The 144179-nt window shown below is 49.9% G+C and overlaps 1 pseudogene; it reads right to left on the bottom strand.

Annotated features, from left to right (window-relative positions):
* Positions 1–35843: 35843 nt before the first annotated feature.
* Positions 35844–138336, bottom strand: LOC118500939 (annotated as a pseudogene).
* Between the last annotated feature and the right edge of the window lie 5843 nt (positions 138337–144179).

Raw genomic sequence — 144179 nt, 5'->3', positions numbered from 1 at the left:
AGATTGGATCTCACAGAGGTGATTAAGATAAAATGAGGTCTTATGGGTAGGCCCTAATCCAATGTGACTGGTGTCCTTTTAAGAAGAGGAGATTAGGACACAGATATGAACAGAGACAGGGAGAAGACGGCCAGCTGCAAGCCAAGGAGAGAGGCCTGGGAAGGAACCAACCCTGCCGACACGGCGATCTCGGACCTGCAGCCTCCAGAGCCGAGAGACGGGAAATGTCTGTGCTGAAGCCCGCAACCCCAGCAAATGAGTACACACAGGAATAGCAACCGGGACATCCGTTCACACTTACTGGGTCCTACTGCTGCCAGGCCCTAGACTGGGTTCTGGGGGTGCTGCCCTGACCTCCAGGAGTTCTCAGTAGAAAGGGGCAAAGAGACGTAAATAGGTAATTAAAGAGCAAAAGATCAGGGGCCTGTCGGAAAGCCAGGGTGCTGTCTGGTTGCCAGGAGGAGGGAGTGGCCAGCCAGTCTGGAGGGGTCCAGGAATGCTGCGGGGAGGGCTGACATTCGAGCTGGACCTCAAAGGGACGACGAGAGCTCACCAAGCAGAGAAGGGGAAAGAAAGGGAGTCCCAGGCAGGGGCCAGGCCGAGCAAAAGCAACTGTGTGTGCGGGTCTGGAGAGGAGGGCGAAGGGAAGAAAGCAGCTCTGTGTGGTTCCTGGGCAGAGCCCGCGAAGATGCCACGGAAGGAGGCCTGGGTGGTGCACAGGGGGCCTTGAACACCATGCTTAGGAGTTTTCTGGGTATGTTTGCTGGGTCCCCAGGGCTGGACAGCGCAGAGGAAACTAAGGGGAGGGTTGTGACGGAAATCTTGGGTTTGAAATCCACGAAGGTGGGTGATCAGCCCCAACAGCACCCATTCCCATCAAGAGGTGAACAGTGTCAGAAGCATGTCCCCAGGGTGCCAAACTGCCCCTTGGGCTGCCCAGGCTGGTCAGTGGCTGGCAGGGAGCGGGGGCGGGGCGGTGGGCAGACTCCGAGCCCGCATGAATATACATGATCCAGCCCCGGAAGCCCGGCTTCCTGCGGAGCAGCGTTTACCAAGCTTTATCTTGACAAGGTGATGTCCTTCAGCAGAGGACATTATATGGCTCTTAGTTCAGCAGTTCTGTCAAGTCCGAGGCGGGCGTTTGATTTCCACTTCATACATATGCTTAGGTGCTTGGAAAAGGCAGCCAGGAGAGGAGCAGAGAGGCCAGGGAGGGAGGTCAGCCCCAAGGAGGACGACGCGGGCTCTCCTCAGGCTGTGCCTGGCTCTGACTTACAGCTGACTTTGGCCACGCTGGCCGTGGGCTGCATTTTAACAGCCCTGCCACCGCACAGCGAGGGGGCCCAGCGCTGGCCCCCGGCCTGCGGGGGACCTCAGCGAAGCCTCTCTCCCCCTCTCTGGGTCGCAGGTCCCTCCTCTGACCAGTGAAGGAACTGCAGCGGCGGCCAGCAAATTGTTTGTTTGTTTCTGTTTTCTTAGCAGCTCAACCCTGATTTCATCTAAAATTTAAACAGATCACAGTAAAACTGCTCTGATTGAGGATGGGCAGAGTTACCTTCCGCCCGCCCTCGGGTGGAGAATCCTGCATTAGGCGCTTTCTCCTCACTCTGGACCAGCGTGCTGAGACCTGAGAACCTCTCCTTAATTTCACAACATCCACTGACCCCACACAAATGGGTAGTTGTCCTTCTAGCCCTGCTGGTCAGAAACATCAATGTTTCGTAAAATAAAAATTAAAAAAAACTTTGGGTATTTTATAATGATTCAAGTAAATTTGTATTTTGTTGATTACAATATCTATATCAATATTAAAATAGCAATTCATGGAAGTGTAAGATACATTCTGTCCACAGCAGAGTTTCCAACGTGTGTTTCTCAGAGCCATTGGTCCTTCCAGGGGCGTGTTTCCGAAGGCTCGGTGGGCACCGGAATCATCAGGCATGCTCGGTCCGGTGGCATCTGGGGAGCTTCTGCTGCAGGATTTGGGGGGTGGGGACCAAAGTCTGCATTTTTTAAAAAACCCTCAGGCGGTTCTGAGATGCAGGTGGTTTTGAGACCTAGGCTTTGAGAAACTCCAAGCTAGATGCTCTGTGGAAGAAAGAAAGGAGGACAAAAGGAAGGAAGGGAGGGAGGGGGGGGGGAGGGAGGCAGGAAGGAAGGGGGGAGGGAGGGAGAAAGGAAGGAAAAAAGAAAGAAGAAAGAAAGAAAGAAAGAAAGAAAGAAAGAAAGAAAGAAAGAAAGAAAGAAAGAAAGAAAGAAAGAAAGAAAGAAAGAAAGAAAGAAAAGAGAAAAGAAAAGAAAAAAAGAAAGCATTTCTTGGTTAAATGAGATTAGGAAACTGCACCCTCTCTACCTCCCCGCCCCCTCCCTTGGAGCTTCACTGTAGCATCCTACAGGATCTGAGGAGTCCTGCAGTTTCTAAATGTATTTGACTACAGTAGTCCTTTTTCCTAAATAACACCATTTAATTTTAGAATACATTTTGAGAAGTGTTAGCATATCAACAGGTTTGATGATAGACATATCGATTTGGGGTCCATTGCAATAATATCTTGACCTATTCAATACATGTTAATTCTGTCTCTCTTCCCTGTTAGGTTATTATGGCTCCAAACCAGGACAGCTCATAGTGAAGGGAGAGGGTGCTGGCAAACATACCTCTTTCCTTTCTCCAGCAAAGAACAAGAGCTTCTTGCTGAGGACCAGCCCCCCTGCCATACCCCGCACCCACTTAGACATATATGGCATTCACAGATCCTTCCTTATCCCTCATCCAAATTATCCCCCATGAAACAGACACATTAAAGAACCTTTTTCTGGTTTTATGGAGACTGGCAGTATGTCATAGTGATGGAGCATGAAGACTTTGGAGTCTAATGGATTTGGGTTCAAGTGCACTTAATACCACCTGTGTGACAGTGGGCAAGACTACCCTTCTCAGAGCTTTCATCTCCTTGTCTGTAAAACAGGGATAATGCCCAGCTCACAATTTTGCTGTGAAGATCCAATGAGAGAACAGAAGCAAAGTGTTCGGCACAGTGCCGGTGGCACAGCAAGTACTCGACGACGTGGGTGATGTGATTATTACTTACAGCACCAACAACAGTACGAGCACAGAGATATGGGCAGGTGACGACGGGCTCTGGCGGAGGTGAACCAGACCAGCCAGAGTCGCCAGAGGAATGGATAATGAGATCTGATTTTGTTTGTGCTTCCCGCTTAGGCTGGTCCTTCTCAAACTTGGCCACACTTTAGAATGACCTGCAGCTCAGACCCTTAAAATCAGGATTTCTGGAGTGGAACCCAAGCACGAGGGTTTGTTAAATCTTCAGCCCTAATTTTTCTTCTGAGTTCAAGGCCTATGTATCTGTCTATTTCACATCTCTTCTTGGATAGCTCCTCCTCAACATTTTCAAGGCTGTCTGGTCTTGACTCCACATCTGGACCTCTTCCACTGTTCCTGCTCCCAGTGAAAGCGTGGCACCAGCCAGCCGGTTCCTGAAGCCAGGGCCATAGAAGTCCTCCTTGACCCCTTTATCCAACACCAGCTCCTGTTTGGGGATGAATATTTCAGTATCTTTCTGCCCTCAGCAAGAAACCGTCCTCTCTCAGCTGGACCTCTGCCATAGCCTGCTGACTGATTTACACATATCCATTCAAGTCCCCCTTCAACCCATTCTAGCTTCAGACAGATGACCTCAAAACACAAATCCAGTCATGCTGTACACACACGCGCGCGCACACACACACACACACACACACCAATTCCCATTTCCCATTGCTTGTAGGGAAAAGGCCAGACTCCTTGTCTCCATGCCCCTCATCACTCCCGCCTACAGGCTGTGCTCCCTCCCTCCCCAGACCCTTTGCAGATGCCATTTCCTCTGCTTGAAGCGCCTCCATCTTTCCGAGGATAGCTCCTACTTAACCTTCAGAAATCAGCTTAGGCAGCCACCTTCAGCCCATGACCAGCTCAAACCCCCTGCCTCCAGGCTCTTCCTAGCGCCCGCCTGCCCTTCACTGCACCTGCTAGAATGGCAGAGTTCATTTGTCTTCCGTGTCATTCATCTCCACACCCCGCACCAGACTGCATGCTTCTTGAAGGCAGGGCCTATGTCTGTCTCGTTTGCCATTGTTTTAAGTACGTAGTAGGCCCTGAGTAAATACTTGAGTCTCGTTCAAGCAACTCCTTTGCAAATAGTTTTCTGGGGAGTTTTCCCATCTGTATTCTTACTGGTGGGTTTTAATGAGGATTCCCAAAGAATGTGGAGTCATAGGTATGAGTTTTAATTAACTCCAATAGGCATTTAATGTAGATTTAATAAGACAGTTATTGTATGTTAATTAAATGTCAACTGATTGCTAAAAGGTTTTTGCAATTATTGAATTTTACTAATTATCTAATAGATAAATAAATCAGTTTCCCATGTAAATAACTAACATCTACATAAGCAATAAATATGCCATTAAATTCTGCACATTAACATATTGAAATCAGAGATTAGCCCCTCCGGGAATTCTTGAAACGGGTGTCCAATCTGGGGAGGGACGGCGCCAATCCTCTCATAGTCATTATACCCCATCCTTTGGGAGACAATGAGAAATCCGGTTACCAAGATGAGCCTGCTCAAAGCGTGAGCAGTTTCAGGAACGCTAACTGGCCACACTTTCCAGAGGCAGAAAACTGGCAGCAGAGAAGCGTTTACTACAGAAAGGCCCCTCCAGGTCCTTCAGGCTCTGTCTGTTCAATTGTAAAATGGGGGTCTATAAGGTCCCCTTCCCCCACCCCCGGGTGTCTGTGAGCACAGCCTGCCAACATACGAGCAAGCACAGAGCATGTACACATGGAAGCATCTCTCCATTCTCTCCACCACTGGTGACCCAAACCCCGGCTCCTCCCCGTGTGACTTTGGGAAAAACACTTCTCTCCTCCAGCCTCTGTTTCCCAATCTGGAAAACCCACCTGACAGGGCTGTGCAGCTGAAATGAGGCAAAGCGCCTGAAAAGCTGCAAGGAGCAGAGAGAGAGAAAGAAGGAAGGACAATGGAGAGAAACATGAGGATGTGTTGTTGTTGTTGTTTTTAATTAGAAAATTGTCAGCTCACTACCATGTGCTGGGTACTCTCAGGTGCTGTATTTCTCATTTGATCCTTATTCGCTCTCCAGCTGAAGGTAGTTCCCATCATCTCCATTTTAGAGACCAGGAAACAGACGTAGAGAGGCTAAGGAACCTACAAAAGCTTACACAGGCAGAGAGTGCAGAGCCCCAGAGCTCAACTACAATGCTTGGTGTCCCTCCTCACCTTCTTCCCAGCCACACACACCCTTGTCCTCCCACCTAAGGTCATATGAGATGCAATTTTATCCTATGAGCACGGCCCTCCCTAAGTGGTAAGGAAGAAGCAGCAGCAGCAGCAGCTAAACCAAAGTTGGCATTTACTATGTTTCAGGCAGCATTTCTAAGTACTTTCCATGTATGATCTTTTGAAATTCTTGCAAGAACCCTGTGAGGTAGGTGCTGTTACTTTCCAGATACAAAACAGGAGTCACAAGGGACTTAATAACATACCCGAGGTCACATAGCTAGTAGGAGCCGAACACGGATTTTGAGCCCAAGGCAGGCAGTCTGGCTCTAGACCCTGAGCCAGGGCCAGGCCAGCCCTAACATTCACAGGGCACCGAGTAAGAGCACAAGTGGAAACCCGCATACCGTAACCTGCACATTTAAAATGATAAATATGTGGAATAAAGTACCTTAACAAATAAATATTCACAAGGACCTGGAAGGCCAGATTTGCATTTAGATTCCTGGACTCAGCAGAGTTCCAGGCATGCCACAGCCCGCTGCCTTCTTTGTCCACACGCAACACCCCACCATCCACAAGCAGCTGTTGCTGGACCACAGCACACAGGGTGACCGGCCCCGGGAGGACGGACCCAGGAGAGAGGCCTACACAGGCCCTGGAAGAGGGGGTGGGACAATATGGGCAAGGGACGCTGGTGTCCCGGGTGCCTGGAATGTGATCTTCACCTGGAGGAACAGCAGGGCTCCCTTCCCGTGGAGTCCTCACTCCAGAGGAGGGCCAGAGCAGCTCCCGTGAGACCATGAGAAGTGGTGGAGCTGGGTGTGAACCCAGGCAATCGCACTCCAGAGCCTAAGGGCTAGCCATCTTCAAAGGCCCCGGAAGTTTGTCCTTGTCTGAGGGACGAGCCTGCCACAAGGGCAGGGGTAGCGGTGGCGGAAGCCTCTGCCTTTGGAGACAGCCCAGGAGCGCTAACCCTTACAAACAACCAACCAGTGAGCAACTCATTTCTGCTACCAGAGCTTCAGCTTCCTTATTTGTAAAGTGGGATTACTTAGCTACTTTATTTTGAAGAATTGTTGTAGCATAAAATGTCAGTGTTTGTAAACACTGAGTACAGTATCAGGCACATAGTAAATTCTCAAAAAAGAGCAGAAAGAGAGAGACAGAGAGAGAGGCCTCTCCTAAGTAAGACCATCAAGGGCCTGTCTTTCCGCAGTTGCAAGTTCTCCAGATCCCAATCCTGGGACGCCCTGTCTTTACGTCCCAGTCAGGCCTCCCCCAGTACGCTCTCCCTGTCCCCAAGGGCTGCAAGCATCCAGCAAGCTGAGGTCCCATGGCCACAGCACGGCAGCTCCAAAGGCACCTCCCCAGCCCTTCCAGGGGTCCTGTCCGAGCCTCGGATCTTGAGGAGCCCATTTGCAGAAATTCTCTCCCCTCCTGAGAAAGGAACTTCTTTGGGAAATTCCCTTCCTTTCAGTGGCCAAGGGGCCAGAGGGGCTTTTGGCCAATGAAAACTCACAGAGTAAATAAAGGGGGGCAAACCCCCCAAAGGGCTCCCAGGACCCCTGGGGTCAGAAGCCAGGCACCGCATTTATGTGCAAATGGTGCTGGATTAGGGATTAGGGATTATCAAATACCGAATTACAAGCAGCTGCCAGATCTCTTTGTCCAGAGGGATCAGGGAGATTTCTTGGTCCCCCTCAGCTCCGCCCCACCCAACCCCGTGCCATTGGAGGCAGAAAGCTGAGGGACAGGGAAGGGGCAGGGAGAAGCAGGCCTCTGATCAATAGGCAGCCCACGTGGCCCCGCAGCAGAGGGCAATCGATGGACCGTCCTGCTGATTCCTGCACATCCCTTGGGGGTGGGGTGCGCGGCGAGCTCGGTACCTCACACAGGCTCTGGCTTTTTCCCTCTCAGCACCTGGCCCTGGGAGAGGGGCCATTCCAGACACATAGCCTCAGGGGTAGCAGTCCTCATGAAACCTTTCCCTGTATTGACCTATTACAGCAGCTTCCAGTCTGCCCTGCAAACTCCAGGGGCGTCCCTGCCCACAGTGACTCAGCTCCAAGAGCAGGAGTGAGAACGCAGGCCGGTCCAGGCCTTGGTTCTGCACTGGGAAGTTTGCATTTTGCAGCCAATGGAAAACAGGCCAGAAATGCAGATGTCACGCAGGTTTGGTTTGTTTGGGGTCTTTTTTTTTTTTTTTTGGCACTTATCTCTTCTAACTGCTGATTCAGAACCAGAATCTTTTAATATTAAATACTTACAATGTCCCTCACAGGTAGGTAACAGTTATTCCCCACTTTAAAGTGGAAAAAGCCAAGGTTCACAGGAGGTTGGTAGCTTACCCAAGGTCACTCAGCATGATGACAGCATCAGGACTATGCACTTGGACTGTCCCCTGCTTTCCCGGGCCCAGGTGAGTTCTGCAATCCAACCAACAACACGGAAGCCTGCTGAGAAGTCAGGACAAGCCCCAGGATGGAGGCTGTGTGTGTGTGCCTGAGGCAGCCCTGGGTGTTCCTGCCCCTCCGGAGGTCAGGCTCCCAGACCCTGCTGAGGCCTGTGGGAGGGCAGCTTGGGCGTTCAGTTGGTAATGCTTAGGCTTGGGAGAAATCACCTGCAAAATCACAAGCAGGAAAAGAGAGTACACCAGGAGTCAGCAAAACTGTGCTGGGAAGTCACACTTTGGCCAGACAGTAGGTGTTTTAGGTTTTGCAGGCCACGTAGAAACTCTCACATACTCTCCTTTGTTTTTCCTTACAACCCTTTAAAAGGGTAAAAGGCATTCTTAGCTCACGGGTCCAGGAAGAGCTGGGATTGGCCCTCGGGCCCCACAGTTTGCTGACCCCTGGTCTAAACTGTCCCCATCCCCAGGGGCTGAGGCCGAGGTCTGGGCATATGTCCCAGGAACTTCTGCATTTATCCTCTTGGCCAGAACCCCTTCACACCAGCTGCTGTAAATGAAACGGTGTGTGGGGAAGTATTTTTAACTGAGTACAAGGCCACCCTGAGCCAAAGGCTAGGGTAGGTGCGAGGGCAGGAGCCAGAGCAGGGCTCAATAGGCTGGAGGCAGGAGCCGGGGCAGAGCCAGGGGCTGGGCTGCGAGCAGAGCTGGCAGGGGTTGGGTGCAGCTGTACCGGAGCCAGACCAGATCCCACACTCCCCTCAGTGAGAATCAATAACTATTTGAATTTCTTTCATCTGCGCAGGGATAGCAACACAGGCAAACATGGGAAGGGAAAAGACATTGATCCTTCCCAGCTGCTGCCAACCCCTCCCCACCGTTCTCACCTCCCCCATCTTGCCATCTGGCCTCCCCTCCCCCAGGCCTCTCCGCTGGACATCGGCTCACCATCCCATACTCAGACAACGGAGGGACCTCTGAGGCAGTCAGCATACAAGGATATTTTTGTCTTTACAACAACAGAGCCCGTCCGGTTGGTATGCACAAGGGGACTCCACCTCTCCACTCACCCCAAGACTGGACGAGCCTGGGCTTTTCTGGGTGAACCCCCACCTCCCAGAGCAGCCCAGCTCTTATGCCCTGTAGCTAGCCTCCCATCCTGCTAGCTTCAGGAATCCATTTTCATATTCATGAACCGGAGAGACAAAGCAGGTATTTCATGATCGGTTTCTTGTGCACAGAGTGATTTCAGATTCAGCCAACACTGGAGTGGTTCCCTGAGGTGCTGGATAATGGATTTCACGGGGAGAGACCGGAGGCAGGGAGCCTGGTTAGAGGAACGAGGCAGAGGAGCTGGCGGGATGTGGTGGAGGCCTGGAACAGGGCACAGAGGAGAAGAGGAGATGGGTTGAAACACGTTTGTGATATAATGATCTGATGAGGGAGTAGGAGAACCCTAGAAGGATCCCCAGGTTTCTGGTTTGGGTGAGTGGGTGGCAGGTCATTCCCTGAGAGACAGTAGGAGGAGAGGTTCGTTTGCAGAGAAATATGGTGAGCCTGGCCTCGGACACGCTGGGTTGGACATGCCTCAGCATCACGCAATGAAAAGGTCTCTAGTGGGTTGTTCTGTGAGTCTAAATCTCACGGGGCAGCCTGCACTATAAACATAAAACGGCATCCTCATATCTCCCCTGCCTTCTCTGAGACCCTTGCCATCGGGCTGTCCAGCCCTTCTTGTTTCAGTTCTCTTCTGACCACTCTTCCTTTTTCAGGGAAGGCTTCAGACCCCAGATCCTGGTCTTTCTTCCGCCCAACCCATTCCTGACGTCTTCAGTGTCCAGGTGGGGAGCCCTTCCCACACCACGCTGTCTTGTCGGTTCTTGACCTCATCACCTCTAGTTTCCCCTCTGCCATACTCGTCACACTGGGGAGCTGTCACCACCAGGAACTACACCACCTCTGAAATCACTTAGTAAAAATACCCACTCTCCAATTGATATGTATTACAATTCTAGTTTTTATGAGTGCCCTCCTTTGGTCTAATTGAGACTGTAAGCCATTGGCCCCTCCCCTTTCTTCCTTTTTTAATGTGACTTAGGAATTGTCTTTAGCTGCGTGTAATGGAAATCGACCGACATGGCTTAACCAAATAGGAATCTACTTTTCCCTTCTCTAACAAGATATAGATTTGAGGAGGTCATCAAACTCCTTATGTTTTGAGGGTCGCTTTCATCTCCATTGTAGTAAACAGCATTGCTGACCCTAATGCCTCACCCCTCCTTGCAGCCATGCCTTCTACAGTGTGACTTTACATTCCTTTCTACTAAAGAAGAGAATTGTGTCCCCACCTCATGGCTGTGGGTTAGGCCGTGCTTTGGCCAATAGGATGAGGCAGAAAATGACCATGTGACAGTTAATAGAGACTTCGTGTATTTCCACTTGTTCTCTTGGGCTTCTTTCATTTCCCGTAAGAACATGCCCCGTAAGGAAGATAAGAGACACTTGGAGCTGCACCACCCAGGGTGCTGCAGCCTGAAGCAGAACTGGCCAACCCAGTCTTCCCTGGATCAGCTGAATTCCCGAAAACCAGGAGTCTCAGGAGACACTGTTTGTTTTGCTGCATTATTGTGGCAATGCTTAACAGATACGCTCATGATCTGAAGATGGTAGTTTTACCTACAGCCTCTCTACCTCATCCAAAGAAAGAAGGACAAAGAGCAAAAGGCGCATCCCAGATGAGATTTCCCCTCTTTAAAACCCCACACAGAAGCCACAGCCAGCGACCTTTGGCTTGAATCTCATTGGCTTGAATCTCATTGGCAAGCTACTTTAACTTGAGAAAGGCTATGCAGAGAGGGGAGCATTTTTAACTCAGCACACTGCTGCCCCAAGACAAATCAAGGTTCCTTTGGTACCTGACTTGACTCTCCTGCTCATCTAGCTTAGATCCCATCATTTTTCATCATAGTTTGTCTTTTCAAACGTCCTCAGCTCCCTTGCCCATCCTTTTAGTTGTTACACTCACATGACAGCAGCCCAAACTTGAAGGAGCCCCACTTTCCCTTCTTCACAACTTGACCCATGAGGCTGCATGTGCTGAAGAAATCACACAGCCAGATAGCTAGAGTCACCATGAGACAATGATCACCTACTTCAGAAGGCGATGCCTGGAAATCTTACTCCACTTCAGTGCAGGTCTGCATTCCCCGCACTCTGCACCTTCACCTCTCTCTTCACACCTCCAGCCTCCCCTCCCCCCCTCCATTCTCAGCAGATCAATTTTTCTTACAGTTCATAGAGAGACAGAAACCATCAGATTGGACATTTCCTCAGCTTCCCACCACCAGATCTTTTAATTTGCCAGTGTCTGCACTTGACTTACCAGCTCCTGCTCATTCTTTATGGCTAAGTCTATGTGTGTTTTTTCCTAAAGTTTCCCAGGAGCCCCACTCTCCACTAGATGATGTTTCCTGGATTGGCATACCCATGGCACCCTGTATTTCCTTGTCACAGCACTTATTGTCATTATATATAATTATATAAAGATTTGTGCAGCTCTTGCTGGTTATCTTTTTACCCCATCTATGCACTCATCTACCAAATATGCGCTGCGTGTCTGGCATTGTTTTAGATGTTGGAGAGGCAGCAACGAACATGAGGCTTACATGCTAATCTATGAGTTTCAAGAGGAAAAGAACCATGGATATCTTTCTCATGTGTTTTCCAAGTGCCTTCCACCAACCGGGAGCCCCCAAAATAGCTGTTGGATCACCTGGCTTTTAGGAGGTAGTTAAAACAAAAAGGTTAGATGAGGAGGTAGTGTGTTCCTGCTATGACTGTAGAGAGCGTGAATATTTAAAGAGAAGGAGAAAGTAACAACAGCCTACCACTAACAGGAACAAGGAGCCATTAGACAAATAGAGGAGAGCCAGTCACATGCAATGTCTCAAAAGCCAAGAGGAAAGAGAGTTCATGAGAGGAGGCGTTATCAACTGCAATAAAGACAACTGCTCTCTCTCCAGTCATGTAAGGACTAAAGCCGGACTTGTCTAAAGGAGAACACAGATTGTTTTTACCAGAGAAAGGTAATAGCAGCCAAAGGTAAACTGTTGCCGGGTGGGGAATGCCTGGGAGTTCAGGAAATAAACTTCACACGGGTGGAACAACAGCTCTCTTTAAGAAGCCTGGCCAGGTTGTCGAGGGATAAGTTAGTGAGAGTACCTCACTCAGGCTCATAGAATCATAGATCTGGAAGCACTGGTCAGCAAACATTTAATGAGCAACTACATTGTCGTTGCTTATTGATATATGCAGTAAACATTGATCTAGTCTGGTGTGCACAGCAGAGGTGAACTCCCTGTCCTTTAGTAGAGACATATAAAAAATAAACCCTCACATAAGGAAAAAGATCATAAAAAGAAGATAAGAATGATGAGCTAGAGGGTGGCAGGCCTTGGTCAGCTCATCAGAGGGTTAGAGAAGGACTCCTTGTGGGGGTAACACTTGAGGTTAAACTGAGAGAATTCAAAGACAGCAGACAGTAAAAAAAAAAAAGTGTGAAGGCCCCAAGGAAAGAATATATTCAGCATGTGGATAAATAGTAAGGAGGCTATAGATCAACTGTTGGTCTATATTACTAGCAATGAACAATTAAAGTTAAAAAATTAAAGGAATCATTTATAGTAGCACCAAAATACTTAAAATACTGTTAATCTAGCAAGTATTGCAATATCTGTCTGCTAAAAACTACAAAAGTGCAATAAAGAATTAAAATATAAGCCAAATAAATGGAGAAATATGTGGTGTTCATGGACTGGAAGAATATTATTAAGATACAAACTCTCCCCAAATTGATCTACAGATTCAGCAAAATCCCTATCAAAATGTTAGCATTTTTTGAAGAAATCAAGAATCTTGTTCTAAATTTTATGTAAAAAAAACAAAGGAACTAGAAAAAACAAAACAATTTTAAAAGAAAAGGAAAACATTAAAGAAATCACACTCCCCGAGGTAAGATTTATTACAAAGCTCGAGTAACAGAGACATTTGGTGATGGCGAAAGGATGGGCAAAAGGTCCACAGACCAGACCAGTGTCCAGCAATAAACTCCTACATATGTGGTCAGTTGATTTTTTTTAAAGATTTTATTTATTTATTTTTAGAGAGGGAAGGGAGGGAGAAAGAGAGATAGAGAGAAACATCAATGTGCAGTTGCTGGGGGTCATGGCCGGCAACCCAGACATGTACCCTGACTGGGAATCGAACCACGACACTTTGGTTCGCAGCCCGTGCTCAATCCACTGAGCTATGCCAGCCAGGGCTTGGTCAGTTGACTTTTAACAAAGATGCAAAGGCATCAATGAAGAAAGTATAACTTGACAAATGGGGCTAGAACAATTGCACACCTATATGCTGACAAAAAAAGAAAGAAAATCAGTCCATTCCTTGTACCGTATATAAAAATGAACACAGAATGGATCATAGATCTCATAAGATTTCTTTAAAAAAAAAAAAAAAGACCTTAGGTTAGGAAAAAATTTTGCAGATGTGATACCAAAATAATGATGCATGAAAGAAAAAATTGAAAAGATGTACTTCAACAAAATTAAAACCTGCTCTTTGAAAGACACTTTAAAAAGCAAGCTTCAGACTGAGAGAAAATATTTACATATTTATTTACATATTTGCAAAGCATATCTGATAAAGAAGTAAAGAACTCTTAAAACTCAGAAATAAAAAAATAAACAACCCAATTTTAAAATGTAAAACATTTTGAAGACATTTCACCAAAGAAGACAAATGGATAGAAAAAAACCCCACAACATATGAAAATATGTCTAACACTTTTAGTCATTAGGGAAATGTAAATTAAACCTAAAATGAGTCACATCTATTGGAATGACTAAAAATTATTTTAAAACAGGCAAAACCAAGTGCTGACAAGGATGCAGAGCAACTGGAACTCCCATACACTGTTGACGGGAATGCAAAATGGTATAGTGACTTTAGAAAACAGCTTGGCGCCTCCTTATGAAATTCAACATAACTTGCCAAATGAACCAGCAATCTCCCTCCTAAGAATTTACCCAGGAGAAATGAAAACTTGTGTTCACACAAAAACCTGTATGCAAATGTTCATGTTAGCTTTGTTCGTAATTGTCAAAAAATGGAAATCATCTAGATGTCCTTCAGTAAGTGTGAATGGATGAACAAACTGTGGTCTATCCATACAAAGGAGCATTACTTTGCAATAAAAATAAACATGTTACTGATACATACAACCACAAGGATGAATCCCAAATGCGTTAGCCTGAGTTAAAGAAGCCAGACTCAAAAGGTAACATACTGTTTGATTCCATTTATATTATATTCTAGAAAAGGCAAAACTATAAGGAAAGAACACAGGTCAGAAGCTATCAAGGAACTGAGGATAACAGGAGGGGTTGACTACGAGGGGGCTCAAGAGATTTGGGGGGACTGGGGTGGTAGAAATGTATATCTTGATCGTGGCAATGACCAAACAATCATATCGGATTGTCACAGCTCATCAAACTACATCCTTACAAGGGTGAACCTTACTGCACGTAAATTATACTGACTTTTAAAAACTGATTTCTAGGTTTCTAAATCATTTCGACCAAATTCAAGCATCCAACAGAAGTTGGTTTAATGAGGAAGGGAGGAAGAGAAGGAAAGAAGTAAATGAATGAGTACATGTTGGATTGACTGATGAATGGTGGTTGGCTAACCAGCTGACCAGCTGGTTGGACAGACAGATGACCATCATTAGAGTGGAAGGATGGACTGAGATGGACAGGACAGAAAGCTGCAGAGGACAAGCAGCTGGTCAATGGCAAGAGCCTTCACCGGACTCAGTTAAACTGCTCGGGTTCCAGCCCCAGGTGTGTGACCTGGGCAAATCCCTATTTCTTCTCATGCAAATGAACATAATAATCCTCTTCTCCAAATTGACTATATTTATTCACTTAACCAACATTCATTTAGCACTGGCTCTGGGCCAGGCTTCCTTCTAAGTGCTTTCACTATTTTAGTTCACATAATCCACACAACACTTTCATATTCCTGGTTCACAGACAGGAGTGGGGTGCCTCACCCAAGGTTACTCAGGGAGCAAGTGTCAAACGCTGAACACCATCCTACAGCTTCACCCAGACATGGGGTCATCACCGCACTGATACTGGGTTGAACCAGACAAACTGCTGATGTTTAGCCACTTGTGACTTACAAAAAAATGGCATTTTTATCTGGTTTAACCTAATAATAACACTATTAGTAACTGCTGCTTATCGAGTACTTCCTGTGGGCCCACAGTACCCCCTAATAGGCTTGGCATGCGTTATCTTATTTAATGTTCTCAAAGAAACACTCTGAGAAAGTATTAGTGTTCCCGTTTTACAAAGAGGAACCTGGGGTTTTGAGAGACAAGCCTCTTGCACATATTCCAATAGCAACTGGCGGAACGGACGGAGGCTGAGTTCTGTCTGTGACTTCAGAGCAGAGAGCACTGCTTTCCCTGCCAGGGGAAAGGCAGGTGTTGAGCCAGGTTCTCACCCCTTATTCAGCAGTTTCTGGAAGTCCTGGAATCTACCCTAGTCCTTCCATCCGCCCCCCACCAAGCCCTACTCCCCCAGAGGGCTCACCAGATAAAGGAGAGAAGCCAGGAGGCAGAAGCTATTGGACTCCTTTCCAGAAGTTTAAGAGTCTCTAAATTCTTTGGCCTAATTAATATTTCAGGGCCAGATAGGTCCAGCAATGTTATCTCCTTCCTTCACCTCCTCACATTCCTTAGCCCTCTCCACCTCTCCCTCCAGAGTTTGGTGGCCCTGCAAGGCCAGAGTCCACCTGGTTATGAAAGGTTTAAGCATCGAGGAGGCCCTGTTTCAGCAGCTGGGCCCAAGCCTTGGCCTCTGCCCCAGCCCCTGGCGGCCCCCCAGCCCAGCTTCGGATGAGGACAGGAAGGCAGCCTTGGCGACTGCCAACTTCTTGTTCCTCCACTGGTGCATTGCTGGGGCCTCGGTGACTCACACCCCCCCATGTACAAGGCTGACCCCTGCTCCCAGCTTCTCAGGGCCTGAGCCCAGGCCACTCGGAAATGGCTGTTGCTGCTATGGTAACAAGGCTTTGCACTGTCTGCCCTGAACAAAGAGGGTTTTCTTGTCCCTGTTTAGGTCCCAGAGTAGGGGAGCAGCTGCTGTAGGAAGGAGGCTGGGAGGATGCTCCCTGGGGGCTGATGAGCCCTTTGCCCAGCGTGCTGTGAGCACCCGGCAGCTCAGGGAAGCCCACTCCATCCCATGCACTTCGGATACTCAGAAGCAGGGAACAGCACATCCCTAGTTGTCTGCTTTCTCCTGTGGCAGACCTCTGAGCAGCATTTTCCATGCTCATGGGGAAGTCCCCTTATGCAGACATGAGTAAGAGAATGCAGAGTATATAGAATGCAACCCCTTTCTCTTGTCCAGCAAATCGAAGATGCGTGTGCTGGAATGTATCCTAGCCCATCCCACTGAACATTCAGAGAGGGGCAGGAATTCTCCTTAGGTCACACGGCTAACTTCAGCTGGGCTGGAACTGGCAACTATTTTTCCTGACTCCCAGTCCAGTCCCCAGCCCAAGGACCCTACCACCTCCTTCCAGGCCCTGAAGCCTGTGCTTCAGTCTCAATGTCCTTCCTTTGATTGTCACAGTAACCAGGTAGGTGGCTCCTGGGCATCCATCCTGACAGCAAAGATCTCTAAGGGGCTCAGTGTGCTAGATGTGCAGCCAAAGGATGACCTCTGAGCATCTAGTGCATGCTCAGCTTTGGAAAGTCATCCAAGTTAGGTAGCAGATCCCATGCACAGGACAGCCAAGAAGTTTTTGGGTCCAAAAGAGTCACAGAGACAGAAGGATCAAAGATATGAATCAAACCTTGAATAGAGGACCGATGGCAGGATAAGACCCAGAAATGGCATAGGAGGTCAGCAGGCCTGGCAGAGGACCGCATGAGCTGAGAGCATCCTGTGTCTGAGGCAGGCTCCACCTCCCTCCAGGCCTCACCTGGCTGCACCAGCCACCCCCCAGCCACTGATGGGCAATGCGGCTTCCTTCTGGCACCAATCAAAAGAACTCTGCAGGGGACCCCTGTAAGTGTCTAATTTTGAATGCATGGACAGGAATCGATCCTCTTCTATGATGTTTCTCTGTTGTTTCTAAGTAAACTGCACAGTGAGAAGTTTTCTTGAGCTCTCACGAAAACAGCAGACCGCTGTGAAACAGGAGAGCGTGGTTCCTGCAGCAGCGTGGGCATGCCTACATCACGGCAGCTCCTCCGTGAACTTGCACAGTGACTTTGAACAAGGCAATTCTCTCAGCCTCACTCTCCTCATCTGTTGCATGCAAAGGTCCAGGAGACCTCTTAGGAACTCCCTCCCAGCTCTGAAATGCTGTGGGACCAGGATTCCAACCGTTTCATCTGCTGTTAAAATTTAAATGATTTGGGTCTGTCTGGGGACTGGTGTGTTAGTATTTAGCTAGGCTTTAGTAAACAAACAAATATGTGTATTTGTTTGAATATATATATTCTCCATATCTCTTTCCTTAGAGTCAACAGCCTACTGGCTCTGAAGTCTGAGTTCATGTCCTTCCCACTACTTTCTGGATACGTGACCTTGGGCAAAGCACTTTCTGACCTGTTTGGGCCTCAGTGACTTCTGGAATCTCTAACCCAAGACTCCTTGGCTCAAGGGGCATCCTCCAGCTGTCATGCATGGAGTGAGAACCACAGGAGCAAGACGCAGCAAGGAAGACGTCGACGGGTGGGTGGAATGTGTGGGACTAAAGTCACAGGAGGTAAAAAGAAGCCTATTCTCTGGCGATTCTTCATCACCCTGTGGGTGGACCACACCCAATGACTGTAGAGGCACATGACCCAAGCTTGGGCAAACATGGTCTCTCTCCTGAGATTTGGGACTCGGTGGGGAGGGCAAGCTCGTTAGCTCCTTCACAGGCCTGGAACTGTATCAGCAGTAAGTAAACATCCGACAGGGGTCCAGCTGGGTGGTCAGTCAGGGCCAGAGCACAGAATTCTGGGGCACAAAGTACATGGAGGCCCAGGCTGCAGGCCAGCCTGTGGACAGGTCAACACGTGGACAGGGTATCAAGGGGTGGGATTCAGGGAAAGCCTGGGAGGAGCCACAGCCATAGAACAATGTATGAGTGCTGGTGCCCAACCTCTGGGCTCCTAAACTCCTTGTCCCCAGCAGGGCTGGGGCAGAGCTGAGTCTGTGAGTGGGGGCAGAGCAGCCCCTGGTGTGGAGAGGAGGCTCCAGGGCCAGGACAGGTGGGGAGACAGAGGACTGCCCGTGCAGGTGAGACAGCCTGGCCACCCGGTTCGGGCCGAGGACCATAGCCCTCTGGGGTCCTCAGCCCAACAGCCCCGAATTAGCCTGCCATTAGCAGTGATCCATCCCTTCTGAGCGCCGCGCCATTTCATCACACCGTCTCAGCAGCCAACATTAGGAGGTAACTGCGCTCACAACATATGTCATTACTCATTAAGGGACTTTTTCTGGATTATGGCTGGGGCTTAATGACTTGTTAAAGATGTTTAACACTTACAATTTTGTTTTTAATTTAGGAAGCAGCATGATCAAACTGCGCCCTGAGACTCTCTCCTCGATTTGGTGAAATCTGGAGATGGGCCGGCTCCGAGGCTGTCTGTGCAGGGGAGGTGATCTTAAATTGAATTGCAGCCCTCCGAGGGGTGTTTGCCCCGTCAGCGGCTGCCAGGAGCTGACATGTTAATGGGGCTGAGGAAACAATGGGTTTCAGAGGTAATTGCTGAAGCAATGACTTGCAGGCAACATTTGACTTAAAAAGAAGTGCTGCCGCTGCCGCCGGGAGGGGCCGGCGGGGAGCTCTGCTGCGGGCCTCTCTCTCCAGATCCCAGCCAGGTTTGCTAACCTGCAGAGCTCGGCCTGGCCTGCAGCCCCAGAGGCTGGCCCGCAGCCTCCTCTCCCACTGCCCGGTCACTCTGTCTATTGACCACACCCGGGGGTGTTTCTCAGGGGACAGCCAGGCAGAGGGAATGGAATACGAAGTTCCTGGTGAAGCACTCCATCACCAGGGAGCTCTGGAGTGAGCAGCGAGTGAGTCCACACAGGTCCCTACCCCGCAGGAGTCAGTTAACTCGGTGGTTTGGGTTAAGCTACGTCGTCTGTCCAGGCCTCAGTGGGCCTCATCTGGATGACTCCACAGACTGGTTGTGCGAGTTCAGTGAGCTACTCTAGTCAAACGCTCGGCCCTACGTCTGGACCCTGCTCAGTGCACAGCAAAGGATAGAAATGGCCAACACTTCAGGAGCACGTTCTAGCTCCCAAAGTCCCTTCTGAGCACATTATATGTGTAAACCCACTGAATATACCTAGATACCCTCTGAGGCAGGAAATAGCACGTCCATTTCACAGATGAGGGAACTGAGGCTCCAAGAGCTGAAGTGCTGAAGCCAGAATCCAGCTGACTCCCATGTCCTCAGCCAACGCATTAGAGCGGGTGGTCCTCACTGGCAGGGCACAGTGGGGCTTCCTGTAGAGCTCCCGGCCCTACCCAGGACACTGGGCCCTCTAACATGGAAGAGTAATCTGAGATCTTGAAGCCTCCTTGCTCATAAAGAAAAAATCTGGAGAATCACACAAGAAATGCCAGCCAATGTGCAGCTGCCTGCCATAGGGAATAGGTCAGAAGTACGTTCTGGACATAGTGAGTTGAACACCGGCCTTAGACAGGTGGGAAAGAGGAATGGACCCTGAGCCTGCCTCCTTGGGAGCCACAGTCCAGACTCCAGTTCAGAGAAGCAGACTGGGTTGGGGTTAAGGCCCTGCGTGACACTGAGGCTCATTGAAGGGGCTGCAGGAAAAGTTCATTAAGTCATTAGTGTGTGCACGTGTGCATTCACTCAGTAAACATTCACCCAAGTACCTGCTATGCATGCGACCCTATACTGGGCAGTGATAGAAAGACAGAGGGCCCTACGCTCGTGGAGCTCACAGCTACCATCAGCCAGTGCTTAGTGAGTGCACCGAGTGCACTGAGTAAGTGCAGGGAATCCAGGGGAGGGGGAGTCCAGCCCCCTCCATCAGATGTAGGGCCAGAAAATATGCTCGGGCCATGGCCAAGGCCCCTTGCTTCCCACCCCAAGGCCTCTGAGGAGGAGTGTCCGCATCACACTGATGGCCTCGTTTCAGCCGTGGGAAAAGGACTGCAGGGAACCCAGCCAGAGCAGAGCTTCCTGAGGCAAAGGGCAGGGCTGTCCCCATCAATTTGCCAACCCCTTCAGGCCCACTCTCCACCATATACATACAAACACAGACATAAATACACATACTCACACCAGACATACACACAGACACACATACATAAACATACATGCACAGACATACGCATATACACAGACGAACTCATGCCAGGCGTACACAAAGAGACACACACACACAACCAAGTGCACGAGCTTAACTTCCATGCCTTCGTACCTGCTTTTCTTTCTTCCTGGAAAGCTTCCCTTCCGCCACTCACCCCTCCAGTCCCAACTCAAAGTCACCTCCTCTGTGAAGTCTTCCCAGCCCACCTCTGGGTTTTCACAGACCTTTGCACCAACACCTGTGACAGGATGTGGCTGTCGGTTCACGAGCGTGCCCCTCCCACAAGACTCAAGCTCTGAGGGATCAGAGCCTGTACTTGGTTCATCTCTGTAGCTCAAGCATCAAGCACGAGGTCGTGCAAACGGGTGTGAAGGAGAAGTGGGGAGGGAAGAAGGAAGGACAGATGGGAGAAAGGAGAAGAAAGGGAGGGGAGAGGAAAGAAAGAAAACGGGAGGGGCGGGAAAGGGAACTATAAGCAGCCAGCCGTAGCCACTTTCTGCTGTGGAAGTCATGCCATTAGCTCAGAGTATCGTAACAACCTAGTGAAGTTCGGGGGGTTTGTTGGGGTTGTTTTTACGGAGAAGGAGGGGAGAGCCAGGTACACTTGTAAGTATTTATGGTTCCAGTTCTAGTTCATGGCTGACTCCTGTTCGGCTAGTCCCAGGTTTGCCTAGTTTTCTTTGTTTATACTTTTCACCTTGATGGAAAGAGAATCACGTTTATGCTGTCGCAGAGCAAAAAGAACTATGACTCCTGTGTGTGTGTGTGTGTGTGTGCGTGCGCTGCAATTTAGAGGGAAAAGTTAATTTAACCCTGCCATGTTACACCAGTACCGTACCCTTGAAGAGGAACTACACCTCGGCAGGGCACACCTTCATTAGGGAAACATCGGCACTGCCGCCGCCAGCTTTTTGATAAGAGAAAATTGTTCTCATACATGTGTTACTGCTCTTTCCTAATTCGTCCTCACTAACTGTTAAAATCATCTGTTGCACTATTTATGAAGCAAATTTCTTCTTACGTGCTATTGGTTTTCCCACCATCACACTGCTTCTCTCTGGCAATCTGCGGGGCAGGTACGGGCCTGTGCTTCCCCACACGCCTGCTAGTGCCCTGTCCGTGGCTGGAGGGAAGCAGGAAACAAATGATCCCCCCGGGAATCTTCCTGCTGGACCCGTGACAGGCAAGGGGAGGTCCCAGGGGAGGAGGGCGGGACCCCAGACACTGTCTTCCCACCCAACACCACCCTCTCTCTCCTCAGGGTGCCAAAGGCGCCAAAGCCTCAGAGTGCCTGAAGTGAAGCAGGATCCTCAGAGAGAAGCCAGAGAGCTCCCTAGAGAAGGGAGTAGGCGTTGTTCTGGCACGAGTGTGGGGTGTTGAACAACATTATTTAATCCCCCCACAAACCACTTCTGTAGGCAGAGAAGCCAAGGGTCACAGAGGTTAAAAAACAACAATCACTCAATGAATGTATTCTGATGTCCACTATGGGCAGCCACTGGGGATGTTCAGGGAACAAAGCAGAGAGATTTCCGTCTCTATGGAGCAAGCACCCTGACTGGAGGTGCGGGGTGGAGGCAATAAAACAATAAACGTAAGCAATACATGCACTCAGGGCGAGGGGGGTTGGAGATGCCTGTCACGGAGTGGGGGAGGCCTTGTGGAGGCAAGCGCGTGAACCTTGTGGATATCTGGGGGAAATTGTTCAGGGCAATGGAATATGAGGTGCAAAGGCCCTGTGGCCAGAACAGTGAATAAGGGGGAGAGTCTCTAGAGAGGTGGTCAGGGAAGTCAAGGGGAGGGTTCGGGGTGGGCGGGGGGGGGGGGGGGGGTGGAGCTAAAGACCCCAGGGGGCCTGATCCTAGAGACCTGCAATCCATCGTAGATCTTGGCTTGTGTTCTGAGGGAAACGGGGGAGCCCCAGCAAGGATCCGAGCACAAGAGACTTATGATGTACGTTGCGTTTTGGGGGCTTTTTCTGGCTACTGGGTTGGTTCCCACTGTAGAGGGACAGCATCGAAGAAGTACAACCAACTGGGAAGTGAAGAAGGCCGTTGTGAGCAGCCAGGTGAGATAAACGGTGGCTTGGACCAGGGTGCGCCCCACGGGTGTGACAGATGAGAGCAAGGGAGGAGTCCGGTGGTCTCCAGGTCTTTCTGGCCTGAGCAACTGGCAACACGTATTTGGATGAGATGCTCCTAGACACCCAGAGGAGACCTGGGGGCAGTTAGACGTCTGGGTCTGGGGTTAGGCGGTCCAGTTCTGGCATGGAGGCGTGTTTGGAAGTCATGAACTCAAGATGGTACTTAGAGCCATCATGAGGCCGGGCGAGATCGCCAGGGACCGAGGGTGAGAGAGACAGGAGGAGGGGCCGGGACTGCGGCACTCCAGGGCTGGGAGGCCCGGAGGAGAGGAGCAACCAGAGAGAGGACCAGAAGAGTGGCCAGTGAGGTGGGGGAAAGGCTGAAAACTACGCCCAGGAAGCCAAGGGGAAGAAAGTGTTTCAAGGAGGAGGGGGAGGAAGTGGTCAGCCATGTCCCAGGCCGGCGAGATAGGACTAGGCAAGGACAGTAGGGTTGACTCATGAGCCCAAGGTCACCCAGCCAGCGATGCCTCCCCGCCCCCCATCAAACTGCAGGGTTCACCTAATTCACTGCCTTCCAGAAGGGAACCATGCAGAGAGTACTCCTTTTTTCACTTCTGTGATGTTCTCACTCATGCCTGGCTAGGGGTCTCTGACATTTTAGCCAGACACCCGGGAGGCAGTTTAACATAAAAAGCAGACTTTGGGACCAGACATGCTCTAGCAAGATCCTGCTACTCACGGCGATGGAACCTCAGCAGGTCACATCACCGCCCTGAGCCTTGGTCTCTTCACTGGGAAAGAGGGAAGAGCGGACCCACCTCTCAGGAGTGAGGTCGAATGCTGAGCACAGTGTCCAGGTGTGTGGTAGACAAGAACGGCTAGTGGTAGCATGGAGCCCTGTCACCGGTGGGGCCTGAGCGGCCCCCTTCCTCCCTTAGTCACACCACAAGTCACTCGTGGAGAGCGAGTTGGCATGACGAGTGTCCCAAGAGCCTGTTTGGAGCAAAGCATACCCCGCCGAGGCCTGTGGGCAACAGCACGCCAGACCCACAGGGACGTCTGGAGGGCCGTCTGGACCATGGCCAGGCCTTGCAGGGAATTCTGTTCAGAGCCACGCCTGGACTGCTGTTTTATGAAGGGTGCCAGTGAGTGGCACTAGCCTGCCTTTCCTGGCGGGGACGGAGGAGAAGGGCCCTTGGGTTCCTGCCTCCAGAAGGGTGACGCACTCGGGCTTACCCCCAGGATTGTCTGGGCTGTGGGTTGGCGGTCTGTGCTCCCAGAGAACAAGAGCAGGGGGATCTCCAGGCCGAGCGCTGTGTATAGGGGCAGGTGAAGATGTATGTGTGAATGTGTGTTCATGCATGTGTTTTTACATATACATGAGTGTGGAGTGTACAGGGTGTGCTGCACATACATGTGGCTACTCATGGGTACGCAGGTGCCTTCCGGTGAGGACACGTGCGTGCCATGCTGAGCTCTCGGCTGTTCCTCGCATGGGCTGGTATCTAAAAGGAGTGTGGGGCAAAGGCCCACGGTCAGAGGGCAGCACTGCAAGAGGGGCAATCTCCAGGGAGAAGTGAGGTACCCAGGGACCCTGCTGGCTGGGCTGTCTCCTGCACCACACACGGGAACATGCCTGCCTCCTCCCCTGGCCCAAGCAGCGCTGTCCCACCAGCAAGTCAGCGGAGGAAGGTTCCCGCCTTGGCTTCTATGGCCAAGTCCCAGGAAGCCCATCTCTGTCCGGACCTGGTGATGGCCTCGCCATCTTCACGCTGAGGACACAGAGTCTGGAGGAGTGGGAAATAATGGGCGTTGACACCCAGGTGCCAACCAAGGCCACCGAGGCAGGGACTCCATCTACCCCGACGAGCCTGGAGCTCTGTGCTTCCCTCTGCAATAAACCAAAGTCACAGCTCCCCACCTCCTGCCCTTGGAAATGAATCATTTAAGATTCCCCTTTCATTCTGGAACCTCTCAAACAGCCTCACGAGCGGCGAGCATGTCTCCCAAGGTAAAATTTAAGGCAGCTGCAAAATGCCTCGATATTTTCAGAGGCCTTATTGTGCTTAAACTCGTTAGAGAGGCCATGGAGTTAATTAGTATATAGATTTTCCCATAGAAAGCTAATCTTCAGAATGATTTGCAGCCACTGGGTCTGTAACAGACTGCAATCTATTTTCTTCTCAACTTCATTTTTCCCAAAGAAAAACCCAAATTGCAGTGACCAGATGACTTCCATACCTCAGTCCCAGCCCACCCCCTCAGGGGTCCAGAGCCTCCCCAAAGGCCAGCTGCTTCCCCACAGTCCCGTCCAACTCCCCGGCTCTCAGCCAATCACTTTCATTTCCCTAGATGCCAGGGCTGGCTGGCCGAGCCGGTTTCGAGCAGGGGTGCAGAGCGAGTGGGCCGAGGGCTTGCTGCCGTGTTGCACGGTGCCGGGGTGAGTGCCTGAGCCTGGGGCCAGGTAGTCCCGGGGACAGCCCAGGCCCTGGCCTTCTGGCAGGTGGTTTTGCCCCTCTGTACTTCATTTCCCTCATCAGTACAATCAGGATAGTAGCCATTACTTTATAAGGAGTATTATAAAGATCATTATTAACATTGATTTTTTTTAAAAAGCAATATTTACCAGTGTTTTCAGTGTTCTAAGTCCTGTGCTGTAAGTACTTTATATCATTTCATTTCATTGAATTCTCATTATCTTCCTGTGTCATGGGAGAAACTCAGACTCAGAGAGGTTATGTAACTTGTCCAAGGTCACACAGCTAATCAGGACACAACAGGGCTTTGCATCCAAGTTTGCCTGATTCCAGAGCTAAAAATAGGGGAACTAACTCAGGGAAAGTGGGAGTTGCTATTATTATTTCTAGGAATACAGCTACTCCTACTCCTTTTTTCCTAAGGTTCTGAGGCCTCCCTTACATTTCATAGCGATGAGATCCTGCCCTCCCGTGTCTTTAATGGCAGAAAAGTAAGAGAATCACAGTCTTGACACTGGAAAGTCCCTTAGAGGTTTTGAAATCCATCCCGCCCCCATTGGATAGGTGGGGAAGTTGAGGCCCAGATCCACCGAAGTCACCCACAGTAGAGGTGGGTGCAGGCAGCAGAGGCCCCAGGACGGCTGACCTCCGACCAGCCCCTGCCCTCCGCACAGGGCCTGCAGCTTCGCCCTGTCAGGACTCGGAGCCCGTCGGAGAGCCTCTCGAGACGGGAAGCCAGGGGAGGATGAGCTGGCACCTGACAGCTGGGTGATGGCTGGGGAGGCTTCCGAAGGCCTCGGCTGAGTGAAGCAGATATTAGTCATCAGAGATCTACACGCGCCCGAGCATCCTCGTCAGAAAACGTGATGACTTGGTGGACTGCAAATGTATTTCCCTGCCTTATCACACATCTGGAGCTCCGGCAGAGCGGCCCCTGGGCTGGGGAGGCAGTCAGCCTTGAGAATTTGCACAGAGATTGGTGTTTATCAGAAGAAGCCCAAATGAAGCCTGGGTCGGGAGGGTGGCCGGGAGTAATAGTTTGAGAACACACCGATGGAGATAAGCCGTATCTGCGCCTCATCCCAGGCAGCTCTCCTGCACCTCAGACTGCTGTCCCGACCACTCCTGGCTTTAGTCGGCGATGGCATTTACCCTTCTGACCAACAATAAAGGGAGGGAAAATATTGGTTTCTCTGGGGAGAAGCCAGCAGCTTTCCCAGAACTGGGCTTTCATCCCATTGAAATTCCATTCGGCAAAAATTTACTGACCACCCAAGAGCCAGGCCCTGGGCTGGGTAAGCTCCTACTGTGTGCCCATAAATGCCTCTTCTGTGCTATAGCTTAGGATGGGGGATCATCTGCATATACCAGGACCTACATTACATGGGCACCTACTGTATGCCAGAGCCTAGAATGGCTGGGCTTCCATGGCATGCCAGGCCCCCTGTTGCACAGGCACCTCCAGCCTGTGCCATTAGCACCCAGCACTGGGACAGAAAGCTCAATCCCACTGTCCTGCCCTTAAGGCGTTTGCCGTTTAGGAAGAAAGACACTTGACCCAGGAGCTATTGTAAAACACCCTTTGGGCCGTGTTTTACCAGTTGGTTACAAAGTCCTAAAGACGCCTAGCAGGGTAAGAGGTTCATTCTGCATGGAGCACCGGGGAGCTTCCAGAGAAGGTCGCCTTGAGGCGGGCCTTGAAGGGGGCGTTGCAGTTCGCCAGACAGACAACAAGGACGAGCATTCCAGGAAGAGAGAACAACTTGAAGGAAGGCAGGGGAGAGTGACAGCGCATGGCACGCGTGGGGACTGGCAAGTTGGCCACTGTTAGGGAGAGGGGGCGGGGAGTGAGGAGATGGCAGGAGATGAAGTTTCTAGGGGAGTCCAGGGCTGTCTCCTCAGGGGCCATCCATGCTCTGAGGAGCCTTATGGGTCTGAGAGGAGCCTTCAGTGGGGTAGGTTCTAGGGACCCCACTCACACTTCAAGCAGATGAGCTCTGTATCTATTCATTTCATATACTAGGCATCTATATAAGTTTACACTTGCAAATTAGATCTGGCAGCTAAAAATGAAGGAAGGAAGAAAGGAGGGAAGGAAGGAAAGAAGGGAAGAAGGAAGAGAGGAGGGGAGGAAGGAAAAAAAGGGAAGAAAGAAAAGAAGGAAGGAAGGGAAAGAAGAGAAAAAAATAAAAGTGTTGAGTCCCAGTTGCACAGGATATAAAGGGGAAGGATATGAGGCCCCAAGAAATGACTTGACCCACACAGGATTGCTCAGGGACTTCACAGCCAAGCTGGAAGCAGAACCCGGGTCTGCCAGCTTTCAGTCACTATTTCAGCATTTGACCTTGAGCCTGTCCATGGCGTCTGCTGACCATGCCGAATTAGGGCATACCTGCCAGGATGCAACAGTGGCCATGTCTCCCGAGTCCTGGAAAGCACTGAGCCAGTGGACAGAATGCTTCCTATTGACAATATTTCTGCCATGAAAGTCCCTTAAGCCTTTGCCTGGTCATGCCTCTCTTCTCAGGCAGGCCGGATGCAAATTGCATCCTGAGAAGCAGTTAGTTTGCTGCATTTGTCTGGAGTCTGAAGCAGTGGCTCCCGGCTCCTCTGTCATTTTCAGATGAGGGATCTGAGACCCCGAGGGAAGAGGCATCACATCCAAAGCCCCAGGGTGGGCAGAGCAGAGCCACGACTAGACACCAGGTTTGTGGGCCTGGCCCCAGGCCACCCCACTGTGTCTGCATCACCAAGTCCTGGGAGGCACTGAGGAAGCCTCCTGAGTACTAGTGATTATGCCAGTGAAAATGTCTCACCCTCTTTGCACAGCCTGGCGCAGGTAAACATTTGTAGCAGTGCCTTCCTGGGACAGTCGGGCCTGCACCAGACAAACCAGTGCTCTGGGGAAGTTAGGATTTGCCCCACCTTCAATCTGTCAGATTTGAAGGACTTGTTTAGCATTTATTTCGGGGGGACACTGAGTCCTGCCTATTGAAAGACAGACAGGCAGACGCTTGGCCCCCTTCTACTCTGTGTCATCTTCTTCATCGTCCCAGCAATTCCACTCTACCCCAAGTTTGCATACAAATAAGACTTGGAATTCAACTGATCCATTCCCCTCCTTAACAGGCAGTTTAGGAGCCATCAATTTTTTCTTAAACTTGGGGGCCACACACAATTGCCCCCATCCAGTAATTTTGGTGCCCTAGCCTTGACCAGTAGGGACTACCACAGCAAGGTGGACCAAACCCTGACCTCAGGAATGAAACACTTACTGAGCATCTGCTATGTGCCAGGGACTAGCCAGCAGCTTTCACAACAATTCTCTCTTCAAATTCTCCCAATGCCCCCCCACCAAGACATACATATTGTCTTTTCAGGTATTCTCATTTCACAGATGAAGACACTGATACCCAGAGAGATGCCATCACTTGCCTGAGGTCCAGCAGCTCAGGATTTGGGTTTATTCCCATTTCTGCTATTTCCTTAGCTTGCCCCGCCCCAAGGGATTGGATTCCTTTTTCCCTCCATATCTGAGCCCTACTTCCTAGATGATGCAAATGGGCTCTGTAGATGTGGACTTGCCTTTGAATCCCTTTGGGCCTGGTTACTCAGAATACCAGCCCCTTCTCCCAAGGTCACTCAGAACTCTGGGGTCGGGGTGCAGCTCTCACAACTCCAGATGAGGTGGGCTTTCCGGAGGTCCCTGCCCTACAAGCCCCAGCTCCCCATATAGCTCCTCCATTCCCGGAGACTGGCTCCCTCACTCCTTTCCTGCTATTTAGTGCCGGTTCCCCCCAAGGGTTAAAAATTGGAACCAAATAATTTATTTCAAGATCTTCAAAAACAAATTCAAATTTTTTTTAATTATGTCAAATTAGGGCCATTAAAAGTTAAGCTGTGTACCAAGAGCATTTTCCTGGGAAAGGTGCTGTAACATCATTATTTCTCCCCAAAACGCACTTACTGTACATTTCTCAAAGCCATCAGCCTTGATTGAAGGCTAATGAAAAAGCTGTCCTGCGTCAGTTTATTTCTTGTATCCATTAAGAATAATTACGGCTGAACAATTTTTGATGCCTGTAACCTTCGAAAGCGTTGCTAATGGCATTATAAATTGCTCCTTGTCCAATGACTACGGCGAGATGCTTAATTCAAAGGCGCTCTGTCAACAGGACTGATTTGTGTGGCTAATGAGTGCCTTTAAAACAACAGCCTAGGCTCATGCCTCCGAATGTCAATAAGAGGACGAGGTTCAATAAGGAGGCTTGTCCGTAATAATTAGCAGGGACAAGCGCTCTGGATCAAGCCCATTGTGGCTTCCATAGCCCCGTTCTCCAGACATTACCAGCATCCCTGGGGCCCCGACACAACTCTTAGGCTGGGACTGGAACCAGGTCCCAGAAGATCAAGGCAGAGGATGACGGCAGGGGAGAACGTGTTGACCAGAAAGAATCCTCAAGACAATGATAAGAAGACCAGCTACCATGTATCAAGCACTTAAGCATTAATTCTGCAGACATTTATTGAGCACCTACTGAGTGCAGGTGCTGGCGGGTACAGGGATAAATAGGACAAGCCCAGACCCTGGCTTCCCTGAGTTTACCAACTGGCCGGGCCAGCAGACCATGCACTAAGCCCTACCCAGCAAGTGGTAAGTGTTGTGCTAGGGGAAGTGGAGGATGCAATGAGAACAGCAAGTGGGCTGGCTGAACCAGCCTGGGGCTGGAGGAAGTGGTGTTGAAGATGAAACTACAAGATTGTTAGGAGTTAGCCAGGTGGCGAGGGGCAGAGGGCATCCTGCCATCAGGAGCAAGAACCCATTGAGTGGAAAAGACATGATGAGGAAAATATAGGACAACTCACCTGCTGGGGTGGTGGGAAGTGAGACTTCAGGGATTGGCAGACGCCCCAAGATCCAGGGATGGGGGACATGGGGTCTGGGTGGGGTGTGAACCAGAGGGAGGAAAGCATTTTAATGTGCAAATATCTCCAAAGTTTCAGAGTGCCCTCTCCTCTCCCCAGTCCTTAAAAGGCTCAATACCCATACCATCCCCTCCTCTGCCAGGAAGTCTGCCTTGATTTCTCCTTCTTTTCTTGACAAGGTATAACCCCCAGCTAGAAATAAGGCTGCATTTGTCATTACCTCTATGTTTCCTGCGTATCATATAGTCTGTCATCTCCTAAGAATAGAGACAAAGGGTCTTTATTCTCTCTTGCCCCAAAGAGCCAGCCACAGAGTTGGGTATATGGATGGCCCTCATTCAGGACTTTTTAGCTGCTCCATCGAAGTTTTCCTGGTATTTCCACTACTGCTGCCACTTCCATGGTTAGCTCCTATTGCACAAACATTTATTGCAGGTTAGGATTTAGGGAGGAGTGAAAGTGGGAGAGAAGGTACCGGAGCCAGAGGAGGTGCTCAGAGATGAGACACCCTAAGCCCTGCCCTCCAGGACCCACTGCCGCCCTCCTGGACACAAACACGGATTCGTGACCCAGCACACCTCACCAGGTGTTCGGTTCCAAGGTCTGGGTCAGGGAGGGTGAGAAATGAAGCCTTGAAGGCCCAGCAAAGGCACTTGGCCTTTAATGGGTGGCCACAGGAAAGCCAGTGCGTGGCCTCGCCTGGGTAGCAACACAAGCCAACAAGGAATATAAGAAAATGCCTCTGAGCACCTGCCCCCAAGGAGCGGATTAGAAAGAAAAAAATCAGAGAAAGAAAGTGTCCAGGAGCTCAGCGCCCAGCTGCCTGGATTCAAACCCCAGCCCTGCCACTTACAAGCTGTGAATTTGGAGCAAAAGTCAGACCCTCTGGAGCCCCAGTTCCCCCCACGGTGATATGGGAAGGATAACAGAATGCACCTCATGGGGTCATGCTGAGGAGTAAATGAGAAAAACGTGTGTAAGAGTTTTGTGTAGCCCAGGATGCTTAACCAGTACTGTTACTGCTAGTCACTGCATATCAGTCGTTCTAAAACAATGCATCCTCATTTTGTCAAATGAGGAAACAAAAGGGCGAAAGGGTGAAGTAAGGGGCACACTTAGCCAGTATGAAGTCTGGGGGCTTGAATCCCAAAGGAGCACAGTTCTCTACCCCAGCTACCTCCCCAGCACAGCGAGTGAGGGAAGGCAGCAGCCAGGGCTGTGCATATGTGCACCCCGTGTGTGCACGTATGGGTGTATTTGCAAGTGGCAGGATGCATAGCATGAGGGCTGGATACTGTGCAGCCACACACCACTGTCAGATGTGGGGCTTTGTCCCAGGACAGCCCTGGGCCTGCCAAGAAAGCTCCAGGTGTTTGCCTGCAGGAACAGAGTGGATCAGATGGGGTGGGGGGCCGCTCCTCCACCCGCCGGTGTCCCGAGCCTCCGGGGGCTCTCCAGGTGCGGAGGCAGCGGGCAGGTTTCAGAGGACAAGCTGTCATGATCTGTCTCCTACTTTTGATGACAAGCCTCAGATTTCTATCTCGGCAGAGAGATGCCAGGGAAGTCCCGGGAGGAAATGATAAGCAGGGTGTTTGTTCCAATCTCCAAAGAGATAGTGCTTTGTCCCCAAAGCCCTTCACTTCTGCTCCTGCCAAGAGAAAGGGAGGAAGCAGGCGTTTAGATCTACACTTGTCTTCCCTTTTCTCCAGGACAGCACGTGCCTGTCCCATCTCTGCCTCAGTGAATGGAGGACAGTTTTTAGTCCTCATCTCAGTAGACCGCTCTGCAGCATCTGACACTTGTAAACTTAAAACATTCTCTTTCCCTGGCTGCCATGACAATGCTTCAGAATTTCCTTCAAAATCTCTGGCCAGTCTCTCTTGGTTTCCTGGACAGGGATTTCCTCCTCTGCCTTTCCCTTCCCTCCCGCATTCCTCACCCGTCCATCCCATGTCCTCTTCGAACTCCAAGCCTTCTCCTCAGACAGTCAGCCATCCCCAGAGCATCATTTGTCACCTAAAGGCTACTGGCCCTCAAATTTCCCACCTCACCCCACGCTCATCTGACCTAGACCCATAGACCAATGACACCCCTGTTCAGATGACTTGGGGAACACAGGGTCATCATGTCCAAAGCAAAGGGCACCATCATCCTCCCAAACCAGCTCTCTTCTCATGTTCCCTTAAACAATATCATCATCCGTCCAATTGGCTGAGGCAGAAATTTGGAAGCAAGGAAGTCTGGGTGTAGAGGCAGGCTCCCATCACTTACCGGCTGTGTGACTGTAGTAAGTTACTTAACTTCTCTGAGCGTGTTCTTCATCTGCAGTTTGGGGACAAGGACAGTTCCCACCTCATGAGTTACTGTAAGCCATAAGTGAGTTAGCATATAGAACTCTAAAAGAGTTATCTCCATATCCAATTCGTCACTAACTGACCAGTTTTACCGCTGGAATGTTCCCTAACCCCTCTCTCTCATCACGTTGCCAGTGCTCATAAGTTCAGGACTTACTTCCAAACCACCGAACTATTCTGCTTCCCATTGATCCTGCCCCATTCATTACAGCTGGAGTGAGCCTAGCGGACAAATGACATTACAACCCTTCTGTGCCTGCTCATTGCCATTGTGACAAAGTTCAGGTTTCTGTGTCCGGTTTTGCCCTTACTTACTCAGCCTCTTCTTTTACCACCCACTCTGGGGTCTGGACTGGAGCACCATCCTTGCTCCTTTCCAAACGGGAGAGACCTCTGGGCCTTGCACGTGCTCTTTCTGCTCCCTCACCCACCTCACCTGAATCACCCCTGCTCTCTTCAAATCTGGGTGTAGGCATCAACATCTGGGAGGTTTCCCATGGGGGGTGGGGGGGGCGCTGTGATGTGCCTCCCAGCGCCCCTGTCAGGATCATGGCACTTATCCCCCAACAACCTGGAGCAGGAGCATTGGCTGCTCACAGGTGAACCCCCTCCCTGGTACAGCCCACAGCCGGTGACTGGTTGTTGTGAGGCATAAAGTCCCACAGGTACGGCTCCCAAGAACACCGCCCTGGAAACTGTCGCCACTCAAATATCCTGCTCAGAGTCTGTCTCCAGGGCACCTGCCCTGAGATGCCTCCTAGAGTGTCCCTGAACCCTGGGCTGGGTTAGGTTCCTTTCTTGGAGCTCCCAAAGGTCCCTCTGCCTCCCTCTCAAAGGTCCTCCAACATGGGATAAAGTTACACATCTTTGTCCATCCCCCAGTAAGTGAAGGATACTTGAGAGGGACCACACTTGTCTCTGTTTCTACAGCATCTGGATGGGTGCCCGGAATGACCCCTAATCCTTACACTCAGGGATTTTTTATAGACATTTCAAGAAGAGATTTTGATATGGCTTTATAAAACAAATCCTTGAACACTCCATTCTTTGTTATTATCGAATGATGAGTAAGATACGCATCCAAGAGCTTCATATCATCCTTGAGCCTGGAAGAAAGGGGCAGCCTTGGGGATGAGATAGGGAGAGCCTTGAGAAGAGATGGAGAGACAGAGAGAGCACAGGGATTGGGCGGGGGGGGGGGGGGGGGGCGGGGAGTATGGGGTTTAGTGGGCCAAGCCTGCGAGCCACACAACTAGGCAATGAAAAATAACACCTTCACTCTTTGATGCAGCTGCTTGGGTGGCAAATAGGCATGGCAAATATGCCTATGGTTTAATTTTGCCTGGTACATACCAGTGCTCCCTAAAATTCTGTCAATGGCTCCCTGTGGCCCCAGGATAAAGCCCAGACTGCTTAGCAAGTTGTGGTCCTCCATCAGCTATATCCCTTACCTCCTTTTCCCAGCCTTGTTTCTTGCCATGCCTCCCTCGTGTATCTTCTGTTCTGGCCTCTCCTCGAACACACCACCCCTGTCCATACCCTCCTGCTGATGCACAGGCAGCTCCTGCCTGCAGTGCCCTTCCTAGTCAGCTGAAGGGAACTCCTCCTCAGCTGAAGCTCTCCCAGATCTCTCTAGGAGGACCCAGGTGCTTGGTCCACGTCCTTTCCTCCTCTGATTCCTTTTGTACCACTTCGTGTTGGGATCATCTATTATCCTGTCTATTCCCCCAAGCAAACTGTGAGCTCAAACCAGACAGGGAATATGTCCAATCTGTCTCTATACCCGGCACAGCACTTGATGTCACCCACAGCAGAAGCTCAGACACTGTTAGTGGTTGGGACAGAAAGAAAGTTCTCTGCATCTGAGCTGGCTTGGGGCATAACTGTGTGCATCATCTTCAGTTCCCTGGAACAAGGGTTGAGAAAGCTTCGAGCACCCTGGTAACTCTGGAAAGAGTGGAGTTAGGGGCCTGGCCAAAGTCTCTAGAGATAAAGAAGGGAGAAAATACCGTGGGCTGGGTGGTCAAAGCCATGGGTGTCATGTAGATTCCACCTGGGGAAGGTGGGAGCTGACAGCCTTGACACTCACCTCACAGCCATGGTGTCCACAGGACATCGGCCCCAGCATGTCCCAATTAATAGTGTTTCTACTTCACTACAACCCTAAAGCCAGTGTGAATGGTAACCCTATTTTACAGATGTTAACTGAAGCCCAGAGGTCTCTTAAGTTTCTTCCAACTCCAATATTCCTTGATTCAAGGACTCTCCCTAGAACTTACGCATGGGTATCAGCCATGACTTTGGCCATGAAGTACCATGGAAACCACTGCTGGCCCTGGCTCTGTAGTCCTCTGCTGGGAGCCTGAGTCCTGCCCAAGGAGAGGTCACGGGACAAGGGACAGAGAAGGCAACTCCTCCCTTTAGAAGACCTCACCCTGACCCTCCAAAGTTGCTTTGCATCTAGAGATCCTATAAGCCTGCCCTTCTGTTAGGGCAGGACTAAAGCTACATTTGGTCCCATAAACCTCCCAAGGGCCCTAAGACCAACCTCGAGATGCTGTTTACAGGACGACTGGCATAACATTCCTGTTTGGACTTTTGAAATTGCAGAGTGCCATAGATATGAAAGTTATTATTATTGCTGCTGCTATTGTTATTCTGTATTTTTATAAAAAGGACCCCTGGCATTCTCTTTGTTTATGGAAATATATTCAAGAGTCAGCCTGAATATGGGAGATTTCAAATAAGCCATTGAATAGAATCTGTGATTGCTTTTTAAAATAGTTTTCATTATTCTAGAAAAATCTGACTTGTCAGAGATTGGAATACAAAGATACATGATCGGGATTATTTTTAAGTTTTGTTTTCTAATTAGCAAGTGTAAACATCTTAATTCAGAAAGCATGTGGGGGTGCCAGGGAAGTAGTATGTGTATGTATGCACACGTGTGAGCTCATGTCGCGTACACACCTTGGCTGCAATGCCTAGATTTTGAGTCCCCCAAGGGCAGGGGCTGTGTCTCCTTTCGTGTCCCCACACAGAACCTGGCACATGACTGATGCTCAATAATTATTTGTTGAGTGAAAGAAAGTGAAGACAGTCCAGTCAATAAGAAAGAGCTGATGTAGCAACCTTCCCCTGGGCAGCGTCTTGATGGGCCAGTGACCTTCTGTCAGTTACCAGCAGTAGGGATGGGGCAGGGCAGAGAAAGGTACGGAATTGCTAATGCTGGGATTCTGCCAAGTACCAGGAACTGCTTCCCAGGATTGTCACTGCCACCCCCTCAGCCCATCAGAGCTTGGCAGCTTCTCTACCCCCCACACCTCACCCCACACACACAGACACATGCACACACAGCCACCCTGCTATGGGCCTGAGCCACCTCCGTTCTTCCTGACACTGTCATCTACAGTGCTCTGTGTCACTCCTGCTCACTCTCTGGAGAACTTAGAACTGGATCTTGGTCTATAATCTGGAGGAACTCGCTGTTGGAACTGGTGATCTAACCTCCTTGAACTATCAGGGCCTGCACAGTGTCCTGAGATTGAAAAAATGGCAACAGTTCTTTTCAGTTCTTCCCATAAATAAGAAGAGCCAGTTTCTCTACTCCTTGGTTTGGGGCTGGCCTTATGACTCACTTTGGCTGATAGAATGCATAAGAGGTGATGTACACATTCTCAAACTGGGCCTGAGATTGATGATGAGAGACACGATATCTGGTCACCCTCAAAACCTTAGCCAACAGCCAATCAAACCCGAGAGACTTGGGAGCAATAGTAAATGACCAGTGGTGGGCTGGGGTTTTTGTTGGGTTTTTTTTTTTTTTCATTTTAAGTTTTTAATGAAAGTTGTGTGTAAGAGTGCTTTTTTCCTACATCTTCTCAGTTGTTTCTTTCTTGTATTTGCCCTTTTCCTTTTTTACGTGGTGAGATTTGGCTTTATCTTTGGGGATTTTTTTTGCAGTCTTTGTCCAGGTTTAGTCTAGTGACAACTGCCTTGCTGGAGTGAGTGCCCACACAGACAGTTGTACATTAGCTTTCTCCTGTTGCCCTCGTTCAACGTGGAAGACATATTTCTTCCTGTAAACCTAGACAGCTTGGCCCATTTGCTGCTCTTTGTAGTGTTCACACACAACCTGAATTTCATCATCCTTTCAGATGGGCGTGGGTCGAACATTGTATTTCTGTCTCAGCTCTTTGGAAGGAGGAGAAGACACAATCTTCCAGAGAATGTGAGAAGGTGCATTGAAATGCCTTTCACAGTTCTTGCTCCGGTCAGAAGTCCAAAGGGATTGAACTTTTATTTTGACCGCTGGTGCTTCTATAATGGCCACAAAAGGGAAGAAATGGTTGTTTTAAGCCACTATATCTGTGAGTGGGCTGTTTGCTTCAGGGATCCCCTGCACTGCAGCATGGACACTGCTCCATGACCCTGGTACTAACCCATTACCCAGAACCAGAACACGTCTCTGAATCGGGCAAATCTGTCCACCCTCTCCGACCTGGGGCCGCTCATCCTCCGGGCCCCTCACCTTCCTGTTTTCACAGCACCTCCTCAGTTCCATTAACACCACCACCATGTGCTTCCCCTTTAACTTTTCCCCATCTGCCCTTCTTGTCTTTCTTTCTTCCCAATCCCACCAAGATCCTATGGTCTATTAGATTATCTACTCTTTTGTCTAAGTCTTCTTTTGACCCTTGTCCTTCCATCACACCCTTAGAGAAAGCCACTCCTGGGTCAGTCCAGCTGTCCACCTTCTATACTTCCAGACTCTGCTGCAGGAGATCACCTAGCCACATGGGTGGCCCTGCCACAAATTCATGGCCATCGCCTGGGGCCCTGCTGTTGCCCCTGCAGGCCTCCAGTATTTGTGAGGTTGACTCTTGCCGTTTGATCCTCCAAGGCCTCTCTAAGTCGTCACCCTTTTTCTCCCTCCTTAATGACCTACACATTCCATAGCCAGTGACCTTACCTCCTACTTCACCAAGAAGTGGAGTCACCAACATCCAGCAGCCACCTGTAAACTTTCCCGCATCCCCGTGCCCCTGTCTTCCCTCTCATTTTGCACAATCAGAAATTTCTCCTTCCTACCTCAGATCACTCCAGGATAGTCAGTGTGTCAGGTGGTTAGGAGTACAGGTTCCAGTGTCAGACAGTCTGGGCAGGTAGAAAGCCCCTGCACATGTGACCTGGCCCTGCAAGGGACAAATGGCCCGGAGAGCTAAGAAGTGAAAAACTCATTCCTCTTCCAACAGAGCATCTCCTTCTGTCTCTGTCTGTCTCTCTCTGTCTCTCTTCCTATCTCTCTTGTCTATATCTCTCTAGGTAAGTGAGTCTCCTTCTGTGTCCTCATTCTGCATGTGTACATGTTCTCTCCCTACACACACACACACTGTAGTGTGGAGCCCAGAGGGGTAAAGAAGATGAGTCTGGAGAGGTAGATGTGGTCTGATCAGAGCCTGGCATGTCTCAATAGGAGTCTGAGATTAATCCTGAAGCCAGTAGGGAGCCTTAAAAATTTTTAAGCCTGGATAGGACATGGTCCAATGTGCATTTTAGATAAATTGCTGTGAGAGTAGAGAATGGGGTGAGGCTGGTGACACATAGCAAGCATGGGGCAGTTATAGGGATCCCAGCAAAAGATGATGGTGCTGGACTGGAGTGAGGTGGGCCAGGGGAGGGAGTAGATGGATTGGGGAGGCATTAGGAAAGGAGAAAGTGCACAAAGATGCAGAAACAGAGGACAATACATGAGAAGAGACAGAAAGGAAAGAGACAAAGTTACAGAGAATGAGAGACAGTCCATGAGACACAAAGAGGGACAGAGAGAAACAGAAACAAAACAGACAAAGGGAGAGAGGAGGAGAAACACAGAACTTCCATCTGTGCAAGGAAAGTGCCTGAGAGAAACCTAACCGGAAAGTTGGGGGCAGGGCTGCAGGACTCTTGGCTTCCCCTCCTCGTGGGACCCCCTACCACCCATCTCTGTGCCAGGCCTTGGGTGCTGAGTCTGAGGGAGGGAGGCAGAAAAGGGAGAACAGAGGAATGGGAGAAAGGGATGGGGTGGGCGGGAGGAAGGGCCACCTCTCCACAGGCCCACATAGCTGAGTGGCCACGGCCTCAGCCCCGCTCCTTAATGGGCTTGCATCTGCAGCTCTACAGACGGATTTATAACTAGAAGCATATTTTAGTGTATCAGGCAGGGGAGTGAAGCCGAGTTGGATATTTCTTGTTCTGGTGGTCCCAAGAGGCCCGAGTCTCCATTAGTGAACTGGAGAAATTATGGGGGATTCATTCCCCCTCCCTTCCTGCTAAAGGTGAGGAGAAAAAGCTGAAGGAGAGAGACATCTCAGAGAACCACACAAAATTCAGCTGGAATCAGGCAGCGCAGTTCTAGAGAGGAACGCCACCCCTCTGGCTGGGGCCACTGACCTGGACGCCTCCCCCCAGGCCCTCCGCAGCACAGCTTCACCTCCTCCGGGCTCCTCCTGCCCGAGAGAGGAGAGAGACAGCAGCCCAGCCTCTCCCAGACTCTCGCTGCTCCCCGCAGGGAAGCCACAGCGCTAGGAGCTCCTGACCTCCAGGTCAGGCCAGGTCTGCGGCTCGCTCTGCCTTTCACTCACTGGGTGACCGCAAGCAAGTCACTTGGCCCCTCCGAGCTTACTTTTTTTCATCTCTAAGAGAAGGGTGAAACCTCATGACTGAACCCTGTAAATGCCACGTGCCAAATGCATCTGCGGAAGTTGCCCAGTAAAACAGTCCTCTGTGAGCCGAAGAGTGCAGGGCCCTCTCGTCTGGGCAACTGAGGAGATGACAGAGCCCCTCCTCCCAAACAGGGCCTGTCTCAATCCCCAAAATGTAGGCCAGGGTGTCAGACCTCACACCCTGGCCCCTGGCTGGCATTCTCCCTTGTTCTTTCTCTCATGGCTAGACAGAAGGTCAAGGCTTGAGGAGACAGCCCGGAGACTGGGCTGGGCAGGGGGGTGGGGGTGTGGGCCTACGTTCAAGCTGCCTCTCAAAAAGCTGGTCAAGGCAGGGACCTTCTGTCAGGCCAATGCCAGGGCTGGGGTCAGGGCAGACCTGCGGGGAGCAGACAGGGGAATCCCAGGAAAAAAAACCAAGTGACAGACACTTGCATGGAGAGATCCTGGCCCATTTTCACAAAGGAGAACCAAGCCTTGGGACCATCTGCTGGGAGAAGCATTTAACCGAGGCCTCTGGCCAGACCCCAAGAAGAACGGCAGCCAAGGAAGGAGACCAGGCTGGTGATTAGAGAGGGCCAAGGAGGGGCCCTCGCTTGGCTGGGAAGGCAGCCTGCTCGCGCCCTCACCAGATTCTCGGACAACAAAAGGAACCAGCCGGCCACATTTGGGCTGGTGGGGGCAGAAGGCCTGAGACAAGTGTGCGGAGGAGTGAGATTCTGTCCATAAACATCTCAATAGTGTGATTAACTGAGCATCGCAAATTGTAACCCTTTCCTTTAATGCACTTTCCCTGAATTACCGCGAGGAGCTGACGGCGGAGGAGCCCGTACAAATTGCTGGAATGGGCAGTTAAGCGGGGAGGTCGAAGGTTAAATGAACACGGTTGTTTATGAAGACACAGCCCGAATCCATTTGCATTTTAATATTCTCTCAGTGAGACGGAAAGCCACTCTGAGGACAGCTTGTTTGGAAATCCCATTAACGGGTTATTTATGGGGCTCGTGGCTGTGTGACCCTTGCCCTTGTTTTGTTAAACATGAACCAGACATGAATCAGACGGGCAGCGGGCTAGCTGCTATTGTTTCCCGTAGCACAAAATGTCATCGGATTCAATTATTCTGAAGCTGACACTTTCTGAATTATCACCCTCATAATGCTCAATTTTCCCTTTTTTCCCCTTTGCTCAACCTGATTATTTCTGTCTTTGTAGAAAGCGCCTCTCAGAGCAGCCATTTCACTGCCATCAGCCGTCACGGGGGCTGGGGACGCCACAGCCCCAGGTCGGACAAGGCCCTGAGAGGCCACCAGCCTGGGGGATGGACGGCTCAGGTGGCGCTGGGGAGGGACCCACACCCTGGACAGCTGGCAGCCTCTGCACTCTCCTTTCCAGTCTGGGGACCAGCTCTGGGAACTCGCGTTGGTTTCTTCCAGAACGGACGTCTTGGGCTGTCCCCCAGGCCTCTCAGAAAGCCTTCTGATCAACATTAAAATAGAGTTTTCTCCCCAGGTCTCTCAAAAAGTATTTTGAGCCACATTAAAATAGATTTTTTCTGAATAAAGAAACTGGAAACATCGTCAAAGAGATAAAAAAAAAAAAAAAAAAAAAAAAAAACCAAGAAATATTTTGGCATTGGGGGTTTCTTCCTGAAAAGCTCAGTGGATTGAAAAGGCTGGTAGGGACTCAGGGAGTCTTCTTTGAACCCGCATGGTACCACGGAGGCAGGGTAAGCACCACTCAGAGAAGTGGGGATGGGCCCCCGCAGAGCCGAGTCTCATGCTCCATGGTCCGCCACTTGGAGACAAATTCATCAGCTCTCTGATGGGTTCACCTCAAAATGGATGTCACTTTTAAAATAACAAGGGATCCTGATGTCCTGATCCCCGAGATTAGGCCTATGGCTTGGAACCCTCTCTCCCCAGCACTTCCTGGCCCCCCATTGTGGGCACTTGCAGAGCCAGCAGGCACATTGCACCAGCCTGGTACCAGCGGCTTCTGTCCACTCCAGGACACCAGGAGCCTCTCCATCTGGCCAGCATGTGACAACAGCCAACATAACAATAGCTATCTAGTGGAAGTGAGTCAAAATTATACCTATTTTTTTTTCAGATTGGCAAAAAATATATTCTTTTTAGTGTGCCACTGAAATTTAGTCATTACGTGTGCCACGAGGTAAAAAAGGTTGAAGATCACTGATCTAAGCCACTATGTCAGGTCAAGGTAGGACTTGAAAGAACACCCCAAAATATGGATTCACGGGGACACTGTGACCCAGAGAAAGGGACAGAAGGAGCTCAAATTTACAGTTTGCTGGAGAAAGAGCCGAGGCTGGAACACAGAGCTCACTTACCTCGGGATGACACACACAGCCAGCCTGGCACCCGACTGTCTGCAACACAGAAAATGCTGCAGCGCAAAGGAGAGCTCTTAGGTGCAGCCTGGAATAACAGCGCAGTAGCGGGGTAGCAAACGCCCACGTCCCTGACGCCCCGTGGCCTGCCTTGTCTTGCCCGGGGGCGAGACAAGGCAGCTCCTGGCACTCACTTTGACAACTTCAAGGTAGACACAGGCCAGAAACACCAGGAAATTATTGGGTTGGCCAAAATGTTTGTATGTTTTTTTCCAAAAAATAAAAGACGCATGTTTCATTTTCACCACTACCTTTATTAATTTGGGTATTTTGAGTATGTTGGCTATCTCCTAGGCGGTAGAACGTTCATTGTCCTCAATGTCTCGATTCGATCGCTATCAACTGCAACTGGTCTACCCGACTGTGTAGCATCGTGCACTGAGAAACCTCCAGCATGAAACTTCACAAACCACTTTTGACGCATTTGATCAGTCACAGCACCTTCTCCATACACTGCACAAATCTTTTCTATTTTTGTGTTTCATTTGCGTTTTTATCTTTCTTGAAATAATAAAGCATAATGTGCTGGAAACGTTGCGTATTTTCTTCCATCTTCAACATTAAAATGGCGACACAAAAATTCACCGATTTTGATATTTTTTTAAATGCACACTGATATGACAGCTGTCACAATACAATCTAACAAAATTGTTTCGAATGAAGTTAAAGACAACTAAGCGCTACTAGAGGCATTTTATGGAAAAAAAACAAACGAACTTTGTGGCCAACCCAAAAGAACCACCCGGAGCAGCCCAGCAGTGACTTGGGGATTTGCTGTGTGCACGCTCCAGCTTCGTCACACTTCTTGTACACCAGCTTGTACTGGTGTAGAAAAGATGGGTTTTCTACAATACTACCAGAGTTCCTTGGTGGGATTAAGGTCCACTTGCCCACAGAGGTAGCCACCTGGCCTTGGGCATCTCCTGCTCCCTCCCCGCTACCTTCACCTTGTATTTACACCCCGTCTCAGGACCCTCTTCTGGGAGATCCCAAACTGAGACAGCTACCCCATCTGAGTGCTTCCCATATGTCAGGCTCTTTATATGCATCTCCTCTCAAATGATCCATGAAATAGGTGCTATTATTTCTCTATTTGCAGATGATGAGACTGAGGATGGAAAGTTAAGTTCTTGTTCAGGGTCACAGAGCTAATTGGGGGAGGGCTAGGATTTGAATCCAAGGAGCTTGACTCCAAAAGCCGTGCACCTAACAGTTTCATTAGATGGTAAATTTGGGGTCCCCATGTCTGGGGGGGGCATGTGACCTCAGCAGTTAGACCACACAAGGCTGTACCCACGGGGTATCAGCCCAGGGTGCCCGAGAGCAGGCCCCGCCCTCCACGCCCAGGTGCAGACTACATCGTGAGCACCTGCATTTCCTTGGGATCTCTTCTCACCACTCTCTGCAAAAGCCTTTGACCAAGTTTAAAATAGATTTCTCCTCATGAATTGGCCGTCTGAGGAATTCTCCTCCAGTGGTTAATTCAATCTTCATAGAAGCTGATTTTTTTTTTCTCTCAGAAGAACAGGGAACAATACATCTTTAGAACGGGCTTATAAGTGTCATGATTTTTCTACTAATTTACGCTGCATTCTCTGCTTTAAAATGTGAAATTACCTCATTGTGTCTCTGAATATCCTCTGCGCTTGGGCCTGAAATTAAGCCCGCCGTCGAGAAGCCTAAATGACCACAATTTGCTGTGTGAAATGCCCTGATTGCAAGAGCAATCCGGGCCCCAGCGAAGCCCGGCTCTCTCTCACTCACTGATTGGCCTTCCCCACCGGCTTTGCCAGATACACCTGGTGCTACCTGCCACGTGGAGGAGGGGCGGCAGGGAACTCACCCACCAGGCAGCTTTCTTGTCCCCCAAAGCAGATGCTGCCACCCACCCATGCCACCTCCCAGGAACCAAAAGAGCATATGCTCCCTGCTCAGCCACCAACACATGCATTGGGTAAGCAAGGTGGCCCACATCCAATACGGCTTGTAGGTCACCAGGGCACTTCGGACCAATGTCTGATAGCCAGTGTAAGTTTTTCACACCCTCGAAGACCCTCACAATTATCCCTTGCTCTTTCTGGTTTGTTCTGTGGTCCCCGGCTCCCAGCCACTTATCACAACATTTGGTGTCACCGGGTTCCAGGCCCCTGAGATACCAGTCCTAGGGCATTGTGGAGTCTGAAACCAGACTCCCCAAGTTCAAGTCCATGCAATGCCACTTACTGTCTGTCTGTGCGACTGTGGCAAATCACTTTCCTGGTCCATGTCTCAGTTTCCCTGGCCTGTAAACACAGTAAAGTCACACACAGTTATGGAGTGGTCAGTAGGGTTAACAGAACACAGTTAATGAAGCAGCTGTGCTGGGTGGTCAGGCCCCGTTTGAGTGTGCACAGACTCTAACTTTGTTTCTCTGTAGTGCCCGCTAATACTTTCATTTGGAGGTAAAACAAGTTGACCCGGGAGGTGTCGAGAGGTTGGCCCAATGTATCCACTTTGCCCCATCTGCCCAGAAGCAGACACCCTGCTCCTTGCTTCCGATTTGCAGGGGGAAATTCCAGATGCTCCATCCTCAGACTCAGACGGCCCTAAACTTGGCACCGGAGCTCTGCCTGGGCTCCTGTACTTGGAAAGCAGCTGCTCCTCCAGCCAACTATTCCCAAAGGACCAGCAGTTCCCCCTGGGATCCCAGGTCTTGTTAACCTTTTAGTTTCAGTAACAAAGACAGCCAGTGGCTTCAGCTCCATAGTCCTGGAGTAGGAAAGAGTAGATTCACTGCCCTTCCCTCCCGCCCCACACCCCTACATCCTCCATCCCGCAGCAGACCCTGCCCCAGCTGGTACCCAAGGCTAAATCCTAGCGACACAGACTCAGGGAGCATCAGAGTGGGAGACGCTCGAGCTAGCATGTTGGTTTCTGAAAACTGTCGTAACAAAGTGTCACACACTGAGTGGCTTAAACAACAGAAATGTATTGTCATGGTCTGGAGGCTGGAAGTTCAAGATCAAGATGTCAGTGGGTCTGGTTCCTTCTGAGGGTTTTAAAGACTCTCTCCTAGCTTCCGGTGGTTTCCTGACAGTCTTTGGTGATCCTGGGTTTGTAGAAGCACCACCCTTATCTGTGCCTTCCCTCATCTTGGCAAGGCATTCTCCCTGTGTGTCTGTGTCCAAATCTCCCCACTTTATAAGGACACCAATCATACTGCACAAGGGCCCTCTCGGAGGAGCCCGTTCTAACTTGATTACCTCTGTAAAACCTTATCTTTAAAGAAGATCACAGTCTGAGATACTGTTGGCTCTAAGACTTCAACACATGCATTTGGGGGAGAACACAATTCAACCCATAACCCCTAGGCCCCCTCCACACACCCTTATTTCACAGAGGACGATGCCAATGGTGAAGGGGGAAAGGCTTTGCCAAGCGCAATCAGCAACCCAGTTACAGAGGTGAGAGCCCTATTCCAGACTCTCATCCTATGTTCTGTCTCTGACTTCTTGACAGCAGAGGCACAGGGGAGACTTGAGAGGCCTAAAGGAAAAGACTTGGCCATGACCCAACAGGGCCGACAGTGACAACATCTCTGATGGGTCCCATTCAGACCCAGAAGCTGGGCCCACGCTTCCCAGCTCCAAGCTGAGTGTTCCTAATGGTCAATCAGGCTGCACCAAAGAGCTTTTTAACAAACATCATTCATCTTATTCTGATGCCAGCGATGGGACTGGCTCGCACACAAGGAACACAAACCCTAAATGCAGCATTAAAATGATTTTAATGCTCACCGTCGAGTGCCAAAGCTTGGGTCTCCCGTCTCCACCGCAGCCCATCTTGACATGGGAGTTGGGATCCTGAAAAGCAATTTTGTTAATGCTACTGGGAGGAGCATGCAGGTCTGGAAACTCATCCATCATCTTAACACGCTTCAGGATGGACTGGGAAGATAAAGCTTTCATCTTCTCTGCCAGGCGGAGCCTCTTCAATTAGGCTCTGGGGGATGCAGGGGGGCAGGGTGGGGAGGGGAGCAAGGAGGGCTCCTGAGAGTGGAGGGAAGGGAGAGAGGGAGATGGAAATTCCTCCCGTGCAGAAAAGCCCGGGTGTTAGGAGGGTGACCCCTCCATCCCATAAAATAAGGAAACACAATATGGAAAACAAGGGGTGGGACCTGCCCTGGCTCTGGTCAGAGAGGCACAGGGTCTGAGTTTCAGAGCTGCCCCTGGGAGAGTGGGCAGAGGAGACAAGAAATGGTAACAGAAGGGAAGAGTGTCTGTCTTCAAAGCACCCAGAGTTCATCGGGGTCCCTTCCCCACAGGAAACTGATGAGATCGGAGGGGGCTCTGCCTTAAGAAAACCACTGGCCCCCACAGAGATGTCCCTAATCCCAGGAAAGGCCCCCAGCCAGCCCAGAGGCAGGGCTGGGAGCAGGACACAGCTCAGAGACTCCCTGCTGAAGGAGGTGCCCACTGCTGGGCAGCCCAGAGGAGACTGCAGGCCACTGCGGTGGGGATGGGGAGGAGGCAACGAATAAAGACAAGGGGGCTCAAGTGCTTTTTAAGGCTCCTCTTGCCCCACTGTCATTCTTCCCACAGCCCTCAGACCTGCAGGGGAAGCTCTGGTCCTCACACAGTTGGTAACAGCTTGTCTAGGCACACAGGAAGTCAGTCCCAATTGCTCGGGCCACCCCCACTCAAAGGTATCGCCCTTACCCAGCCCCCAAAGAGTGGGTCAGGGGCAGGAAGCCCTTTAGCCTCTGCCTAGCACTGCACAGAGTCACCAGGACTTCCACACAACGAGATGAGCACAAGTCTTCTCTCTGCACAGCAACTCTCATTCTCCTTGCGGGCAGCCCCTCTCCAGGACGGAGATAGGGGGAGGACACAGCTGTGCCAACAAAGAGAGGCCACTGGAATCAGAGGTGACCAGGGACAGGCTGCAGCTGGGCCTGAAACAAGGAAGACTTCCTCAGAGAAGGGGCTAAGGAAAAAGTGAAGTTTACTTGAACTTGAAATTCGGGTAGGGTGTCTGTACTGCTACTTACGTCTTTGCCCTGACACATTGTCACTTGCTATGGTTGACCTCTCCCAGAGTCAATTGATTATTGATTAAGCTGCCAATAAGTCACCTAAGGATTTACTGAGCAGTATCCACCAGGTGCTTAATGGGCCTTGCCTTCTGCCACTCAGCCAAGAAACATTTATTGAAGCTCTCCAATAATAATAATAATGATGATGATGATGATGATGATGGCAACTACTATTTATTGAGCACTCGTTATGTTTTCCAAGTGCTTCATATGTTCTAATTCATCGTTTTTCTGAACCGCTTCACCCCACACCACTCCCTGCCTCCTGCCCTAAGCTCCAGGGTGCCTATCCACCTACCATGTTGTTTCACATCTCACATCTGCTTCCCTGCCCATGGTGCCTTGCCCGTTCTTCTTCAGCCGTCCCTCCTCTACTCACTCTACAGACACAGCTCAGGGCCACCTCCCCGGGAAGCTCCCCTGAGACCCAGCTTGAGCCCAGAATCCCTCCGACGTGTTCCCAACTGCACCCAGCTGAGAAGGCAAACGGAGTCTTGACACCCTCGTGGCAGGTGTCACGAAAGGATCATGACACTTTGTGGGAACCTTCAGGGCTCGGTGGGAAATGCCTGCCGGGAGTGCACAGGGTGGGTGATGGAGTCAGACAGTGGATGCGCAGAGCGGAGACTAACGCCCGGCTTGTGGCAGCACCCGGTCGGCACCGCTGCATGATCAGTCCCACCCCTGCCCGCCCCTCACCGCACCCTGGCCCACGCCTGTCACCTTCTCAGGACAGACGGGGCAAAAGGACCTAATGGATGAAGAAGAGAACAAGAAGAGATGGACCGTTTCCACAGAGGAATGTGAACTAAAAAGCAAGGGGACGAACGACTGTCACCTCTGCCTACAGCTGGGACAGTGCGGGTATCTATTTGTGCCCAGGTCAGAACAAGAGATGGGGTCTCTTGGAAGGGGGGGAAGAAGGCCAGCGTGGGGCGTAGGGTATTGAGTTTTTCTGTTTCCCGAACCTTAACAATACAGCTACTACATACAGATCCTTATCCTCCACCCAGGACAGCACGGAGTGCTTTGCCTGCGTGTACCTTGTCTTTCCATCCTCAAGCCCACTCGATGGAGTTGAAATCATTACCCCCATTTTACCAGCAGGGAAATTGAGGTCTTGAAGGAGTCCTTTGTCAAATATGGTGGTAGGATTCAAACAGGGGGCTTCTAGACACCTAAGTCCCTCCTCTTCTCCACTGCACACCCTGCCTTTCTGCACCATGGTAGCTAGACTTGGAAAGAAAAGCTAGAAGGCATTGGGTGTGTGTGTGAAGGGAGAAGGGGGTGGGGGAGACACGGTAGCCGTGAGGGCTGGGCAGAATGCAAACACAGGCCCTAAAGGTCTCACAAGGACATGTGTAGATAAGAAATAAAAAGTACTGTAAAAATCAAATAAATAAACACAGACAACAAAGTAGCATCTGCCTGCCCAACACCTCATTTCTTTTTTGCTCAATCTAATTCCACCCCCCAACACACACACACACGCACTTGGCCTGCTGGCCTGTTCAGAGTTGCCTGAGAGAGGGAGGAAGGGCAGGAGGCTCTCTAATCTCAGGATCCACCCTGTCTAGGTGACCGGGTGTCTCCTGTTTTCTGAAGACGGAAGCCATTCCCTTGTGCTCTATGTAAATGAGCTGTTTGTGAATGTGCATCTGTAATGGGGAGCTGTCAGGTCGGGCTGGGGTTTGCCTGGGATGAGGAGGACAATAGATTCCGTGCTCTGGGGTCAGGTCTGGGGGAGGGGACTGTGGGGCTCAGGAGGCAGGGAGAGAAGGAGCCAGACGCTGGGTGGGCCTGAGCAGGGTGGAGAGGAGCGATGGGCGCAACCCAGAGCCTTGCTGAGACCTGGAGCCTCGGGCACAGAGCTGACAGGAGCAGGAAGCCTGTAGTGACAGCTGGGGTGGGGGGAGTGCCATGTGCCAGGGTGAGAAGGAGAGGCCTGGGGCTCTGGGGCAGCTGGGACACCCCCTGGGTGACAGGAAAAAACCTCAGGGCAGCCTCAGAGCAGCTGCATTGGAAATTGGCAGGGAAGGCTCTCCTGCATTGGGGTCTGTGTGCTCATCATGGCTGTGTGTGTGACCCAGTGGCTCTGCAGGGCCCGCACATGCAGGAAGTGGTCAACTCAGGTCCCACACAGCTCCCAATACACATAGAAATGATCGATCACTGGTAGTGCTGGTAGGTAGACTTTAGTTGCAAATAAAAACAAACCACTCTAGTTAAGCAGAGAAAAGGAATTTATTATAAGGTCCTGGGGTATCTTCTGCACCCCAACGGGAAAGACATCCAACACAGCCTCTGCAAGGCTCCATTCTCTGCAAGGCTCCTTGGTCTCCTCTCTCTGCACACCAGCTCCGTCCACTTCTTTGGCGCAAGGGGGAAGCACCGCCCTGCAACCCCTGAATTCACAGGCCTGAATTTCCCCCCCTTGCAGAACCTCACCAGCTCTCAAGCCCAATTCCAAATTATCTGCAGAGAAAATCTGATTGGCCCAGCTTAGAGCGGGGGTTCTTTCTGGTCTATCAACCATGGCTGGGGAATGAAGACCATGTAGTGGTCATTCATTTAATCATTCATTCGTTCAACAAAAGATGTGTGGAGCAACTGCTATGTGCCAAGCTCTAATGCAGCTGTGTGGGTAACAGAAAAGGCCCTGCCCTCATAGAGCTTACATTCTGGTTTGAGGAAGACAGACTAAAAGCAGCCAACTAAATGTGGAAGGTGTCAGGACGAGCGGCAGGGGAAACGGAAAGCATGCTGGGCTGGAGACAGGGAGTTAAGTACTCCTTTGTATAAGGTGGCCCGAGGAGTCCTCATGGATAAAGTGACATCCAACAGGAGACCCGAAGGGAATTAAGGAGACAGACAGGCAGGTATATGAAGGAGTGCTTCAGGTGGCAAAAAACAGGTACCAAAGTGGAGGGAGGGCAGGTGGGTTTGAGGAAAGGCAGGGAGCTCAGCGCTCCCTCCAATAAACCTTGTGTGGAATAGAGGGGCAGGGGTGGTTGGTTAGGATCTGTGGGCACCTGGGAGCTGAGAAGCCTTGAAGGTTCTGAGCCAAGGAATGGCATAATCTGACTCTGTTTCTCAGGTGTCTCAGAACTTCCTAGGTGACCTCAAATTCTCTTGACCTTGCAGCCGCTAGCATCCTTGACTTCTTTTTTGTTTCAATTCCAGTTTACATTTACATTATTTTGTATTAGTTTCAGGTGTGTAGCATAGTGGTCAGACGACATACACTTTACAACATGTTCCCCCAATATTTCTATACATAGTTATTACAATACGATTGACTGTATTCCCTATGCTGTACTTTACACATACCCCGAGTATTCTGTACCTACCCATTGGTACTTCTTAATCCCCTCACCTTTCACCCAGCCCCCCAACCCCCTCCCATCTGGCAACAACCAGTCCATTGGGAACTGCCCTGCCTGGTTTCAGAAGCTGTAACCCCCGCAAAGGCTAAGGCTGAGGGGGTGACCTTGGACAGTAAGCCACCAAGGAGACAAAAGTTTATCTCCCTGGTAGGAGCACTGCTTCTGCTCCTTTTTCTTCACCCTGCCTGGCCCTCAATGCTTGGTCGGTTAGCCAATGATGGGTAAGATTCCCCAAGGGGGAAACAACCTAAGACAGGCACAATCACATGGGAGGCCCCCAAAGAAGGACTTTGGGGGCTACAGCAAAAGGGGGTGATGAACCCTCGCCCCTCGGCTTTGACATAGCCTGAGTCCTCATTGTTTGTGAAAAAAATCTGTTAATCTCTTGGCTGCCTTACTTCCCCTGCTCCACCTAAACCTGAAACAATGACAGAGGGTGGTGCAGCCCTGAGCTGGAAAGGGTGGGTTCCCCCCGGGCAATCAGCCCTAAGAAAGACTATGTAAAATCCTGTGACACCTGCTTTGTTTAGAATGCTCTCAATTAACTGATAAGGGTCCAAGCAAGAAGTAAGTTTGTTCCTCAAAGTTTTACAGCTCTTTAGCTATCTGACCCTGACTCAAAATAGGCCCTCAGAGTTCTTTGTTATCTATTGTTTGATCCTTACTGCCTGGCAATGATTAATGAGCTTTACCTGAATTCCTGTGTAAATGAACCCAATAAAAGCCCATTGAGGAACAGGCTCCTGGTCCTCCTCCTTTGAGAGATTGGCCACCTTTCCTCCCCAAGCAGATCGTGTCTTGGTAGACTTATTCTCATCCGTGGCAGCCGGGGCTTGGGGGGGGGGGGGGGGAGGGCAGGGGAGGGCAAGGCTACAGGCGGACCTCCCCACACCAGTCCACTCTTTGTGTCTACGAGTCTGTTTCTATTTTGTTCATTTATTTTGTCTTTTAGATTCCACGTGTAAGTGAAATCATATGGTGTTCGTTGTTCTCTGAATTATTTCACTGAGCATAATACCCTCTAGGTCCATTCATGGTGTCACAAATGTTAAGATTTCATTCTCTTTTATGTCTGAGTAGTATTCCATTATATGTATAGATATAGGTATAGATATATCTATATATCTCATAGCTCTTTTATCCATTCGTCTGTTGATGGGCACTTGGGTTGCTTCTATGGCTTGGCTACTGGAAATAACACTGCAGTGAGTATAGGAGTGCATATATTCTTTTAAATTAGTGTTTTGACTTCTTGTTTGCCTCAGCTGCCACCACATTGGCCCACTGTCCGGGAGGGCTGCCCTCCCAGGGCCCTTGCCGCTCTGTAGCCAGAGACCTCCTTCAGGGCTTCTGGCCCCACAAAGCATCACAAGGCTTGGCACAACTGCTGATGTATATCTTGATGCCCCATAAATGCTAGGGTACCAGGAATCCTCTGGGTTCTCTCTCCACTTCTGCACCCAGAAGAAAAAATCACACCAAAAGGCATGGTTTCTGGTTTTTTTCATGGTAGGTGACACCACCTGGAAGTGAGGGAGGATTGACACCCCACGGGGCAAACTTTGATTGGAGAAGGGAGGACACTTGAGGATAAATTCCCTCTCTGACCTCCCCCATCACTAGAGATTTACCAGTCTATTCAGATAGCAAGTGTGGTCCCGTACACGAGAGGTCCCGTACACGAGAGGTCCCTGAGCCCAGCCACCAGCTAGCTGCACTTGGCTAGCAGCCAGCCAACACTGCTACAGAAGTGTTTTACAAAGCTCAGAACTGCACTTCCTGGGTCTGCTCCCCCCTCGCCCTGCCTCACCCTCCGCTGCCCTCACTCTCACTGCCCTGGGGTCTCACCCTAAACCAGGGCGAAGGTAGTTGGCACTGGAGAAGGTCCCAGAGAGCAGACCTTCAAGATGGGGTTTAGAAGCTGGGTTTCCCATCCACCTGAAGGCAGTAGGGACCCCTCACTGCCTGCAGACAGTGGATTGGTGATAACCTCTGGTGTCCAGGGCTCCACAAATGCTAAACTTTGACCTGTGGTTAGTGAGATAAGGTGCGGGAGAAGGTGAGGCACTGGGATATCTGGTGGCTTTGGGGCTTGGTCAGTCTAGAGGAAATGAAGAGGATGGAGGTGAGGGCTGACTGCTTTGGATAGCCTTGGAAAGCTTACAAAAATAAAACGGTGGGACCAGGGAAACTAACTGACAATTTAAGGCATGCTTTGAAAGCCAGGGGGTCACATGACATCCGTAAAGATTTATCTCCTGGTGCCGCAGGGCTGAAAACTGGGCCCAGGATTTGACTTAATAATTGATTATTAAGGGGAAGAGCTGCAGAGGAAATGAATGCCTAGTCTCACAGGTGTCCTTAAAGTCTGTGACAGGTAACAAGTGGGACCCCAACGTATGGGATGAGGACACTGGTGGACACAAGCCTGAAAATCTTCAACCTTGAGTTCCCACTTGAGCCTTCTGTGCCAGAGGAAGCAGCCCCGACCCCCCTCCCCACCCTCTGCCTCCTCTCACTTGGAGACCTCTGGAGACCACCCGATACCACCTAGAAGGAGAGTGAGCAGCGAAGGTAAGATAGTGTTTACAAAGCAGATACTTGAGATTTTGGAGGGCATATAGTAATGGTACAAGGTAAGCATTCGTGCGTGACCACGAGCCTGAGCGGTAGCCGTGAGGCGGAAGAAAGGAGGTCAGGGCAGTGAGAAGGGAGGCTGCTGGAAGGATCGTCTCTTTGTATGTTGCAGTCACTGAGAACTGACCGGGCAGTGTAGGGGAACCAGTGGACCAGGATTTCTAAATCTTCCCAGAATGGAAGTTGTAGATAACCCCAACAAGGAGGAGTGTCAAAAGGGGTGTGGTCTGAGGGTAAGACTTCAATGCAACAGTTCTTGGGGGGCAGGAGGGGACTCACAAGAAAGAACAATTATCTGGGTAGGTAGCAATGACCCACCTGGATAATCTAGGACACTCTGTCCATTTCAATATCCTTAACTTAGTCACACTTGCAAAGCCCTTCTCCCATTTCAGGTGACACTCACAGATTCCAGGAATTAGGACATGAAGGGCCACTATTCAGACTACCACAAATAGCAAGTGCAAAGGCCCTGAGGCAGGAGCTTGTCTGGGGACCAGTGTGACCGCAGTAGAGAAAACTCAAGAGAGGACAGTGGGAGATGAGGCTGGGGTCTGGCGGAGGCCAGAACAAGTGGAGTCTTTTTATTGGTCAAAGTCAGCACTCGCTGCTGGGTTACTAACTCCTCCGAATCCGAAATCTCAGAGGCAAACGGAGTAAGGGTGTGTCTCTTCTAGTGTCCCAGCCTGATCAGGGCCCAACTCATCTTTCTAGTGACTCCTGGGTCACCCAGGCCTGAGAAGGCTGTTTGGGGTCCTCCACACCCAGCTGGCAGGAGAGAAACAGTGAGGATCTCTCCAGAAATTTTAGGCCCTAAGCCTAGAAGAGGTGGACATCACTTCTGTCCACTCTCCAGTGGCCAGAGCTAGTCAAGTGACCTGCCCCTAGATGCAAGTGATAGGGGACTTAAGAGTTGGAAATTTTTAGTTTAAGTAACAGCTAATAAGCTTAGTAATCAATGCATGTAAAAGCTTTTGTTCCAGGAACTGAAGGTTTGACCCACCCTGACTCCAGGAGACAATAAGCAGTCCCACCTTTGTGCCTCAGGAGGACTGCAAGCAATCAAGATGGTATCTGAGCCATTGTGCTCCAGGGAGAGATGATCACTGCCCAGGGCACAGCTAAAGACACCACCTGGGGCACACAGCTTACGACCACCACCCAGGGCAAGAATGCTGAAGTTGTTGGGTTTTTTTAATCCAATTAACTTTTCCCTGAATTCCAAACCCCTTACCTACACTTTGTTCTCCTTATTAAAAAGGCCGGGTTTTTTTTTTCATGTCTAAAGGGCCATTTTAAAATGAAATTTAAGATGGTCATTAGGGTATGAACCCGCCATCTTCTCAGACAGCCGGCCAGCTGGATAAAGCGCCCATGAAGATTCAATCACTGCCATTGCTTATTGGGTTTGGCAGGGTCAGGCAGCCCGAATGCCGGTGTCTTTTCCGGTTTCACCAGGACAATAAGAAGCACGGTCTTCCTTTGTGCCTAGGAGGAAAACAAAAGGTTTGGTAAACATGCAGCCTTCCCTTTGCTACAGCCCTATGGGGCATTGTGAGAATTTCAATTTTTACTTAAGGGAGATGGGAACCCTTAGAACATGTTGAGCAGAAGAATGATTTAACTTAAAATTTTTATTAAAAACACACTCATGGCAATGTTCCATTCCTTGATTGTGGGGGTGGGTGAATTTGACTGTTTATACTTGTCAAAACTCATTGAATTATATGCTTAAAATTAGTGGATTTTATTTATGATAATTATACCTCAGTGGAGTTGATTTTTTTTTAAGAAAGGATTCCACTGACCACTATTTTGAGAATAAAATATGGCAAGGAGATGCAGGAATAAAAGCAGAGAGACTAGCTGGCAAACATGGCTATAGAGCTGGTAAGAAGCTGGGTTCGGGGAGTGGGTTTCAGGCAGAAACAAACAGGATTTGCTGACATAACAGATATAACTAAGGGGATTAAGGTGCAGGCTTTAGACTCGGGCTTCTTGGGACTAACTCATGGCTGTACCACGTAATGCTGATCATGGGCAAGTGTCTTAATATCGCCAAACCTTAGTTTCTTCCTCTGCAACATGGGAACTACAGAAATGGCTTTGTGGAGTCGTTGGAAGGTTAAAATGAGATAATGTATGAAAAGTCTTGAGCACAGGGCCAGACCTAGCGTGAGCCTTTGATTCATTTCAGCAGAGAGAGTAACCACCCTGGGATGCATTCGTAGCTAACCTGTAACTCTCAAATGCTTCATTTTCCTTATCTCTTGATATGATGGCCAAAGAGCTGGTCCCCATGTTTTTCTGGCTCCAGGCTGAAGTGACCAGAGCTGATGGTTCCACTGGCCAAAACCCAGGGTCAGAGGTCCCAGCTCAGACCCCATGAGGGTCATAGAAAGCACCTCCAGAGAGATTCAGACCCCTATGCCAATGGTATAAATTCAGACCAGCCACCCAGCAACGAGGGCCAGAGCACACTCCTCTGCAGGAAAAACACAACTCTACACCAAACTCTTAGAGGTTAAGAAGAAAAAAAAAAGCCTGTAGGAGAGAGACAGGAGGACTTATCACTTTGATTGCTAGGACGAAAACAATCCATAGACTCTCCAGGAATGGCTTGGGCTGGGGCAGCAGTTAGCATTCTCTGAGCGAATTCCCTTTATTCTGAGTGAATTCCCTTTATTCCAGGCCCGCAATAAAGAGTTTTTATGATCCCAAGCAGCCTCATAAAAGCCCTGTGTGATAACTGTCATCATTCCCATTGCCCGGCAAGGAAGCCAAAGTTCAGAAAGGCAGGTGACCTGCCTGAGGTCGCACAGCCAATGGGCTGCAAAGGGTGACAGGTGCTGTTGTATGAGGCACGTAAATGTGAGGCAGTAAATGGCTGGTTATGTAGTGGTCGGCAGCACAGACTCCGAAGCCACACTGCCTGGGTTTGCAGCCAGCCCCACCTCTTACACCCTGCATGAACCTATGTGAGATACTTAACTTCCCTGGGCCTCGGTAGCCTTATAATATAATCATAACATTGGTACCCACTTTGAGATTGTTGTGGGCATTAACAGAATTAATGTATATAAAGAGCCTGGAAAGGTGTCTGGCACATAGTAAGACTTATGTAAGATTTCACTCACTATCATTGATTAGGGCAGGCCCTGGTGGCAGTGATCAGCACAGCATAGTGACTAAAGGGACAGGAAAAGAATGACAGTTTGTCATTAGAAGAGCCTAGAACAGGGGCTGGCAAAACATGACCTGCACTGGCCCTCGACCTGTGTTTATAAATAAAGTTTTATTGAAATACAGCCATGCTCATTAGTTTATATTCTGCCTTTGGCTGCTTTTGCTCTGGAAGAGTTGAGTCATTGGGACAAAGGTTGGGTACGGCCTGCAAGTCTAAAATAGGACTTACTGGTCTTTTACAGAAAAAGATAGCTAATCTAATTCCTTTTCGTCTAAATCATCTCCACAATTGGTCTTGATTGAACACCTTCAGGAATGGGACATTCTTTCCCTCCTGAGGCAGACATTTTTTCAGATTGCGTTAATGCTTAGAAGGTTCTTCCCTAAATTGATGTAATCCACCTCTCTGCAACTTAGAATCATAAAGCATCACGCTGTCCTTCCCGTCGCAGAGAGAGCAGGAGCCCTGCCCGAAGTTGACACAGGAGCGGGCTGGAGCCGGGACGGCGACTGGCTTCTCCTGTTTTGCCACGTGAGACTACACGTGGTCCACTGCGGACTTCACCACCAGACCCCAGACTCCTTACACCAGCCCTGAGCCTGGAAACCAGTTCTGAGTCACTGAAAAAAAAGTTAAATTATGTCCAATGTACTCTGTTTCCCAAGACTGAGAAATATGCGACATACTGGAGAAAAACTTTTACCTTCCAAAACTATTTTAAGTTTCCCGTTGCAGTGCTCATAGGGGTAAAGCTTCTGTTATTGGTGAAGTGAACTTCGCAAGAATAACTCATTTTAAAAATATAAAATAAGAGACATTTTCTACAAGGATACAGAGAGAGGACAGGTAAACAGAGTATTTAAGACCTAGGGCTTTGGGGTCAGGGAGACCTGGTATTCAGTCCTGGCTCCACCCCACAGTCAATGTAAGACAGCTCTGGGTCACCAACTTCTCTAAGCCTCAGATTTGCCGTCTGTGCACAGGATGACAAGAGGGCCGTATCGTAGGGCTGTCCTGACGTCCCGGTGCTATGCATCTGCTCAGTAAAATGCACTGCTCTTTTCACTGAAAATGTGCAACGTGGCTTTTTCTTCCTTCTTTTCTTCCCTTCCACTTTCTTTCCCCTCCCCAACTTGGCATAAAAATTATTTTCGTTTCCTTGCCTCCAATTAGCTATTGATTAGAGTATCTGATTGGGAATGAGCACTTAATAAAAGTAAATAAGTTCTGACATTTTATTTTTACTCTTGAATAAAAATGCTCCCCATCCTCCCCGAAAAGGAGCCGTCACATTTTATTTAACAGCAGAAAAGATTTGTACATTTGGCCCTGCAGGAGCTGGGGAATCTATTTTCATTATAACAAACATTGATTTTGCATTAAAAAGTCTCATTATTTGAGATAATGACTGCTGGGCTCCTTAGTTATTCTTTTGGTTCCTAAATCATTAAAACTCCAACATTTAAAGAGCAAGTGGGACAGCGGTGGCTCCCGAATTATCTCCAGTGAGTTGTCCCCTCTGAGCCCTGGTCACCGAGAAGATTCAGGCCTGATGGGGACGGGGAAACGCACGTGGTGACGTCCAGTGCTCTCTCGGTTCTGAAGGCCCAGTTCCACATTGCCAGTCGGGCTTAAGACCTGTTTACAGCATGAAAAAAAAAACAACCCTCTGGTCTCTATATTCATGTTCAGTCAGTTCTTCGGACAAATCCTGATTCTAAAGGAGCTAGAAAGAGGGAGGAGCAGTCCTGTCCCCAGACTGGGAGTGGGGTGGCATTTTGGGTAGCCCTGGTGGTGGCCAAGGTGCGTGGTTGGCCGACCCTCCACCACCAGCAGGATGAATTAATGACTCCAGAAATGTTCCCCAGTGGATGGCTTTCTACCGCTACACTCTCTGATCCTGGGCATTTATGCTGTGTGAGACGCCCCGGCTGGACACCTCATTGGCAAGCCACGTGTGACACGACTGAGTTTTGCAGAATTTCAACCACATGCACCGATCTGGATAATGTATTCTTTCAGAAGCCCGGGCTGAGCTTTAAACAAAGCATAATCCTGCCTGCATATCAATGTCCCCAGGACTGTGAGGAGGGAAAGGGAAAAAAACCCAGAACCACGATGCTTTCAGCAGCAGCGTCTCCATTTAGGGCTTAGCAGTGGGGACGTCTGAGCCGTCTTCTCCGTCTCCATGTTCATTAACAGGCACACAGGGAAGGGAGGGGGGAAAGCTGGGGGACGGATCATAAAATATGAAAGGACTGCCCTGGAAATTGGCATCAATGTGATTTATTCAATCCAGACCTGAGCTCAACTATTTGAAAATAATTGAATAGTTGATACCCACTGCCACTTGCAAGTGACGAGAACACGGGCTGGGGGTGTGAGGAGGGAGGTGCTGGGAGGAATCTGAGATTTGAGAAGCCGGGATCGTGGCCCTGCCCCGCCCCCCCCCCCCTGCACCCTGGCCCAGCCACCAGTCCCGCCTCCTTACCCCATCCCTGTCCACTCAGGGGCAGGTGCCTGTAGAGGTGTACCCACTGTGTATAAATGATTTTACCCTTTGGACTTGGCCTTGTATTGTCAGCATTTTCTCTTTGCAAAAATTATTTTTTTACTTATATAAGCAATACCCACAGTAAGACATTCAAACAATAGAAAGACACACGACATAAAAAGGGAACATCACCCCTCACAGACACCCACCCTCTAAGACCAACACTACTAACAATTTAAGGTCTGCCCTTCCTGATATTTTGCTATGTCTATAAACACACACTACATGTATGTACACTTCCAAACTTCTTTACAAAAAAACATGTAGATCCTGTTTCACAACCTTCTCATTTCACAATGTTCTGGACATATTTTCATGTCAGTATACACAGAGATTCCTGCCTTTTTATCAGCTCTATCAGCTCATCGCTTATTTGACTTATCCCTCCATTGCCAGGCAATTAGGGTATTTCCAATGTTTATCGCAAGCAGTGCTTGGTGCCACCATGCCTGCACATCCGTGCATCTGTGCCAATGTTTCTATAGAGCTGATTCCCAGAAGCGAGAGTGCAGGATCCTAGCACATAACCTAGAAGCACTCTCCATACTGTCTCAGGCATCCCAATTATCACGTTTAATATCTGTACAACCACCTTTGAAATCCAACTTAACCAACTCGCATAGCAGAAAATAAAATCTATTTAAAGCCAGCCTGTCTGTAACTGCCTTCATAGAGAGACAGGGAAATAACTGGGTGAAGTCTGAGGGCCCCCGCTCCAGGGCACAGTCGGGAAAGAGATAGTGGAGCCAAGAGAGAGTTGAATTACGCCTGGAATTTGGAGTTCCCCAAGGGGTCTGGGAGAGATGGGAATGTATGGGGAGTTTTTGGGAAGAGAGGAATGCCAGCAGCAAGACCTAGAGTTTAGGGTCCCGTCCCTCGCAGACTGTGGTTTGCACTGTGCTGCCTTCGGTTGGGTGCTCACAGATGCTTCAGGGTCAACTGATTGGTCTGCTGATTTCCCAGGTGTAAATATTTCTACCTGGTGTGAGCTGGGCACCAATAAATACCCCAGATCAATCGTCCTGTAAACCACTGACAAAAGCGTGCTCTACCAACAGCCTTGGGCCGGCGGAGGCTTCCCGGAGCAGAGGCGTCTGGAAGTGAATCGACCACCAAGTGCGGGTGGGGCCTCCAGAGCCCAGGAGTGGGTGTGGAGGCCACTAGAGTGTGGACTAAAAAAAAGGACAATAAACTCCCCCTAGGGAATCCATGGGGATACTCAGGGGGACTTCACTATGGGGAAAAGTTTGGAGTTATTTTTTTAATGTTAAAAAGACCCCAGAAGGCTGGAGGATGAGGGGATCCCTGATGCCTCATTTTGGGTCACTTCCCACTAATTGCTATTTCAGCAAATGCTGTGTGAACACCTTTCACACCCATTCGAGGCTCTGCAAGCCAGTCCTCACTCCTTCTCTAGCACACCCCTTCCTCTCCCTACCACTGCATCATACTCTTTCTCTGCCCCGCACCCCACACACGCCCTGCACCCTCCCAGCTGCTGGTCACAGCCCTGCGCGTCTCTCCTCTCCCAGAGGGCTCTTCCCCTCCATCCAGGCTAATCACAGCGATGTCCATTCCTCAAGGCCCAAGTCACATGCTTCTACAAACCTTCGTCCCCTCCCCCAGAACCCCTCCACATTCTGGGTAAACAGCTTCCAAAGCATGAACCCCTTGTCCCCTGGCAGGACAGAGAGCTCCCTGGAAGAGGAGACGGCACTTAGCCATCTCCCTGTGCTCGGCACTGCGTGTGAGTTCCCACAGAACCAGCTCTGAGCCACCATCTAAGAAACCTGGCACTCATTCTGAGCCCCGCCGCAGCCCCCGACATCTGTGATGCTCATCTGAAAGGTGAAAAAGAATCAGCCCTATTACACGGGGGAAGAAACCGAGGTTTAGAGAAACCTGGCAGCTTGCTCCGTCTCCCAGCCAAGCTAGGGCTCAAGTCTTGGGCCTGTCAGCACCACCACATTCCTACTGCTGGGGGGAGGTGGGGTCTGCAAGATGGTCAGCCCAGGTGCTCCCACCTGAGGCCTCAGAATTCTAGGATCTGCATATTCATTCCAAGGAGACCTCACGTTCATGTGCACACAAAAGGGAGAGGAGAGAACCCATGCCTCTTTGCTTGCTTTTTTGTTTTCGTGTGTGTGTGTGTGTGTGTGTGTGTGTGTGTGTGTTAAAACAGGAAGCACTGAGGAGTCCATCCCTTTATCTTACAGGTGAAGGGACTGAGACTCAGAATAGGACAAGGATGTGGCCAAAGTCACCCAGTGAGGGTGAGGGCTTTGTACTGTGTCAGCCTAGCAAAGCTGGGGCTATTTTTCCCAGAACTCCCTTTTCCGCATGGTTCTGAGTTAGGGGTGGCCACAAGAGAAATTTGCATACAATCCGGAAGATGGCAGTGGGCAGCAGCCACGTTTACAGTCAGGTCTGCGCGGGCTGAGGCAGTGGCCCAGCTCATGCGTCTCTTGCCTACCTGCTGGCTGACCTGTTAGCTTAGGCCAGCAGCCAGACACATGGCAACTCCATACCCCCTGGACCTCCTTCTTCAGCTTCTCTGAACTCTGGGCCAGGTGAGTGTGCAGCGTCCTGATGAAGCAGGCCGGCTCTGCAGATCACCCACAATATGGCAATAACATCATCGCCATGTTATTGATACCACATCGTCAGTTCACTTATACCATCAGTTGGATGGTTGGAGGTGACAGGAGACTAACAAGGTCCCAGTGAGAGACAGATGTGGGTCCCAGTATGTCCAGCGGGTCCAAAGTCATCCTTTCAGGTTCTACCCGGTCCTTGTTCACCTCCTCTTCACGTCCACCCTCCCCTCCCAGCAAGCCCTTCTGACGCCAGGCGGGGAGCAGACACGTGGGTCCAGGCTGACATCCCTGCCCACCAGCTCCCAGGACCACAAAGGCCTCATTGCCAGCAGAAAGCCCTCAGAGCACTCCTTGCAGATCTGCTTCTCCAGGGGAACCCTAACTGACACAGCGAGCTGGCTGCAGACCTGAGTGGGGGGCCCCTGCTCCCGGCTCCTTGCACTCTCAGGAGCCAGAGACAGGCAGACTGAGCCCCCTGCCTCACCACTCCCCCTGAGGTCCCTGCCTCCTTCCACAAAGCTGAGTCTCTCAGAGCTGTTTCCCCGGGGCCAGGGCTGAGGGGGAGACTTGTGTCTCTCCCATCCCCAGATCATTAGCATTGTCCCTATCGGGCTCCAGGGACACCCCGTCCTGCCTGCTTGCTTCATACAGCCCTGGAGGACAGGCTCCTTACCTTGCCTCTGCATCCTCCCCCCACCAGTCTGGGGCGTTTGAAGGCTATTTATTTCTCCTGGTCCCCAGGCCCATAACCTTGGAGCTGCCTCGGATGCCTGCTCTCCCCAGGGCCCTATTAATCAGACAGTAAAGATGTCGCTCTACCAGCCTGGGCCACTGCCCAAACAAGCCCTGGGCTGGCCCTTCCTCACCATCACCACCTCCTGCATGCTGAGCTGGGACTTAAGCCTGCTCACCGCATCCAGGACCCTGAGGTCTGTGTCAAGACAGAATTTCTCCACACTGTGGCACTGAAGGGGGGATTTCAGAATCAGTTGTTCTTTCCTTTCCTTGCCAGTATCTGCTTCCTATGGAAGCTGCCAAGTGGCCCAGGAAACTCTCCTTTTCCAGAAGCTGCTTCTGAGGAAAAAAGTGATAGTGAAGCTGTGGAACTAGATGGATCTGTATTGAAGTTTCTCTACTGCTACATATTAGCTGTGTGACCTTAGGAAAGACACATAACCTCTCTGAGCTTTAAGTGCCTTATCCATAAAATTAGGACATTAACCTCATAGGAATATTGTGAGGATTAAATAAGGTACTACATGTAAAGCACTTGGTTCATACTCTGGCACATTACAATGTACTCTGTAAATGAAAGCTATTATTATTATTATTATTAATGTTGTTTTTATCATTATAGTCACTAAACCGTATGCTCTATAAGGATTGGGACTATGTCAGATATGTTCTGTCCACTGGCTGGAAGTACAGTGCACATGCTAGCACCCAATACCTATTTGTTGAACGAATGAAGGAATGAATGAATGAGCGTTTATTGGCTAGGCCCAGTGTATGTCATGGATAAAGCACCCAGGACTAAGGAACATTTAGAGATTTCAGTAGTAAGCCGCTATTAGAATCTCTCCTGTCAAATTTAACCATCTGTGTCCTCTTTAAAGTGTTTCTTTCAGCACTTACCTACTGCCGGCCCACAGGCAGAGGTGACACTGGAATGTCCCCGCAGGGTGAGGTCTTCCTCACCTGCCAGGGAGCAGAGCCAAGCAACACCTCCAGCTGTGGCACCCACCACTGGGGGGCTCCGACCAGAGCACAGCTCTCCCTCACAACAGAAAACAAACAGGGTTTCATTCACTCAAAAGACAGACACATCCTCCACTTAATCCACTAGTCACATCCTCCACCTAACAGGTGCAGACACTGAGGCATGGGAATAGCTTGCCCAGGGTCACCCTATGTCCGTGATCACAGACGGACCTCATACACTCCGTATGGTAGCTATTAATAGCTCATATTCATGTAAAGAAATGGAGGCTCGGACGGTGTTAGTAACTTGCCCAAAGCCACACAGCTAACACAACGAACTTATAGGAGCATTAGCTTCTAAAACTGGTGCATAGGCAAAAGTTGCGGGAGGGAAGGGAGTGGTCTTCCATTCTCTCTCAGGGCACTTCTCCTTCCTCATTTAATTTCCTTCACAGCACAACCCTGTGAGTTGGTCACTCGTGTCCCATTTTACGGAGGGGCCCCAAGGCTCCACATGGGCAGTTTACATAGCAGCCCCCCTCCGCCCTCTAGCCCAAGGTCACCTGTGAGTGGTGCAGCTGAGAGGCCAGGGGGGTCCTGCGAGCTCTGAAGGAGAAGTCCCCCGTGTGGCTGGGGATTGGCTCCTCCTCCGTGCCATTCAGGAGCGGTGGTGGTGCTGTCCACACAGCCTGTAACCTCCTCCCTTCAAAGCTGAGGCTGCTGCGCTGGATGCAGGCAGGGAGCGAGGCTGGGCGCTAATTTACACTTGTTTAACTACAGCTGCCGCCCTCCCGCCATGTGTCTACCCGCCATTTATTGCGCTTTCCAAAGCCCTGCCCGGCACTCAGGGGCATTTCCTGCCTGTGCTAATGGAGAATAGACGCATTATATGTGAATAATGGATTATGATGATACAATTTGGGTCTCTTAGCTCTCACCGAGCCTAGGCTGGCCTTGCATTATTGATAACTTACACACACCTTCCCGAGCGTGTTTATGTAAATATTTAATAGGGAAAGCAAGTTAACCCATTGGTTTCAGCCATTTCCAGAGCACTGGCAGGAAAGGCTGTGAGGGGTCACAGAGGGGACCCCCAGCAGGAGATGACATGTCAGATCCCTTTGAAAAAGTCAAAAAGTTCCCAAGACACTCATTTGGCCACAAGAAGTTTGTGGCCTCAAGATTCGCAGCTTCCAAGAACCAAGAGAGAAACGTAGGTCTGCCTCACCAGGGAGACCCGCCTGGGGTCCAGAAGACAAGTGGCTGGCACAGGCAGAGCTCGCAGAGAATGATGGGGTGGCAGGATGGGGGTGGGGGCGGGGTCAGGTTACAGGAATGCGGTCGTGTGGGTCTCCCCTGTAAATGAGGAGGCCGCTGCCTCTCGTTTGCATGGCTGATTTCCCGTACTTCCACAGGGCTTCCACGTTTCACACTCCATTTCCTATTGGAAGACAATGCTTAAAAGAGACTGCCTGGGTTTCAGCCTAGGCTCCGCCAACGCCAGCGGGATGGAGAGTTACTTAATCTCTCTGTGCTCATTGGCTGGTGCAAGAATTCAGTGAGACCACACATCTGAAGTAGACTGTACAGGGCCCAGCACACGTTAAGGGTTTCATACCACCCGGTGAGCACATAGCAGTGATTTTAAGATGTACAGGTTTTCACATGGGTTTTAAAATAAATGCCACGGTATACATTAATTGGCAGCGATTCTTCGTAGTGCGGAAAATAGTATGTATCATAGATGCATTGAAACATGCCTGTTATTTTGCTTATATTGTGTTTCTGGCAACCAGACCACACCTTCCCCTCTAGGAAGTCATGAGGGTGGGAATGTGCCCCATCTGCGTAGGCTGAGAGCAGAGGCCCAGGCAGACTTAGGAGGCCTCAGTGGGCCTCTTCCCCGCCCACCACCGGCACCAGCACCCTGGCCTCCTCTCGGGCTCATCTCCCCCACACGGACAGCCTTCTCTCCTCCAAGCATACTTCCTCGAGCTGCCGAGCCTTTGCACTTGCTGGCTCTTCTATGTGAGTGCCCTTTTCTTCCTGGAGACACCGACTGTCTTGGCACGTGGTTCTACCTCACCTCCTCCCTGGAGCCCTCCCTGCTTCTTGACTGAGCTCATCTTAAAATTGAAGTGACCAGTTTGTTCTTCTGCCTGCCCACCACACTCTTAGATCCAAGGTCCCAGAGGCAGGGGCGGTGACTGCCTGAGTCATATCTGTGTGTCCAGGTCCTGGCATTCAGGCCGCTGGCACCTCCTGCAATAGGGCCCCGTGCTGGTGGTTTGGGAATACAGCATGGATAACAGCCTGTATGCTGGAGGGAAGGGGCAGACAGAAAGACGAGAAATAAGAAACGGGAGTATGTAAGAAGATGGCAAACGCTGTGGAGGAGGGCAGGAGCAATAAGGAATGCCGGGAGTGCACTTTTAAATAGGATGGTCAAAGTGAGCCACATTGACAAGGTAACATCTGAGGTGAGGAGAAGAGTGAATAGCCAGTGCAAAGACCCTGCTGTGGCAGTGAGCCTGAAGTGTCCAAGGAAGTGATGCGGTGGGTGTGGCTGGCACAGAGGGAGGAGGCGGGGTTTAACAGGGCCTGTGGCCTTAGTAAAAAGACCTTGCCTCCAGCTATAGGGAGACAGGGAGCTATTGGAGGATTATGGACAGAGGAGTGACCGAATCTTTGTTTTATTATTATTTGTTTATTTTTCTCCATTTTATTTTTTTGTAGTTTCTTCCTTCATTTGTTGTCCTTTTTTAATTTTTTTATTGATTATGCTATTACAGTTGTCTTAATTTTTCCCCTTCTACCCCCCTCCACCTCAGGCAATCCCCCCACCATTGTTCATGTCCACGGGTCATGCATGTAAGCTCTTTGGCTGCTCCATTTCCTATACTGCACTTTACATCCCCATGGCTACTCTGTAACTTCCTATTTGTACTTCTTAATCCCCTCACCTCTTCACCCACTCCCCCACACCCCCCCCATCTGGCAACCATCAAAAATGCTCTCAGTTTCCATGATTCTGTCTCTTTTCCTCTTGTTTGCTTAGTTTGTTTTTTAGATTCAATTGTTGATAGATATGTATGTATTGCCATTTTATTGTTCACAGCTGGCACAGAGCCACAGAGTTGGCAGGCAGGAGCCATATCTGAGACCCCATCAACCTGGCTAACAGGGTTGGCCCCGCCCCGGAGGTCCCCTGAGACTCTGTCCCACCCAAACTGTTAGCCACGACTTTTCCATATGAATGGCTGGTCTTGGCTCATTCTTCACAACTCCCTAAATCCTGTCAGATGAGAATTAGCTGGCCTTAGAGAGCCCCCAGACCCCATGCCTCTTACTAAATGGCCCCAGACCTGGTACTAGTAGCCAGCCTAGGTTCACCACTTGGCTTTTTCTGACAATCTCCAAGCCTAACACAAGTAGCAGCCATCTCAGATTATTTTATTAGCTCAGACAGGGTGGCCCTGGGCAGAACACAGGTAGGTGCTGACCTTGGCCTACACCACCCAGAAAACCCCAGAGTCTATGTACACAGTGGACAGCTACAGACCACGTCAGAGCACCACCACCCTGCCCCTGCACAGCTGATCCTTCATGGATGGTGGAGGTTGGTGGTCAGTGGTCACAGCCAGTACTTGCAGCTGGCTGACCTGGGTAAATCCCTCCCATTGACCTGCCAACAGCAATCAAGGCTCAACTACAAGAGGATCATGTGTTCAGCCCACACAAAGGGCACACCACAAGTACCCAGCTTGGGTGATAGGGGAGGCTGTGCCACTGGACCCTACAGGACACCTTCTACATTAGGCCATGCTACCAAGACAGGGAGTCATAGCAGCTCTGCCTAACACATGGACACAAACACAGGGAGGCTGCCAAAATGAGGACACAAAGAAACATGGCCCAAATGAAAGAACTGATCAAAACTTCAGAAAAAGAACTGACTTTGTTTTTAAAGGATCATTCTGACTACTGTGTGGAGCCTGGAGCACAGTGGGGCAGGTGCTGGAGCAGGGACGCCAATTAGGGGACTGCCGTAAGAATCCAGAAAAGGTGAGGTAGTTTGTCCTAGGGCAGGAACAGAGAGGGTGATGAGATACGGCCAGGTGGTCGGGTTCTATCACAAGGGGAAGGTGGAGCTGACCAGAATTCCGATGGTTTACGCACTTGATGTGAAAGATAGAGCACCACTGAGGAGGCCTCCGAGGTACCATCACTGGCTAGAAAGCTGAAATGGCATGAATCGAGGTGGTGAAGACTATGGAGGGACGGGCTTAGGGAAGGAAGGTCAGGAATTCTGTGTGGGGTGTGGCGGTGGACGTTTTAGACTTGACAGGTCTGTTGGGTATCTGAGGGTAGGGTTTGGATGAGCAACTGGACATAGGGTCCAGCTCTTAAGTGAGAGGTCTAGGCTGGAGTTATGAGTGTGGGGGTCATCAGCATGCAGATGGGTGAGAACACAGGGGAGGGCGTAAAGGAGAAAGGAGGCCCCGAGGCCCAAGCCCAGCGCACTGCAGCGAGCAGGGGTCAGAAGGAGGGAGAGCCAGCAACAGAGGCAGAGAAGCCGTGCCTGTGAGGTGGAAGCAGAATTCATTTGCTGAACCCTCAGTTGTAGTAAACAATTATAAGTTATAATAAATGATTATAATGAAATGGCTACCATTAATTGAGCACTTACTCTGTGTTAAACACTTCACATCACATTTCTCCCTTGGTCCTGAGATTTAGGAATGCTCATTCCCATCTTACAGAGAAGCAAGCCAAGGCTCAGAAGGGTGAAGCTGAACAACATTTCACAGAGAGTAAACTGCAAAGCAGCAAGAAACCCACGCTTTGGCTCCACTGCACTAACTTTCACTGACCATCTACTAAGAACTGGGTACTCTTTTATGAGCAGTATTTTATTTAACACTCTCAACACCCTTGCATGGCAAAGTAGACGTCATCCCACCCACTTCGCAGATTGGAAATAGGCTCCGAGTCTCACTCAGTGAGCTATCCAAAGTTACCCAAATTGGAAATGCCAGCAGGGATTTGAATCCTGGCCTCACATCTTCCTTTGGGCACTTGGGATTCCCCCATGTCTGCATTTGGGGAAGGGAGCAGGGGTGATGGGTTAACTATGGCTCCTCAGCTTGAAGTCCTAGGCCTCTTCCAGGGACCAGATGTCCAGCTGGTGCCACCAGCCCCTCTGCTGAATCCGAGGCTGGAAACAGGGAGGGAGGGGTCTCCGTTACCAAAGCCCAGGCTGGGCACTCCCAGGGAGTCCCCTTCTTCCCTCCTGGCCAGCATCTGCCCTCCGCCAGCCCCCGCCTGGCTGCCAGATGTGCCAGCTGTGGCTCCTCTCCGCAGAGAGCCTCATTTATTAATTAACATGGATGCCAAGGGGGCAACTTCTCAGGCCCAGCCTCAGAGCAGATCTTGGCACATTTTTTAGACTTTGTTTAATAATTTATCATCTTTTAATCATAGAAATAATTAGCACAAGAGCGATAATCTGTACTCTGCCGAGAGCAGACTGGCGGAGGAGTTTTCAGACAGTGCCAGAGCCCAGAGACCGAGCTTTGGCAGAGGAGAGAGGGATGGGCTGGCTCAGGGCGCACTGTCCACTCCAGAGCTGAGGGGTTCCAGGGCTCTGGAAGTTAGGGCATCAGAGACACCGCCCGGCTTTGAGAGGGACTTGAGGACTCACTTGGCTCTCCTAGGAACTGAGGTTCCTGCTCCCGTCTGACCTGACTCGATAGCTAACCTTCTGGGAAGTTCCGTCTCTTCTCCGGATCTTAATTTTCCCATCTGTAAAATGTGTGTTAAATTAGATGATCCCCAAGGGCCCTTCTATTCAAAATGCCGTCATCCAATGAGTCGGCAAAGGTAGAAGCAGTTAAGAAAGTGAGCTGGAGAGCCCGAGAGGGTCAGGAAGCCTCCCAGGGCCCCCGGCCCCCTGACACAGGTGTGCTCTCTCCCTTCTCTGTGTCCTCGGCTGCGGCCTGAGACGTGGCTGCTGAGCATGGGCTGTGTGGGCCAGAACAAGCCCTGCCCCTCTCTGAGTTTCCCCATCAGAAAAGTGGGAGTGGTAATTCATTCTGCAGTCTCCCCCAGAAGATCCCACTGAGGGTGGGACGGGCGCCTTGGAAACATGGACCCCATTCTGTCCTGAACTGAACTGCTGCTCCCTGCTCAGACTGCCGGTCCGGGTGCAAGGCAGGGATGCCCTCGCCCTTGCACCTCCCAGGCGCCTCATACCGCTGGGAGTGAATGACCACACTGAATGTTTTGCCTGTTCTGGTGACCTGTCTAGAAGTGGCTGGGCCTGTGGAGACAGACACACCCTCCCCCAGGGGGACAGCAGAGTCCGGTGGCTCTGGGAAAGACCACAGAAGATCAGAAGGCAGCTCTGCCTCTTCTCGCGGGACCGAGCCACGCTGCTTCGCCTCCAGGTGCCTCAGTCTCTGCGTTGGTAAATGGGATACCTGTCTGAGAGGGGCCCAGAAGCAGATCCTGAGACAGGAATTCAAGAGCAAGTCATTCATTTGGGAAGACATCCCGAAGCCCCAGGAGGGAATCGAGAAGTCAGAAAGGAAAGAGGAGGAGGCCAACCAAGGGTGGGTCAAGGAGCAGGTGGCCACAGTGGACCCCTGGGCCTCAGTCCTGCTGGGACGGGCAAACTGCAGCCCGTGGGCCAAGTCCAGCCTGCCTCCTGTTTTTGTAAATAGAGTTTTCACAGAGTCCACACAGCCAAGCTCTTCCACTTACGTGTTGTCTGTGACCATCTTTTTGCCACAACAGAATTGAATAGTTGCAACCAAGACCATGTGGCCCTCAAAGCCTAAAATAGTTACTATCTGGCCCTTTTGCAGAAAACATTTGTGGCCCCTGGTCCAGAGCATGGTGCAGAACTCACCTCAAAGTTGTCTCCTTAAAGGAGAGGAAGCTGGGCTGTTCGTGCACAAACTCCAGTCTGTGGCTGGCAGCTCCTAGGGCCCTAAAACTACCCCCATAACACACACGGCCAGGTCTGAGGCAACAACCTCCTGCAGCCAGGGGGAGCCCTCGGGAAGAGTCCGGGCTGAGGGGAGACGGGGCCGGGGCTTCTGGGGCATCTGCACCAATATTTCGCTGAGCCATGATGAGGACTCGATGAGGTCACACATGGAGCACCAAGAACAGGGTGCGCCCTAAGGTCAGGCAGCTTTGACCCTCTCTACTGGCCCCTAACCAAAGTCACCCTGGCTCGTTCCAAAATGAGCAGCCTCTGTCTCCTCACCGGGCTTCTGCCTGTCTGTCTTTCTCGGGCACCACTCATTTCTGAGCCCACTTATGGAGAACGTTCCTCTCCGGGCCCAGTTCTACCTACCCGACCCTTCCCTGCCCTGACCCAGGAAACCCCGCCCATCCTGCCTTTTCCAAGTCCCATGCCTCCGGCCTCTCCAGCCCCTATAGGCAGGGGTGTCAAACTCATTTCCCCCAGGGGCCACATCAGGCTCAGGAGTTGCTTTCAAAGGGCCGAATGTAACTTTAGGACTGAAGAAATGTAACTATCCCTTAACTAGGGACAAGGATAAAACAAGGTGAAGGGCTGGATTTGGCTCGCTGACCTTGTGTTTGTCTCCTGTGCTTAAGCCACGGACTTGGGCTCTGTCCTCGGGCCTAATTTCTGGACGTGTCCTGGGGGACTGCCCTCTGGTCTCCGTCCCAACAATGCCCCTCTCCCTGGTCAGTTCTGCACCCTGGATGCCTAGAGGCTCCTGGTCCTCGCTGCCTCATCCTCCTAAGCCCACCCAAGGCTGTCATTTCCAGCTGGACCCCATCCTTCCTGGGGAGTGTTCTGAGCAGTCGGCTCTGGGCTCCTTTTTGAGAAGGACATAAGCAAGTGAGTTTGGTTAGTAAGCAGTCAAAATGATCAGGGCTCAGTCTGGATTCAGGGTCAGGGCCCAGTCTGCTCAGTCCAAGACCAGGTTCAGGGCTCAGCTGGGTGGGGGCCAGACTCGGAACTCGGTCTGGGTTCATTCAGGATTCAGTCTACGTCTGGAGTCCAAGAGAAGCCTGGGATCAGGACCAGGACCAGGACCATTCAGGGCCAAGACCCAGGGGTCAGTCTAGCCATGGAGCCCAGCACACCCAGGTGGTCTGGGCCCCAGCCCGGGCCTCAGCACCTGCCCCTTGGCTCAGCATCTGGGCCGCTTCCGGGAGCCTCCAGCCCATCTCTCCCCACTGGGACGCCTACATTCCCATTTATGGGTACACCCTCCTGGCCATGCGGCAAGGATCCCCAGGTCCATCTGTCTGCTGAGCTGTCGTGGGAACCGAGCTCGGCAAACGGGCCCGAGCCTGTCTCCCTCCGGAGCCTGCCTCCAGACTGTTGGCGTTCGCGGCTCTGCCACGCAGCCTCCGAGCTGGGCTCGCACTGCCGAGTCCAAACGCCGTCCACTGCTCAGTTCCAGCCAGCCACCAAGCACTCCCCAGATGGGCAGGGACCACACTGTGCCTGCCTGCCTCCTGCCTCAGGCACTGCTCACTCCCTGCCAGGGGCCCAGGGGAAGGCCCACTGCCCAGGCTCGCAGCCCTGGGTGCCAGGCAGGGCAGGGGAAGGGCAGGGCCCCCGGCATCATCTACCCAGTGGTTCCCTCCAGCCCTGCCCCAGGTCCCGGTGAGACCCGACCTTTCTCCCACCAGGTGCCCGTTAGCCTCCATCCACTGACCTCAGAACTGCCAGAGGACTTCGGGGACCTGGGGTGACTCATGGTCAGTGTGTTCCCCAGGGCCCCTGTCTGAGAAGCTGCAGGCAGCACAGAGTTTAGGAATCGGGCAGACCTGGCCTTCAGTCTCAGCAGTGACTCTTCAGGTTGTGTGAAGTGAGATAAATCTGTGCCTCAACTTCCTCATTTATAAAGGGCACCATAATCCTTAGCTTACAGGCTATAGTGACAGTTTAATTTTTTTAAAGATTTTATTTACATATTTTCAGAGGAAGGGAGGGAGAAAGAGAGGGAGAGTAACAACAATGTGTGGTTGCCTCTCGCACACCCCCTACAGGGGACCTGGCCCGCAACCCAGGCATGTGCCCTGACTGGGAATTGAACCCATGACCCTTTGGTTCGCAGGCTAGCACTCAATCCACTGAGCCACACCAGCCAGGGCTGGTTGTAGCGACAGTTTAATAAATTAAAAGATACAAAGCCCCAGGCATAGGAAAGGAGCTTGTAGTGAGATCTGTCATATTGGTCTGCGGGCACCCCTGACCCTATCCTTCTAGTCAGAGCACCCCGTTTCTGTGCTGCACTGGCCCTGCTCCACCACGCATGGCCCTGGTGAGGCGGCCTGTCCCAGGATCTGGCCCCCACGGTCAGAGAGTGGGCACGAGCCGCCTCACAGATGGAGGCAAGACAGAGCTCGGGGCGCACATAAATCACTGAATGGCAACCCCATGGACTTTGTCCGGAGCCCCTAGAACTCCCGTGGCCAGGCCCCACTCTGGGCCGCCCGGTCACTGAGCCCATAAATTCCTCTCAGCTGACGCTGTTGGATTCAGGCTTCTGTTTCTGGCAACCAAGTTCAGAAACAGGCAGTGAGCGCATGTCATGGTCAAGAGCCTGGATCTGAAGCCAGACTCTTGGAGTTCAGACCCCAGCTCTGCCACTCATTCACAACATCATCTCACGTTAGGTTATTACCCCAACTCCCCTGTCAAGTGGGTGCTGTTGGGTGCTGTAAAACAGGGTGATACTGGTACCCACCCTCCAGGGTTGAGGTGAGAATCCAATTCATGAATTTATATAAAACACTTAGAAGAATTCCTGGCACAGAGTAAACACTGTGTGAGTATTTGCTAGCATGTTATTATTTAATTCCCCACTTCCCTACTCACTTGCCTTCTCCAATGTAGGACCTGTTGCTTTTCCTTCTCCATTCTTCACCCCCGCCAATCACTTCCCAAGCAAATATTACCTCCTAAATAGCCCCCACTGTCTCCGCTGCCTTCTCTGTAATCCAAGCAACTCTCATCGCTTTCTGATACTTGTTCACCCACTGGTCTCCGTGCTGGACCCCTTTCCAATTCCGGCTTCCTTACAGCACCCAGAGTGAGCTTTTCAAAAGACAGGCCTTATTTCTCTCTACCTCCTGGTCCTGATCTCTTCCATGTTGACTTTACCTTGGGCTCAAGGTGATGGTAAAACAGCTGCCACAGCCCCGAGCCTCACATCCTCTGCCTTTCTGTCCGGTCATCTCTTACCCAGGATTCCCTGTGAAGTCCCACAGCATCTCAATAGCTCTAATCTGACCTACCCTGAAACCAGCCGCTATGGTCAGGAGGATACGATGTCATGAGAGGCTTCACGTGGGTCATGTACCGCTCCTGGAATTGAGGAAGAGACCCTCGATTAAAAATTGGGGAGTGGTGGATCTCTGAATACCTGTCTCTTCAAAGAGAACAAAACCAAAGGCTGCTGCACCCCCAAAATCACATGGCATCCCGAGTCTCTGCGACATATCTGCTATCGTGGTCAGATGTTAACCACAAGGCTGGCGATTCGAGTCCGTGCAGGGATCCTTCTCACATTCTCAGAAAACAGGCGGCATCCGCTACAGTCTCCGGTACAAACATCGACCGTGGTATATCAGTATTTCCTGGAGTGTGTTCAGTTGAAACTAACCTCTCAAAATCCTCAGGGATAAGGGCTAGGTGAAAAAGAGATATTCACGGGTAAGTAAGTTTGGGAAAAATTGAATTCTAGCCCGCTGCCCTTAGAGACGCACGGTGCACATTAGTATGTTAAGGGCACTGCAACCTCCTACAGCCACGAGACCTGTCGGCCTTTCTTTAATCCAGTGCTTCCTAAGTGCATTTGAGGGCACGCCTCTTTCCCCCACGCTGTGCTGTGAAACTCACTCTCAAAACCCTCTCTACATCCGCTTCGCTCGTCCGCTTTGAGGCTTTTTCTCCCCTCCCTCACTTTCAGCTGTGATTTTCTGCAGCTTTGTGTGCTTTGGACTCTAGCAGCTACTCTCCATCTCTTCTCTCTCCTTCTAAGTCCTCTGGAGGCTGGATAAACAACAATAGAGATCCTCAAAACAGAGAGAGAAAGGAGCTCTGAGTGAGATTCTGTTGCATCCTCTTGTGAGTGCGTGATTCTGTGATCTTAGCTCCTGACCCTTGGCCGTGTTCGGGGAAGGTGGGCCTGTCTGAGAGCTGAGTTCTAGACATGAGACTGCTATTCTGCACTGACCCCTCCTTGCAATATGGTGCTCTGAGCCAGGAGACAGGACAGTGTGGTAGGGCAAGGGGGCAGCAGGGCTCTCCTGAATTCCTCCGGGTAGTTCCTGTCGGGTAACACCTAGGCAACAGCCCCAGCAGCCCCAGGACACCCAGACAGGCTCAACTCTTTTCAACAAGTCAGCCCTCAGTTAGGCTCAGGAGAGATTTATCGAGAAAGGGGACAGAGCAGCCAACACAAGGAATGATTGCAAAGCAGAGTCCAAGAGAGATTCTGTAGGCGTGAGTGTGTGTGTGTGTGTGTGTGTGTGTGCACGCGCGCAAGTATATGCCTATAGGAAAGGGTGCCTTCAGTGGAACATATGGACACGGATACGGAGGGCCATGCATATGTGTGAGAGAAAGGCAGAAGAGAATCAACCCAATTTGACTAGAGGAAAGGTAGGTTCTGGGATAAACACGAGGCATGAGCTACAGCGACAATATTTCCTGACTCCTTAATCAGGAGTTGTGGACGGCTCTGTGGTGTGATGTGTGGGTTCCTCTCTGCTCCATCTCGTGAACCTCTGCACGATCTGATACGTACTCCGACCCGTGGACTGGCCTGTGGGCTGATTTGCGGTCTGCCAGTGAGGTCTGTTGCAGCTCCTCGGGGAGACCGAACGTCCAGAATCAGAGCAGGCACAGCACGCGCGGGTTGCCTGGCCCGGGATGCACGGTCCTTCTGCAGTCTGCCCAGGCCCCCTTCACAAGAGAGGCGTTGGCGGCCCCCGTGAGTTATGACTTTTATTATGCAGAAAACAGGCACATTAACTTCAGGTCCTTTGAAAAATGTGGTCCTGTAATCAGAGGCTGTGTCTGTCCTGATGCACAGTGGCACCGGGCCAGAGAAGTGCAGAGATGAAATAAACATTTAGAAAGACAACTGCATTTGCAGATCTAAGAATTGAGTTATATTCATTTCTGACAGCTTCCTGAATCACAGCCCACGTCTCCGCCTGGCAAAACTGGGACCTGGCCCTTTAACTAGACTCCATTTCACATAATTAAAGACTCACAAAATTAAATGGCCTGCATGGAAAGTGGCTTTCAGTGGACTAAATGCCGGGAGCAATCTCCTCGCCAGAGTGGAGAAGTGACACTAGCTTGCAGATCAATATCATCTCTGTTATTAATATCAAAAGCACATTACTTTGTTTTTGCCTGGCTCCCCTCCAAGCCTCCGGCCCCGCCACAGAGCAGCCATTTGCTCGGGCCATAATTTACTTTGGTGAGTTTTTAAGGTATTGTTTTGTCAGGACCAATCACCGTGACGTTATAAATGGCTGGGAGGACTTGCACTCCCCCTCGGTGGCATATGCAGTGAAATTAATTTTTAAAAGTTTCACGTCAATTACTCCTGTCCTTGAGTTATGCAAGGGGACAAAGGAGCAGAGACGTAAGGACGTGAGTGATCTCAAACAGATGAGGTAACGACACACAGAAGCCGGGGCTGCAGACCAGAGCAGACATTACACTATCTTTAATTGATGCATTGAATTAAACAATCCTAAAGCCAAATAAATATTGACCACTTAGCAAAAGAACCATTGATTTTTATGATGGACAACAAGGCTGTCCTCCACTTGGCTGGTTGGGGGTTTCAAGCTGGGGTCTCGTCAGTTCCAGAACAGCCACTTGGCTGGACGACACTGAGAGAGGCCATGGCTCTTTGGTGGGACTTGGCAAAGAGGATGTAAATGTTTCCCCTGTGTTTTGCTCTGTCTGCCTTGTCCTTTCGTTCTGGTCTAACCATGCCTTCCTCCTTTTGCTTGTTCTTAAGGCAAGCCCAGGCTGGACCCTGCCTCCCACCGCTTCAGTGTTGCCTCCAGGACAGAGACACGGGGTACCCTTCCCCCAGGAGCTCCTCATGTCCCGTTCCTCCCCCGGAGAGCTGTCCCGGATCCCAGAGATACAGCTCAGCTACAGAACATGTTTAGGGCAGTGAAGATGGTCTGTATGATGCCATCATGACAGATATATATCATTATACATTTGTCCAAACTCATAAAATGTGCAACACCAAGAGTGGCCCCAATGTCAACTGTGGATTTTGGGTGACAGTGACATGTTGGTGCAGGTTCTCTCGTGGGGGATGTTGGTAATGGGGAAGGCTATGCTGCGTGGGGGCAGGGTTGTCTGGGAAGTCTCTGTACCTTCCTCTTAATCTTGCTGGGAACCTAAAACTACTTTAAAAAACAAAGTCTTAAGAAAAAGTGGCTCACCTTCAGCCCTGAGCATGAAAAGCATCTCTCACATCTGTTCTGCCTAAACATCAGGGCAGGGAGGAAGACACAAGAAGGCAGACACGAGAAGATCTGTGTTTGGAGAAAACCAGGAATCTCCAGCTCAGGAAGCCCCCAGGATGCGTCCAGTGCTACACCAAATGCTGCGTAGACATTGCCTTCACTTATTCTCTCGGAGACTTGAAAGGTGGGTATTTCAGGGTCAGACCCGAAGATGGACATTGACTTTAGGAATGAATGGGTGTCTAAGGCCTGTGGGTCTTAGAGTGAGACTCTGTCAACCTCACCATCCCCAGCTGCCTGTGGCTCTCAACCCAAAACTTCCACACTTCTCCCACTGTAATTCAGGCTCCATGTAGGCAGGGACTTGCCCGTCCTTTTCTGGTATGTCCCAGAGCCTGGCACAGTACTTGCACATGGTAGGTGTGGGTGACTACTTGTGGAATGAGTGAATGTTACAGAAGAAGCAGGCCGTGGGAGGTCAAATTCAACATCATTATTTGAGAGGGACGGGTCACCATCTGGAACCCAATCACACAGAGCCACCTGCCAGGCTGCCCTGCCGCTGGAGGAGTAAAGCAAGAAGCAAGTCGTGTAGTGGCTGTGCTCACTCCACACAGGCTCTTCAGCTATCTGCACTGGAGTTAAGGACTAGAGACTCCAGTCTGACATGTATCATGATCCCCGTTTCACAGATGATAAAAATGAAGCTCAAATAACCTAAATAAGTTGTTCTTAGCATCTTCACCCAATATTCTCGGGACAACTGCACATTTCAGTTATCAGGTGTTACCCCGCATCTCAAAGCTGGGCTTTGCAGTGACCGAGTGTGCACACCTTGGAACACAGTTTTTAGCATTTACCCAGAGGTTCCAGGCCTTGCACACATAGCCCAATCTGTGCCATGCCCACAGGGCTGCCCTCTGCAGGGAATTCTTGGAGACTAGAGTGTGCAGGCAGCTCAGTGCCCAGGGTGATCTGAGGGTGAGCTAGATGCCCCCTGCAGTAAAATTCGTAAGTCTCAGTCAAGGCCGCACTCTGTGCATGGTCAGGGCAGGGGCAGTTGCGTTAGAGAGGGAACTCTGTCCTGGGAGTGTCCGAGGCTCACCTATTCGCCCATCCACAAGCGTTTGAAGCCTGCTCTGCGGCAGGTGGGGCCAGGCTGAGGATGCTTCAGCAAATGAGGCTCCTGTCTCTCATCCAGCTTATGGCGGGTAGAGAGTGAGACACTGCATTGTTTCAAATTCTTTCATTTTTATTTGCATACATCTCAAATGAGGAAGACAGATTTTAAATGTGTTCCTAGCTTAAGAAGAACATGCACAGTTCTTCTATGCCAGCAGGTTAATTAGAACCAAGTCAGTCAGCCTTCTCGGCACCCAGCGACAAACACAGGGTTACAACTGTGAGCTAACTGATTGCTTGCGGGATATATTCTAACAAAAGAGTTCTTTCGAGCACAAGTATTTATTTATAAGAAGTATTTTAACAAGTGTATTCTTCTTTAACAAGCATTCATAGTCTCAAGGTAACAAGGGAACAGACCTTGAGAGATAGCTATTCAAATTTTGACTATCACAGACTATTGCCGCTTTTGGTAAATGCTTAGAAACTTGACCTCCAGAGGTCAAAATTCCTAGTAAGTATAGATTGAGTGTAAATATTATGGTAAATAGTGTGTTTCCATACTTCTAATCTTATTATCTAGTTAAACAAAGGATGCTTTGCTCACCTAGTGCTGTGTCAAGGACTTGGGTGCTTCTTGTAGACCAGAAAGCATTTGTCAGGCACCCACACTGGGCCAGGCTCTATGCCAAGAACTAAGACAGCCACGGTCCTGGTACCTGAGGAGCTCCTTGTCCAGTGGGGAGAGGGACACAGGAACAGACACCACCGTGTCTGGAACTGGATAATGGCAATGAGAACATGAACTTACCCTGCCTGGGGGTGGGGGGAGTCCCAGGAGGGCACCCAAGAGCTGAGTCCTACAGAGTAAACCGACCGCTCTGAGAAGTAAAGGCAGAGGATTTGCAGATGCAAAGACCTAGAGGCACGACAGAATACAGTATAACTGGAGAAGAGTCTGGTGTGGGTTAGGATTTGTGGCTGTCTGGATAATCTACTCTCTGTTCCCAACATGGAAGGCAGATCCTCTACAAAAGTAAATCGGACTGTGTCTCTCCCCTGATTCATTCCGCCAAGACTTTCCCACTATACTTACGGGGTAAAATCTAAAGTCTGACCATGGCTCATGAGCCTCTGCATGATCTGATTCCTGCCCAACCCTCCTCCCAGCTACCTACTACTCTGGCCCTCAGTCTCCAAGCTCCAGCCTCATCCCTTGAGTTGGTAGAGCTCCTTCTTGCCTTGGCCACTGCACCTCTTGTTCCCTTGGTACAGGACATTCTTCCTTCGGTTGGCTTCTCATTAAAGTATGGTTCAGATGTCCCTTTTTTGAAGCATATTTCCCTCCATGCCAACCAAAGCAGTATGCACACACACACCCTTGTTCACTTCCTATCACACCAGCTTGCTTTGCTGACACCAAAGCACATGTCACTCTTTAAAATCATCTTGTTTATCCATTAGTTCATGGTCACCTCCATGAGGACAATGGCCTGTCTGCTGTATTCTTCCCCTAGAATAATACCCAGAACATACTAGATACTCAAAAAATATTTGTTGAATGAATGAATAAATGACCAAAGAGCCTGGAGAAGTCTTTGGGCTTCAGATCTTGGAACATTTGAGAGGCCAGAAAAGCAGGTTCCTTTGTTTGCCATACCCTGGCAGTGGGGAGGTAGGGAGAAATCCCTAAAAGATGGATGGAGGGACAGAACAAGTGTGAGAGCACTGGATCAAATCCAAGTACGGCCCAATTTATCCACCACAGGCTAGCAGCAGGCAGCTCTCCACTTCCCTGATGCTCAAAGGAGGTGAGGGGGCCAGGCCCCAGAAGAGAGAAGAAGGAGTATGGATGCAGCTGATGGGGATCTTGGGGAGCAGCTGGCACACAGCCTACCTCTCCCTCCCCTACCTTGAACATCTCTGCAACTCGGGGACAGAGTTAGGAATGAGGTCAGAGAATCCAAGAATGCCTCTGGCCAGGCTGAAACATTCACATCCTTCCACCAGCCTTGTCCTTTCTTGCCTCCATGCCGTTCCCTCCACTTGGAATATGATTCCCCATTGTTTACCTGGAAAATCCCTACTCACCCTCTGAATGTCAGTTTACAAATCACCTCTCTAAGAAGACCTCCCAGCACTCTCTGCCCCCTGCCAGGCTGGGCTTGGAGATCTTCTCTCATGAGAGCAATTATCACCCTGTATTATAATTGTCCACCTCTGGAGTCACAAACACCCTGGCTTGAGTTTTAGCTCAGCCTTTGGCTGCTCAAACTCTTTGAGCCTCAGTCTTCAGCATCTATAAAGTGAGGCAAATAATATAGATCTTGCAAGTATGTTGGAAAGATTATTTGGCATGGTATTGGGAGCTGGGAGTAATGGGTATTTAATAAATATTAGATATGATAATGATGAAAAAAAAAATTTCTGAATCTACCCCAAATGCCTAACAGGTGGGTAGCTGGGCTATGGTTAAATACACACACACACACACACACACACACACAAAAAAAACACTGAACTTAGAATTTAAAGCCTGGGTCTGCTACTACACGTATGATTTGAGTCAGTGTCAAATTCCTTCTTAGCTTCCAAGTCCTCCTCTGCAAGATGGAATGCCTAATACCTTCCTCATGGGGTTGTTGTGAGGATCAAACTGAATCAATCATTTTTCAACTAAGTAAATAGCCCCTATTAGTGCCCACCACTGGGCTCAGTACTAGGGTTGGACAAGAGGTAAACAAAGTCTGATCCTTGTCCTCATGGTGTGGCGAGGGGAGTGTTAGACTAGTCATGACAACAGAATGGTTTGTGCATGCTCGCATTCAGCAGTATTTGTTGACTATCTACTATATGCCAAACTGAGAACAAAAGAGATAAGGCTAAGGCCCTAATAGTACTAAACATAATAGCTAAGGGAGACTTCCGGTCAAGATAGAGGCATAAATAGACATCCTTTGCCTCCCTTTGCAACCATAAGAAGGATCACAACTAACCTCAAAACAAAAAACACCCAGAACTTCCAGAAAAATTGAGCTCTATGTAAGCCCAAAACCCAAGCATTTAAAGAAGCCATACTCATCCAGATAGGTAGGAGGGGCATAGAGGGGGAGCCAGGGTGGAGAAGATGCAGTGTGGTGGTGGTCAGGTGGCAGCAGCCAGCAGAACAGGAGGTCCCACATTCACATGTGGTGAATAAAAATCAGGAAGGATACATGGGAAGCAAGCAATCCTAGCCTAAGGCCAGACCAAGCAGCCCAGGGTCCCAGCACCAGGAAAATAAAACCTTATAACTTCTGGTTATAAAAAACCAGTGGGGGGTGGGGTGGCAGAAGAAACTGCCAGTCTCTCAGGAGAGTCCAATTAAAGGGCCCACATGGTCCTAAAATGTACACAAACCCACCTACTCTGGAAATCACCACCAAAGCAACAGCTAAAGGTGCACTAGTCACATACGGGAAGTGGGTGAAGTGACTAGAAGCAGGGAGAGTGCCGAACAAGCCTCCAGCAACTAGGCAACAGCACTGTCCCCTCTTTACCCCCTCCCCCCCACACAGAGCCACAAAGCAGTGAAGTGGGCTGCCCTCCCCGGGTGAATACCTAAGGCTCTGCTGCATATAACTTAACAGGCATGCTAAGACAAGGAGCCAAAGCAGCTCTACCTGTTACACTGAAACAAACACAGGAAAGCTGCCAAACTGAGGAGACAAAGAAAATATGGCCCAAATGAAAGAACAGAACAAACCCCCCAGAGAAAGAAGTAAATGAAATGGTGATAGCTAACAAAACCTATCACATGCAGAGTTCAAAACACTGGTGATAAGGATGCTCAGAGAACTAAATGAGTATGACAAAAGCATAAGGAAAGAAATGAAGGCTACACTAAGTGAAATAAAGAAAAATCCATAGGGAACCAAAGTGAAAAGAAGGAAGCCAGTGTTCAAATCGACAATTTGGAACATAAGGAAGAAATAAACAGTCAACCAGAATAGAATGAAGAAACAAGAATTCAAAAAAGCAAGGAGAGAATAAGAAGACTCTGGAACATCTCCAAAAGTGCCCACATCCGAATCATAAGGATGCCAGAAGGAGAAGAGGAAGAGCAAGAAATTGAAAACTTATTTGAAAAAATAATGGAAGAAAATTTGGCAAAGGAAATAGACATACTTGTCCAGGAAGCACAGAGAGTCCCAAACAAGTTGGACCCAAAGAGGACTACACCTCAAAATTAAAATGCCAAAGGTTAAAAGATAAAGAGAGAATCTTAAAGGCATCAAGAGAAAAGCAGAGAGTTATCTACAAAGGAGTTCCCATAAGACTATCAGCTGATTTCTTAAAAGAAACTTTGTGGGCAAGAAAGGATGGCAAAAAGTACTCAAAGTGATGAAAAGCACGGACCTACAAAAAAGATTACTCTATCCAGCAAAGCAATAGTTTAGAATCAAAGGGCAGATAAAGTGCTTCCCAGACAAGGTAAAGCTAAAGGAGTTCGTCATCACCAAGCCCTTATTATATGAAATGCTAAAGGGACTTATTTAAGAAAAATATCAAAACTATGAACATTAAAATAACAACAAACTCACAACTATCAATAACAATCTAAAAAACAAAAACAGACTAAGCAAACAACTAGAACAGGAACAGAATTGTAGATATGGAAATCATTTGGAGGGTTATTAGTGGGGAGGAGGAAGGGCTTTAAAGAATGGGGGAAAAGTTACAGAGATTAAGAAGCATAATTGGTAGATACAAAATAGACAAGGGGATGTTAAAAATAGTATAGGGAATAGAGAAGCCAAAGAACTTATATGCATGACCCATGGATATGGGGGAAGTAAGGGGGAGATTGCTGGAGGGAAGGGGGGTACCAGGCAGAGGGGGCCAAGGGGGAAAAATTGGGATAACTGTAATAGGACAATCAATAAAGTATACTTAAAAAAATAATAGCTAATATTCACTGAGCATGTGTTGCATGACCTTGAGCTAAAATTCTTTAAGCTTCCTAAAACATAGGCACAACTAACACCTCCCTCATAGGGTGGCAGCAAAGACTGTAGGTATTAATGCATGTGAAGCTCAGAGTGGAGGTCCTGGCCCTTCACAGGTGGTCAACAAATGAGATCCCTCAGTCTACCTATTAGCTCACTAAGGAGCAGCCTTATGTTTAGAGCTTTACATGTTTCATCTCATTTAATGATTTAATCTGGAATGATAAGTACTAAGATATTACCTGTGAAATCACCTGTAAACTTAAAAGCCTTCATATATGTGAGTATTTGTTAATGTTTTCAGGAGCCAGCCCAGAACTGTGGAATGGGATGAAGTGGTCAGCATGGGGTGAGATCAGCCAGAAATGCTTCAGAGAAGGTGAGCCTGGAGGGGGTGTGGAGCAGCAGGGGTGAGTGGAGCTAAGCATCAGAGGGCAGGGGGCAGCCACTCTCCTGCAAACCGGGCCGCTGCGGCAGTTCAGCTGCTGCAGAAGGCCAGATTCAAACAGGGCAATTTAAAAACATGTAAAAGGCATAAAGCGAGAGCAGCTGTGCACAGCTGCCGCCGAACGCTCCATCGCTGCCTTGCCGTGGACTCTAAATGACAATAAACCTTCCACCCCTTATAAATTAAGCAGACTTTCAAAAAAACCATATCTCCTCCTGCAACTTTTTATGGCTGTTTGGCAACTTTAATCATTTTGCAAAATGCAATTCCTGACCATAAATTCTCTCCCAAGTACAGATTTAGGGAGATCTAGAGGACTGCGGCGGGTTGATAGGTAAGTTTTAATCTGACAAGGCCAAAAAGTCTATTAGATTTATAGGGAGGCAGCAGATACCCTGTAATTACACCAGGCCCGACCTCCAGGGAATCTCGAATGTAAGGGGTGGGGGGAGAGAGTGAGAAGGAAGCTGCGGGGGCAGCAGCAAGGACAGGTGGGAACATCCTCTGGACGCCAGCCCCTGGCCCTGGCCTTTTGGTCACAGGTCATGGTGATTTCCCACAAAGGTACAAAGACCTTGGGTTCTAAGTCACTGAAGCTTGTAATTGATGCATGTGCACACACGCACACATCCACACACGCTCTGTGCCTGTCTCCGTGGCTGGCGCCTGTCAAGAGAAGCAGAGCTCTTTGGAAGGAAGTCACATATCCCTGAACAGGGTGAGAGAATGTGAGAAGGCACTGGATCCCATTCAATTACGCACTCAACTAATATCCAGTCCACATGTGTGCTACAGGTCACACAATATATGAGGGTGCGGGTGTCAGGACCACAGACGCTGTGCAGGTCATGTCCTGCACAAGCACCTGGCTAAGAGAGCCTGAATGGGGCTGACCAGTGCCCAGCACAGGCTGCACTGGCCCAGAGGAGGAGAGCTCGCCCTGACTGGGTTGCCTGGGGTGAGCCTCTGCCTCCCACTGAGGTGCTGGCTTCCCTGCAGCCCAGCTCCGATCCCAGGTGCTCAGTCTAACAAGACCCCAGAAGCACACTGGCAGCCTGCAAGCTGCACGTGGCCACAGAAGCTTTTACTTGGCTGGCACAATGTTTTAAAATTTTTTAGTTTGAAACAGGTATCTTTTTGCCACAGGGCCACCACCACTCATTATCTTACACTCAGAAGATTCATTGAGTTATTAACTCCTGGCTTCTAAGGGCAAGTGAGTCTGAGACCCCTGGAAGGAGGCTAAATAAAGGCAGTAATGGAGAAGTGAAGGGTCCAGGTGGGAACTGGCACAGCACCCAACTTGGACCCCTCAGGAACTGTGGTGGGCAGAAGACTGACCTCCCCCCAAAGATATCCATGTCTGTCTTAGTCTGTGTTTGGGCTACTGTGAGAAAATAACACAGACTGTGTGGCTTCGACAGCAGAAATTATTTCTCAGTTCTGGAGGCTGGAAGACCGAGATCATGGTGCTGGCGGACTCAGTGTCTGGTGAAGGTGCACTTTCTGGTTCAGCAGCACTGTCTTCTCGCTGTGCCCTCATGTGGTAAAAGGGATGAGGGAGCTCTCTGAGGTCTCTTTCATAAAGGCACTAATCGCATTCCTTAGGACTCCACCACCTCACCACCTCATGTACTTCTAATTACCTTCCAAAGACCCCTAATACCATTGCACTGGGATTTCAGCGTATGAATCGGGGAGATGGGACACAAATATTCAGGCAGTAACGATGTCCTAATCCCTGAAGCTGTAAGTATGCCACGCAGCAAGTGGGGAACTATGGTTGCAGATGGAATTAAGTTTGCTAATCAGATGACTGTACAGTAGAGAGATCATTCTGCATTACTTGGGTGGGCCCAGTATAATCACAAGGGTCCTCAAAAGTGGAATCAAGAGGCAAAAGAAGAGTTGATATCAGCATGAGGCAGCGTAAGAAAGACTGAATTGGCCATTGCAGACTTTGAAGACAGAGGAAGTCACCACAAGCCAAGAAATGCAGGTGGTCTCTAGAAACTAGGAAAGAAAGAAAAAAATAAAAAGACCAGGACCAGGTTCTCCCCTAGATCATCTAGAAAAAAACACAGTCCTGCCAACACCTTGATTATGGCACAGTGAGACCAGACGTCTGACTATAAGATAATAAATTTGTGTTGTTTCAAGCCACAAAATTTATAGTAAGTTTTTACAACAGCAATAAGAAACAAGTGACTTTTTAAGCTGAGGCCTGAGAGATCAATAGCTTTGGGCTGGGGACGGTTCAGGTAAAGGAAGCACACACAATGTCATTCCTCTGTCTCCCCACTTTGCTCTCCTGTACTCTGGGGCTTGGCTCCAGCTATTCTGGGAATGTGAAGTGCTTGTGGCTCTGGCCTCCACATGGGTGCAAGATACAAGCAGAGGCTGCCAAAGAAGGCTGAGCCACAAACAATTGATTGGGGGTAGTGTTTATCAGGCCTTGTACCAGGACCTGTACTTGGCATCTCCTGTGCATTATCTTCACAAGCAGTGCTGTGAGAGTAGATCTCATAGAGGCTGAGTTTAGAGCCTGGACCCAGAGTGCGTGGCTCATGTGCAAACTCTACCTGCTACTAACGATACAGCTATTACTTAACCTCTCGTGTTGCCATCTCTTCATCAGTACAGTCATGGTGATGATAGCACATCATGGAGTTGTTCTGAAGTTCAAAAGACACAGCTCATGAAAAGCACTTAGAACAGTGTCTGGCAGTAGATGCAAGCTGTCACCATCGGTTATGGTGGACACACTCGAAGGTGGTCCCCATCTCCAGGGATTTATGCCTTCCTGCAATCCGCTTCCATGAGGGACTTGTTTCTAATCAACAGGATACGGCAAAGATGATGGATGTCACTCCCAGGATTATGTCACGTTATAGAAGACTGTCTTTGCAGGTTGGGATGGAGACTCTCCTTGCAGGCTTAATGAAGCAAGTGACCATATTAGAGAAGCCCTCATGGGCAGCCACCGCCGGTGACATGTAGGAGATGAGGGGCACCTCCAACAAACAACCAGCAAGAAGCCACAGCCTGTGGTCCAAGCAAGCAAAGAAATAAATTCTGCCAGCAATCTGAGTGATCTTGGAAGCAGATTCTTCCACAGTTGTGCCTCCAGCTGAGAATATATCCCACTGACCCCTTGCCATCAGCCTGTGAGTCCTTCAGATGTCCCAGCTAAGCTGTGTCCAAACTCCTGACCCACAGAAACAGTGAGAAATGTGTTATTTAAATCTATGAAATTTGTGGTAATGTGTTAGAATTTATGCAGAAATAGACAATTAATGATACATCAGTTAAGTACTATTGCTTCTCCCATTTGACAAATGGGAAACTGAGGTTTGGATAAGGTGAGCTTCATTCCCCAGGTCACACATCTAATTAGAGGCACAGACAGAACTCAAGCCCAGGACTGTCTAATTCCAGACCCCTTGCTGTTAATCCCACACCAGGCTGCCTCCCTCCCTCCAGGATAGCCAGCTCATCCTGTCCCCAGCCTCTTCAGGCTCCTTCCCCTGGTTCTTGCCTCTCCTCTACTTCCTTCTCCTCCTCATCCTCCTCCAACTTCTCATCCTTCTTTCTCAACTTCCTTTCTCTCCCTCTCCACTTTCTTCCTCTTTCCCTACTGTGGCGTATTTGCTCTGTAACAGCCCCTGCCTTCCCAAAGCTCTCCCTGTAGGGACCCCTCTAGGTTCATCCTTAACAGAAACAAGTGGGGAACCTACAGCAGCTTCAGCCCACTTGGCCAGGACCTAGATGCCCTCACCACTCTCCCCTGACCTCAGCTGAGAGCCTGAGTTCCTCTTCCGAAGAGCCAGAAGCAGAACTCCCCAAGGCAGGGCTGCAAGGCTCAGGGGCATCCCACTACGCATGCCCTGAGCCCGTGTCTACAGCTCAGAGCACAGAACGGGTAAGAACCTCCAGCCCCCTCTGTTCCCCTCTGCTCCAGCCCCTCCGCAGGTCTCTGGCATCACCTCCCTTGGCAAGAAAGAAAGAAGGACTCTTTAAAGATGGAACTGAATAAAATATAGATAAGCATTAGTCAAATGAAATTAATGCTTCCAATATTGTTTTAGGTTTGCTCATATGCATCAAGCGTTTATGAAATTGCAGTTTATCACGTGGGGATATTGCAGTTATATATTAGCTGACTGTCTGGTGGCCAGTCCAATGGCTCTCTCTGGACCCCGGGTCGCCCTTCACAGGCAAAGTCAGCTTTGCTGACATCCATCTCCTTCCTCTGCTGACACATCCCCAGATGCTGATAAAAGGCCTTGCCCCCAACAACATATGAATATTTAAGTGACAGTTAATTATTCAGCATATAATGATATTATTAGCATCTACTTCATTGCTGACTGTGGGCCCAGCTCAGCCTAGTCCCACACTCAGGGGTGCCACAAAAAAGCCAAAACCCAGGTAAGTCCCATGTCAGCTGCATCTTTAGGGCCCATTATCATTTGGGGGAGATGTCAATTTTACAGACATGATTGTCAGGATCTCCCTCACCTGCTCTGTGTCAAGCCACGTGCTGGGTCTAGGGAGGCGGTTTAACCAACATCGTCTCTGTTCACCACGTGCTGGCAGCCCGTGGGAATTCATTCATCCTGCCAAGCACTTCACACGAGCATTCTTGGATTTGTAAAACAACCTTGTGAAGTCAGGACCGTTATTTTCCCCCTGTTCTTATAAATGAGGAAACCAAAGCTGAGGGAGGGGAAGTGGCACATGCAAAGTCACAGTCAGTGACAGAGCTGGGATCCAAACCCGGCCAGCCTGACTCCCAAGCCCTCACCCTACTAGCCACGAGCAAACCTCTGCTCTAAGACAAGAGGAAAGAAGTGCTGCAACAGCAACATGAGAAAAGCTCCGAGATCTGGACGTGAGGATGAGTTAGGATGCAGATGAAGTGGAAAGGGCTTCTAGGAAAAGGTAGCGTTGGAGCTGGACCTTGAGCAAATGAATAGGCATGGGGAGGGGGGGTGGAGATATATCCCAGACAGGGGGAACAGCACATGCAAAGTCTTGGAGGAGGAAAGGTGCTTTGAGAATAGTGAGATTCTGGAATTAAGGCAGCAGAAGGCTTGTATGCAGTAGATAACAGGAAGGCAGCTTGGGAAGAGATGACAGAGGGCGTAGAGAACGAGCTGAAGAGTTTTATCCTGAGGACACTGGGGATTCGTGTAAGATTGTGGTAGACTGCTAATACGGTGACAAATTGTCCCTGCCCATAATGAGGAGGAGCCTGTTTCTCCACCCAGTCTCCCCATGACAGCTGGGACCAGCCACGTGCTCCCTGTAGCAAAGGTGATTGCAAGCAGAGGTTTGTCAAGTGCTCACGTGCTGGGGTTTGCTTTCTTGCTATTCTTAGGAATCAGCAAGAAACAAGCCTCAGAGACCACATGGAGAAGAAATGAGGTGTCCTAGCTGAGCTCTGTCCCAGTCACAACCATGCTGGATCATGCAGCTACCAGTCAGCCTGCCAGCCAACACACAATAGAGCCCAGGTCAGCCAAGCTGGCCCAGACCAGAATGAGTTCCCATTTGACCAACAGAATCATCATAAAATAGAATCAGCTAAAATTGTAGTTCTTTTATGCCATACATTGTGGTTCTGCAACAACAACTAACTGATACAAGGGTTTAAACAGGAATGACCTAGACAGAGGGTGTTTTAAAAAGGTCACTCTGGCCACCATGTAGTAGGCAGGTTAGAAGTGGTAAAGCTGGAAGCTGGAGATCCATGAGGAGGCTGATGTCAGAGTCCCAGGCAAGAAGATGAAGGTCTAATCAAGGCAACAGGGATGGCCGGAAGGAGAATTGTCCCGGTGTCTCCCAGGAAGACACAATGATGTCAGGGAAGCACATCTTTGAGGCTCCTCCTAAGGCACATATACACACAGACATACATTCACACTGCCTACGCCCCACATCCATCTCCACCCCCATCAGCTCACCCTCTACTTAGCTCTCCTGCTCCGGCTCCTTTACCACCCCAAGAAGGAATTACATAAATAATCAAGGCCACAGAGTGGGAACTTTGCAAAGAGCACTGGACTTGAGCCAGACTCTCAACTGCATTTCACTCCCAGAGGTACCTCCATCTGGCTGTGTGACCCGATGAAAGACCTCTACCCCTCTTTGGGTCTTGGTTTCCCCAAATGCCTTCTGCTTAGAGTCTAGGTTTGTGACCTAGTACTTTGGAGTCCCAGGATTAGGAGGACCTCCTCAGGCCTCCCCACCATACCTGTTCCATCTCTGCTTGAATTCTAGGGAGAGGCAGAAGATGTGCCCACTCACCCACCCTGCCTCTACCCTGGCACGGCGATGTCATAGGGAGACTGAAAAAAACATCACTGATCACAAGCATCTTCCTCAAAGGCTGGACTCAGCATCCAGCACCTCAGAGTCACTGCTCAGGGCCTCCTGGAAGATGAGCTCACCAGGCCTGCCCAGCACACCTGATCTGGGCAGCAGACTGGTTCATCCACTAGATGAGCAGATCCCTGAAGATGGGATCCAGCGAGAGGGGGCAGCATGGTTGGGCAGAAAGAACTCAGGGCAGGGAATAAGATCTGAGTGTGAAGTTAGCACTGCTACTTAATTGACTATATGACCTCAGGCAAGCTTAGCTCCCCAGACTGCCCCCCTACATGACATGGGCATCATAGCACAGATGGAAAATACCTGGCTCTGTGCCTGGCCTGCAGTACTTACCCAACAAATCTTCATTTCTTCCCGAGTCTGAGTCTCAGTTCTTCATCGTAATATAAGGATGTCAACCTCCTCCCTCCAAACTGTTTTCTGAGTCCGGATTAGATAGCTGTACAAGCACCTGACATACAATACGTGACCATGGAACCTTACTTCATTCTTTCAATGTGAACTTCAAGAAAAGTTCAAAAAAATTAGGATGCATTTCTGATGTGTTACAATATGAAGGTATAGCGCTTGGGACACATTCTTGGGAACAATGTTTAATTTGAATCTAATTAAGCATCTAGAACTAAGTTCCAATTTCCAGGACAAATGGGTGAAACAGAAACAAGTTAAATGACACCAGGAGTAAACAATCGGATAAATTTAGCATCTAGAATTTTCTATAAAAAAATCTAGCCTCTACTCTTCCAAAGTTAATATAATAAGAAGGAAAAAGAAAAGCTAAGAGAACCATCATAAATTTTTAAAAACCAAATGCAAAACATATACCTTATTGGATTTTCATTCAAAATTTAAAAAAAAAAACGCTATATTAAGCATTGTAGGACAATTGGGAAATATGAATATAAACTGGAGATTGATTGAGTTTATGGAATTACTGTTAATTTTCTCAAGTGCAATAACAGCAGTGTGGATCTGAAGAAGAATACCCTTATTCTCAGGAGAGGCATGGTAAGTGTTTAGGGGTAAGGTGTCATGATGTCTACAGCTTATTTTCAAATTCTATACCAGAAAGAGAGAGATGTAGCAAATATGACAAAATGTTAACAAATGCTGACTCTAGATGGAGGATTTATGGATAATAATTGAACTATTCTTTCAGCTTGTCTCTGAAAACTTCCAAGTGAAATGCTAGTGGGGACTGGGGAGGAGTAGAACGCCCAGACAGTGGACCCAGAGCTTCGGAAGTGAACCCCCGCAGCCACAGAGGCCTGGCCAGGGAGGACTCGGGCTGAGTCACTGTTGGACGCAGTCCTTCTGGCTCTGGCTCAAACTGGGGAGGGCAGGAGGGCAAGGGTTGGGGCCCAGCTGCAGCATTCTCCCCCACCCCACCCATCTTGGAAAGGTCAGCTCCTCAGGCATCAAGGAGGGCCCTGTCCCTGGGGAAGCTGGAGCAAGAAGCATCCGGTGAAGTTCACTGTTCCCTGGCTAGGAGGTAACCATGATCACCAGCTCCTTGAGACAAACATACTTTTGTCTTTGCTAGTCTGAGTTTTTGGTGCCTGGTGTGAGAGCGGCTGTTAGTTCCCATTTCCGAATGTTCCTGTAGTAACCTCCCACCTCCGTTTCTGCTGGATGATGGGGGAACCGCTGTCTGGACCAAGGGGGTGTTAGTGGAATTTGGGGGTTTCCAGGATGCATGAGCTGAGCCAGGTAGAATGTAGCTAAGAACTTGGGGACACAGCAGAAGAGAGGACTGAACAGAGAGAGGGCTGCTGGGCCTGGGTGAGTCCTGTGAGGAGCAAAGATTATCATGAGATTTAATCTGTGCAAGAGATTGCTGGAGGCTCCCATGCAGCCTGGGTCCCTGGGGCATTGACCAGATCTCAGAATCCATGGGAGGAGCTAGGGGACCCATTGATCTAAGGGTTCTTGTTCACCTAGCAGCTTTGTCAGTTTACATCAAGACACATAAACAGACTGGACCAATGCAGCTAAGAGCCCATGGCTGTGTAGTATTTGTTGAGCCCTTCCAAAGCGCCAAGCACTCTGTTAAGTGTGGTCCATGCATTACTTTGTTCAGTTATACTAGCAGTCCTGCTTAAGCTTCTTCATTATAATCAATGGATATAGACGACCTTTCTCCTGTGGCTAGGGATGGGGAAATAATCACAGAGGAAATACTAAGGAAATAAGAATTGGTGTCCACCTCAGGAAGCACAGTGAACTAGGACTTCCATCCAAATGGATGGTCACTGCTGTCCACACAGAGGACAAAACTTTCCCTCTGAGGAGAGCACTAGCTCCAACCCAGCACACAGACAAACGGGGCCATCAAAAATTAAAGGATGGGCCACAGAGAAGGTTTTCCAGAGTGGATCTGATTGGATGCGTTTCCCATAAGCTATTCCATGAAAAGGGATTCTGAGGTTAGGTGAGCTTGGGAAACCCCACAGACTGCATCTCCATCTTGGAGAGCCACAGGGATTTCAGCAACTTGAAGGCTCTGAAAAGCCCTGGAGCAAAGAAGCCTCCCAAACCTGCTTAACGCAATGCCTGTCAGAGCTTTTTGCCCTCTGAACCCCTTTTCTTGTATAATGACACTTACAAAACTCCAGCCATAACATGTTGGAAAGTGATGAAGCCATCACTTTCGCCCGTGGAGCAAATCTAGCTTCGGGAGCACCTCAGTCACTTAAATTCCCCCCAGTACAAGGACCAAACTAAAATGCAATAAGATGCAGACATGAAGTCGCCCCAAATGCCTGGAAAGGGCAGACACGACAAAAAGAACCCTTCCGACACCCTGACCAGTGTGGCTCAGTTGGTTGGCCGTCATCCCACCAGACTAATGGTTGCCACATACAAGAGTCAACCAATCGATGTTTCTCTCCCTCTCTTTCTCCTTCCTTCCCCTCTCTCTAAAAATAAATAATATTTTTTAAAAGAAAAACAAAGAAAAAAGAGCCCTCCAAGGTTGGATCCTGAGCTGGGATGGTGAGGGGGATGGTCCGGGGTGCTCGCAGGCCATTCAAAGGAACTATTCAGTCCCGAGGCCCATTGTTTTCAGCAGATCCTCCCCTTTTCAGATCAGACACCAACCCAACCTAAACAACAAAAATGACTGTGTGAGTCAAAATCTAACCAGGAAAACAGAAACTGCCTTAAGAATTTATACCAGAAGGAATTTAATGCAGGGAATTTGTTACATAGGTGACAGAGAAGGTGAAGCCCAACCAGGAGGCAGTGAGGTGACCAGACGTGAGCAGGAAGCCACTGTCGCCTCTAGATTGGAAAGACACAGGAGGAAGAGGTAGTGTCGCTGGAGCCACAGGTGTTGTGGTTGTTGTTGTTGTTGTTGTTGTTGTTGTTTTATACGTCTTATATAAATTGAAACGAGGCTGTGTCAGAATCAAGGATTTTCTCGTTCAGCCATGACATTGGTGATGCCCAAAAACGCACTTTGTTATGTGAAGAAGCGAGGCATCCTGATATGCAGGTTTATAAGCCGGGTGTGTACTGGAAGCATTCTGCCAAAAAAGGCTGATGTGGGTTTTGGAGCTGCCAGCCAGAAACTCTTCTTTTAACAGGAATTAGCCAGCAAAGCCAGCTGTTGATCAAAGACACTCCCGATTTGTTAAAATAACACCATGCCAATGGCATCTAGGAAACTGCTGCTCTTTCTTTTCCTTTGGAGTTAAGGGGACAGACACCTAGAAGCCAGAGCAGGCATTTTGGTAGAAATTAGCATAACAAGTGTGTCAGAACAAATTGCTGTTCTTGGCCTAATCGGTCAAGACCAGTCCCGCCAACCTCCCCTCTTGACCTGTAGCAAAGCTGGTCAGGCATGACCACTGCAATGGTTGTAGATGAAGACTCCAGACCACAGCTTTCGGAACATGGAATTCCTTTCATAAAAATATTTTTCAGGTCAGACTCTTATCTGGAAATGACAACAAGAATGACATTGTCCTATGAACACCTGAACTGGTTATGACTCTCCAAACCATGTCCCCTCCACCCACAGCCCAGTCAGGCCATCCACAGCCCAACCATTAGCAAGGAATTTGCACACAGACCAGGACCCCAGGTAAACAAAGAGGTGACATTTCTGCAGACAAACAGGCCACCAGCAGCACAGAGGAGGAAAATCTTCTTGTTAGAAACACAGTTGACCCCGGCGTTGTATTTGAAATGTGAACTTTTCAGACCACACCTTGGAATTCTCTGAAGTTAGTATTAAAAGAAGTGACCCTCTTAGTGCCAAGGTGTGAGATGGATTGTCAAGTAACACAGAGAGGAGAGTCAACAGAAGGAAAGGACCCTGACTTCGCTCAAGTCCAACCATCTATTCACAGAGCACCTGCCATGGGCCGGCACTCAGAGTACAATGGTGAGCGAAGAGACTGGTCATTCCTCACAGGCCAGGGTGCCACAGACGGGAAAACTAAAATCACAAACAGCGATAGAACAACCGCTGTAATAACGGCTTCTTCACAAAAGAACACCAGTGACTCTGACATCTTCTAACAGTGGGCCTGAGCCAGTCTGGGGAGTCAGGGCCAGGACAGACATAGTCCCAGGAGCTACGGGCTTCCCTGTATATTTTTCTATATGTGCACACCATGTATTTCTATAAATATGTACTGTGCCCAGAGGCTTGAGTTAACCATATAATAAACTGCATGTCGCTTCATTCCAGAGCAGATTGCACTGGACTTCATAATCCTGTTGACTTCACACATAGCAAGCTCCTTCAGATATTATTTACAACCGTTGGTGTCCAGCAGGAGCAGAGTAGACAGGAGCCCTCGTCCAGAACAGGAGCCCAGTCAGGGGGCATTCTCTCCAGAGGAACCATGTGGCACACCTGCTTTGGAGAGTGTGTGTGAATTTGGACAGGGATGTGCCTGCGGGCCTGCGAGGGAGGCTCCCTGTGTGCCTCACTGTGTGCACATGTGCACATTTGCCCATACATGTGCATATGTATGTCACATGGGCTCGCATGTGTGTTTGTGGATGCTCTGTGTTCTGCCAGGTTGGCAGGTGGAGGGGAGTGCCTTATTTTCCTGGATCGGCAGTTTTGTGGCTCGTTGCCTCTGGGAGCAGGGGCTCACGCACGTGCTGGTGTTCCTTACAGCCGTTTTGCCTGCAGCGGTCACAGAGTTGAAAAATCTGGGTCCGTGTGGCTGCTCAGAGACTGTGCAAAGGCAAACAAGTAGGATCCGTGGCCATTTCACAATTCCTGCTCATTAGACATGTCTGGGGCCTTGCGAGTGAGCTCTGAGGATAAATAAGTATAAATATTATATTTGCCTCCAGGTTATCTTTAAAAATGTATTTCCCTCTCCCTCTACCTGCCCCCCTAGCCCCACCAGCAACTGTCAGTGCCTCCTGAAAACTCCTGGGTATCAGAAGTGCCGTAGTGAGAGTCTAGATCTTTGCCAGTTGTTTGCTTTCTCCGAGTTGGCCCCCATCATCCAGTCCAGGGGGACCCAGAGGCAGCAAGGCACTCCATGAGCTTCTTGGTGCCCCTTGGGTGGGGTGGAGGGGCATGAATGTCCCCTATGTTCAGAGAGTCTGAGCCACCACACAACACCATACACAGAGATGACAAGGAGCTTCTTCGCCAGCTGTGCCTGGCTGACATGGCCAGAGCCACAAAGGAGTTGGAGTCAGAGCCAAGGCCTATGTGTGCCAACCCTTAGTTGGCATGATGCCACCACCTAGAAGGGACTAAGGCCTCCACGCCGGGGCATAGAAACTCCAGGTACCTCCAATCTGTGGGTCCTTAGGCTTAAGAAAGCAAAACCTTCTCCAATAACTCAAGGAAAAGGAGGGACTTGAGAGCAGGATATGGGGATTCTGTGCTTGCCCCTTCCCCCCGTGATCTACTGGATCAGCAGTGTTTTCATGGGTGGGGCTCAGGAAGTGGTGTTTTTAGGAAGCTGCCGTGTGATTCTGGGACTCAGACAGAGTTGAGAGTCACTGGTGACAGGTGAGAAGAGAACTGAACTGTGGGCGGGGGAGAGTGGGGAGCATAGCCCTCCCTTGGACCTGTGGATGGTTGGCCCGCTGCGAGCACCAGAATCCGCATCCCATCAGAGTGCCTTCTGTGATCCCTCCCTCCTCTCCAGGGCTGCAGCCCGGAACAGCCTTTCAGTGGTCTGAAGTAAAAGAACGACCCTGGATGGTGTGGCTCAGTGGATTGAGTGTCAGCCTGCAAACTAAAAGATCGTCAGTTCAATCCAGGTCAGGGCACGTGCCTGGGTTGGGAGCCAGGTCCCCAGTTGGGGGCGTGTCAGAGGCAACTGATCGATATATCTCTTGCTCATCAATGTTTCTCTCCCTTTCTCCCTCCCTTCCCCTCTTTCTAAAAATAAATAAATAACGTCTTAAAAAAAGAAAGAAAAAAAAACCAGAGTCCCCCACATGGATCTTCTCTGGGCTAAGCTTCATATTTCCAGTCCCCCCATGGGCCCCAGCTCCCAGCCACTGTCCTCCAAGTGGGCCTCACGTGCCACTGTTGCCTAAAATATGGGACACAGTGGGTCTGCTCAGTGTCTAATGGAACTAGCAAGTCATGGGCTGTCCCTACCATCTTGACTGACTCTCCTCCTGACTGCCCTGGCCTTGGGCAAAGAGACCTTCCTGGATTCTGGATGTGGGAAAGGATTGCCTCACCCTGAAAACATGGAAAAATCCCCCCAAACTGCCTACAAGAATAGCTACCATTTAGTACTTCCCATGTACCAGGCACTCAGCTGGTAGCTTTACATGTATGACCTTATTTAATCTCTACTATAAAAAGGGTAGCATTGTTATCATTTTGCAGATAAGGAAACTGAGGCCCAAAGTGGTTGGATAACCATCCTAAGGCTACACAGCTAGGAAGAAATAGAGACAGACTTCAAATCCAGGTTTTTCTCTTGACCACAGCTCTAAACTGCCCTAGAATCCTCACACAGCAACAGAGTCCAGCTGCCTCTGTGGACCCCTTCCAGTGACACTACGGGGTGACATCTCCAAAGTCTCCACATCCTCTGTGATCCTGCGAAGTGACAAAGTATCCCTCCTGCCTGAAACATTACTGGTCTACACCTATTACCTACACTCAGGGGCATGTCATTGACCTGCTTGGTTCCCTATGGTGTGACCACAGACCGTGGGCTACACCCGGCCTGAAGGTAGAACTTAGAAGAGGCGCTGTGATGGAAGACCCTTAGAAATTGCCCAGCACAACTCCCCTTGTTAATGTGGGGTAACCCAGACCTAGAGAAGGGAAGAGGCTTTCCAGGGCTACAGAGCTACTGAGAACAGCAGCAGCAATGGATTTCCTCTCACACATCAACTCCTACCATTGGCTGGCCTTGAGCATTGTGCTGACACATATTCTGAAGCCGCTTCTGGGTTCAGGGGGAAGGATGGCTGTAGTGGACTGGCAGTAGCCGCCATGGCTTCAGGAGGAAGTAATGGTAGCAAGCACGCTAAGCAACACCCATCCTGTGTTAGCATCATGAATTAAGTCTCAGGTCTACTGGCTGCAAGTCTGATGCCCAGCAGGCACAAGCATTCTATTCAATTATGTAACATTCTAGGAAATTGTATAATAAACATATCTCAAAGTGTCTCAGTGGTTGTTGTAGGCATAATACATTTGGCCAAGATTAGAAACCCACGCAAGTTAGCTTAAGTAAAAAAAGAGTTGGTTGTCAGGATATGACAGGCAATCTCATAAACGCTCATGGATAGGAAATGGTGCCTCCAGCCCATAAGAGCCCCCAAAGGTGGAATTGTAACCTTAGGGACAGAGGCCATTCTCTTTGCTTCTTAAAGATACACATGGTACAAACTACTGGCTGCCTATACAATAGCTAACCCCCACCACCTCCTTCCTCGCCAGCAGAACGAGCTTGTTCAGAAATAAGGCAGCATTCAGTCCAGTCTGCAGAATCCATCTTGATTGGTCTAACCTAGTCTTTATAATAGTATTCCCCTTTGTCAGTGGTTGGTTTGTCCCAGTTCTGGGCAATGACGTAGAAAGAAAAGTCTGCAGGATGATCAATGAAAAAAAGACACAAAGAGAAGGTATCCCTCCCTCCCGGCCTTAGAGTGGCCATGTGAGGTTGTTGCCATTGATTGGTCCACCTTTTCAGGTGTGCACCCCTGGTTCACTCATCTGGGAGCAGGTGTGAGTCAGCTGCTGCAGCCTTCTTGCCAAGACAAGAGGAGACTCTTGGTTGCTATCCACGTTCTGAGCATTGCAGAGTGAAAAGCTGGGAAGAAACGTGAGGATTTTGAACCACCAGCTTCACTTTCCCTGTTTCGCCTTACTTTCTTGCATCCCTGTTAAGTGAGATCATAAATGGGCATATTGTTTAAACTTTTTTTAGTTGGATGTTACGTTTCTTTGCTCTAAAACATCCTTCATAGTTTGCTTTTTCCACATCTCAATATCCTCATCTATAAAATTTAGGTAATAATACAATTCTTCTGAGGATTAAAGGAGACAGTACATGTCAAACACTCAGAACAGCACCTTGAGCAATTGTTAGTAGTTGTTTCCATTAGAAGTTATTATTTGTACTAGCTGGTCTCTAATACGGCCACCATCGAGTTCTCCCCGCCCTTTACCACTGCCATTTCCCCATCCGGAGGTGAAATCCTCCCGCCTCTTGAATCTAGGCTGGCCAGCGACTGCTGGAGCAATAGCATAGGGTAGGAGTGACAATGTGCCAGCTCAAGCTCTAGTCTTTAAGAAGACTGGCAGTGTTTGCCTCCCTTCTCTTCAGACACTTGCACTTAGGACACCCCACTTAGAACCCAGCCACCACGTGGTGAGAAGCCCAAGCCACGGGGAGAGGTCACATGGAGGTGCTCCAGGAAACAGCCCCAGCAGAGCTCCTAGCCTACAGCCAGCATCCACTGCTAACCAGTGTCAACTGTGAGCCAATGCGTGCACCACCTTGGACACCCAGCCCAGCTGAGCTTTCAGATGACACCAGCCCAGCCACACTCTGATTAGGATAGTGTATGAGACCCTCAGCGAAAACCAACTAGCCATGTCCAGTCAACCCACAGAACCATGAGAGATAATAATAAGTTGTTTTGCCCTGGCTGGTGTAGCTCAGTGGATTGAGTGCAGACCCATGAACCAAAGGGTCACCAGTTCAGTTCCCACTAAGGGCACATGCCTGGGTTGCAAGCCAGGCCCCCAGCAGGGGGCACATGAGAGACAACCACACATTGATGTTTTTCTCCCTCTCTTTCTCCTTCCCTTCCCCTCTCTCTAAAAATAAATAAATAAAATCTTTTAAAATAATAATAATAAGTTGTTTTAAGTCACTAAATTTTGGGCTGGTCTGTTACCCAGCGATAGGTAACCAAAACATCATTAACATAATTGTTTTGCCTGCTTCTCTGTGCTCCCCTGTAACTCTGACTTGCATGCATATGGGGTGTGTCCCCAGAGCAGGCGGGAAGCAGAAGCATCCCCTTTGGCCCCAGTTCCACATGACTTTATGGTTCTAGGGTCCAACACCATCTTACTGATGACTTAATCCCTAGTGTCTCAGCTCCAAATACCTAGGGAAAAAGTCCAATTGGTCAGATCGAGTTAGGTGTTCATCCAATCAAATAATTTGTGATCAAGAATGAAGGTCACATGCTGCTTAGTACCATATGGAAGGGGGAGGAGAGTTCCCTAAGAAAGGCTGTATGTCCGGAGGAAACTGTGGTCATCTCTTGCAAGGTATCTCTCAGATCACTTCTATGTTGGTTTTTTTTTTTTTTTCAAGCTCCACATGATGGCAAGATGACTGCAGCAGCTCCAGCCACCACACCCTCTTGGGTTCTAGTACAGTGAAAGAGAACCAGGCTCTTCTGGTAGCTCTTCCAAAAGTCCTGAACTAATTTGCAGTCAAGGGCAAGAGATGCTTTGATTAGAAAGGCCTGGTCATAGACTCACCTGTGGAATTTAGAGCTAGTTTCAGCAGACAGGTGAATGGATGTTGTGGGTAGGTGTGTGTTTAGGGGTTGGAGGGGATAAATAATAAATCTGCACCAGACTCACCAAATACCTATGGAGATGTCCAGGAAAGTCAAAAGGAAGAGGAGGGTGTTCTGAGCAATGGACATTGTGTTCTGGCCACTGGAAGGCACAACCCCTTTGTTAAACAGGAGTTGGTCATCTCCTTAACCTTGTAGTCTTAGGTAAATTTCACCAGTGTCTCTGGGTCTTCTCTTCTCCAGGCTCTAAGTTCTGGCTGCTTCTGCCCTTCCTCACGGACCTCTGTCACACTGGGCCAAGGTTGCCAGGCCAGCCTCCTGCCCCTACAAGGGGAAGCTGCCAGCCATGCTGCCAACACATTTCCTTCAACACTAATTATACCAACAACAGTAACTTCTCTAGAAACCCACAGTCCTATCAGGGTCACCTTGGTGGGAGAGGGCGAGTCCCTACTTTCCCAGGCCTTCCCTTATCCTTTAGTACTTCTGGCTATTTCTCTTTCCCTCAAGGTCCTCTTTCTATTTGCATTTCCACCTAGACAGCTTGTAACTGCCCTTCAATGAGGTCAGGGAGAATGCCCGTCTCCTAAAGACTGACAATTCTGTTGCAGGAAACACAGGCATCCTCAGCCCCAGGGTGGCTCTGGCCAGTGGGGAGCAGCCACTTTGGAGGGAGTAGGGAGAAGTGGTCATCATAAAAACCCCCAACTCCATAGTGGCCTCAGAGCCATTCATCAGAGGCTGCCATTTCCTCTGTCGCTGGCCCAGGCCCAGAGGAGTGAGTGGCTTATTTCTGGTGCATTAGAGCTTGCGTCCATATGCAAACCAGAGGGCTGTGTCTATAAATAAGATATTATAGTTAAATCAATATTGATTATTAGGAGTTAGTGTTATATTTAGAGCCATAAAACTGAAAAAATATTATGGTAAGAGTGTCCTAAATCTCATGGGCAAAATCACTGAGCGAGGCAGAGACACGGGTCTTGGACAGCCAGAGGCTGAAGGAACCCATTTCCTCACCCCTGAAACGGGGCCGCCAGGCAGATGGCTGTGCCTGGTAGCAGCAAGAAAAAGGCAGTTCGAGGGCAGCAGAGATGCCCTCCAACCCTTTTCTCAGCCACGTTCTTGGTTTGTCTGGGCCTGGGTTAGATGTCACTCAGGGCAGGCACAGCCGATTCTCACAGCTGAGAGCAGGAAGGCCGCTCATTCACCCTGATGACAATTGTACTCACCAAGTCTATTTATCTAAGAAAACCTCTTTCTAATTAAAAAGTATTTCATGTTTATTATAGAAACTATAGAAAAAACAAGATAATCAAAAAGGAAAAAATAAAATCCACCCAGAATCTTAATCCCCAGAGATAATCATTAGCATTTGGGAATATTCCCTTCCAGTCACTTTTCTGTGTGTATGTGTGTGTGTGTGTGTGTGTGTGTGTGTGTGTGGAAATTTTGTAATAGGTTTGGAATAGTCAGGCTGTTTTGCGATCTGGACATACTCTATTTTATGTACCAAAATGTATTTAATCAATTTCTCATTACTATACATTTAGATTGCCTCCATATAATTAAATTACTTTTAAGTTTTGTTCATTCATTTTATAAGTGGAACTAAAAGGTGCTTATCTTTAGGAAATAAGTCTTAATTTTTCCAGTTGACTAAGCGGAATGAAGTCTGAGGCCAGAACAAAGCACTGTGTCCAGTTTAACACAGGAAGCCACTGGGCCCCTGGTGGCAGCACGGGCCTCGTCGCGGAGCAGAGGCGGCAGCACGTAGCAACTGGCTCCAGCGGAAAGTGAGGTCACTACGGCCTCCCTCCTCGGTCTGTGCCACCAACCTCACCTCAAGGAGTGTGGAGCCCTCTCAGGGCCCTGCACTGCCCACCACAGAACTGCCTGGTCTGGAGAATTTGAGGGTGCCCTCCTCAGTAGTAAGCCTGGGCTGGAAATAGTCACCATTTCACAGAGTCATGGCAGCAGGTAGTTCCCTGGGTCCACCACCCACTGCTCACCACCAGCCATGCACATAGAAAGAGTCCTGTCCTTTACCACTTTGAGGGACTTGGTGGGAGGCGTGACCTACAATTGGCCAGTCAGTCACCGTCTCCCAGGACTCTGAATCTTGAGCAATGGCCACTAGGATCACAGAGACATTCGGAGGTGAATTTCAACAGTGGCAGAAACAGCCTTGACGTCAGCAGTCATGTCCTCTCCCATCTGCTCTTACTGAGGACCAGCTCATTGGCTTCCTGTGTCCTGAACTCCAAACTTTCACAGCCTCCTCAGTTCCTGCCTTTGCCGGACCTGGTCTCCCAGCCTCCTGTTGATTCGTTATGCAGAGTTAGTTCTATTACTTGCACACAAGAATCCTAACAGAAACCTACTTCCTCTCCACTCCATTCACCCATCCTTCAAGGCTCAAGTCAAATGTCACCCCTTCTCTGAAGCCTTCCCCAGGAGCCCTAAAGGCAATCAATATTATCTTTCTGCTTCAATTACACAGTTCTTTGTTCATAACTCTTATGGCACCTATTTTCTCCATGCTGGTATGATAGGTCACGTTTCACCGGACACAGAGCCAGGGTTGTATCTTACACAGTAGCCATAGGAGCTTGCTGAATGAATGAATGAGTGAGTGAGTGAGTGAATGAATATGCATATCTATGAGAATAGGGATAACATATTTTGTGTTCAACCACCAACTAATGAACTGCTGTTAACAGAGACACTGGATATTCTTCAGTGTTCAGTTCAAATGAAAACTCACGAGTATTTCCATCTCTTACAGCTGCGAGAGTAAAGCCAACCTGGTAGGTCGGGAATACAGGAACATTAAATTGTATGTGCTTCCTAGTGCTTTTTATTTGCATTCAGCATTAGTTGGTGTGCCTGGCTATTGTTAGACCCAGCTATGCCACAGGTCCCTCCATGATTCTATATCAAGCATCATAAACTGGCCACCCGCAGGCCAAATGCAGCCTGCAGCTTTGTTTGACCCACACTGGTATTTTTTTTTTTTGTTAAATGATGTAGTTGCCAACATTTTAGGTTCAGGAGATTTCACATAAAATTCCATATTTCTGACTTTTTTTGAAAACTCAGAAGCTCCAACAACACCAGGTTTAGCTTCCTACCTGTCAACCATCTGCTGGAGCTGAGCAGGGACTACACCCCACCTGGACTGCCACCCTCCATCTGGAGCATAAACTCTCCACAGTCCCCACAACACCCACTTCACTCATTACCTGTCTGGTCGCTGAAGACATTACTACTCTTGGTCTCTGTTCTCTAAGGCTGGTCCTTAGAGATAGAAAGATGGCTGTGTGGGGAGTTACACAAGGGGATATCCTTCGGTTGTGTCCGTTTCCAGAGTATCATAGTCCGGAAATGCATATTGAGAAGATTCTAGAAAACCAACCTCTTCCTCTTTATCCCCACCTTTCCCTGTGGAGGACTTGCCTGCTTCTGTGAAGCTAAATCTAAGCTCCACTTTTCTCTTTTAGTCAGTAGAGGCACAAATCTATCCTTCCCAACAGGCAAGGGAGGGAATTATGACATCCAGGGTCTCCAAAGCCCCAAAAGGAGCCAGTTGAGGCTATGCCTTTCCATTCTGCCACGTGGGGTGTAAACCACAGCCCAGTGGGCACCACAGACTCCTCAGCCTTCAAGGCTGTGTGTTGAGCATCTCCCACACCTTGCCTGGCTCGGACAGGACTACAAGGATGAGAGCTGATGGCTCTTTAGCTTGATGGCTCTCAGGACAAAGCCCTATAGGGGTATGGGAATAAGCCTGGCTGAGCTCAATCTCTTTCCTGTGGCTCAGTCCATGACCAGAGCCCACCCTGTTGGCTCAACTCCAGGCCAGGCTGCCCTGAGGCAAGATGAGTTTGACTCTCAGCCCCTTTCTGAGACAGTGTTGTCAGACCATGAGGATGGGATGGAGTTAGCATTCTTGTCCAGGGGTCTCTCTTCTCTCTGTAATGAGGCACAGGGAGGGAGGAAAGGGGAAGTCTTGAGGAAGCATCCTTACTTCCTCTTTCTCCAACTCCCCGCATCTGATCCATTTGCAAGCCCGATGGCTCTACCTCCAAAACAAATCTTGACTCCACCTCTCTTTCTGTCCATTCTACCACCCACATCCTAACCTAGCCACACTGTTGCAATGGCCTCCTAACCATCTCCCTGCCTTCACAATTGACCTCATGCAACCCATTCTCAACACAGCAGCCAGAGTAAGCTTTTTAAATTACAAATCAGATTTCATTTGCTTAAAACCCTCTGGAAGTCTTCTCATAACTCTTAGAATAAAATGTTCTCTACCAGGGCCTACAAGGCCCAGTATGCTGTGACCTTCACCTATTTCTTGAGATGCATGTCCTAATGGTCGTCCCCAAACTCACCACACTCCAGCTATACTGGCTTTTTTGTTTGTTTGTTTTTGTTTGTATTGTTTTTGTTCCTTGAACCCAGCCAGGCTTATTCCCATCTCAGGCTCTCCCCCTGCCCAGAACGCTCATATGTCTTTTTATGGCTGGTCTTTCTTGTCATCCAGGTCTCAGCTCAAATGTCACCTCCTCAGTGAGTCCTTCCTAACCCTCAGTCTAAAGGAGTTTACCTCTAGTGATTTTCATTTACATTACCCAGTGTTGTTTTCTTCACAGGACTAACATTACCTGAAATCATTTTAAGTATGTGCTTTCTTGTCTACTGAGGGTCTCCCCCTATTAAGGATCTGAGTCTGTGAGAGCTAAGCCAGCGTCTGTCTTGCTTGATGCTGCTTCCCCCAGCAGCACATGGGGATATGCAATAAATAGTTGTTGAATTCATTAACTAGTTAATTATCCAGTGAGAGGTGATAGAGACATAAACTAAGGCAGTTGCATTGAGAGTGAAATAGAGAGAATATATGTGAGGTATTTAAGAACCAGAATCAACAGGGCGAGTTCTAAATAAGACATGAGACAGCAATAGCCTCGGGCTCCAACAGCTTGGTGGGTGTCGAGATGACTCATCAATATTGGTAATTTATGGGGAGTAGGTTTGGAGGGAACAGTAATGAGTTCAGCATTAAGAAGATGGTTTTGAAGTTCCTGGGAGACTTCCAGGTGGTGTCCAGTTGTACATACATTTTGAATTCCAGGAAGGAGATTTAGGCAGCTGGTTGAGATCTGGGAACATTATAGGTGGTAGGTAAGTGACAGGCAGTCAGAGCTGTGACCTGACCCTGAGTGCAATAAGAGGACCTAGGAGGCAGCACCAAGCAACTTAAAATTTAACAGGGCAGACAAAGCAGAAGCAAAACAGGATCCTGAGAAAGAGTGTCTGGAGAGGGAGAGGGCCAGGAAATTGTTGCTAGGGAGAAACATTTCAAGAAAGGAGTGGTCAACAGTTTTAAAGACTCTAGAGAGATCCTGAAGATGCAGGCTGGAAAGTACTGCCCTTGCAGTTTGGGCATCATTAGGATGCTTCTTGGCAGGCTCTGGGTGGACGCCAGATCAGAGTGGGTTGATGGTGAATGAGAGGGAAGTACATGGCAACAATGATGGAGTAGAAACTCCTCCAATCAATCTGACTTTGAATGGCAGGTCAAGGATATGCTAATAGCCAGGGAGGACAAAGGATGGAAGAATGATTTTTAATTGGAAAAGACCAGCAACCCAAACCTTTGATTGTATATGAGTCTGTAGTGTGGTTTAAGTTCTTTCCCAAAGGCCCACTAATGGCCATGCAAACCACTGACTACAGTGTGTTCTAGGTACTCAGCAATCACTGTGGTAGGAAAGAATGTTGAAATTATCCAAGAAAAGAAGCCCTTAAGCCAGATACCTAGTTCCTCCACCAACATGAAAGAGTATAAGGAGCAGATGACTGTGAGGAAGAAGTAGTAAGTGATGCAGTGAATAATATAATCCTCCACGACTTCAAGGGGTGAGAGGCGATGTAGGGCTCTGCTTGAGGGTCTTTGTATTCTCCTGCCTGGCCCTGATACACAGAAGCCGAGCAGGACAATGTAATAACAACAACAAAAGACACGTCCCTGGAACATGTATCTGGATTCTACTTCCAGCTTTATCACCAATGACGTGACCCCTCTTCAGGCCTCAGTTTCGCCGTCTGTACTTTAGTGACATTGACCTAGCCCTTCTCTGAGAACTGATCATCTCTGACGCTATTTCTGAAGCCAGTAGGCCTGGACTGAAGTCTCAGCCCTGCTGTTTTCTACCTGCGTTACCTTAGGTGAGTTACTTAACTTTTCTGTGTCAGGTTTTCCTCATTTTTAAAGTAGGCTTCAGCCCTGACCTGTGTGGTTCAGTTAGTTGGCTGGGTATCATCCTGCAAAGCAAAAGGTCACCAGTTTGATTCCAGGTCTGGGCATATGCCTGGGTTGGGGGCCAGGTCTCCGGTCAGGGGGCATGCAAGAGGCAACTGATGGATGTTTCCTTCTCACATCGATGTTTCTCTCCCTCTCTTTCTCCTTTCCTTCTCTCTAAAAATAAATCACATCTTAAAAACAAAAACAAAAAAACAGGGTCAATCATCCTACCTCCTCGAGTTGTTGTGAAGACGAAATGAAAATTGTTTATTTATATAAAACAGCCTAAAGATAGTGCCCATGACCTAGAAGAGCCCTGTAGAGGCATTGGCTAATAGTTTGTGGTAACCACTCAGCCCAGAAGAGATCCCCGAGTGGGTAAAACATTCTAGTCTCACTTAGAAGAGCAGGGGAAAGAAGACTCTAGAACAGGGTGGGCAAACTTGTGTAAAGAACTAGACAGTAAATATTTTAGGCTTTGGGGGCTATCTGGGCTCTGTCACAATCACTCACCTCTGCCACTGTGGTGGGAAATAGCTACAGAGAGTGTGTAAACGAATGGGAGTGACTGCTTTCCAATAAAACTTTGTTCACAAAATAGGCAGACTTTCAGACCCCTGTTATCAAACAAGAGACCTTAGAGAGAGGGATGGTGAGTTTCCTCTCTAGTAGATAGAACTAAGAATTTTTGTGCATCCTGACCCAGGCCAGGGGTCTGACCACACTTCTGGCTGCAGACTCACCAAGATAAAGCTTGGAACTCACAGAACAAGCAAATAATAAACGAGTTTTGAAAATAATTAAAATTGAAAATTGATTGTCTGGGCTAGAGCAGATTTATGCAAAGGGGCCCTGCTCCACGGGGAGTGAAAGGAGGGTTTCTAAGCTCTGTGTTGAACAAGCTAAGCATTTTTTTAGATTATTCCCAGCATAATATGCCAAAGGGAATAGGCTCCATTTATTATTTCCTTAAAAAAATCAATGAGCTGAAACATTCCCTCTAGACCTATAATATTTATTTCAATGTTCTGTCAATAAATATAACAAGGTTAGCTTTCTATCAGTTTAGTTGGAAGAATCATTTGAGGGAAGTTCTATTTGTTAAGCTCGATTACAGAAAGCAATCAATAGGGGAAAATTCCCTGGTCACTCTAGGCAAGAAATATAGAGCTCAGAGGAGCCATCCCAGGAAGGAGATTGATGCCACTGCCCCATAAGCCCTCCCTCCTCCCCCCAGAAGTAGGAGATGTGGGTGCAACATTGAGTTATGAAGTGTCAAGCTGGAGCAGTCCCCATCCCGTGCTGATAGGGAAACTGGGACCCAGAGAGAGAAAAGGAATTATTCAGAATCCTGGAGTAACAGAATCTAAACTCAGATCTGCATATTCTGATCTCAGATTTCTCCCAGGTCTTGAGTCATGTGGTTGACTCAGTTTGGACAGTGGGATACAGAGACTTATAGAGAAAGAATGTTTTTCTCTTTCATTTGAATTTAGCTCCACTGAATAGGGCTTCCAAATGATGAATACAGGTAAGAGAGCCCAGAAGGTATTGAAAAGACAGGGCAGAAATATGCCCTCTATGACCTGGGGATTCCTGGGGACTTAGAGATTTAGAAGAAATATTTCACCATTTTACCTTCACCCCTCAATACACACACATCCATGCATGCATGCAGAGTTGGCTCTCTCCTGGTATGCCCTCCTCCTAGAACTTGAGTCTCACCTTTTGACATTGCTGCTGGGCTGGATGGATGGACCCATTCAACTATACCTAAGACTTCCATGAGATGAGTAATGGGCAGCATGAGATTTGGGGTCAGAAGACTTCATGAGTTGGCATGGCTTCACCAAAGTCTTGGCTGGATGAAATCATTTCACCTCTCTAAGCTTCTCTTTGCCATGTATAAAATGGGAGTACTAACGATGATACCTTACTTGTAAGGTAGATGGAATGTAAGAAATATGATATTGCTAGACATATATAAATAAGTATTAGTATCATTGATGGTTGAATTATTAATAACATTTACTGAATGGTATGTGCCAAACATTGAGCTGATATGTGATCTATCACATTTAATTCTCACAACAACACTATGAGGTAAATAATATGAGTATCTCCATGTTATAAATAAGGAAACTAAGGTTTGGAGGTTAAATTACTTGCCCAAGGTCACAAAGCCAGGAAATGATGGAGTGAAAATTTGAACCCAAGTTATTCAACTCCAAAACCTGTACTTATAACCTCTACAGTCAGAACTCCAGTAGTCCTGATCCGAGAGGAGGTTGCCTTCCTCACCTCATCCCATTCCCCAGTCACCACCTTATTCCAAAAAGCTGAGTCCTAAGACAGGTGTAGGTCTTCATCTCTCACCCACCCCACCAGGTCTTCATAACCTTGAATATCCAAAGAAGGCTTCAGTGAGTCAAATGCTTTGTGGACATTTCCCAAAGCCATGCCTCATCAGTGAGAGGTCTTGGACTTCCGCTAACTTAGTCCCTCACCAATGGACTAAGTCATTCCAAACATAAAGTAACAACTCCGCTGAAGTGTCACTGAAGTTGGGTAGGAATTTGGGGAGAAAAATATAATGCAGTTGGACAAATATTTGAGTTCCTCATCTTCCAGACATTGTTTTAGGCACTAGAAATACAAATGTATTCAACAGACTGCTGAACATTACAACCTGCATGTTCCCCAGTATATCCAAAACTGAATTCAATATGCTACCAACCGGTCACCCAAGCCAGAAACCTGGGATTTATCAGACTCTGCCCCACCTGTCACCTGGCCCAGCACACATTTACTGCCCCTGGATACAAGCACAGCCCCATTACTTTGATAACTTGGAGCCTGCAGCTGACTGATGACAGGAAATCCAGTCTTTTGAAAAGTTTTCTTCCATTCCATTTCTTTGCATCTACCTTATGAAGAACTTCTGGGAACCTTAAAGGCTGCCACCATGTCCCCAAAAATCAGTCCTGACTCCTGCCCACTGCAGGAACAATAAGCTAAACACCACAGCCTTGGGGCCCAAAAGTTTTTCAGAGATGCCACCCCAAGTGGCTTGAACAGAAGCAGAACTCAGAGAACAGTCTTCTTTGGGTTAGGCTAAGCTAGAAAGGTCCCATCACAGGGTTCTAGAGCACCACAGTGCTGTTGGATTCGATACTAAATCCCTTTGATTCGCACATATAGTCCTTTCCCCCCAGAAGACAGCTATCAACAAGAGATCAAAGCAGGGCTTGTCTGAGAGCCACTGACCAGCCTTGGAAGCGGACAATGAGCACATGGACAGACATATGAGCATGCACTAAGACAAGCTCTGAACAGACTGATCTGAAAATGATAAAGGGACCTCTTGTCATATCAGTTCTTCTCCCTACGTATCTTGAGTCCATTTTCTTCTCTCTCCATCTATACCACCACCATCATATGAGTTTCAACCACCACCATTTCTTGCTTGATCTATCATAATTTCCCCCTAATTAGACTCCCTCCTCTGGCCTCTCCAATGCCTTCTCCACATAGCCACTAGAGTCATCTCTTTGAAATGCAAGTCTGATCATGTACCACCCTTGTTTAAAACCCTCCAGTGGGTTCCACTACACACAGGACAAAATTTAAAACCCTACTGTCTTACTCTGTTCCCCTAAAAGCACTCTGAGACCTGGACTTGGGTGCAAAAGATAGTCTCAAGGAGTACAAGTAAAGCAGGGAATGAGGAAAGTTCATGAGGAAGTAGAAAAGTTTTAGTCTTACTCATTATATAGCAGCAACCCTAGCTCCTTCTTTTGTATCCTGGTCTACTAGCATGAGGAATCCAAAAGAACTAGCTGGGAATCTTTGTCAATGGAGTCCTTACTGCTTTCCCTTGTGGAAGTATCTCAATCCCCATAGCCCTGAATCTTGAGTCCCACAGAGCATTAAGATTCTAGGACAGGAAGTACAAGCTTCCCCGAATCGGTCCCTGGAAGGGATGGTGAGATAGCCCAATCTCTCTTTCATCCATTGGTCCTCAGATCCATATATTCTAGCTATTGTAACACAATGCTACTTAATGGCCATTAGTGTAATGTATATACCGTATTCTGGAAAACAGAACCCTAACTTTGCAGGGTACCATTTCTCATACTGCCAGCTTGCTGAGTTTTTGTGGTGGGGGCTCAGCCCGCAGGGCCCTCCCAGCCGCCATGGATGAGAATAACTCTACCGAGACACGATCTGCTTGGGGAGGAAAGGTGGCCAATCTCTCAAAGGAGAAGGGCCAAGAGCCTTTTCCTCAATGGCTTTTATTGGGTTCATTTACACAGGAATTCAGGTAAAACTCATTAATCATTGCCAGGAAGTAAGGATCAAACAATTGATAACAAAGAACTCTGAGGGCCTATTTTGAGTCAGGGTCAGATAGCTAAAGAGCTGTAAAACTTTGAGGAACAAACTTACTTCTTGCTTGGACCCTTATCAGTTAATTGAGAGCATTCTAAACAAAGCAGGTTTCACAAGATTTTACATATTCTTTTTTAGGCCTGATCACCCAGGGAACCCACCCTTTCCTACACAGGGCTGCACCACCCTCTGTCATTGTTTCAGGCTTAGGTGGAGCAAGGGAAGTAAGGAAGCCAAGAGATTAAGAGATTTTTTCACAGTGAGGACTCAGGCTATGTCAAAGCCGAGGGGCGAGGGTCCATCACTCCCTTTTGCTGTAGCCCCCAAAGTCCTTCCTTGGGGGCCTCCCATGTGATCGTGCCTGTCTTAGATCATTCCCCCCTTGGGGAATCTTACCCATCGTTAGCTAACTGACCAAGCATTGGGGGCCAGTTATGGATGAAGTAAAAGGATCAGAAGCGGCACTCCTGCCAGGGAAATAAGTTTTTGTCTCCTTGGTGGCTTACTGTCCAAGGTCACTCCCTCAGCCTTAGCCTTTATGGGGTTACAATTCTGAAACCAGGCAGGGTGGTTCCCAACAAGTTTTTAAGGGGTCATCAACATCCTCTGAGGCTGACAGCTTCCAGGGAATCTGATATGCAATAGGACCAATGAATCCCAGTGTGATGAGTCCATTGTCATACCTGCTTTGCAATAGAGTCTTGGTCTGAGACAACACTATGTGGAATCCCATGTCAGTATTAAATCAAATACTAGGTAAGCTTTTGGATGGTGGTACTAGAATAGGAACTGCAGACATGGAAGCCAAACCCATATCCAGAGTATTTGTCATTCTCAGCAAGGATAAATTGCTGTCCCTTGCAGGGGCATTTGCCACCAAGGGGTCTGTCATTCTCTACAAGGATCAGATCATACTGAGTATTCAGCGTTGGCCTCTACTCCTGACAGGTCATACATAAATCAGCTACATAGCTAGCCCAGGCTTGGTGAGAGGCCTATGCATGGCCTCCATCCCTGCCACCATGCTACCCTTCCATGGGCCCATCATGCACATGTGGAAGGCTGAGGAGAAGGGCTGGATGACTTCCAACAGATATCAAAAACATTCAGTGGTTTATTGAATTTTTTTTTCAGAGTAAATTACATTTTATTTTATTTTATTTTATTTACAGAGAATTGGGACAAAAAGGTAGTGTTTGGAAAATAGCACACAAGTGAGACACACCAGCAAGAAGCTTGTTATAAATACTCCATGTGTTCTACGTAGAGTGAGCATAGGGTCCTAAGAGGACCATTTAAAAGGAGCGTCTCTCTACAAACCTCTGGGTTTACACCAATTCACCTGTCTGCCTGCAGCAGCTGCCTCCCACCACATCAACCAGAGCCAAGAGCACACCCTGCAAACAACACTGCAAGTGCAAATACCCTTCAGGAGTCTTCTTGTCCCCTAGTGATTTAATGCCTTATCTACACCAGATGCTCTCCAGTGAGCATTGATGTGAAACACAAAAACCTGAAAGCTTGTGTCCATTCCCATAGGGCCATCCACATCCCTCATTCCCAGGCTTATTTTGGTCATTCAATCTTGCTACTTCCAGGTCCTTGACCAATTAGCCAAGAAATTCACCCTATAGTCTGCCTAACAGTCTATGTATATGCTCACCTCAGACCACATCACCCTTCATAAAAAGTTGACAACCAAACTACACTCCTTGATGCTCTACCTAGTGGAAGGTTTTTCTCTCAGCAGTGTCCTTTAGGCCACCGACATATTGAGCTGACCCATCTGTGAACCAACTCAGGATTTTCCCTTTTCCATTAGCTGATCACAGAATCTCTTCACATGGTGATAGACAAGAGCCGAAAGGAAGCTGTTTGTTCTGCAAAGAAAGATGACGTGGGAGACTAAGCCACCTGTGAGTATACTTACTTGTGCCTTCTTGACCTGTTCAGATCTGACTTGAGTGTACCATTTCCACCATACAATGGATTGCTGATGCATCTACCTAACCTTATGACTCAGATTTGGTAATACTGAGCACATGATGGGCAGTGCTGGCCCTATAGTCACCTGATGGTCCATGGCCAAGTGCTAGGTCTCTGCTAGGGCCCAGGACCATTCCAGGAACTGGTTTCAAGCATTGAGTAGTTCTCTGCTATAAAAGACATCGCCTTGCTCCATAACTCTAATCCTGCGATTCTCCTTATATGGCTTGCTAGACTCTACCATAGATACCCCTAACACTGCTGTCGTTACCAGTTATATGGCCAAGCAGTTGGGCAGGTTACACTGCAGCCCAGCCTTGCTGTTGAACCCTCTTTTGATGTAGGGTTCATTCAGAACTGGCAACTTCCTGAGCCCCAGATGGGTTAGAACACTATTTCCGAGTATAGTACATGCACTGCCTCAAAACTCCAAAGAGGCCTGCCAACAACTGTACCTCCTTCTTAGTGGTAAGAGATTTAAGGAGCAACTTCTAAAAGCTTTACCAATGTATCAAGCCCTAAATCTTTGTAGGGCTTAACTCCCACCTTCTGACATGTACATCTCTTACTAGGATATCCAGAGTCCATGCCACTTCCTATTCATTGGGTTCAGTGAGCATCACCATGTTTTTGGAATGTCAAGACAACCAAAGTCCTTTTAGACTATATTGTGACAGAAAGCAAGAAAATTAACATAGCCTGGGGGCAAGACAGTGAATATATATTGCTGTCCTTCCCACGTGAATACAAACTCCTTTTAATCCTTTTTCCAGGTGGGAATTGAAAAGATCTAATGCTGCATATCAAAAGCTGGAGACTATGTTGATCTGTTCCAGTAAAGACACCACATTCGACTTAGCAGCTATATGGCTCCAACATGTATGGTTGTCCGCTGTCAGCATCCTCGACCAGTCTGATTTTGCAGGGACTTTGCAAAAGTACCAATGATGCAAACAGGATCTGAAAGTCAATCCTGAATTCTTTAAGTCGTTATGGCAACACTAATTTCTACAATGCCACCATGGAATGGCTTTAGATTTCATACCCTGGCCAATGATTTGGAGAGCATTTTTGAAGCCCTCCACTTGGGCTTCTTACCATAATGATTAGAGAACCAACGTGAAGGCTTGGGCAACTACCAAGTACACTTATTCTAATTATATATTTAGAAACCAGGAAAATGAATAGAGTCAGTGTTTGGGTTCATTGGAGCCACTGTAAGAGAGAATTAAATTAGGGCTCTTGATATGCCCCAACTCTCATATGGGGTCATGGTAGCATTTGGGTTCCCCACTCAGACCCGAAATCCAATGGCCCTCAGAAGAGTTTCATGTTCTCTCTTTCCCCCAATGTTACTCTGAAAAACAGCTATAGGTCCCTTGGGAGCAACACTGGGGAAATGTCTACTGTATACAGTTGAAGTGATATTGTAGGGTCTTTCCTCAAGGGAAGTTGGCCTCCCCTTCAATCAATAGACTCAGAGTCAGAAGAACGGCTCACATCTGGGACACGAATAAACATTCATTATTGTCTCTTGCAGAGGCTGTTATAAACCTTTTGCTCACCAGTCTCAATCTCATTTTGGTTTCAGATGAGACCAGACACGTTCAGGGTGGTACGACTGTAGACAGATCCTTTTTGGTTTCAAAGTCAAGTAATACCTTTGCTAGCTACCCATTATAGCTAGACCCTAGGAACGTGGTGTACTATTTATCAGCAAAATTTTAACACTGGGGAATTGTAACCCACCCAACCATTGTTTTGACATTGTTTCTGTAAGTGCTGACTCTGATTAATATGTAGCTTATAGATAAACAGCATGTTTATATAAGAATCCTAGGAACTAACTTCAAAGATACAGACTCTGACCTTCAGACATCCCAGCTCCAGGGGATTTGCTGATCTTCAACCCTGGAGCCAGGGTGATGTGAATCTGATGGGGGACTTGAGAGTTGAAAATTTTTAGTGTAAGTAACAGCTAATAAGCTTAGTAATCAATGCATGTAAAAGCTTTGTTCCAGGAACTGAAGGCATGACCCACCCTGATTCCAGGAGACCATAAGCAGTCCCACCTTTGTGCCTCAGGAGGACTGCAAGCAATCAGGATGGTATCTGAGCCATTGTGCTCCAGGGTGAGGCGACCACTGCCCAGGGCACAGCTAAAGACCACCGCCTGGGGCACACAGCTTAAGACTACCGCCCAGGGCGAGAATGCTGAAGTTGTTCTTTTTTAATCCAATTAACTTTTCCCTGAATTCCAAACCCCTTACCTACACTTTGTTCTAAAAGGGCCATTTTAAAATGGAACTTAAGATGATCTGCTAGAGTATGAGCCCACCCTCTTCTCAGATCGCCAACCCTCTGAATAAAGGGCCCATAAAGATTCAATCACTGCCATTGCTTGTTGGGTTTGGGAGTCACAGGCAGCCTGAACTCTGGCGTCTTTTCCGGTTTCAAATCCAGGATGACTAAACCAGGCGATGCACACCAGACCATCACTCTCCTCTTTGAAAGGGACTATGCTTTTCTGTACGCGAAGATCTTTTCAACCCCCTCCCTTGATCTCTTTGTTCTGCTTCCCGTCTCCCTCCTTATAAAAACCTCTGCCTGCACCACAAAGAGCTTTGAGACATGAGTCCCCCACCTTCTTAGGTGACCAGCATCTGTCTCTCGAGTATTGGCTTTTGAAGCAGCAGGCAGCCAGACCTGCATTCAGTTACAAGACCCCTTTGGGTCTAAGCCCCTAGCTGCCATTCCAGCTCTGCTGCCTACTGTGATAAACACCCCCCTTTCCACTGTCAGTTACTTGTTGGCACGTAGCCTCTGCCATTCTAAAATCCAGTCCTCCCCATTGTCACTGGGCTCCATCCCATGGCAGCATCTCTTACCATCAGCCCTCACCTCCACTGAGGATAGCCAGCACTGAGCCCCTTCAGGGATGCTGTTGACCCCTGACTAGCACATTCCTTATTGCTTCAGTAAAGGGGGTACCCTCTAGGCCTCTCCAGAATACATGGCTGGTCTCAAAGTATTAGGCCACATCTCTAAATCCTCTGACCATTTCTTCAGCACTCTACCAATGTAACTCCAGCATCATCACCTAATGTACTATAGGCCAGCATCATGTCCAGACTTCACAGAGACATCCCAGTAGCATCTGGTCGGATTTATTAGCACTGGCTCCAAGTGTCCTTGCAGACATGAAATCCAGAGTCCAAGGGGAGCAGTTCCTGTATCAATAAACACTCCTTAATCTGGACTTACATTCCCACCCCCCAATCCCAGGCCCAAACTTTCAGGATCCACCTTTATATGTAATTCCCCTAGTTCCCACTGATACACAGGGTCTGGCAGAAATAACACCTGCCTGTGTGTGGTTGGTAGGGTAATAATGTGGGTATAGTAATTTATAGTTTTAATTTGAACATTTCACCTGAAGTATCATATGGTATCCTTAAATGTGATATTGTTGTGTTACAGAAACACATGCTTATGATTTTGTAATAAAATATTTTGTAATAAAAAGGGGGTGTTATTTGTGCTGGACCCTGTCTATTGACAGTTATTGTAGCTCCTGTGATGATGAGCTATTCTCTTCTGTAGCAGGGTCTGAACTTCCCTGCCAAAGCTCTGCTGAGACCTGTTTTTCTACTTTTATGATGACTTTTGGGGCCACAGGTTAAAGATAAGGGAGCCACAAAATGGAAAGGGCCTGAGTCCCTCAATTGTCACTTGGAAGAAAGTCACCAGTGATTGGGAATATCTATTTTAGAAGCAAGAAATAAACTTTTGCTCTGTTAAGATATTGACTGGTTAAGCATTTATCTGTTGTAGCAGCTGGCCTTACCTCCATGCCTAGAACCCAAGACAGACTGACCCAAGGCTCCAGAAAGAGGAGGAACATTTCCCTTAAAGCTAAATGTTACCTCATTTCCCCTGCAGGACAGACCTCCTCCCAGGAGGACCGATGTTGGGAATGTCAGTTCTTCTCAAGGGAAACTGTACCCTCCAGCCACAGAGATGTGATCGGGCCCTTAAGCTTCAGCCCCCAGCAAGGTGATTAAACAGCAATCCAATATTCACACATTCCCTAAAATCCGAACTTGCAGCCCGGCCTCTTTTTATCTTCCTATCAACATTTCAAGCATTCTCATCAACGTGTCTTACTCATGCTTATCTTACTTCCCCTACCCTGCCCCCAAATTACTTTTGAATCAAAGGGAAAGGAAGGAGAAAAAGAACTGTGGGGAAAAAAAAAGAGGAGAGGTAAGAGGCCTGTTTGTAAAATGAGCTACTGTGCTGTCTCTGTCCCACAGGTTACCACACTGGAGACTCCAGGGGATGCGTCCTGTTTTCTCAGAGTCAAGGCCTGGAAGCAATGTCGTGTCTGAGAAAGAACTCCATATCTGGAGTCTAGGGGCTGGATTCTGGACCTGACTCAGTTACTCAGTGGCCCTGAGCCTTGTCAACTCTCTGGGTCTTGCTTTTTGCAAGGTAATAGGAGGTAATTCATATTTCCCAGGCCACACAAGCCAGAGGTAAGAATTAGAGCAAATAATAGCCCAAAAGGCCCAGAAATGAATGCACCATCACTGGTATCAATGTCACCATCACTATAGCTGTCGCTGAACCACTGTCAACACCACTCAGTCATTCACACAGCACAGATAGACTGCGTGGGAATGCCAGATAACGAGGGTGTCATGACCCCTGCTCTCCTACATCTCCTACAACTCACATTCTACTGGAAGAAACAAGCTTTCATCAGATAATCAAATAAATTAGTGTATAATTAAAAACTGACATAAATATTCTGAAGGAAGGCAAACCATATTCTGAGAACAAATAAAGAATAAGCTGGCTTATATGCTTCTCTTAGGACATAATACATGAACTGACATCTGAGGCATGAGTAGGAGTGGGCCAGGTAGAGAGAGAGAAGGAAGAACAGCCCAAGCAGACTGTGTAACAGGTGCCCGGGTTCTGTGATAGGGGAGAGGGATGTGAGAGTAGTGGGAAGGAAAGGCGAGCATGGAGGGATCGGAGAGGCCAAGGGGGAGACTGCCACGCAACGAGGCTAGAAAGGCAGCCAGGAGCCCAGCCCTGTGGGCCTGCAGGCCCCGTTCAAGACTTTGGTCTTCCTGGTGAGACCAACAGGAGGCCAGGGAAGAGGAAAGTATCATGACCAGGTGGGTGTTTGGAAAAGATCCCGTTGGCTGCGATGAAGACAATGAATTGGAAGCAGCAAGAGTAGAAGAAAAAAGACAAGTGAGGAGCCTTTCACAGGAATCCAGGCAAAAGACGATGAAGGCTTAAGACCGTGGATATAAAATTAACAGGACTTGGGTGATGGGCGGATAACAGGCTACGAGCAGCTGCTACTGACATCTTGTGCTCTAAGCGTCTCATGAAATTTGCAAGGTTCTTTTCGTTTTGAACAATGGAATCTCATTTTACATTGGGGTTAGATTTTGAAGTCTGTGCATAAGACAAGAATTGCGTACAGTCAGAAGTACCCTTGAAAAAACTTTTAAACCACTCATGCAGGCCAGTCTCCATAGGTTCATTTACACAGACAAGAACAGGAATTTTTAGGCACACTGAATCTAGAGAAGTGCTGAACGAGAATAAAGAAAACCAAGAAAGAAATCCCACATGCAAATGTCTAGGCATTCAGATCATTCTGCCTTTGAGACAACTATTCAACGCCCCAGCACTGAATGAGGAGATTGCAGACAGGGGAAGGGAGAGAATCGATGTACGTATAGGTGGAAGGGGTAGAAATCTTTAAAATGTTTGCTGAACGTTTATTCCATTCAGTTTTAACATTAAGCCTTTATAACTCTAACGCATACTGACGTATTAGTTTCTTATATTAGGTAGCCTGCGTGGAAGATTCCCACTCCAACACCTACTCTGGTCTCTACCCCTCCTTCCGTGAAGGTGAATTCTTTCCCAAGAGCCCTATCCCCAGCCACTCCAGATTTACCTGCACGCTAATGTGAGCTCAGCTTCGGCCAAGCCAGGGCTCTTGTATCAGTCAGGATACAAGGTCATGCTACAGTGATAAACAACCCCTTAATCTTAATGGCTTTAAATAACAACTATCTCTTACTCATGCCACTTGCACATTATGGCTTGGTTGGGGCTCCGCTGCACGTCTCCTCACTTAACGGATGGGGCAGACGCAATTTCCAACATTGCCAGTCACCAAGGCAGAGGGAAAGAGAGCTCCAGAGAAGGCTTCACGCGGCAATTCAATGCCCAGATATAGCACGAGTCACTTCCACTCACAACTCATTGGCCAGAATTAATCACCAGGCTTCACCCAACCACAAGAGGGCCAAGAAGTACAATCCTTCCATGTGTTCAGCAGGTGCGTAGCCAGAAATATTTGACAAACAACACTAATGACTTCCACATGCTCTAAATGCACAATGACAAGAGAGAGGAGAGACGGGCTTTAATTATTAAGGCTGTGTTTGGATCCCAGGCCCTGCACAACCATGTGGCTGAATAAAATGTGCCCCACTCCTGCCCCAGGGGGCAGAGTCTGCACCCGAAATAGACTCCCAGACAGCATTTGGATGAGCTATCTTGGAAATTAAAGAGGCAGATGACAGCCCGAAGCTTGGCTCCACTACCTCTCTACCCTCTCCCCAGGCTCTGTGGGGACCAAACACAGCAGGAGGAATATTGGGGCTGGAGCCCACTTGTAAAAAAAAAAAAAAAAAAAAAAAAATCTCTGACAGCTCGAGGAAGCGCCTGGGTTGGGGCAATGGAAAGAAAGCTGAATCCCTACACTCAAGGAGCTCCCGGCCCAATGACGGTTATATGCTGTGGTAGGTAGTTTCCAAATATGGTCCTCAACCACTCTCTGTCATCCCTAGACACAAACAATGCTCTTCCCATTGGCAGGTGGAGCCTGTTCGCCCTCCCCTTGAATCTGGCAAGCCTTGTGAATTGCTTTGACCAATGGAATGCAACAGAGTGAGGTGCTAAACTTTCTAAACCCAAGTCTTAAGAGGAATGGCCATTTCCAGCTCTTCCCTCTTGAAGCCCAGGCACTATACCATAGACTACTGAATGATTAGGGGCCAGAGAGAGGCCCTGGCTCCATCACAGCGGGGCTCAAGTCGAGTGAAGCCACAAAGTGAACTAAGCTACACCATACGGAGCAGTCAACCCATCAAACCATGAGAGCAAAGGCAATAATTATCTGAAGCCATGGAGCTGGGGGTGGGGGTGGGGGGTTGTTACACAGCAACAGATAAGTGAAAAATACAAAATAGGTGGATATGCAGGCTTCTGAGGGAACCCAGCATAAGCAGATTTAAGAATGCTTTAAGAAGGGTTTTCAGGGAGAAAAAAAAAAAAGGTGCTTTCTTTTGGGTTCTCTGGAAACAGACTTGGAAACAGAGTTGCATGAGGTTTAGCAGAAGTATTGGGAGGAGGTGCTGTGGAGAGACACACCACTACAGAAGTGAGGAAGCTGGGATTAGACCAGCAATGTGGCTGCAGCTGAGGCCTTAGCCAATCAAGCAGCAGCTCTGGATGGGGAGGAAATTCAGAGTTGTTCCAAACTGAGGCCAGAGATGTGGGCCATTCTCCCCTCTTCAGCTAGCATTGTCTGTGGGCTGTCCCCAGAGAGGTCATAGCCTTAGGCAAGGTGGCTCTCTACAGCTGAGGACAGCCCCCATGCAGGAATGCAGCTGTGAGCCCTTAGAGACAGTAACGGAGGCTCAGGCTCGAGGGGCCAGCCCTGAAGAAGGGAGCTGGGAGGACACAGTATCTTCCACAGAAGGTGACCGGTGTCACATGAATTGGGACAGGGAAGTGCCTGGTAAAGCGAGGAAGGGGAGGGAGTTTTCAAGCAAAAGGAACAGCAAAAACAAAGGCTCAGCTGTGGGAACATGCACGGCAAGCACAAAGAGAAGAAGTCATATATAGCAAGTGGACTTTATCCAGAGGCAAAAAGGAGCAGCTGAGCAGGACAGAGAGAGGATGAGGTATGTTTTAGAAAGATTCCCTTGGTGGCAGCAGAGTGGAGACTAGAGGCAGAGAGACTGTCCACGGTGCAGGAGAGAAATACAGTTACACCCCTGGCTCCTGCTTGTGTACACTGACCAATTCCTGAAGTGACTCAACAGGCAGGTCATGGTGGGCTGCCAGGAGGAGTAGGCCCTGGAGTCAGGGGCTGGGGGCATCACATGATGCCTGGCACCTTGCAAGTTAGAAGCCTCTGCATCATCTTTGAGCATGGGGAAGGCAAAGGGCACTCTCCTGCCTTGGAGGGCTCAGCGTGGCTTGGAATTTCAAGACATTCGAGTGCATCAACCCACATGTCCCTGTTCCAAAAGTTAGGGCTCCACTCCTTCCCAATCAAGGCCCTGAATGATCAGGCATACCCAACTTTCTCTGTCGAGAATTCAATTTTCTCTGAAAATCTGCTACCCTTATAATTAATTCCTGGGACAAACTTCAGTTCTTTCTGCCCCCTGGCTGCAGAAGAAACTCTCTTTATCTGATGGCAAGGAGGTCCTCTGACTTTCACACTTGACCTTAAATGGGTGATTAATCACCCTCTCAGCCTTGCATTGTCATTTTCCAACGCCGATAGCCCCTGGCCACGATCATCTAATTCCATAGTCTTTATCATTACTACAACACATCCTCTGAGCCTCTTGGTGTCTGTGATACTGCTCCCACCAGTGTGTTCCCTTCCACCAGTACCCCATCCCGAATTCGCCACCGGTGCAAGTTGTACCGCTAGAGCATGTGAAAGGCCATTAGTACTTCTATTCACCACAGTCCTGGGCTTCTTATGACCAACTGGCCAGTGGGTGATACAACCCCAAAATGCCATTTGAGTGTGTTTCCTTAGGAACCACTCCGAGCACCATCTGTAGTAGGTCAGGTTTCCTAGAAACACATTGAAAATGGAGATTTGCATGTGGAGGGCTTATTGGGAATTGATCTCAGTAACATCACCTGTGAAAGAGGGAGGGCAACAGGATGGGGCAAAAGGAGAAGTTGAACTCCTATGGAACTGTTGCAGAAGGTGATACTTTCCCAACAGAGACCTCAGTCAGTCCATTCTGTAGAACAGGTATGGCTCTTTCGAGATGTCCCCAAATGAGGCAAGAATAATCAGCCTTTGAATTTGAACTGCCTTTAGGGAGGAGCATAACCTTGGGGAAGCCTTTTCCCTTGGGCCAGAGATAATTCTTGGGAAGAGCCTCAGCTGAAAACTATTGGCCCCCATTGTTCCCATTGGCTAGGAGAATGAGTACCTCAATCCTGAGGGAGGAACTTGGGGACCATAGCTCAGCAGCCACTATACTCAGAGAGTAACCTAAACCAATGCACCATCAGTAATAGGTGTTGGTAAAGACAAGTAGACATCCACTGGATTTGACCACAAGAAGCTCACTGAGGACTGGGAAGCAAGTTCACTCAGGGGAACAATGAGGGACAAGCCCATGCAGAAGGAAAAGAGTAAGCAGAAGGTAGGGATGTGGAGATGACTCTTTTGACCTCTCCAGAACCTATTAATGACTGATGTGGATAAAGAAAAGTAACCTCACAGGGTGAGCTGATTGTAAATTCCTAACTGGGCAAGTCATGGTCGGTAAGGCAAAGATAAGGTCTATCTTTGGCCTTAAGCAAGACCTGTCCACCTGTTCATCTAGGTTAACACACCTTTGAAATATGCCACAAACCCCTCAGGAAAGCACATAATCTTGTTAACTAACCTGTAATCGAATCTCTGCCTTGCTCTCTCCCACCTCCATATAATCTTCCTTACTTTCCCACCTTAATTTCAGATGCATAAAAGAAACTGTAAAACTGTTATTCTGCAGAGCATTTGAAACCTTGTTCCCTGACATATGTCGTCAGTTTGGCTCAGATAAACTCGAATAAAAGCTTGCTACAGGTTTGGACATTTCTTACATTACCACTGGCTTACTATGGGGTCCTAATACCTAAAAGAAGTTATCCTTTAGGAATGTATGGCTTTAAGTATCACTTGCATTACCTCCACACAAACATATACAGACACACATACACCCTCAGGTACATGATGAGATTTCCATGGCCGGTGATTGGATATCCATCCTCATCAGCCAAAAATTGAGCTCAGCAAATGAGACTTGCAGAAACAGAACCCACCTCTACCTGTACACCAACAGGTACCCAAATTGGGTCTCAGCTTTGTCTTTAAGTCTAATCAGAATTCTGCAGCAACCCAAAACAAGGAGAGCCCAAGATACTAAAATCATTATTAAAAGCAGATAATATTTATTGATTACCAATAATCAATCAATTTTAGGGAGGAAAAGATTTTCCCTCTACCCTTGTAAGTTCTTCTGGCTGGTCTAAGAATTAAATTGATGTGAGACAGATTAATAGGAGAAAATCAAATTTAATTACGTATGTGCGGGGAATCCATATAAGCATGAGAAATTCCAAAGACAATTAGGACAACTGAGGCTTATATGCCATTTTGAGCTAAAGAGAAGGGGATCTTCTAATAAGGGGGAGGAGAAAAGGAAGGAAGGCAATTCACAGAAGGAGGAAAAGAGCAAATGTTTGATAAACAAATGTTTGTTGGGCCACACAGAGACAATGGGAGAGGGAGGGAAATTTTAGCAAATAGACCACATCTAGTTCATATTACAAGACGGTTATCTATGGGGATAGCTCCCTTCCTGGAGCAGGTCCTCCATCTAAATTCTGTTACACAAGTAGGAAGAAAGTCAAGGTTCTTCCTGAGTCTTTTGTTTCTTTAAAATAACCCTCAAGCTGAATAAACACATCTTGGGATGGGAAATTTTGTCCCCCTAAACCAGCTTTGTTCCAGGCACCTGTTAAAAGCTTTACAAGCATTAACTCATTTTGTCCTCTCTAAACCCCTTGAGGTGGGTATTTCTATTATACGATTTTATAGGTGAGAAGCAGAGGCTCCAAGAAGTTCGACCACTTGCCCACAGTTGCACAACTGGTTGGCAGCAGGGATCCTGGTTGGGATTGTGGTTCCAGTAAGGCTCATGACATAGACAAACAGGATGCTGATCGTGAGCAGGCTCATTCATTCAGGCAGCAAACGTGTGGAGAGCCCGCTGTGAGTCAAAACTGTTCTAGGCACTTAGGAAGCACTAGGGAGCTCACTTTCTAGCAGGAGGAGTAACTATAATATAGTTACATTTACTCATTTATGTATGTTAAACGGTGTAGTGGATTCTGCACTATGGTGCCCAGATTCCCCAGTTCTGAACTGAGGCACTGAGTCCCCAACGTGCTGGGAATGCTATGGCCCACAGCATTCAGCTGAGTCACTCTCCTCCAGTACTGCCCTCAGAGAAGGCACCTGCTTCACCCAAAGTCACTCCCCTTCCATTAGGGCAGCCCATGTCCAATATCTGGTAGACAAGGGGTTATGAAGGCCCCAGCTCTCTTGCCTTTTCCCGAGTTTCTGGCACAGAGATCCTAAAATCCTTAGAATTTCCTAAGAGATGAGAACAATGGAGGTGTCTTTTGTTATGTCAATGAGGTGACTTTTGGAAAGCCCCTAGGTAACCTAAGGATGGGGGCTGGTTGTCAGGGAAACCAACCACAGGATTAGAGGGTTGGAACTTTCAGCTCAACCTCCACCTCTGTGGAGAAGAGAGGCGCTGGAGATTGAGTTCAATCTCCAATGGCCAATGACTGAACCAATGAGGCCTATAATGAAGCCTCCAAAAAACCCCAAAAAAGTTAAAGTTCAGAGATTCTGGGTCGGTGAACATATGGTGCTGGGAGTGTGGCGCTCAAAAGGGCACAGAAACTCCCACGCCCTTCCCCCATGCCTTGCCCTATATGTGTCTTCCATCGGGCTTTTCCCAAGTTACATTCCTTTGTGATAAACTGGTAATCTAGTAAGTAAATTGATTTCCTGTGAGCCACTTTAGCAAATTAATTGAACCCAAGAGGGGTGGGTTCTGGGAAATTTAGATGTATCGATGTACAGATGTATAGATGATTAATCAGAAACACAAGTAACAACCTCAAGTGGCATCTGAAGGGGGGGCAGTCTCGTGGGACTGAGCCCTCAACCTGTGAAATCTGATACTATCTCTGGATAGACAGTGTCAGGATTGAGCTGAATTGTAAGACACCCTGCTGGTATCAGAGAATTAGTTGGTGGTATAGGGAAAATCCCACACATTGAATTGGTATCAGAATTGGAGTTTTTTTGTGCAAAGTAATGCAAGGAAGGACTTGCCGAGAACTGAAATGGGGAAACACTACAGGTAAGGCAGGTTTGGGGGAAGATCAGAAGCTCCACTTTGGATGTGTTGCGTTTGAGATTTACAGAGCGACAGCCCTGGGACTGAGCAGCTAGCTGAGCTCAGTGACACAGTGCAGTCCAATTGGGTGTGACAGATAGGGTTAAGGAGCACAGCGGAAGCGGGTGATGGTGGAGGGGACTCGATGGCACAGGGACCTGACTCTATAATTCTGCCACCTGACGTTACAAGATCTACTGCAAGCTTTTATGGCAGCCTAATTCAGTGAATGGCAGACAGACATACAGACAGAGAAGGCTCCATGTGACAATGAATAACACTCAAACCGTACCTGTGTGGAACTGAGTTGAGAGTGTATTTGGAGATAAGAACAGGAGGTCCATGCAAATAATTTGTCCCTGGGTATGGAGGTGTTGATTGTGAATATGCATGAGTGTGAATATGCAAATTGTGTGTGTGCCTGCTCCTGTAAATGCATGCATGTGTGCATGCTTCTATGAGTGTGTGTGCATGTGTATGCATACTTCTGTGTGTGCCTGCTTCTCTAAATATGTGTATGTGTGCATGCTTCCTGGAGTGTGTGTATATGTGTGTGCATACTTCTGTGTGTGTGTGCCCATGTTTTTATGAGTGTATGTGAGTGTGGCAGTGCAAGTCCAGAGGCTGGGCACGCTCTAGAGTGTGCATGTGTGCATGTGAGTGTCACAGTGGTCCTAGCAGCTGGATGCACACTGATGTGAGTGAGAAAACGGTACCACCTCAGGGCCTGACACACTGTAGACACCTATAGTTCTGAAATGTGTCAAATAAAAAAAATAGCTGCTATCAGTGTCCAGAACACAGCACTTCAGTCACCTGGACAGTGGGGGTGAAGCTCCCTTAGCCACCCAGAGCCAGCCACACAGGTCCCTCAAAGCCCTGCACAGACCTTTCCAGGCCCTGGAGTTCCCTGCAGCTCCCCCATTCTGTGCCCTGCTGCTCCCCTGCTGCTTTTGGAAGGGCTGGGAAAACTGCCGACACAGCTCAGGGGAGACAAGGTGGTTAACTCTCCATTTGCCATTAAGCATAATCAGAAGTAATCCGTGTGGAGCCCGCTGCTCTGGCTGGTAAGTGATTCCCCAGAACAACAGATAAAAGCCTGGCACTAAAGTGCAGCCAGAAACGATGTGTAATTGGGATGAAAGAATTCTTAAATCTGCATGCTGCTTTTAACTTGGGAGGCTTAAATTACAATTAATAGTTCTCTAGAAGAAGGCAGGAGGGGAAATAGAGGAATTCCAAGGCCTTGAGCTCAGAGCACTGGGCCCCATTCTCAGTTCTTTGGTGTTTGGGGGAGTGCTGGGCATGGGGCTGGGGGAGGGTAATAAGAAGGGAGGAGAAAGCTGGGAGGAGGGAGGCCTTTTCAGGGTCTCCGGCTTTCTAATGGGCTGCATTCTTGACAAGTTCCAGACTTACCAGTTCCCAAGTAAATGCATATGAACTTCTGGACCTTGGCCCAGCCCTCCTCACGACATCTCTGGGATGTGGTCAACATCAAAAATCAGCATCCCCATTTTCCAGATGGCAAAACTGAGGAGACACTCCTTTCCTAGGGTCCTGGGATGCTGTTAATCCACACCTGCACCTCCAAAACTAGGAAAGGCCTAAGAGTTCATCCCTCCCTACGTACGTCCCACTGGGGTACAGAGGCCCAGAGATGGGTAGGTGTTTGCTCAACATCACACAGGGCAATAGAATAGACTTAGCACTAGAACCCAGGCCCTCTGACCCCAGTGGCTGTTCCTTCCTTTGCACCGCTGCACAAGAAGCCAGCAGTTCTCTGAGGAGAACATAGTTCTCTAGCACCAGCTGCTCTGCCTCTTCCTTCCCCCACCTACTCCAGGGGCCAGGGGCCAAGCCCTGACTGCTAACCTGGGGAAGGTGGGCAGTTCTCCCCAGGCCTGGGCCTGCCCCCTCCACCTTTGCTTGGCCGGGTCTGGGCTGCCCGCCTTCAACACAGACTTGCCAACTCTCTCTGTCTGAGACTTCGGGCCTTCTGCTCTGGTGTCACGCCCTGGGCTTCTCCTCTGTGGTCTTACAGACAGGTGTTCAGTTGGGCAGCAGCTAGGCACAAATCAGAATCGTGAAGCTGTCTGGCTGTCCTGCAGGAATGAGGGTTTGAACCCCCAGATGACACGGACAGTCAGAGGGAGCCTCGGGAGCTGCCCGGGCATCCCCAGGGCTGGCTGAGTGGCTGCCCCTGCCACTTGGCGCGGAGCACAGACTCCTGTGTTGGCCAGAATTCTGAAGCTCCCTCACATGAGCTCATGGGTGGCTGGGTGCCCAACCCTGCAGTTCATGGTTTTGGAATGTGTTCTCCGCGCTCGTCTGCTTCAGTCCCCCCATTTCGCCATAACGAGAGCGGCCGGCTGCCTGCTCTCGGCCCTTCAAAGCCGGGCAAATTCCACAGACGGCTCTTGTTTCTGAGCGTGCCAAACTGTGTAAGCCATACATGCACATGCATGTGTGTGTACAAGCCCCACGCGTGCAAGACTCTGTGTGCGTGTTAGTCATGGGCACCTGTCTCTGTGCATGAGTGAACATACGTGTGCCTATTTGTGTGCACATGTGGATATTTTGTGTGTGTTCTCTGCATGAGTCGTTTTAAAAGAATGCAGCAGGATCCACTTGGGGCCCTGCGTAGCTGAGCCTTATTTATAGCTCTCCTCTGTCTGGTTCGTTTCCTCTAACTTCCCTGCAGAATGATATGAATGAAAATGACACTATTGACTATCTTGGTAACCATAAAAGACCTTATAGAAATAAGATTTTTATAGTTTGTGGACTGGGAGAATCAAAGGACTAAGAGTTATGGACTCGGAGAATAGGAGAGAATCAAGCTGAGGCGGTAGGAGAGGTCCCCACGGTGGATCGTCTGTGGGGTTTTTTTTAAAACAAACTCATATAAATAAAGTGATTGTCTTGAAAGAGTTATGAGAGCCCTGAAGCTGGTGGGCAATATCTCTGTGGCCTCTGCAAAGGTGGGAGGAGCAGGCATGCCGTCTGCCTGAGAGGAAACCCTCTCTTTATCTGAGCTCTGCTCTCGGCCTCCCACGAGAGGTGAAGGGGGCTGCAGCAGGACAGGTGCTGCCCCTTTTTCTCCCAGAGAGCTACAGCACTTGGCAGCCTGGGGAGAAGAGCCCCAGGGCCGGCTTCCTGCTAGCTCACGTGGGCCTGTGTAGTCTGCATAAGGATTGCGCCTGCAGATTCCAGGGCAGCAGCCCCTCCGAGCTTGGACGGGAAGACGCCCCCAACGAAAACTGAGCATCCAAACCCTGCGCAGCGACTTCCCAGCCCCGTCGTGGGAAGACACACCATCACCACCAGCAAAAACCCTGCATAGAGAGCTCCTGCAGCTCCCAGGCTGAGCTGGAGTAGGTTCTTTTTAGCAAAATCCAGACCCAGTTCCACAAATCTTCACCCGTGTCCACTTTGCATTTGTACCTTCATAGATAAAAGGGCTGCATCTTGCCCTCAAGGAGCCCCCTCTCTGGGAGGGTGGAGAGGGAAAGTGTGGACGGGAGGACATGCCCCTACGAGTACACAAGTGCACAGGTAGGCAGGTAGGCAGGTGCAGAGAGAGAGCAGTGTTGAAACTTGGTGATGAAACTTCTGATTTTGTTCACCCCAACAAACTAGATTCTGGGCCCTGGGCACACAGGGCTAACTCAGGCCCAGCCCCAGCCCTAGAGGAGAATCTCATGGCCAGTGGGGACAGGGACACTGGTCCAGATGAACACAGTACAGATGTTAAGGGCTCATTTGTGCAAACCACCCGCAGAGCACAGATTACCTCTACCCAGGAGTCAGGGAAGGCTCTTCAGAAGAGGGGACATTTCCCCTGAGCCGCAAAGGACAGGAAGTCCACTAAAAGATGAGGAAGGAAGGCCAGGCCTGGCAGGGGGAATAAATGCAAAGGCCTGGAGGTGAGAAAACACTAAGTACATGTGGGGACCTGCTCTGGTGTGCGGAGGGGTTGCCAGCGGGGGGACTGGAGCAGGGGTGCTGAAAAGACCATTGGGGGGCATCTTGAATATTTGCCTTGGCTCATTTTCTGTGGACAATGGGGCAGCATGAAAACGTTTTAGGGAGACGTTATTAAGGTTTTGGAAAGGTCACAGTGGACATAGAGAGATCAAAGAGGAGGGGTGACCCAGGGACTCAGAGTGGCAGTAGCACTGAAGACTGTCACAGCACAGGTAGAAAGTCAAGGGAAGGTGGAAAGGCTGCTCCCCAGCCTTGCGTCTGAAGACTGTTCCCAATCAGCCAATGGATTTGCAGACAAAGAGCACACCTAGTAGCTAAGCAGTCAGCAGCCTAGCTTCCCTGGTGCCTCTCCTCCCTCACTGCAGCTGTCCCCAGTCCCCCCAACTTGTTCTCAGCCCCCTGGAGCAACACCATGCCACTTCTTCCATTGTGAAAGGCGCTATTCTACAAGCCAGACAGAAATGATCCATCTGGTCAGGCAACCTGTTGGAGAGATCCTAACCAAGCCTGAGAGGCCATCCAGCCTGATTTCCTACCCCGCTCCCCACCCCCAGGGACCTGAGGACACAGGATGAAGGCCAAGGAATCCTACTGGCACTTGTCAACCCCCTGACTCCTTGTCTGCAGGCATCGATTTCTCTCCTTCTTGACCTTTCAGAGAGGGGCCCAGGAATTCAAACCAGTCATTGCTGCATTGGTGGTGGAGACCCTGGAGCCCCAGCCCCGCCTCCTGCAGCCCCTCCAGGACGGGATGCGTCTGGGAGAGCAGCCGGACCACCACCGTCACCAGCCAGACCGAGTACATCCAAATCCAGCAAGCCGAGCAGGGCTCAATTCTACCGACAGGAGCTGTGAGGAGAGTTTATGGTTCTTGATTACACCCAGCAGGAGGCCTTCTCCGTGATGAGAGAGAAAATATTCAACAAACCTGTCTTTGCAATGTGCTGATCTCTTGGAGAGAGGGAGAGTGGGAGGGAGGGGGGGAGGGGTTGAGAGGAAGAGAGAGTGATTTATGATTTATGAGAGAAGAGTTGTTTTTAATCCCGGGCTCCCCAAAACTGCCTCAGTCCTTCCTCTTTTCCCCTCACTTGGTTTTGCCTTGGTGTAACTTTGAGGCAAAACGATGCCATCCCTACGGGCCTCCGCAAGCCAGTGGAAAGCTCCGAGGGTTGTGGACCTGGGAGCCCTCACTGAGCATTGGCTCCAAGCTGGGAGAGAGGGGGCCCAGGCAGCACCGCCTCTTCCGAAGCCCTCTTCTCTCCTCCACCGCCCTTTCACGTTCTCCTTTATACTCAGACTGCCACTGCTTGTGCCTGGCGTGCCGTCACGGGGCCTGGCTCATAACGCTGCTAGTAAATGGAAAACAGAAGAATGGGTATGTATCTGTTCTCCCTCCCTAGGCAGAGACCGCCTGTGCCTCCCACAGCCCCAGTCCAGTAGGTTGTACAAAGTCAGCACCGATTATGTTTTGAATAAATGTAAGTGAGTGAATAATAGATTCCACACCTACACAGACAACAGTATGGTGGTTTGCCAGAGGGAAGGGGGGTGGGAGGGCAGTAAAGGGGAAAAAAAAAAATTTAGTGATGTGAATAATAGACTCCCACCCCTACGGGGCCCTTCGCTCTGTGTGCTGGTCTCTGAGTTCATTCTGGGCTTAAATGTTAAAATCATTAATGCCCCCAGAAAATGAAATACCGGGGGAAGAGAGGGGACTTTTTTTGGAGATTACATTTTTAGTTGCTTCTTAATAATTCACAGGAACTAGAGTTTTAAATCACTGGATCTGACCCCCACCCCCCAGTGGCTGGCCATGGTGGGGAGGGTCCCTCAGCCTCTGGGAAGAAGCCCAAGCTCCTGCTTCCCAAGGTTTTAGGGAGGAGTCTGGGGCTGATCCTGTTTCTTTTCTCCTCTCCCTCAGGTCCTCTCTCCTTCCTCCTCAACCTCCTGAGGGCTTTCTTAGGCCCAGTAAGACCCTGCCACTTCCTTTCTGCCTCAGTTTTTCTTTACTTGAGGGATGGAAAGGGGCAACTCAAAGAAAAGGCAGCAGCACCGTTGACTTTACCCAAACAGCAGGATTCCGACTTTCCAATGTGTGGTCCTGGAGGGAGGGTGGTGAGGGAACCAGGGGCCCTGCTGGAGAAGGGTGATTGGGTCACCAGCCGGCCACCACCAGCAAAAGAGTGGGGAGGCTCTCACCCAGGACCAGTCTCTGGAGGGAACTTTGCAGATCTTCAAAGCCTGTAGATTGATGGTCTGCAGGACGAGTTATGCAGGCGGGTCTCTCCTGGCTGCCAGGACCCCAGTGGGGGCCTCTGCCTGCCCTGCCTTCGTTTCCCAGGGCTGACCCCTGCAGCTGCTGGGAAACCCGTGGCATTGAGCTACCCTTGCCTCTTGGTCTGTAAACCTTGGTACCCACCGAAAGAGGGGCAGTCAGCGTCCACAAGGACGATGCCCGGAGCTCCGAAACTTACACTGAAAAGTTAATCCGCTGAAGCGTAGCCCAAATAAGCGCGCTGCCTAATGTGCCGGGAAGTGCCGGTCGCAAGGCCAGACTGCGAGCGGATTGTCTGCGCATCTCCACCGGAGCCTGCATTAGCGCCAGCGAGGGAGTCTGGGCTGGAGCGCTGCTTTCACACCGACTCGAGCGGCAGTTTATGGATCTTGATTGCACCCAGCAGGGAATCCTTTTTAGTGATGAGAGAAAAAATATTCAACAACCTGTCTTTGCATTGGGTGTGTTGGACACACTTCCCTGCTTCGGAATCAGACATATGCAAGTGTGGGAGCGAAGCTGCTGTCAGCAGCCAGAAACACTCCTCTCCTCTCCGCGTCCCGTGGCGGGGGCGGGGAGCCGGAGGGGCTGTGGACGGCCCGGCTCCCCCGGGGGAGGAAAGGCAGCACCAGCCACCCCCAGTCCCAGTGCGGCTCCCACCTCGGCCGTCCGCCTCCTCCCTCCTCGGCCCGCGGTGCGCACGCCTGGGCGGTCCTCGGGGAGCCGGCGCCCGCGTGGGGCCCGCTGACAGCGAGCCCAGTAGAATATTGTATTAGTTGGTTGTGAGCTGTGTTCTCGTCAGGGTATCTGAGTTTCACAGAACAGACGGGGTGAGAGTTTTTGTGCTATATCCAGATTGGCTTAAAATAATGTCGTTTTTGTAGCTTATTAAACCACAGAAACTACACCAAAGTCATCTCCGCGGCTGCCAGCAAACTCTCCGAGTTGGGGTTGGGGTAGGAAGAGAGCTCAGCCCGGGGCTCAGGCCCCTTGCAGGGTCGAGAGCAGGGCGTTGGCAGGGAAAGAGAAGAGAGGCAGCCTGCTACTCCCCCTGCCTTCTTTGGGCACCAGGATGAGGGGTGAGCCGCAACACTGCCCCCCACCCCCCCACCCCCAGCCCTGACCCCAGAATCCCCTTCTGGGCATCTGCGAGAACTCAGGGATGGGGAGCTTGTAGGCACAGAGGCTGCTTGGGGCTGAGGCGCTGCCTTGAGGAGGGGGCCCGTTGGCCGAGGTGGCCGCCGCCTGCAGAGGGGGAAAGGGCTGAGCAACGCCAGGTCCAGATCCTATCCCAGGCAGGGGTGCCGGGCGTCTGAGTTTCAGCCTGTGTCTGGGTTGGCTCCAGGTCTGGTTCCAGGACTGGCAGAGAAAGGCAGGGCTGGGAAATGGGGAGGGGCCTGACAGACAAAGGGTGCCAGGCAGGGAAGGCCCAGCAGGCCCCTCCCCGGCCAGAGAGGCCTCTCCCTTCTTGTCTGGGAGACCCCTCCCTCCCAGTCCCAGCAGAATGGCTGCGTCCCCTACCTGTGGGGAGCGTGGAGACCAGGGGAAAGGGCTCCCATGAGACCTGGGCGAGGAGAAATGCCAAACCATTGTTCTACGTCATCCTGCCCAACCAGATCGGAATAATCACAACCAGAACTGCTGTATATAGTGGTTTATCTATCGATATGATCTTCACAACAAGCCCGTGAAGCATGTGTTTTAATGGTCCCTAGTTGTCAGATGAGGAAACTAAGGCCCAGAGAGGTAGAGTGATTTGCCCAAGAACACACAGCTACAGAGCTGGAATTTGAACTCCCAAATGAACACAGAATGAGCCTTCTGACCATTCTAACAGGCCCTCTCTGGGAGCTGAGAGTTAAGAACGGATGACATGTAGTTCTATGTGTATAGCAAGCCCTGTGCGGGTGTTTTAGAAATGGGAACACCTAAAGATAATGAGAAATATTCAAGGAGAAATCCCCATGTCCTTATTTGTCTGTCCAGGCCATGCCTCCAACCTCCTGCCACCTCAGCCGATGGCACTCACCGGGAGAAAACCCAGGGACAAGCAGCCCCTCTCCGGGGCCAGGCAACACCCTGCCACCTCTTAAGGGCCCCATGTCTAGGCTACCGGGGCCGCAGCCTTCCCTGCCCTGCTGAGGGACCCGTGGCTACAGCAGGAGCTGCTCTCCTGCGGTGGTTTCCATCCACCCAGGTGCCCAGAAACTAGGAGTCACTCGTTCTCAACACTCCTCCCCTCACCTCTCCCCACCACAGCGAGTCTGCCGCCACATACTGAGGCTTCTACCTCCGAAACTGCATCCCCGCATCTCCACCCCACCCCAACCCCAGCCCAGGCCTTATCAGCCCTCCGCCTGGATCCCTGCATCCCTCTGCTCACCGGTCTCCCTGCCTCCAGTCTCCCTCCAAGCTGCGCTGCAGCCAGACTGAGCCTTCCAGGGCGACCAAGCCACACACCTGTGTGAAACCTTCCCGAGAGCCCCGCCACCTGTGCCACAGGATGGAGGTCTCACACCTTAGCCTGACCTGCAGGGACCCTTCACAAGCCACCCCTGCTCACTTCTCTGCCTCACGCCCATGCGCCCCTTACACCAACCACCCGGAATGAATGGCCTTCCGAAACCCAAGGTGTTTGGGCACTCCCCTGCTTTGGCTCAGTTAGGACCACCTGCCTGATACTCGGGCTCTGTGGGATCAACTTCACATCCTCCCCTAAAAGTCCTGCTGGGAACAGAGAGCACCGAAGCAGTGGTCCACCGGCCCTGTGATTGAGACAGAGACCCGGCCACAGCTCCAATGAGCCGTTCCTCTTGGTGGTTAAGGTTTGGGCCTGGGCCCAATTCATAGCTGTAATACTTGGGCACATCATTGAGTTTCTCTGTGCCTCAGTTTCTCTATCTATAAAATGGGGGTAATGACAGTACCTACCTCTTAAGTTGATTGTGAGGGTTAAAATAGTTAACATATATAAAGGGCTTGGAACAGGCTTGGCATATAGTATTATATAAATGGTGGCTGCCATTATTATCATCATCATTATCATCTCGTTTCCTTTGACCCCCCCCTGATCCCTAATGACACTGATAAATTCCTTCCTCTCTTCTTCTCCTCCCTCTTCTCCTCCCTCTTCTTCGCTCCTTCCCCTTCTCCCCACCCACACATTCTCACACACGTATATGCCCAGATTTGTATATTCAGATGCACGAGGATGCACACACATAAACACACACACAGACATGCCTACAAGCACCCTCATGCTCACACCAGCCTCCTACCCTCAAAACTCTTCTCTCTCCCTGAGTTCCTCTGCAGCCGCCATGTCAGGGCCCTGGTCTCGACCTCTCTGCCCCTTTGCTGCATCAGAATCCAAAGCCAGGAGCTCCCAGGAGTCCTCGGGTTCCCACCACTGCCCAGAGGAGCAGGCACACCCTGGTCCCTACTAGTCTCTGACTCCCCAGGGCTAGGGGGCTGGGGCCTGGAGAAAATAGGAGTGAGGCTGGCGCAGGCACGTGGGGACGGCCCCCAGCGGGATGAGGAGTTCCTTCCAAAATGATCTCAACTCAGCAGTGACACCTCCTTGGCCAGCTCCTGCCGCAGCAGACCCCAGCCAGCCCTTGCCTCAGACCCGGGGACAGGAGGTCCCACCAGACTTAGAAGTGCTTGTTTCCTGGGTGCTGTGCCGTGGCCCGTCCTCGAAGGGCCGGGGAGCGCGGATCAGCACTCGTGAGAGGCAGGCAGAACTTCCCTCGCAGCCTCTCAGGGGAAGCTCCACACAGGGCCCTTCCCCACCAGGAAGCTCTCCGAACACCCAGCTCAGGCTGCCACTTTCATGCATCCAAAGCTGAACTTCAGAGGGAAAGGGGGAGATTTGGACTGAGGCAGACCTGAGCTCAAATCCCTAACCTCCCCACTGTGTGATGTCTGGGACATCACTCGACTTCTCTGAGCCCGTTCATTTCTGGAGACAAGAATCTGTACGTAGGGCCGTTATGGAGAGGGACGAGGAACGTGAATAGGAATGTGCTAGAAAATCCTGAAGCATCACCTTGGGCTGTGCTAGCCGTTTGCTGTCCCCAGACCCATTTTCCGCCCTGCTCTGTGCCCCAGGAGCCCCACCAACATGAGAGATGTACCCAGGGTCCCCCACCCATGGCTTCCAGTCTAGCCCAGCTCCTGGGCAGCACCGGAAGCAGGAAAAGAGAGAGCTTGAGACCGTGACCCCATTTCTTTCTAACTCACTGCATTCTGACACTGGCTGTGACAGCAGACCACAGCCCTGGCAAGGGGCCCCTCTGTCCCTCCTTCTCTTGGCCCTTCAGCGAAGAGTAGCCGCAGCTTCCTTCTTCCTGTCACTAAGGTCCACATGTTTCACCTCTCAAATCAAACTACCCTCAGTTAAGCCTTTTTGGGCGTATCAACCCTCCCAAGTGGCGCCCAGTGCAGACCATAACCGAACCTCTCAGCATCGTCCATGCTCACCTGGCTTTTCTGTGTGTGTCTTGAAGACAACCTGGGTGCCAGCTCTGCCACCCATTTGCTGGGTCCTCATGGCGGTGGGTCCCTGAGGACTCACAGGATGAAGCTGGAGAAAACGGAAAGGGACTGGGACGATTCCAGGATGGCTTCCCCAGGGGGACCTACAGCAGCAGGAGCCTCGTCTCAAGTTGCCAGCGCTCCCCGCAGGCCGAGCAGGCAGCCTGTGCAGGGAGACCTGCCTGGCCCTGCGGCCAGCAGCAGTGCCCGGGAGACTCGGCCAGGAGTGGCCTCCGTCCCTGACACCTGGAGCTGAGCACCAGCTTTGCCTGAACTGTGGAAGCTCCGGTTTAATTAAGGATCTAAGGAGAAAATTCTCTGTTATTTTCTGAATAGATTAAGGAAGTAACTTTGATGCAATATCATTTTCATCTAATCAGGAACATTCTGAAATTACCATATTGTTTTCCATCAGAAACCCCATCAGCCCTCAGATCAGATAACCAGGCTGGAGGCTGCCAAGGCCCTTCTGTCCCGGGGCAGGTGCCTGCCACAGAGAGAAAAGGGATACAATGGAAGTTGCCGCAGCCCTTGCATCTCTTGCTGAGTTCAGAGACTGCTTCTGGCTCCCAGCAGGACTCCTGGGCCCTGGCCCGGGCTGGGGAGTGGTCCCCCAGGCCAAGGCAAAGGGGAGAGGCCCAGGGAGGCTTGCAAAGCCGGTTGGGTCTGATCAGCTACTGCCCAGGAGCTTCTTGGCAGTTCAGCCGGGAAGGAAGGGAGATCCAACTCCACCTTCTCTTGAGCCCCTGCTCCCAGCCCAGGCAGCCTCCTAAGGCAGGCTGCTCGTAGGACCCCGCGGCGCCCGGGGGGCACAGAAGGGAGGCCCAGGGATCCGACATTACCCACACGAGGTGGAGCCAGAGGCTGCTGGGAATTTTCAGAACTTCCCCACAAAGCTGATTTCTCATCTCTGACAAAGTTCCCCGAAAGCTTGAGCTGAGGGCATGAAGACCAGATCAAGGCAGGGGACCCTGAAGGGGAGATGGGAAAATTCCTGGATGGACCGCCCTCCAAGGAACCTCACTGCCGCTGTTCAGGGTCTCCTCCTCCTCAAGGGTGCTCCCCAGCCCACCTCAGCAAGAGGGGGGCTGAGGCCAGTGAGAGTCCAGGGCACGAACCCGGGCCCCCCTTTTCTGACCAGCCTAGGGCTGTGCAATCATGCACTGAGAGACACCCAAGTCCACCCTTAAGGGGGTGATTGTTTTTTAGAAGCGTCTGGTGACTGGATCAGAATCTCCTTCTGTTGGTCTGTTTGTCTGTATTACTTTCAGTTTCTGTGACTTTAACTCCAGTCTCTCTCTCTCTTTCTCTCTCCTTTTTTCTCCTCTCTACTCCTTTCTTTCCTCTCCCCTCTCCTTCCCTTCGCTTCCCTCCCCTCCCCCCTCTTCCCTCTCTCTCCCTCTTTCCTGTGTCCACTTCCCACCACGTTTCAGGCCTTCAGGAAGCCAAGAGCCTCACCCAGAACCCAGCGGGGACAACCCTCACCCCAGCCCTGGGTTCCGCCTGGCTCTGTGTCCCCCAGAGCCAAAGCTGGACAGTGAGGGAGTGGGAGGCCCAGGGGGAAATCTGAGCCTCCCGACACACTCCTGACGCTGCTCTCAAACCCAGGGGGCCTGACCGGGTCAGTTCAGATGACAGCCATTCAAAGTGAGTATGAAGCAGAGAAACCCGGGAACGGAAGAGAACGAGGAAGAGGAGGGTGGCTGTCACATGGCAGAGAGAAGTGTGAGGGCCAGTGGGAGGGCGAACAGGTGGGAAGGGCCCAGGGAGGGCGGAATCCCGGGACAGAGTGGAAGCCAGCCTGAGGATCTCGCTCAGCTCCAGTTCTTGAAAGTGGTGAGTTATGCTCGTCTCTGGATCCCAGAGTTGAGCCAAGGGCCAGGCCTATGAAGAGCCCAGGAAACATCTTCTGACCTGAATAAACAACTCCCAGGACAGACACTACGATACAGCTGTATCCCATATAGGCACGTGGAGGAAAGGGGGCTCTGGAGCAGCTTGGGTCCACGAGGCAGGGAGAGGCAGCCACCAGGAGGCGCTATGAAGAACAGGGCTGTGGCCTTGGCACTGGGGCAAATTCTGTCTGCCCTGAGTTTGGTCCTCTTGAGTCCATAGACACAGAGCACGGCCAGAGAAGGCCAGCAGCTCACAGATGGACCTATTTATTCATATCAAAAAGGTGTCTCAAGTGACAATTTGTGCAACACTCCTGGGTGAGGTCCACTCTCCTCCCTGTGAGGGATGTGCGTGGAGGTGGTGGGCACCCCCACCAGAAGATCGGGAGTGGGTGTGGTTGTAGACCCAGTGGGGCAACGAATGTGTATGGGAAGGACCTGGGCGTGCTTGGAGGCTTCAGTGGGAGTCACTGAGGGACAGGGCAGAGCCAGGACAGTGGGAGGGGTCCTGGGCAGCCCCCAGACAACAGGCTCAGGATCAGTGCCCACAGCCGCTGCTTAGCTCACTTTCTGCTCTAGCCACTCAGGAGTGAGGGATACTTTCTGCTAGAGACCTTGCCCCAGGGTCTCTGAGACCCTCACAGCCCACAGGGAACCGTTTGACACTGAGAGTCTATCTCACCTCACTGGGCTGGATCTGAAGTTAACAAGGGGTGTTTTCATACATTTGACTCAGTGAATACTTCTCACAGTCCCTTCTGGGCTTTTCCGGCTTTGATTTCCAAATCGGCTCTCGCTATCTATCACGTGGCCAGACACACAGAGGTGTCCCTGCTGGCCCACACAGTGGGACCCACCTCTTCCCGATCTCCACCTCCCACCCAAAGTGACACGGGTGTCCGAGCTCCCATGGTCACTCGGCAGTCACACCTTTCCTTCCTTCGGGACCACAGTTGAGTCTAGCACACAATTTCAGTCCTGAATTGTTCTCTCCAGCCCCAGCCCTCCCTCCTGCCGCTCCCTCAAATACCCCAGCCCCAAGGAGCCAGAGAAGAGCAGGGATCCCCTGAAAGACCCCGACATTCGCCCCCAGGCTGCCTACAGTCTGCTCCCAGAAGAATCACCGAGTTCCTGGCCTGGGACCCAGCCCAGTGCGTGGGGACGCCCCTGCCACAGCCGGCTGGAGCTTGTTGTCTAAGCCGGCCCCGGGGGTGCCTGGGAGCGGGCGGGGAGGGTGGCCTGACAGGGCTCAGAGCGCAGGCACACCCTGGGTGAGGTCATGCCTGCCTCATACCTCTGGTATTCCGGCTGATCTCTATCTCCTCCCCCAGCCCTCCGGTTACTCCTCGGAGATGCAGGTAAAAGAGGTGCTGATATTGCTAATCAGGCCGGAGGCAAGAGAGGGCTGCAGCTGAGCCTGGCCTGCCTGTCTGAGGCTCCACCCACACCCTCTGCCCTACCTCCTGCCACCCACCAGATGGACCGACCGACAGACAGTGAGGGTTGGCTATGCCAGGAGGGAGAAGTCTGCTCCCCAGTATACCACCTCCATCAGGCCGGGTGTCCTGGGAAGGTCCCTCCCTCCCACTCCTCACCCAGGAAGCCAGGCCAGGTGGAGGGAGCCTGGGAGTGGGGGTGGGGAGCAGGTTCCCAGAGGGCTTTCCCCTTGGGAACACACTTAGTCACCTCCCACCCTACCCTCTGGGACTCCTCATCCCCACTTCAACCAAACCTAAGTTATCACGGAAACTTTTGAGAATGAAAGAAGAATCATACACTGAGACTGTCCCAGGCAACCGAATATAGGGGGGCTCTGATTCTTGAGCCCTCACCGTGTGCCGGACCCCCAAAAAGGCCCATGAGCATTTCGATGAGCTTAGGCTCTGAGAAAGCCTGACGCTGCTTCAGCCTGAGGTTCTGGGAAACCGGCATAGTGTTCAGCCCTGGGTCCTTCTTTGCAACAGAATGGTGGGGTGGGGAGGAGGCTCCCCGGGGATCAGAAATGGGGGACAAATGCCAGAAGCTTTCAAGAGACCAACTTACGTGTCTTATTCTCTTTACTACCCTCATCCCTAGACTGGTCCCTGAAACTGAGGCCCTAAGATGAGGGCAGGCCACACCTTCGGGTGACGGGGACACCCTCTCCCCTGCCATCCCCCCTTCATCCTCTCGACACACACTCCCTGCCCGCCTCCCTCGTCGTACCACAGCCAGGCCTGTGGTTCTCAGTGTGCGGCATCAGCATCACCAGGGAGCTTGTTAGCAAAGCACATTCTCAGGCCCCACCCCAGACCTACGGAATCGGAAACTCAGATCTGAGGCAGCTAGAAGCGCCGCGGTCCTCCTCAAACTTTAACAGACGTGCAGATCACCTGGGAATGCTGCTCCAGCACAGCTGATGGAGGGGGATCGCAGATTATGATGCAGGAGATCTGGGAGGGGCCTGATACTCGGCACTTCTTAGAAGCTCCCAGGTGAGGCCGATGTTGCTAGTCCGAGGGCTGCGCTTGGAACAGCAAGGTCCCACACTCGCTGGTTCTCAACTATGGCTGTACTTGGAACCGCCTGGGGAGTCTTCAAAAAATCCCAGAGCCGAGGCCTGTCTGCAGAGATTCTGACTGAACCGATCTGAGGGGAGACTGGGGCGGGGGCAGGTTTTACTGTCTCCCTGGGGGAGACTAATACACACACGAAGTCCTCAGCCCACGGTTGTGAGAAGTGCTTCAGACACGCACGCCGCGTGTCCCCACCCACCCTCCGGGACCCCTCCTCTCTTCGGTCCTCCATTCCCTTCCACACCTCCTTGCCCACACCTGTGGGCGTTGGCACACGTGAACACAAACACGCGGACATGCAGAGAGGCATAAAGACGGAGCCTCAGACACACACAGAGGCCGGCGGTAGGGCTGCAGGCACACCCAGGCAGCCCGGGCAGGAGCGACCCATCTGTCGCAAACACCCACAGTTGTCTGCAGATCACAGGACACACACGCAAACACGCCAAACCTGCAGGAGCACCCACCAGCGACGAAGGGCGCAAAGACCTCCTCCCTCTGCTCCGCACGTGACTCTTGGTCCTGTTGCTCCAGACGACGGCACCCCTGTCTGTCCCTGACAATATCGGCAAGCAGGAAGGCTGGGCCTAGGCCCCCTCCTCTCACTCAGCACCACTGAGGTGCTCTGGGCCGAGCACCAGCCTCCCAGGGGCCGGCCCTGTGCCAGGGCAGCGGCCCAGCCTCAGGATCTCCGAGGGGCCTCAGAGCCATGCGTGCCCCTGGTGCCCAGACCAGCCATGATGGGGCACCGCCCCCAGGGTCTGATCCTTTCTGGAGTCTGTGGGTGCCTTCAGCCCCTCCGCTCGTCACAGTGCAGCTGTGTTGGGGCCTCCTTCGATTTTAAAACCAGCACTCCCCCGAAGTGCTGGGGCCCTCCACAGACAGGCCTGATTGATGGCTCGGGGGGACTGCGGCGGCTGCCGGCCTATTTTATGATGTCATTAGGCAGCTTCGGCAGCGGGAAGGAATCCCTCCTGACATCATAAAGGACTTGATATTTCGCTAATGTTATCTTGGCGGCGTGTCGCCCTGACATTTCTCTTCGCTGCGCTCCCCCCAGGACCAGGAGTTGTCTAACTACAGCCTGGAAAAAATGCAAAACAGACAAATGCACCCTCGGGGGACAGCAGGGGAAAACTAATAGACCAGCCCGGCTCCCACCCACGGAGGTGGTTTAGGTGGGAAGCATGATGTGTTTGTCAAAGGGGACGCGGGCTGTGTCTTTCCTCCGGCAGCCTCTCCCCGCCCCACCCCCGGACCGCCTCTGCCCGGCAGTGGAAGAGGTCGGGTGCCGGGACTCCAGAACCAGCTCTGCCACCCAGCAGGCCTGGCACTGGGGCTAAGTCCTTGCTCTCTGGGCCTCAGGTACCCCATCCACACCCCAGTGGGTCGGGCCCAGACCATTTCAAAGACTCTCTGGGCCTCTGTTGAGGGCCTTGAAACTGTGGGGGAGGGGGGTGGTGACACAGAGGTGAGAAAGAGGGACCCCACCCTCGCCTCGGAACCGAAACTCTAGACAGCCGGGGGAGACTGGGTTCACAGTGCCCACCCCCAGGAATGGTTTTGTGGGGGCAGATTCAGGAGAGCAAGAGGGAAACCCAGCCTGAAGCCCAGTGTCTTCAAGACACCAGGACCAGCTCCTGGTTCTGAGGCAAATGCCCCCCCTGGGGCCAGGCCGGCAGAGGCCGGCAGACAGGGCCCATTCTCTCATCCCAGGGCGGCCGGGTGGCGCCAGGCTCTCGGAAGGTGAAAGACCTCACAGCCATGGGCAGGCAGCTTTCTCGGTCCACCTCCGAGAGGACCTTGGGTTAAATCAATCCGAATCCTCCTCCCCAACAGCAATCACAACCCCCCCACAATCCCTCGAAGATGGGCCTCCAGCTCACCGCCTCCAGGGATGGGGAGCTCACCCTCCCCCCAGGGAGCCCAGCCATCACCCCTCCTGGGGCTCCCCCCACAAGGGTACAAACTCCCCCTCTGGGCCCAGTGGGGCCACAGCTGCCCCCTCTGTCCTGGGACCCTGCAAAGCTATGCACAAACACCTTTCCCGACCTCCCCCTCACCCCCACCCCCCACCCAAAGTGCAGGAGGAGCAGCCAGGGTCCTGCTCTGTACTCAGAGAGCAGAATGCTTGTCATCAAAGGGCATCACAGATTTTAACCTGGAGCCCACAGTTAGAATGGCAGTTCGATGCCATGAGTGTCTTCTGTAATCCTATGTATCTTATTTTACGCAGTTAAAAACGCTGCTGGAGAAGCGGCCACAGGCCTCACCAGACTGCTGAAGTCCATGGGTTTTAAAGCCTGTTGTAGAATCTAAGCAAAGCCACGCTAGCCGTGGCTGTGTCCGGTCTGAGAAGGGCATTCCGGCCTGGGCATGTCCACAGCCCTGGTCAAGCCCTCCTCCATGTCTTGAAGAAACCCCTTTAAAAGTGAAGGCCCAGACCCGCTCCCAGGTCTAACCTTCCCCACCATGTTTCTTCTGGGCCCTGGGGTGACTAGCCCACCCATATCCCAGACTCCAGCGCTGAACAGGCTACCCAGCAGACCCCTAGGGAGGGCTGAGCTCTGTTCTAGAAGGGCAGACAAAGATGGATCAAACCCAGCCCTGGCTTCCAAAGTTCTGACCAGGTAAGGCTGACACACTCCAGCCACACCCCACTGCCCCCGTCCCCTGCACACCAGGGACTGCCTACATGCTCGGTCTGTCCCTGCTGCTCCCTGGGCCCAGGGGCCCATCTCAAGCCCTTCCAGTAGCTAACCCCCCACCCCTCAGCCCTCCAGCATCCAGCTGGACTACCTACCTTAGTCTGCGTGCTCTTGCTTCCCTGAAGAGGCCCCGCTGAGTGGGAGCCTCTGAGAAGGACCACCTCAGCCTTGGATGGTGCACTTGCAGCCATGGTGTGTGGAGAGGAAAGAGAGAATGCCAGGGAGCAGGCAGCCCCGGGCCGCTGGCCGGCCCCTGAGAACATACTGTGGACTCCAAGACTGGGTCAGGAATTAGCTCCAGAGCTGCCAGAGAATGACAACCTGTGACTGCCTGTGTTGGTAGGCAGCCACTCCTAAGCTCTGGCACTCTCCAAAATGATGAGCAGTTCATTGATTCAACAAAGATTTACTGAGTGCCCGTTATTTGCCAGGCACTCTTTTCAGGTGGTGGAAATAAGACGAAAATGCCTACTCTCAAAGAGCTTACATTCTCTTGGGGAGAGACAAACAACACAGAAAAAGAAAAAAGAAAAAATACAATATGGTCTGCTAGAGGGTGGTAAGTGCCATGGATAAAAATAAGTCAGAAAGAGCAGGATGCTCCTCACAGAGAAGGTGACATTTGAATAAAGACCTAAGGGAATGACCGAGGGAGCTATAATGGTGGGGAGAGCATTCCAGTAAAGGACAGAGCATGTGCAAAGGTCCTGAGGCAGGAATGTGGCCGACGCGTCTGGGGAAGAGCAGGAGGGTAGTGTGGGGAGGAGCAAGTGAGATGGGGATAAATAGCAGAGACAGTGAGTGACAGGTAGGGAAGCTGATTATGTGGGGCCTCGAGGCCACGAGGATGACCTTGGCTTCTGCTCCAAGTGACACGGGAACCCCTGGTGGTCTGATGAGCACACAAATCATGCGATGTGTCTTGGATGTCAACAGGATCACTGTGACTACAGTGTAGCAAACAGGCCCCTGGGGAGTGGGGGGCCGATGGTGGTAGTGCTCAGCCCACTGCCACGTGGTGGAGGTGGGAGGAAGCAGTGGGTTCTGGGTATGTTCCGGAGCTGGAATTATCCTCACCAGGCATTGCCCCCAGCCGGCCCTGTGCTCCATTTTCTCTCACGCTCCCAGCCGCCTTATGGACGTTGGCCCTTTAATCCCATTGCACAGAAAAGGAGGCTGAGTTCAGAAGGGTCACACAGCCAGTAAGAGACACGACCCAGGCTTTTTTCAAGCCTGGAGCCCAAGGTCACACCCCACCTCCCGTGTGCCTGTCAGGGGCCCAACAAGGACAACAGCCAGCCAGAGACCCCACAAGAGGGGAGCAAAGCCAGCACACCGACCAGCCGAGAGCTTCCTGCTAATTTGGAATGGTCCATAAAATGTCATCCTCACATGCTTTCTCTTTACATTAAAGTCCAAATGATACTTATTGGTGTCAAGCATTTTTATTTTTATTTATACAATTTCCACCTTTTAATCAATCTTTTTGCTTTAAGTCCCATCCAAAAGCATTCAGTGAGTGGAGAAACCTGTAAGGAAAAAGGAGGATAATTGGAGATGTGAGCAAGAGCACCTCATTTCTTACCAGAACCCTCCATCAGCATTGCTGTCCCAGCACCGCTGAGGGCCAGGCCCCGGGCCGGGGAACCTGCGGCAGGCAGGGATGCCTGTGACCCAGCCCCTGCAGGGTGGGCTAGGAAAGATGGTCACAACCAGCAGGTGAGGAGAACCATATCCAGGGCGAGGCTGCCTGGGAGTGGCCCAAATAACTAGGCAGGGAGGCCCAGCCAGGGAAGGCTGGGAGCTGAGCTCGGACAGAGAGAACCCCAAGGCAAATCCCAGAAAAGGTCCAGCGATGGCAGAAGAGACAGTGGACAGACAGACAGACAGACACACAGGTGTGCTGGGGGCAGGTGCTCTGAAGTCTGAGCCAGCAGGTCTTCTAGCAGGGGGTGGGGCTGTCCTGTCCCAGGTCTGTAGGAAGGCTCAGAGGGGACTCCTCGGAAAGGAAGGAGAGGAAGTCAGTGGTTCTGGCTCTGCACTACTGCTGGGCAGTTATTAGAACACGGCTTGGGATGCAACAACCTTAATTTTAAAAGTCCCAGGAGCCTGCGTGCCTCTGTGGCTGAGTCCACTTGAGGGAGGGGTATGGGGAGCCCCTCTCTAGAAGCTGAAGTGAGGTTCTAAGGCTCATCGGTCACGCCCACAGCAGCCCACGGCCAAGTCTCTTCAAGTACGTTGCAAGAAGGGAAGGAAAGAAAGGAGAGAAAAAAGGGAGGGAGGACGAATGGAAAAAAGGAAAGGAGGTAAGGAAAAAGAGAAAGGAGAGATAAATAAGCTCCCAAGGGTAGGCAGGTCCTCCAGAAGCACCAAGCCCTGGCCTGGTCTGGGGACATGGGAACAAAGCTCCCTTCACGCCCAGCAAAGGGACGTGAGTGTCCGGGGGCTCCAGCCACACGGGAAAGACCAACGTGAAGACCTGGCACTGCTCACCTTGATGCAGCTGTGCCTG

The sequence above is a fragment of the Phyllostomus discolor genome, chromosome 5 (assembly GCF_004126475.2).
Source record: "Phyllostomus discolor isolate MPI-MPIP mPhyDis1 chromosome 5, mPhyDis1.pri.v3, whole genome shotgun sequence".
Taxonomy (NCBI): Eukaryota; Metazoa; Chordata; class Mammalia; order Chiroptera; family Phyllostomidae; genus Phyllostomus; species Phyllostomus discolor.
This window is presented reverse-complemented; position numbering and strand designations above follow the sequence as displayed.